This window comes from Carettochelys insculpta, chromosome 5 (assembly GCF_033958435.1).
Source record: "Carettochelys insculpta isolate YL-2023 chromosome 5, ASM3395843v1, whole genome shotgun sequence".
NCBI classification, from domain to species: Eukaryota; Metazoa; Chordata; order Testudines; family Carettochelyidae; genus Carettochelys; species Carettochelys insculpta.
The window spans coordinates 74,395,506-74,539,684 of record NC_134141.1 but is presented as its reverse complement, the minus strand read 5'-3'; the positions used below and the strand labels follow the sequence as shown (position 1 = coordinate 74,539,684).

General features: G+C 40.8%; 2 long non-coding RNA genes across 2 annotated transcripts; both read left to right on the top strand.

The window, feature by feature from the left end:
* Positions 1-33,138: 33,138 nt before the first annotated feature.
* On the top strand, positions 33,139-47,293 carry LOC142013652 (uncharacterized). Its single transcript, XR_012645747.1, has 3 exons — positions 33,139-33,165; positions 36,297-36,362; positions 47,237-47,293. It is a non-coding gene; the product is annotated as an uncharacterized LOC142013652 (long non-coding RNA).
* Positions 47,294-60,852: 13,559 nt separating this feature from the next.
* Positions 60,853-133,816, top strand: LOC142013651 (uncharacterized). Its single transcript, XR_012645746.1, has 4 exons — positions 60,853-60,919; positions 86,072-86,126; positions 89,725-89,808; positions 132,542-133,816. It is a non-coding gene; the product is annotated as an uncharacterized LOC142013651 (long non-coding RNA).
* Positions 133,817-144,179: the final 10,363 nt, after the last annotated feature.

Here is a 144,179-nt window from a genome sequence, read left to right as displayed (position 1 = left end):
CTTTACTTTCCATGAGATACAGGATTTGGGGTTAGAAACAGAAATTTTATGCTATAGCGCTAGGGAAGACTTGCTTCCCAATAAGATGCAGTGCTCACTTCTTACCTTGGAAGAACCTAGGATCTCAGCATTTATCATTCTCATTTTTACACATAGAAAAGCTGTTCAGCTCAATGAAGAGTTTTAATGCCTCTATCAGAGCCCTTCAGAGTTGGGCTCAAGGTGAATGGGGTACCTAGCAGAGAGGTACAGAATACAATCCCAATAAAAAGAAAATAAGACTCTCTCAGATATTTTTGAGCAGAATTTCTGTACTGTTTGTAGCAACTACAGAATAGGTGAGAGATGGATATGGCATATTTATTGCCACTTATTTGGGATGACCTGCATACCTTACCCATGGCTTTGCCACTCATCCATAATGCATCATCTTAAATTCAGAATGATTCGATGCTATGACATAATATATTCCATATATAACTGCTTTAAAATGTTTCTTATTCTCTACGGAGTGACAATAATTAGCTTCTCATTTAGAATCTAAGTATGCCTTTTTACAAAAAATAGTATGGAAGAAGTGAACAGCTATGAAAAACTGTGTAAAATCTGGTGTGTTGTATTATACGTCAATCTAGTAAAACTGTTGTTTCAAGATAAATAGGTGGGGTTAACACACATTTTACAGAGCCAAACCCAATGGAAATTTTCTGTGAGAAGAAGAACGTACCACGGCATCACACACAGAGTAGCAAGGCTTGTGTGGTTAGACAACAAACATGTCTGCACCTCTTGCATTCTCATGAATTTCTGACACACACAACAACTCGCTATGTGCTCCTGAAGGCTCTGACTAGATTAGAATCTGATTTATCTTAGAATGGAGCAGGCCTTGGAGTACAGCCTATTACTTACTACCTTTGGTAGTTGTAACTTATTGTGTTTCTCTGTAGTAAACTAAGCTGATGGCAGAGTATTATACAGATTGCTTTTTAAATTATCTGACTTCTCCCACAGAGTAGATGTCTTTTTGTGCTATTTGCTGATCTGTTGCAGATGCTGAGTGTGGAAAAAATGTTGGTTTGAATGGTGTGTTTTGACATTAGAAACTAAGATGTTATTTAAGTTGTGGTTGTGTTTTTTACTTTGTGGCAGGCCTACCATGGGAGAACATGGCCCTTAATTTTGTAACTAACTAATTTTATTTATTATGTTCTTGGTACCTGACTCTAAAACAAAATATTTTTACCATTTTTTTCCATTTATGAAGGCTGTTCTGGAAAGATAAAGATCCTTGTCATCCAGACCATTTTTTCCCTTCTACCAAATTTTTCTCCCTACTAAGCTGAAAACAATGTGCTTGTAGTTAAATCCTATAGTTTTCCTGTCTCAATGCTGTTGTAGAACAAAGGCATACTGTTCATTTCTGAGAATTATCCGCAAAGATGTCCTCAGTGTGAATTGTGCTATTCCTCTATTATCGCCCTCCATTAATAAAAACTGATTGATATTTATCATTCTTTTTCTTTCATTTATGGGATAGAAACAATTCTTTAATTTTAATTGTCTAGCAATCTCCAGTTGGAAAACGGTTTCATTATTCTGATTGAAAAAATGTTCTTGTCACCTATATTCAAGGTATTTTTTAATTATTTGTTTATCTCTGAAATATATATCCTTATATATATATTTTCCTTTTATTATTTGACTAGAGATAGTTGATAGTCTATTTCTTTTTTCTTTTGTGAGTGGTAATATATGATATGTTAGTACAAATGCTAATAGTATGGAATGGTTAGGTTGGCTTTTAGGAAAATACCAAAAATCAATTTTGGTGGTGTAGCAGGGGCTGTGTACCTCCTGATCACCAGTCCTCTGCTCAATCCATGGGCCCGCAGTGTGGGGCCTGGTTGCCCTTACTGGGATTCAGGCAGTGGTCCCTGGGTTCAATGGGCAGCAGGTAAGAGCCACCCCCTCCCACCAGACCCCGGTTGGATCAGGCAGAGCACCCAGTCCCCTCAGCCTTTGCCTGAGCCCTGTGTGAGAGCTCTCGCCACCTCTGCTGTCTCTGGTGTTACAGCTGGTTGTGGGCACCATTCTCTAACTCCCTCCTTGCCTGTTTGAGTCTCCACACGCCTCTTCAACCTCCTCCAACACTATGTCCCCCACCCTACTAGGGGAAGGTTTTCAAAAGACAGTTTCAAGGGGAGCCAGCTGGCCCTGACTGATTTAGAACAGCCTCATACCCGGCTGCTCCCACTCTGCCTGATTGCCAGGGTTGTTTTTAAGCTGCTTTTCCTCTTGTAAGTTGCTCTCCTGGCCTCACCCTGTCACAGATGGGTACAGAAGCCAGTGTGGTTTTGTAAAGTTTTGGGGTGAAATGAACTAACCCGGGGATCAGCAACCTTTCTGAGCCAGAGTACTGAAATTTGCCCTTTTGACCTATAAGTACAGTCAGAGTGCCGGTAATACCTGTTAAAGTCACTAGTAGTCCTACTTATAACAGCTTCATTAGTAAATAAATTAAGCTGCAGAGATTTACCATTTAGGTGGTAGTTGGTAGCATTAGCTGGTCTTTTGTTAATCCAGCTGTAGGGAGGAGGCAGGATGGGGCCAATCTCCCAGCTCACCTGCTAATGAAAATTGGCTCATGTGCTGCTCTTGGCATCTATGCTGGGAGTTGCTGACCCTGTATTAATGCTGCTGGGTTTGATAATTTTACCTGGAGCATTAGGGAGAACATATGTACCCATTTGTATCTGCCATGGACTGTGGTTCCATGTTCTGATCCTCCTCTAAATGAAATAACTCAATTTTTTTTTAAAGTACTATATTACATGACTGAAGTTTCCCCTTTCCTTTCTCTGTCCACAAGGAATTCCACTTATTTCAGTAGAATTATTTCTGAAGAGTAAAGGTTGAACCTCTCTAATCTCACACCCCGAGGACCTGACCAGTGACAGATGAGAGAATTTGCCAGACCATTGGAGGTCAAAATTGCCTAGCAGCATTACCAACACTTCCACTGCTTACTGGGCTCTTAAATGACATTTAGGGGTAAATTACATCTAAATAAGAGCACCTGAGAGCTAGGACTGGTGACTGGAAACAAGCTTTGTGGGACCATGGGAGACTTGCCACACCATGATAAGAGATTATCCAGCTAACCAAAATCATGCTGGATTACAGATGTTCAACCTGCATAATTAGTAGAGTCCATGTGACTAAGGGTGTCAGAATTAGGTGCTGAGTAAATCTGCTTTCTCAGATGGTGAATTAAAATTGCTCCTGATATCTATAAATAATTTTGAGTAAGGTAGCAAGGTGAGATCAGTACTGAACCACAGAACTCAGAGCCTGAGAAGGGCTGCGAATGGAGATGAGGGTTTGTGATTTACTGAAGAACCCCATTGAAGGGAAAACAACAGAGGATCACTTTCAAGCTGCTCAGAAGCCATAAAGATGTACATGAAAGGAGACTGCCCACTGATACCAAAATTTAGCTGTGACTGAAATAATGATAGTCAGCTGGGTGCCCTGTTATCACCAGGCATTAATCTGATTTCCACTACTTAGGGCTTGTTTGAACTACATCACAGATAAATGCTGTAGAGATTGATCCACTAGCAGTCAATTTATTGCATCTGCTTAGATGTGATAAATCAACCGCCAAGCACTTTTCCAGTGAGTCTCCACCAGGACAGGCAGAGTAGGTGGAATCAATAGGAGAGCTTCAGCCACCAACCTTGCTGCCTGGAAGACACCCCAGAAAATAGGCCTAAGTCGTCTTCTTTTCGTGGTGGTCTCTCAATAATGAGTAGGGTGTCTTCCTGTCATCCTCACATTTACTAGTCTGTTGATGGCTGATGAATCCAATTCTGGATCTGCAACTCTTACCACAGAAGGGCAGGTGCTGGTAGGTCTTGGATGGGCGTGTAGCAGTTATTGATGCTCTTGTCTCTTTCTCCACCTTTCTGCATGTGTGCTGTGGCAGAATCTCTCGAATCAACTTAAACTACATGAATCGGGTAGCTAAACTTGAGCACCTTTAAATTCTGGAGGGAGGGTGTACGGTAGACTAGGCCTCAGCCCTGACTGAATACTTCACAATAAGTAATTTATCTGATGAAGGTAGTTTCCTTTGTGATTCACAAAATGTTCATGAGAAGATCACAATTTCCTCAAAATTATACACTATTTTGAAGTACCATATTTTGGTTTGAGTTTTAAATCTGGTTAGTTTTGATTGATTGGGTAAGTCTGTTCTTAGATTGAGAGTGTGCTTCCAGCAACCAGGCATACATAGTCAAACCTCAAATTCTGTTGCCACAAATATTTATTCAAGAGATCTTGAAAACCATTTTGCATGAACATCTATGACAGCATAGTTTAATAAAACAAATGTCTATGGGATGTAAACGTAAAAAGGGACATGAGTATGCCAGAATATAATTAAAAATGTGTATCCACACAGCACTCCAGTCAAACGATGCTGACATAATACCAAAAAATGTTCTTTTTTTTTTTAATAATTCCTTCATTTATTTCTGAAGGGTACTGTGACTAGCCTGTTTCACCTGTGATAGCCACAGGTAAATCTCAGATTAAAATTTCCATTCCAGTCTAAAATGGACCCTTTCTAAAATTGCCCTAGGCTGCTTAGATTATGAATTTTGAGGTGTATTAGGATAGAGTTTAGTGATAAGAAAACAGCAGAGATTAGCTATGTTTTGAACTTTATATATATTCTTTTTCAGGTACTTAAGTGAGGGAAAGGGAGGAAAACCCTTAAAAGAATGTTTCAAAAATATTGTCTGAATTGACATGTGGTATATTTCTCTCTTGCACAAGGTGACAGTGTATGTGAGATGTAAAGACGAGTTTGCTCAGGCAATTACCCCATGTTGATAGCAGATTATTTCCTCTGCCAAACTTGAAAATAACTTGTTGGTGTATAAATTACTGCTGTTCAGAAGATGCAGTAATTTACTCTCCTGTCCTTTTTATGAGCACATTTATTTTAATCAGTTGAGTTTGGAATGGCTCTTTTTCATCTAACCCCGTCTCTTCTGGAGTTATGCACCCTCTTATATGTAACAAAGTAGAGACCATTTACACACACAGGAGAAAAGAAGTTTGATGTATTGCAGATGAGCATTCTTTATATAGGAAATCATATCCCATGCTCTGTTTTTGTGTAAAGAATGTAGCTTTCATTTTCTACTGTAGTGGCCCAAATTTTTCTGAATAAGGCAATGTTTCACCTCAGTGAGTTACCAGACGTTATCACTCTCAGTGGAGAATGGTGTTTTGGGAAAAAGTGAGCATATACACAAGGGCTGTGGGAAAAGCCACGGAGGGTAAAAGGTTTGGTTAAAAATCTAAAAACCTTTACAATAACGAGAGATGTTTTGTGAAATATCCAGTACACGGAAGATTTTTGAAGAGGGACATTCTGAGAATGAAATGAAGATACTTTTCTAAGTAAATCAATTATTTTGCATCTTGCAGAATGAAAAAAAGAAAGGATGATATATAAAAAGAATTGCAGAATTATATGCACCTACCCCTAATGTAAACAATACAATGAGACAAGAGGACTTGATTTCCCACTTTTACTCCATGAGCAGCTTCAACTAAATCTGCTGACATAGCAAGTTACTCTTCCACCTTCATGTGATGACAGAACCTCTCCCTGGCATTGAAAGAAATATGTATTTTATAGTATTTCATGAATTCTAGGTCAATATACAATTACAACATCACTGATAAAATATTAACACTAAAACTATCACAAAATCCAGTTAAATGCATTAATAATTGAAAACATTGGCAAACAAATATGTTTTCAGTTCCTGCATAAAAATTAAGAGGTATATAGGATGCTTCTCCATGCATGTAAATAGCTCACATTAAAATAATGGGAGTTATTGTTATGTTCATGGCATACACACAGAGAAGTTAGATGAAAACATAAAATACTCTTGCTGGAAGGTTACAGGATAATGCTGCTTTATTTCTTGAAATCCAGCAGGCTAACACACAACAACCAAAACCAAAGAGAGACAAAGCAGATTATTCCCTAAGGCAGAGAGGCACAGCTCAACCTACCTTGCATTTGGCTGGTTCTTTGTAGACTGACTGCTGAGAATGCAGCTCATATGCTTCCCTCAGAGCCTCGTCACATGCACGAGGACCAGGAAACCCCTTTGGATTTAATAGGATAGTCTGTAATTTTAACAGTTTTCAGTACACCACAGTTACGTGCCCAATTTAGATACCCCCTAGACTTAGAATAGGAAATTACAGTGTTATATCAGGCATCTCTCTGGGGTAAATGACAAAGATGACTTTATTGGCCACCAGTGTATGTCTGCAGGCCCTTTACTCTTAATGTGCACATACCTTCTCTTTCCTTATGGTGTTTTGCTTAGTACCATCATCGTCTGTACTCATACTCCTTTTCAGTTTATTTAAAAAAACGGAGATATTGTCAATGTAGTATGCCTAGTAATACAATTGCAATGCAAAATTTGTATCTGGATCCTAGCAAACTGTAGTAAATGTGTACCCTGCTCTTAATTTGTTTTATTTGAAGTATGCTATACATCACAGGAAAAAAAAAAGTATGTAACATAGCCAGGGATCTCCTATGGTCCATCTGTGATTCAATAGTCATATCCTGCACTTAGAAATACCATTTGTTCTGCTAATTTGTCTTTTAATTCTGACTCATGTCTGATACACATCTTCCTGTATAGTAACAGAGAGGGAGCCGTGCTAGTCTATACACTATCAAAACAAAAAGCAGCCAAGTAGCACTTTAAAGACTAGCAAAATAGTTTATTAGGTGAGCTTCCGTGGGATAGACCCACTTCTTCAGACCATAGTCAGACCAGAACAGACTCGATATTTAAGGCACAGAGAACCAAAAACAGTAAGCAAGGAGGACAAATCAGAAAAAAATGATCAAGGGGAGCAAATCGGAGAGTGGAGGGGTGGCGGGGGCAGATCAAGAATAAGATTAAGCCAAGTATGCAGACGAGCCCAATATAGTCCCACGAAAGCTCACCTAATAAACTATTTTGCTAGTCTTTAAAGTGTTATTTCGCTGCTTTTTGTCTTCCTGTATATGTTTGTCCTGATTTGGGGTGAAATTCTTCTGTGCATCTGACTTTCCTGTTTATCGATTAGTGGATAAATGATAGTGGATAGATGATTAGTGGATAGCCTGCTACCTAGTCCCAGAAATACTTACTTATTGGTAACAAACAGTTTTGGCTGCCAAGTTATGATAGAAGGCTTTGTTAACTCTTTGAAAGTCCTGAAAGACAAGAATCATAAAATGATTCTGGTGTAAGAGCAGTCAACCCAAAATTCAACTGAACTGAATTCAACCATTTTGTCATGTTCAAAAAATCAACATTTTAATGTATATTTTTCAGGTCTCTGTACATCTGCTTCTGGTTCTAGCAAGCTCTGCCCAGCAGAAATGCCAGAATACCATTAGACACAGAGTCCTCCTATTTCTGGCCATATCAAAACTAGGAAATAACAGTTCACATTGTCTCAGCTACTGTTTCAAACTAAAGAAGTTTGAATCATTTAGATAAAATCTGGCTAGCTACCCACAGTTACCTTCATGCTCTGACATTAATAGTAGTAGGCATCCTTCAGTCTGCATAGCCTATGGATCGCGTCCTTTATAGTTTCAATTGAGGGCTTCATTTACAGCGTCCACTGTGACTATGAAGACCCACACGAGAGTGACAGTCCTTGCTGCATCTCTTGCAGATGTGGTGGGTGTCTGGCAAGTCCTTGGTGTGCTTTCTGTGTGCTCACTTCTCCTCTGCTAGCTGTCTGATCCTCATCTCGCTCTTCTGAAGGCCCTTGTGTAACCCCTGCCTCCATCTGCCACGGTCGTCTGCTAGTTCTTCCCAGTTGTCCAGCTCAATGTCTACCTCTCTGAGGTCTCTCTTGCAGACATCTTTGTAGCGCAACTGGGGGCATCTGGGAGGTCTTTTGCCAGAGGCTAGCTCACCATACAGGATGTCTTTTGGAATCCTTCCATCATTCATCCTGTGGACGTGGCCAAGCCAGCGGAGCCGACGCAGCCTGAGGAGGGTTTGCATGGTTGAGATTCCAGCTTGCTCGAGGACGGCGGTGTTGGTCACTCTGTCCTTCCATGATATTCCAAGGATGTGCCTGAGGCAGCGCAAGTGGAAGACGTTCAGACTCTTTTCCTGGCGTGCATACAGGGTCCAAGTCTCGCTGCCATAAAGGAGGGTGCTGAGGATGCAGGCTCTGTAGACTTGCATTTTGGTGTGAGTGTACAGCTTGTTGTTATTCCACACTCTCTTGCTGAGTCTGGACAGAGTTGTGGCCACTTTTCCGATCCTCCTATTTAGGTCAGTGTCCATCGACAGGGGGTCAGTGATGATGGACCCGAGGTAAACGAACTCGTGGACAACCTCTAACATATAGTTGTCAATGCTGATTGATGGGGATTCAGCAGCATCCTGACCGAGTACGTTTGTCTTCTTTAGGCTGATGGTAAGCCCAAAGTCCTTGCACGCTTTGGAGAACCGATCCAGCAGTTTTTGAAGCTGGTCTTCTGTGTGAGACACTACAGCAGCATCGTCTGCGAACAGCATGTCTCTGATGAGGACTTCCCGCACCTTAGACTTAGCTTTCAGCCTTGCAAGATTAAACAGTTTCCCATCGGATCTTGTGTGCAGCAAGATGCCCTCTGTTGAAGATCCAAAGGCATGCTTCAGGAGGAGTGCGAAGCAGGTCCCGAACAATGTTGAAGCAAGCACACATCCTTGTTTGACACCTCTCCTGATTCTGAAAGCATCCAATAAAGCACCATCATATTGTATGGTTCCTCTCATGTCTTCGTGGAACGACTGGATCATCTTGAGTAACCGTGGAGGACAGCCTATCCTGTGGAGCAGTTTGGACAGACCATCCCTGCTGACCAAGTCAAAGGCCTTGGTCAGGTCAATGAAGGCTATGTTGAGTGGCTTCCTCTGCTCCCTGCATTTCTCCTGCAGCTGCCTTAGAGAGAAGACCATGTCAACGGTAGACCTCTCTGCGCGGAATCCACACTGCAATTTGGGGTACACCCTCTCAGCAGTCTTCTGAAGTCTGCCAAGGATGATGCGAGCGAACAGTTTACCAGTGACGCTTTGGACGGAGATTCCACGGTAGTTGTTGCAGTCACTTCTGTCTCCTTTGTTCTTATACAATGTTAGCGTCGCGCATATCCTGTGGGACCTCACCCTCTTTCCAGCACAGGCACAGTAGCTCATGTAGGCATTCCAGGAGTGTGTCCGTGGCACATTTGATTACCTCTGGTGGTATACCATCCTGGCCAGGGGCCTTTCCTGCTGCAATGCTGTCGATGGCTCTCTTCAGTTCATCCACAGTCAGTTCCTGATCCAGTTCGTCCATTACTGGTAGGAGCTCGACGGCATCGAGGGCTGCATCAACCACAACATTCTCACGTGAATACAGCTCGGAGTAGTGCTCAACCCAGCACTCCATCTGTTTGACTTTGTCAGCAATGACTTCACCAGATTTGGATTTCAGAGGTGCCATCTTGTTCTGGGTGGGTCCTAATGCCTTCTTCATACCCTCGTACATTCCTCTGAGATTAACAAAGTCAGCACAGGTCTGGATGCTGCTGCATAGCTGGAGCCACTTGTTGTTCGCACAGCCCCTGGCTGTCTGCTGTACTGTTCTTCTGGCCGCTCTAAGTGCTTGCTGGGTATTCTGGCTCGGTGAGCATTTGTACTTCAGGAGTGCAGCACGCTTCTTTTCAATGACTGGAATCATCTCATCGGAGTTAGCTTCGAACCAGTCATTCGTGTTTCTAGCTCTTCTTCCAAACACCGACAAGGCTGTGTTGTAAACTGTATCCTTCAGATGTTGCCATTTGGATGTCGCATCGGTGCCCCCAGGGCCGCTGCGCAAATTTTCCTGGAGGGTCTCTCTGAACTTTTCAGCTTTCTCCGACTTTGCCGTCTTTCTGGCATCAATGAGGGGCCTTCCAGCAGGTTTAGAGTGGTACAGCTTCTTGGGTCTCAGCTTGAGCTTGGAGCAAACTAACGAGTGATCTGTATCACAGTCAGCACTATGATAGCTGCGTGTCAGAAGGACGTTTTTGAGATTATTACGCCTAGTGATGACCACATCTAGTTGATGCCAGTGCTTCGAGCGTGGGTGTCTCCACAACACTCTGTGCTGTGGCTTCGTTCGGAAGAATGTGTTTGTGATGCACAGATTGTGGTACGTGCACAGTTCAAGGACACGCTGTCCATTGTCATTCATTTTTCCCACACCGAAGTGTCCTAAGCAGGAAGGCCATAAGGCCCAATCAGCTCCAACTCTTGCATTGAAGTCACCCAAGCTGTACAGTTGTTCACGAGCAGGTATTTACGCTACAGCAGCACTAAGCACGTCATAGAACTTGTCTTCTACTTCTGGTGTGGCGTACAGGGTTGGAGCATAAGCGCTGATCAGATGGATGGGACCGGCACAAGTTTGAAGCGTGATCCGAAGAAGTCTTTCTGATCTGCCCATGACTAATTCCACCATTTGTAGAAGGGTGTTTCTGACAGCAAAGCCAACACCATGCTCTCTGGGTTCTTCTTGGGCTTTACCCTGCCAGAAAAAGGTGTAGTCCTTTTCCTTTAGAGATCCCAAATCTGCGAGTCGTGTCTCTTGCAGTGCAGCGATATCAACTCAGAGCCTCTTCAGTTCCTCGTTGATGACAGCGGTCTTTCGGGTGTCACTGATGGCCTGAAGATCTTCAGTCAAGCTGGTCAGCGTGGTCCACATGTTCCAGCAAGCAAGCTTAAATTGTTGATGTTTCTCATTTCTTGTTGATTTTCTTATTGGTTTGCCTGGTGCCCAAATTCCAGTCACTTGTCAGGTTCAGGAACCTTAAGCCTCACGCACCCAGCGAGGCAGATGAACTGTGGCAGGACAGTACCCTATTGGCTGGGGGCTGCCCAGCTTGAGGCGGGCGGTGACTGTCCAGTGAGATGCGAGGATCTCTCCCACCGTCGAAGGCAGCCCTGGCGCTCATTCTCTACGCCAATCAAGCAAGAGCTTATAACCGGTATCTGTTGCCTCCCGTGTTGATGCAACACTCTTCAGCGATGCCGGAGTCCCTCTCCGCGCGTGAGCCTGGGCACTTGTTATGGAGACTCTGGACTGCCCAGACACCAGCATCTCCCTCTCAGCTTTACTGATATAGTCCAAAGGAGAGGATAACCTCCACGTCTGGTACCAGCTCAGCTGCAGGAGTTGCCGGGACAGTGCCAGAAGCTGACACCGAACCGCCTTCGGACTCCACTCTGGATTTTCTGTCAGGGTTTACTCCCTTAGCCTTACTCCTTCCCAGGATAACCCACAAGGCAGTGGGGTGTGGAGAATGTGGTTAAGGATCCCACTACTTCATGCCTCCCTGTCACCACGAGTCACCATAGCTCCCTGTGGAGCAATGACCTCATATCCCCAGGACCCTTCTCCCCACCTTTCACCCCCCCCCCAGCTACCATCACCATAGGACCCTCCCCAACCCACTACCCCCATCTGCTCCCATGTCCGCCCTCCTCACTGCACTGGCCCCTCTCCCCCCAGCTGCTCTCAGTGCCCCCAGGTCCACCTTCCACCATCACTCTTCAGGCTCTTCTCTTCAGAGACTGCTTTTCTTGATAGTGCTGCCTTGCAGGGCACAGGTGGAACACCATGCCTGAACAGGACAACAAACACGGGGCTCCTCCCTCAGCGAACTCCCAGAGGCAAAATCCCTTCCCTGTTAGCTGCTGCCCCGTGTTCACTGCGAGCTCCCTTCTTATAGGGAGAGCTGCTAGCTGGTTAGGCCTGGCTCAAAGCCTTGCCTCCAGTCTAATCAGCCCTTGAAGGCTCACCTGGCAGGAAACTCCCCCAATTCACACCTTGCAAACTGCTCCTCTCTGCACCACACAAACTCAGGCACACAGGCAGCTGATCAAACTGCCCTTCTCTGCAAAGTACCATAGCTGCCCAGACAGACAGACATTCACCCACCAGCTCACCACACAGCCCCCCAAATCCCACACTCACCCAAGCTCCTCTAGGACACTTTGCCCAGAAGCAAACTCCCTTCCCTGTTAGCTGCTGCCCCCTGTTCGCTGCTCAGCTGCACCCTGAGCCCCACCCAAAGCTACTAACTCTTCCTCTGGCGACAGCTGTTCCCGGAGCCCCACAGATCTGGTGCAGTGCATACATACAGGGAGCACAGGACTGGGCCTGGAAGCCATGCAATCTGAGCCAGCACACCGCAAGCAGCCTCTGTGGGTGCTGCCATCCTCACAGCCATACCAGATGCCCCCAAACCACATGCCCACCACTGACATCCCTTGATCTTGCCCCCCCCGGCTCCTCATGCTGCAGCGGGTCCCTTAGCTCCCTGTAAGATCCCCCTCTAAACTCCCCTCTCAAAACTCCCTCCTGTTAGCAACCACCCCGTTTGCAAGCTCCCTGGTCACTTGCCAGCAGGGCTTTAGAGCTCTGGCCTACCTGAGAGAGCCCCTCCCTCTGATGACCGCTCAGCCAATTGGCACGCAGCCTGAGCACATGGCCAGCCTGAGCACATGTCCTGTCAAACAAACACACACACAGCTCAGCACTCCAAACACCAAATAAACAGACAAACCCAGGCCCAGAACCCCCAAACCCAGGCACCCACACACTCCAGAGAGCCACTTACCCAAAGGTGCTGTAGTTTGCCCCCTCCTTCCCCAGGACAGCCCCTCTCAAAACTCCCTCCTGTTAGCAACCACCCTGTTCGCAACCCCCCGGTCGCAAGCTCCTGACATTAATACTACACCACAATAATCTGAAATAGTCAGATAAATCTTCCAAATACAGGGGAATTCATTCACTTACTGTCCATTAGTTAAAGAAAATATATAGTAGAAGATTAAGTAAAATCAAGCTAACTCTCCTGAATACTAATATTTGAAATTTTGAGATAAAATCAAGTAGTTTTTGTGACAGATTTGGAGCTGCTCAGTACTATTTTATGAATACTGGATGTTCATCTGATTATTGGGATGGGTACTGTCTGACTTCTGGGGGTCAGTTTAACAGAGGGCTATCTGAGGAAACTGAGTGAAGGAAAGAGAATGGTTCAAGACAGCCATTTCCCCATAAACACTTGAGGGTTGTTGAGAGGCAATGCCAGGACTGTTAACATTGAATATTTTGCCTCCTCTCCAGCCAACCTACAACACTGATTTGAACCAGGACCAGAAAAGGCCAACCTGCACAGTAGAATAAAAGAAGTGTAAAAGAGTTTTAAAAGGGACTTTCTCAATAAATGGAGGTCAGTTTTTTGTAAGAAACAGGCTAAGACATAGGCAATTGCTGAAGTATCAGAAGAAGTTAAAGCCTGTGTAAGTCACCATCTGGGGATGGTAAGACTTTAGATGAGCTAGACATGAGTTGTTTTAAATTCTTCTTTTCTCCAAATTTTTGTTAGCACTGCTAAAATAAACAGTACTTTTGGTTTAAGAAGGCTGCCCCATCACTGTATGCGCTGCTAGTTACAGATTCCCAAAGAGAACTGCAGGTGCTGAAATCAGTTGGGCCTGAAAGGTAGGAACAGTTGCTTTACAGATTGCTATAGCCCACCCCCACCCCACCACCCATGGTGCAAGAGAGGGAGAATTTTACTCTGGAAGAAGTAAAGGCAAGAGGACCGACACATCCAGAGACACCACAAAAAGGATAGAAATGCTGCTTGGCCTGCAGCCATGAAAGCTGCGTCTACACTACAGAGTTCTGTCTACAGAAGAGGACTTCTGTCAACAAAACTAGGGAGTGTCCATACTACAAATGCATTCTGTTGAGAATCTGTTGACAGAATGCAGCAGTCTTCCCAGCAGAGTTCTGTCTTGACCATACAAGGCGTAGCACCTCTGTCAACAGAATGTCAACAAAAATATAGCGTAGACGCTTCAGGAGGCTCTCTGTTGACAAAGAGGACTTCCTGTTCACCAGGCTGCCCTGTTTACAGAGCTTCTGGTCAGCCACTCTGTCGACAGAGGGCTGGGCAGTGTGGCTGCTCTGTCAACAGATGTCATTGACAGGGGAGCCTGTATTTGGTGTAGATATGTTCTGTCTGGAAATATCTATTGACAGTGACTTCTGTTGACAGAACTTTGTAGTGTAGACACAGCTGTCGTGTTTTCCACTAAGGTCTGAAGTAAGAAAAAATATTCAAAGGATTAAAATGAAAAAACTGAAACCAAGAAACACCTAAATCTAAAGAAAAAGTAGTGTGGTGGTAGTGGGAGAGGGGACTATCTCTTTGTCCAGTACTGAGGCTCACAGTGGGGTCCTGATTCATAACTAGTGCTACAAATAAATAGTCATAAAGGTTGTGTCTACACTTACAAAAAACTTCAAAATGGCCATGCTAATGGCCAAATCGAAGAATGCTAATGAGGCACTGAAATGAATATTCAGTGCCTCATTAGAATGGCACCGGCCATGGTCCTTTGAAAGTGCCACGGTTCGCTTGCCCACGGCTTGTCAGCTGATAGGAATAAGGAGATTTTGATGTTGGAAGGGTCCTTTCGAAAAGGACCCCTGCATAGATGAGCCGCGGGCGAGCAAACTCCGGCACTTTCAAAGTGTTGCAGCTGATGGCATGCTAATGAGGCACTGAATAGTCATTTCAGCACCTCATTAGTGTTCTTTGATTTGACCCTGAGCATGGACATTTCGAAATTTTTTGTAAGTGTAGATGTAGCCAAAGTGAGAGAGATTTTATCTCCATAGTAAGAGGGTGGAAATGTTTACGAGACAATAAAAAATGAAGTATCTGCAATTCCTTACAGCACAGTCACTTGGAGAATCAGGGAGAACAGTGCAATCTACCAGAATCAAGGCACTGGAAAAATCTGTTGCAGTGCTGTTTACCAGGCTTCAACACTTTTTTTGTAACTGCTGCAACAGAGATAGCAAGTAACACAGAAAAAGTCTATAATTGTATATTTGAAAAGAAATGAATTGAAAAAAATCCCTCAAGGTTATCCATATATTTTGCTTCTAAACATCTCTCTTCATAGCCTCCAGTAAAGCACATGCTTCACATTCTTGAATAAAACCACAAGTAAGAAAACCACGGTCTCCCTGTGCTTGTGCAGCTCTTGAAGAGCTGCATGTTTGATGCATCATTCTTTTGGACCAGCAAGCTGGTGACTGGAGAATAGGAAGGGAGCATGGCTAGCATTTCTAGTTTATCATAGAGTTTTCAGGCTCTGTGTGTCTCATTGCTATGAGATGTCTTTGTGGACTGTCTCAACCCAGTTTCATCATGGCTGTTATAGCTACCAAGCTGGAACTCCACTTTATGCTCATTTTCTCCCTCTCTCTCTCTGTATCCTTCCTGTAACTCTTGGAAGTGTCTATATAGCACAAAGGGGTGTTACTGCTGATCACAGCACTACTAACTTATAATGGAAATTACATAATATGTTGATGATGATGTGGGCACATAAAACATTAAGCAGTTGATTTCCCCGTCTCCTGTTTTAATTCTGCAGATCTGAGTTTCTACATAATGGCCACATAGTTCATGCAGTTAGTTGCATTGTAGGAGCAAATACCCTGCAAAGCCATCTTTTTCACTTGACATGACCTATTGTCTCTCTCAAACACAATAAATGGCCTCTTATAATGTAAAGGAATAGGGCACTATTCCTTTAAATTGCTTGTGAAAAATTAAGTATCTGCAGTTCCTAACGGCACAGTCACTTGGAGAATCAGTGTGAACAGTGCAATCTACTAGAATCAAGGCACTGGAAAAACTTCTGCAATTTTTGTCTTTTTTTCTGTAAATTATTTATGTTTTTAGAAGTTCAATAAAATATCTGAATTTAATTGTCTGGATTGTTCTAATGTTTTAATAAGGAATAACACCATATTTTTCAGTTTCAGAAATAGCCTTCTACTAGAAAAATAATAATAATCAAAGATAGAGTGTGATTTTCACCATGATATCCAGCAAAAGCTGCAGATATATTGCAGTCTGTGCTCTCCATGCTTTCCAGGCTTTTGCCGGAAAAAAACACAGAGGGTGTGTCTACACTAGCCAGCTACTTCGAAGTAGCTGGCACAACGTGGAAATAGCATGTGTCGTGTCTACACGCACCGTGTGCTATTTCAACGTTGAAATCGACGTTAAGCGGTGAGACGTCGAAATTGATATTCCCATCCGAAGATGGGAATAGTGCCCTACTTCGACATTGAATGTCGAAGTAGGGCATGTGTAGATGATCCGCGTCCCACTACTTTGAAATAGTGGCGTCCTCCATGGCAGCCATCAGCTGAGGGATTGAGAGACGCTCTGTCCAGCCCCTGCAGGGCTCTATGGTCACTGCGTGCAGCAGCCCTTAGCCCAGGGCTTCTGGCAGCTGCTGCTGCAGCTGGAGGTCCATGCTGCGTGCACAGGGTCTGCAAACGGTTGTCAGCTCTGTGGATCTCGTGCTGTGTAGGGCAAGTGTGTCTGGGCGGGGCCCTTTAAGGGAACAGCTAGGGGCTTTGCTGGCCCCTTATTTCGATGGGGAGTGCTTGTGTTTGTGGACACTCCACATTTCTTTCTGGGGCAGCTCCTTTCGATGTTCCCTGTCACTACTTCGATGTGGAACATCGACGGCACCAGCCCTGGAGGACGTGTAGATGATACACATCAAAGTAGCCTATTTGAATGTCCTTCCTTTGAAACAGGTTACTTCGACATAGTGTGCTAGTGTAGATGTAGCCAGAGTGTATACGCAGCAAATGTACTTAGTTCAAATTTTGTCAACAAAACCTAGCACGTCCACTGGCAGTGCTATACCTCTCCCTGTTCAGGTATAATTCCTCTCTTGACAGTGTTCTGTCAACAAAAAGGTCATGTAGACATTCGGTTGAGCCTTTTGTTGACAGACCAGGGCTTCTGGTTCACCTGGCAGCCCTATTTGCAGAGCTCCAGTCAAACATTCTGTTGAGAGAGGGCAGGGCAATCTGGCTGCTCTCTGTTGACAGAGAGGATTGCTGTTTCAATCTACTTTTATGTGTAGATGCAATCTGTCGACAGAAGTTTTATACCTTCCAGCAGTGACTTCTGTCCACAGAAGCTTCTTGTGTAGATGGGCATTTGCTTAGTGTGAGTACTCAACAGACTGATATGACATGCTGTGCTGAGATACAATGGCAAGTTTCCTCTGTTTTTTATCTCCTGAGATTTTTTTTTATCTCCATCTCCTGGAGAGCATTCACAGCAGTAGCTCTTCACCAGATAGGTAGGGTCAAATTATAGCATCTCAGCAGAACAGATCACTTCCCACATCAAGGTCCTTGGAATCTTAGAAAATAAATGTTTTCACTGAGACCTGAAATGGATAAATTGTTTCGCCACTAATTTGGGGTCAGGCGGTGGGCAGTGAGGGCACTGTCAGCTTTCCGTGGGAGTGTTTCCATATCAGTTAGCTATGTACAGGACCAAATCACAGCTTTCCAGAATGTGGTAAAAGGAGTCAATTCTTTCACTCCCTACAGTTATAACTTGGCTAGAGGGAGTATGCCTTAGAGGGGAGAGGTGGCCATGCTCGTAACCCCAAAAGAGGCATGTAAGGGAAGGACTGTATGCACCCCTCTTTCTGAACCACTAGGGCTGCCCTAAGAGGAGTGGTGTCTGTCATTGCAGAGATGCAGCAAAGATGCCTATCCTCCTGGTGTCTCAAGCACCTACCAAACCATAATGCTCCAAGCACTGCTGCTCAGTCATCTTCCCTTCTCCCACCCCTTAATACAGCTCATGCTCTCAGAACCCATAACTGAATCCTTCTTAAGCCTTACAGCTAACATTTCCTGTGTAACTCCTCCTTTTTCGTGATCACTGTTGAACTTTCCAATAATTTCTCCTTAGTCTTCCTTGCCTCTCTTCATAATATGCAGGTATGAGTGATTCCAGATATGTATAATATGTGAGAAGCAGCACAGCCCACTGCACAGGGCACTAGTCTAAGACTCAGGAAAACCATGTTCTATTTCTGGCTCTGCCAATGACCTGCTGGGTTAGCTTAGATAATTCATTTCTGTTTGTTCCCACTCATGCCTTGGCTGCCTTATTTAGCCTGTAAGATACTTGCAGCATGGATTACCTATTACTAGGTAACAAGCAGTCCTGTAGCACCATAAAGGTTAACAATTGTTTGTATTAGGTCATGAGCATTATATTTATTATGAGAATTATAATTAGGTGGATAAGGCCTGAGGAAATCTAAGGAAGTGGGTCTCACCCAAGAAAGCTTGTTACTAGTAAATAAATGTTAGTGTTTAAGATGGTAAAGATCTGCATGTTATTTGTGAAGCTACAGACTAACACTGCTACCCCTCTGAGTTAATTGCTAGATATTTATCCTGGGGCTACACTATGGGCCTGCAAATGATATTGTGCATAAATATGTGTGTGTAAACCCACACGCATACACAGATATATTATTATACTGTATTTGGGCTCTTGTAGAGGTAATTAAAGTAACTTTCCTGCAGTAAATAGTAATTGAAAATCAATGCCATCTTATTCAAAATTCCACATAGCTCTGAACACATACTTTTGTAGCCATTCCATATTTTTGCTGGCTGCACTGAAAACAAGCTTCATAATAAAGAGAAAACTTTGCTAATTAATTGAATTTTGTCCTTGTTGCCTCTTTTAACCTACAGCATTATCTCAGGCATGGCACTACTGCCAGTGCCAGAAATATGACAAATGCATTGTGACAATCCCAGTGCAAACCATGTTATAGTCCTCTGAGTACTAATTTTAACAGCAAAAGGTAATGCTTCTAAGAGATAGCTAAGCAAAATCATTATACCACGTTACTAACATGTAAGCAGGGCCTCTGTGGCATCGTTTGTAACAAAGGGAAGCTTGCAGACTTATTATCTTTATCAGAATCGTTTATCTGGCTTGCGATTTGTGACACCACTCCACAAGCAGTTCCATGTCCTGCATCAGTACCAATAACACCTCAGAATCAATGTGGGTGTTAATGACACTGTGAATAGACAAATACAGGGACAGGAATCCAAGTCCCACAACAGTATTCCTACAAATGGCATATTCTTGGATGGAGTCCAAGGGCCTTGGTCCCAAGATGAACTTTCTCTGACTTTGTGATATGTTAACATCCAGTGTACTTAGGGATATGGAGGCTTTTCTTGTGAATCACTTAGGCAGCAGCCTATATGCGCATTTTCTGAATAAGTATCTGTAAATGTGTCCTGCCTACACTAAAGTGTACAATTGTTTAACAGTTTGTCCGACAGTTACTATGGGTTGTATCAACACACCAGGATGCATCTTTTATAATTTAATTTGAATGGATTTTTGACCCATGAATCAATGAACCACTTGCAGTCTGAGTAATATTTGCTTCCTGAAAGGCTGAATGATATCAACAAGGTCACAGTTTACTGTCATTTTTTTAAATTTAAAAAAAAAGTTACTCAGGGGGCATTTAATATTTTGACAAGGTGACCCACAATTATCCATTAGTGTTGTGTTTATCTAAGCCCTTCTGCATGGATATGCAAGGATCATGTAATAGTTCACTGATGTCCCACTTGGGGGTACGGAATAAGGCAAGAGGGACTTTTCCAAGGTCTTTCAAAGCCAGAATGCATCTAGCTATTGTTGTATTGATTAAACATTTTGATAGTTAATCAACACAGCTAAGTCCCTTTAACCTGCCATTTGCTGTATATATGAAAAAAGACACAAGGATGCAATTTTATTTTCAATTTTGAATACAAAAAAAGTATCTTGGTAAATTGTAAAGCCATAGAAAACATATTGCATTTGCTATGGCCTCTGCTTTGCATACTAACTTGCAATAGAATCCTATTTATGTTTTCCACACCAATTTTTATTAATTTTACCTGGAAATAAAGTAAACTATATATTTACCCAGTAATATAGTACTTTTCTTACTCCATAATTCAGGTTGAGCTTCTGTTGTAGTCTGGCACCATTGGGACCTGACTGGTGCCAACAAGAGGATGTGCCAGACCATGGGAGGTCAATATTGTTTAGCAGCGCTATCAATACTTCCACTGCTTATGGGACTCTTAGAAGACATTTAGGGGTAAATTACAGCACAGAACTCTGAAAGCCAGGACTGGTGGCTGTCAACAAATTTTATGGGACCATGGGAAACTTGTCCCCACCCAAGAGAAGTGATAAACTAACTAAAATCATGTCGGTTTATGGATTTTGCCAGAGGACACAGCTCCAGATTACAGAGATTCAAACTGTAGTAGAAGAGGCTCAGAATGACATTATTAGCCATCCAACTATCTGTGATATGGTACAGATGTCCTCTGACCTTGAGTACTTGGCATACCATACAGCTCATACTTTTTTTTTGGAAATAACACCTCTAAAATGAAGACCATTGGGGACTGACATAGCAGATGTGGCTTGGGATGTTAGTTCTGTAAATACTGAACCCCTTTCCCATTCCAAACAAACCTATCAAAAGGAAGTTCTGAAATTAATGTAGAATATTTCTGAAAAATATAAAAAGTCAAATTCTCCAGCTTCCTCTGTGGCCATAGATTGAAAGCATCAGAAATGCAGGGCAGGTCTTCAGCCTGTTTGAGGTCAGTGGAGCTATGACAACTCACAACAGCTGAGAGTCTGGAAAGCAGCCACACTCTTGTGCACATATGGGCTGTGTCTACACTTAGGAACAACTTTGAAATGGCCGTGCTAATGGCCAAATCAGAGAATGCTAATGAGGCGCTAAAATGAATATGCAGCACCTCATTAGCATGCTGCCGGCTGTCGTTCTGCAAAAGTGCTGTGTTTCATTCACGTGCAGCTCATCTACACAGGGGTCCTTTTCAAAAAGAAGCTGCAAGCATTGAAATTCCCTTATCTTATCAGCTAAATAGGAATAAGGGGATTCCGATGTTTGCAGTGTCCTTTTGAAAAGGACCCCCGTGTAGACGAGCCACACGTGAGTGAAACACAGCATTTTTGAAGTGCTGACGCTGGCAGCGTGCTAATGAGGTGCTGAATATTCATTTAAGAGTCTCATTAGTATTCTCCTATTTGGCCATTAGCACGGCCATTTCAAAGTTTTTCCTAAGCGTAGATACAGCCATGCCACAAGTACCTTCCAGCCCATGGTGCTCCTTTCTTCACAGGACTATCCCACAGTAGTGACCCATGCTCTAGGATGATACCCTCCAAGGTAACTCCAATTCCCTATGCACACCTGGCTTCAGTGCCTACCTCCAGTCTTTTCTAGCCTCTGCCTCTAAGACAAATTTCTCACTGAAATGGACACTCATCGTTGACAAGGAGTTGCGAACCTGCTGTCTTCTTCTGCCCTGGCCGCCTCCCTGCAGTGCTAGTATCCCTCAGGTCCCTGTATCAGGCCTGCATCCTGGAGTTGCATCAGGACAGCATTTCCCCACCACAGTTCTGTCTCAGGTACCCTCTCTAGCTTGTCCAAGCAGCCAGGTGTCTCCTGCTCCACAGCTGAAGCAAGTGTATGTGTCTGAGAGTAGCAGCCCCTACATATATTATCGTTGCTGGGCCCTGATTGGCTACTACCTGCCTCCACTTCTTTCACCACAGTCCCAGCCATCTGTTTCTGGGCTGGGTCCAACCCTTATTTTCCTTGGAGCAGGGTGACCACCAATTACAGAGAATTGGACAATGTATGTCAAAATGATGTTGATGAAGAGAGTTTGCCATCTCTCAAAAATGGCAGCTATAAAAATAACACAGATTTCAAATAGCTGATGACATTACAAAGCAATCCTGGCACTAAAAAGAAAAGAAAAGAAAATGGCGGCAACAATATTAAATCATTGAATTAAAAATTACTGTGTTTTGGTTCTGAACTGGGTAGTGTAAATTTCAAATCAAATATTTGTATTTAAAGTATAATAGGTCATAAATCTTATATAAAATCACAAAATTAACTTTCCCATTTACAAAGTAGTTTCAGTCTATTCATCAGAGAACACATATCTGAATGCTTCAGTTTGTGAAGTCTCACATATACAGAATTGTGTTTGGAAAAAAAAAATGTAATCTCATCACCATGAAACAATTTTTGGAGTTTTGCCCAAAAGATTTTGCGATTCACACTGGACTTTTTTCAGGAAAACCAAAGACTGTTTTGGCAGCAATACCCTTCTCTTTCATTGCCTCTAAGTGACTCTGGCCTTGTCAACCCTGTCAAAAATGTCTTCTGGTGACAAACCAGTGAGAGCGTACACACTGCAGAGTGACTTTTGTTGGGAAAAATGCCCAGTTTTTGGTGACAAAAAGCTCCCTCCACTAAGATAGACTCTCTTTTCTTTTTGCCTCCTTTTATTGTCAACAAAGAGGCAGTGTAGACACTGCTGTTCATTTTGTCAGCAGTAGTGGTTTCCACCAGTATCCCACAATGCCTGCCTTGATCACTCTGCTCAGCGTTTTGCTCTCTGATGCCCTGCAGGCATTCACCCTTCCCCTTCCAAAACTCCTGGGAAGTATCTGACAGCTGAATGTGCTGTTTCCATTTGGGGAACAAAGAGCAAATCATTTGAATGCTTCCACTCTGTCCTGCACTAGGAATGCACGGACAGTCAGATTGCTGATGCAGTGTGTCAGAGGGGTAGCAGTTGGGAGCACAACTGCTGTGCTGCTTTGACATTCCTCAGTGTGGAGACCTCAAAGAGCTACTCACAATGCTGCTCCTGGAAGAATTCCAGAAAGAATCCCAAGATGCACAGTGATCAGCTCCTCCTTCCCACAACACTGCACTGTGGGATGCATATCCACCGTGCATTGCTCACATTGTTGATGATGTTGCCCCCAATGCAGACAGCACCTGTTAACCAAAGGAACAAAAATGAACACTATTTGGTGATTTTTGTATTGTGGACTTTTGGATGTCAACATAAATATTGTTGATAAAAACTGATAGTGTAAATTAAGCCTATATTTCTCCTTGAAACTTCTTGGAGAAAGAGGCAAACTCACGACTTACCCACTGAAACAATGTCTTATTTTAATCATAATTGAATTTTCTTGAAGAATAAATTATCTTATGTTGGATTTTCAAATGCCTTTTCCAAAGCCATAAAACACATATTCAGTTCCCTTTGCATTTCTATCACATGTGCACATTAGATGCCCAGGACAAAAACTGCCTCCCTCTGATCTTGGTGTATCCATGGGCTAGTGATTTTCAACAAAACTCTAAGTGCATGGTTTATCAGACTGATACTTCAGTGTGGTCCATGGTCTTGAGCATCATTAACCTTGAACAGACCCAATGAAATCCTCCAGAAATTTTGTGGACTGAAAAGTTTTTAAGGTAATTTTTCATCTTCATTCAGGGCAGGTAGCATTTAAATCACATTACCATCTCCCTGGCTGTGTTTGCTACCTTTTTAATGCTTTAATACTTTTTAGTGATCTTTCTAGTTCCCACATAGTCGTTTGCAGTCCTTTTTCCATGTCTATATTTTACAATTTTTCAGAATCATCAAAAAGTTCCTTTGTATATTCTATCTGTCTCTCCAGGATACAGTTAGTTTTGTTAGCATCCTCTGGCATTCTTAGCTTTAAAGCAGCTATTTTCTTATTTCTGACTTTATTTATCTCACGGTTGTTTTTACAGTGCAATGAATCTCTTTGTGGTTTTGTCAGATTTCATATTCTTCGATGCCTTCATATCTTTATGCTACCCATTTTTCTTTTGCCTCTTTGCATGCTTTTTAAATTTGTTTCTGTGACTTCTGATATTACTCACTTCTCCTATATTTATATTCTCTTCTTTCATTTAGTAAGTTTACAATTTCATCAATCATCTGTGGTTGCTTAGCATCATATCCTTTCTCTCCTAATTTAGTGGTAGTATGTACTGCTGTCTTAAACTTTGTTCTTCTAAAGTGTCTTCATTGTTGTATTAGTGGGAGACAGCAAGACTTTGGTTAACTTTTTAAATGGAATCTACTAATTTTTATTGTTGTCTGAGTCTATCCATATCAGTCTTTAGCCTTTGTCTTTTAGATTGCTTAAGGAATTTTAAAAAATTTAATCTCAGTTTCATGGCAAACATATTATGATCACTTTTGCAATCTGCTGACAGGAGCATGCTAGAATCTAAAACTGCAGAATTAAATCTTTTTGATGTAACGACATAACCTGTTTGATTCCTTATAGCATGACCTAGTAGTTCATCTCCAGAGTTTCACCACATATATAATCTTCTTGGCTGATGCTGAAACCACATACTGCATCTGGCTAGACTGAATTTGCAAGCAGGAATAGTCAGTCTGTCTACTCTTTTCATTCCTAAATTCTAATCCATGATCTCCAACTATGTCAGTCACTCAAACTTTTCCTATGTGAGCACTGAAATAATCCATCACTATATCAACATGTCAAAAAAGCAGAAATGTAGCACTTTAAAGACTAACAAAATGATTTATTTGGTGATGACCTTTCTTAGGACAGACCCACTTCATCAGATCAATCTCATTTCCAATAGAGACACGTGTCTACTTTTCCTTGTTTTCTTACTTTTTCTATCTTATTGTAAAAACTGTTTATTGTAGATTCTTCAGTGTTTTCTGAGGGACATAAACTTTTAGTATGCAAATTCTGACTGATTGATTAAGTATTGAGCCTCAGCAACAGTATTCTTCAGATGCTAGCCAAATTCTAGATATACTATTGGTTTGTTATCTTCAACATTATTACAACTTCTCATTCATGCCTCACTCCATTCAAACTATATCTATTTGAACTGTAATTTGTATGTTTGTTTATAGTGTTTGTGCAGAAGAGAGTATTAAAATTATAATTGTGAAATAATTTGTTTACTACTTAAATCACATATCATCATTAACAGGGAAGCTCCCAAGAGCTGTTGTTCTACATGTTCTATGGCACTGAAATAGACTTCTTGGAAAACAATGGTAACAGATATCTAAAAATTGAAAACAAAGCAAAAACCACACTTTGTTAAGTTATAGTTATAAATGGTTTAAAATGAAGGTATAATAACATTGGGAGGTGAGGTATAAACAGAATGTAAATTTCAGTAATGACTCAATAGATGATGTGTTCACATTTATATCCTTTTTTCTTCTTAAACATAGCAAGGCATAATCTAATATTAATAAGATATGTATAATGCAAACACTGTTTTCAGAGTTGGAATCTTCTTTTGTAATTTGATTAAAAGAAAATGTTTCACAAATGCTTGTTTGAAATGTCCTGTTCACTTAATAATAAACCTTTGAAATTAGAGGTGAATGCAAGAGATGCAAGTCACAGATGAACTTCAACTTTGTGTGATTGTGAGCAAGTCTGAATGCAATTAAAATATTTGTGAATTTGCTTGAAAAATTTATTAAAATAAATCATGGCAGGCATGTATGAGTCCTGCAATCTATTAATCTATTCACCTCTAATTTGCAAGTTTTAAAATTCTGTTTTGTATCATTATTTCAGTTATACCTCGAAACCCAAAACAGACATCAGAGCCCCTTAGTTCAAGGTGTTGTACAAACATATTAAAAAGATCGTTTCTGACCCAAAGAGCTTCCTGGCTTAGCTCAAATTGGGACATGAGGAAAAACCAGGATAAAGAAATGGTGAAATTCATACTTTTGGTATAATTAGCAGTATTGTTACGCAAGCATTATTGTCATTTTAGAATAGTCATTTGGAAAAAAAAAGACATTTAAAAAAAATCTTTATGTAAGAAAATAACCCCACTTAAAAATTCTAGGAGATATGAATACATAGGTACATGAGTAAGTTATGTATGTGAAAACAAACAATTATAAACCTTTTGTGTGATAGTGTGATTGTGACTTCATTTAAAAGGTACTTATATACTCATTTCTGTGAAAATTTAAAAAAATCTAAAAATTACATGTTGAGTATATCCTGAATTAGGTATGTTGTTGATATGAATGTAATGCTCACTGCAATGTATAAAAAGTGGAGGTTTTGGTTTTTTTTTAAATTTCTGAAATGATAAGATTCAGTTAATAGATTAGATTAGACGTCAAATGTAGAGGCTGGTTTTCACTTGTTTTTGTTTTTGAAGATTATTCCTACACTTAACTTTTATTGGCTCAGGGAATTAGATAGCAAATGCTAATGTTGCTGAACCTTGAAAATCTTTTATTTTATCACTTTCAATCCATCTTTAATATTTAACATTCATCTTATTATAGACTGAAATTGTGCAATGCATGTGCTGTTTCCACACAGTTTTAAAGTTCAATGCACAGTCACAATTCTGAGGAGAGATTTCACACATTTATGGAAAATAAGGCATTTTTGCAGTAAAGTTGCAAAGTGTGAAAGAATTCTTGTTTTATCTGCCTTACTTATCATGTTTATGAGTTATTTTGCCTGGAAGTAAATTGACAAGTTGTCAATGAACAATAGACAGTGCCTCAGCTAGGCTTTTCACAGGTTTGGATGCCTTTGGGCAAAAGGACTAAATCTGTAGTTTGCAATATAGCATATGGAGTACGGAAAAAAGTGGCAATGGGGTGAGAGACATTAACTGAGAAATTCATGTATGCTGATCTCTAACCAATCTATTTGGTGTAGAGTTTATGAATTCATGTATTAGTGCTCTACACTAACTGTTGGGAACAAGTTTTCAGTTTACACATAATGACCCAGTTCCAGTTATTCCTGAAACACTGCTGGCCTACTGTGTCATATTAAATAACTTTATTTTTCACCACAAGCAATGTCACATACATCTTTAATAATAAAGCTCTGTTTTAAAAACAATATACAGCTACTATATAATTTTGCTCCAATACTTTTGCAGCAATCACTCTAATTAACATACCACTTTATATCTCTATCTTTGCCCTCATTAGTAGTATACCCTCTTGAGATATAAAGGATGTTGTACATTTTACGATGAGATAAAGATGATTTCAATTGCACAGGCAGTAGTAAGAGAAACATCACTCTTTTCTCCTTTACACAGTATCATATTTTTCAAGAGACCCTGATGCACAAGGATGAAAAATGTGATGCCAAAAAGCTTTCTGAGTTTCCACATATTCTTAAAAAATGTTTTCTATGGCAAAGTGTAAGCACAAATTTAGGAAGATTCAAAAAGTGAATGAGATGAAGGAAACTATTCAAGTAGAAAGAGAATTTCTTTCAGCAAAAAATAATCTCATCTTAACTGACTGCCTACTGTATTCTTTCCATTCACTGGAGAGCTGTTAAAGCATGGAAGCCACATTAAAAACTGCATTATGTTTGCATGACCAAGGACAAATTCATTCGTCATTAGATTTTCTTTTTTCTTATCCAAGTGCTGCACAGAGTATGTTTCGCTGTGGAACACTTACAATGAGCTGCTGGAAATGCTGAACTTCTTACCCAGGACACATTTATGTAGTTTAGGAGCAGTACAGTGAGCAATTAGTATATGAACTAATGCTAGGAGCAATAAGAGTGATGATAAACGACCAATGAAAGGACACTAAACTATACTAGTTACCACACTTAATTAAGAGACAATTGTGTTAGTTGCTTGATGTCAGTAACTTACATCTGACAAGAAGGGCAAGTAGCCTATTTTAGTTATCAGCATGGGCAGTGGAAGTGTAAGTCAAGCAAGAGAGGTTACAGACTATAAATATAGCCTATTATGTAATGCTGTAGTCAACCTGAGGAAAACATGAATGCATTATGTTTTAATGTCTTAGAATCTTTTCAATTATTAATGATCAGGCAGAATAATTTGGTACTATACTGGAATATTTTTTTGACTTTAATTATGTGTATGTAGCAAAGAAGCATTTTTTCTGTATTTTGCATGTCAGGTCAGCAGTTTGAATAACAAAAGGCCTGTGCCCTATGCTCTCATTTTTAACTGATTTGCAAAGAGCATCACTAAATGATATAGAAAGCACCTCGCTTTTTAAGCTCGCTGCTCTCCTGACAACTACCAAATCTGGATTCATTAAACTTGAATAAAGACGATCAAAATTCAGGTTGTCTTGTACAATTCTGCATATTCACTCTGCTTTGGTGAAAATTATGCATCTCATAAAACCAAGTCTAGCCTGATCATAAACCTGAGAACTCTATTTCTTCCAAAAACAGGTTAGATCACTCCCAGTAAAAATAGTTGAGTAGAAATTTTAAAGGAAACTTTAAATTGAGTCATTTTTCATGAGGGGGTTTAAAGTACTTTTGGGTACTGTACTTGCCTATGAATATAGCTCCCACCTTTTATGGTTTTACAATTTTCCTTATTTCAAACAATATTTCTCTCTCCTGTGCTAGGCAAGACCTTCTCAAACAACAGAGAAAAAGGATGGTTTGATAATACAAAGAAAAATTTGAAATTTACTCTTCTCAGAGTATGAAAATATCCCTAATGCAGAGAACCAGTGCAAAGCCCTCCACACCACTTATTTGTCAGGAACCACAGCAACAGATAAGAGGCTGGCCCGGAAGACAGATGAGTTGGTTGTTGTCTGGGTGCAAGCAGCGGTGAGGCATATATGAGGATCCATTCCCCCACGCAGCCAGCGCAGTGGAACTACAGATACAATTCCAGTCTGGTGGCAGCTGCCCAGTAGTTCTGCATGCTGGGATTAGGAAATAAATTTCATTTACTCAATATGGCCATATTTGGCCTGCACAGAGCTTTAAGCAGGAATTAATTTTGCCCAAAGTGCTGTCACATGCAACAAGTAAAGAGATGAGAAAAACAGACAGTTATATTTTTCCTCTAATTAATTGTGTTCATTCATGGTCATCCTATGTGTCATTTTTGTAACAATAGTCAGTTGAAAAGATGCCCTGCTGAAGTTGCAGTCAATCCTTTTACCAGGTTTCCAGATTGTACTTGAATAAGCTATTCTGCCTTTTCAGTTTAATAAATCAAATAGATATTCTGTAGCTATAGACTTTCTCTCTCTCTCCTCCCTGCAATATTATATTCTGTTTAAAAAAATACTGAAATATATTACTTCCTGACTTAGACAGGATGGATTTACAGTAAGAAAAACAAGATTAGCAAAGCAGTAATAATCTCTTTACTCCATTCCTTCAGATTAAACTAGAAATAGCCATAATTATGCTATACTCTGCTATGGTCATTGCAATGGATGCACAAACTCCTTTATTTTTCCTGTGCATTCGTTGACAACTTTTCAAATATAACAGAAAGACCTGCCTTGTTATAGTTGTTTTCTTATGCCACGGCTAAGTTTTCCTTAATTATTTCTCCAATTCTGTCAGCAGTGTTATTGCCCCACTAGTTTAAAGGTTAAACAAAGCACCAAATCTGTCAAAGTGAGTGAAATCAACTGGTGAAGAGCTATCAGAAAGTAATCAGTGCTAATAGGTACATAATGGCTAACAGTGGGCTGTTTGCACTCAGATACATCATAGCAGACAGAACACAGGCTTCGCTGAAGTCACAGTGAAGGAAAATATGGAGTACTCCAGCCAGTTTGTGGTTAAAAACAAATGGAGAAACATATTTTTCCCCTAGACAAAAGGCCTCTGAAACTACATACACTTCTAAGATCATAGTTACTGCTGTGGCTGCTAAAGCTAAGTCATAATTTGTGAATTAATCAAATTTGTTGTATTAATTCTCATGTGCGCAGCGGAGAAAAGTACCTGTAAAAAATTACTATCTTATTGCAACCCCCCTTTGGACAGAACCTATAAGAAACTTAAGTACAGGAGTGTCAGGGGCTCAGGGCAGAAATTTGGTGGGGGGTGGATGTGGGGGAGCTCAGAGCAGGGGGTTGGGAGGTGGGGGGTCCCTCAGGGCAGGGGATGGGGATATAGGAATCAAGGTAGGGTGGAGGGCTCAGGCGGAGTGGTGTGGCGGGAACTCAGTGCTCGGAGTGTTGCCATCATGATGCCCAGCTGCCCAAGTACCCAGATTGGGCTGCATGTGCTGTGGCTGCACAGCCCAGGGTCCCAACAGCATCCAGATAACCCTCCCCAGCCACTCAGTCTCTTACTGCTGTGCCATATCAGGGGACGATGGCTTACTTTCACTTTTGCAAGTGGGGATAAAAATATGAACTTTGGTAAGCATTTGGGGGGATAAAAGTGTAAATAGAGCTTAGGGTATATAAAGGCTTAAACTTCTGACTCTAAAATAATGTAATGAAAGCTTCCAAAATGTTTCATAGACTATTTCTTTTTCTTCAAGATCAATTGTGTGGCTCAGCAGTTCCCGGGGTTTATATGCAAAATATGTCTGCTGCCTGTGTTTTTGCCTGCCTCGGTGATGCTGGGGTAGATGCCTGCAAATCTTCAGGACTAATCCAGGCAGATAGATGCTTTATGTCTCCTGCAGGATATTGAAACAAAAGCAGTCAAGTAGCACTTTAAAGCCTAGCAAAATAGTTTATTAGGATATTGAGTGGCTGAAATTCCTACTTTAGTCAGTGGGCGCTCAGGCAGCTCAGCACCTTGCACAATACAGCCCTTACCTATTATATTATGTTTGGACTAATTTCTCTGTGAATTCTTCCAGACGGTGCATAACAGGAGATAAATGTTGGAATGTATGAGGAATGGTTTGCTCACCATTTACTCTCTTAGGTTTAAATAGTGCATAAGCTTTGAGTGGGCCCTCTCTGCAGAGTGAATTTCCCCCTTGTTTACAGAAACAGCTTTTCAACTAGAGGTTTTATTCGGCCATTACAAGCATGCTTGTGCCTTGGATTTTTGCATTATTTGTAGAAATGTGTGTCACTTGGTAGAGCTCTAGTGTAATTAATTTGATTTGTTTGATTTGTTTTGCTTTTCAGGAAACTTGCCTAGCATGTGGGATAAGAGATAGGTGAGTATTTGCAATAGGCAGCAGACATGGAAAGAAGGAAAGAGCATCTTTCCCAAGGTTAGTAAATTTCACAAACTCCCCTCTGATTTTTTTTAATTAAACTTTTCTTAGGCATCTTCCACTTGCACTACCAATTACTCTATACCACATCATCATTTGGCTAACTTCTGGGGCTTGTGTTTTCATATGGATTAACTGTTCTGGACTAAATTCTCCAATATGTTTTCCTTTCACATGAGACAGGTATGTCTTCTCTTTCCTTCAGTGCTGTACATTTGGAGTCAAGGTTTGGCTGTAAAGGTTTGAGTGATTATCAATGTTCCCTCTGGTCTTTTCCATCTGTGTGCGGAATCATGCACTGAGGCATGTGTGAATGTGCACCACCAGCACAAAAAAAAAAAACCTAGCTGTGGGTTCTCTGTTAATCTGCACATTTTACAGGAAATGCTAGTGATTATCCCTGTTTCACAAACCTACAAAAATAACCTGAAAGATTCATGAAATCTGATTTCTTCAATGATAACGTCAAACACTTCTGCTTCTGGGCTTGGCCGATCCTGCACTTCCTGCTAGGTGTTTTTCTCCTTACTTGCACACTTGTATGAAACAACACACTTGTGTTCTCCCCCTTTCAAATGAAATTCCATGTCTATGGAAGGATTGAGACTTATTCTCTGTTTAGAATGGGATGTTCTATTGTGTTCCCCTGTTCTGTCTTCAGTTGTTTTGTCTGCATTATAGTCTACCCACATGAGGAAACCACTTTGAATAATGGGAATCAACAGTACATTTGTTTAAAAAAACATTGTTTAAAACTAGTAAAAGACTATATCATGACATAAGAATCCCCATAAAGGATCAGACCAGAGGTCCATTAAGTCCAGTATCCTGTCTCTGACAGTACCCAATACCAGCCAGAGGCTTTTAAGGAAGGTTGAACAACCCTGTAGAAGGCAGATGTGGGCTCATGTACCCCCTACATTAAGTCTCAGCCTTGTTTCTGATAGTTAAACATTGACTTAAGTCCTGAAGCACAAGGTTTAATATCCCTTCCATGTATTATTGCTCCTTCTAATAACTCTGGATAATATTGATATCCACATAGATATCCCTTTTTGAATCTTGCATTCTTGGCCGCAGTGCTTTCCTCTGACAATGACTATCACAGTTATGTGGGGGGAAAAGGTCCTTTATCTATTTGGAATGTCCATTTAATTGAGTGTCTTTCCATTTAATGGAATGTCGTCTTTTCTGTGTTATGAGACAAGGAAAACAGAAACTCCTTTTCTACTTTCTCTTGACCATTTGTTACTATAGGGCTGTGTCTACACTAGCTCCCTGCTTCGAAAGGAGCATGGTAAGTAGGGTGTCAGGAGATTATTAATGAAGTGCTGCAGTGCATATGCAGCACTTCATTAAGCTAATTCTCCTGGGTGGCAACCTCAAAAAGCCAGCTTCCGTGTAGCTGTGGCTAACCTGCGGCTACTTCGAAGTGCCTGGGAAACTTCAAAGTTCCTTTACTTTGGGAACTTTACAAAATTTTGAAGAGTAAAGGGACTTCAAAGTTGCCCAGGAACTTCAAAGTAGCCGTGGATTAGCCATGGCTACATGGAAGCTGGCACTTTGAAGTTGCCACAGGGGAGAATTAGCTTAATGAAGTGCTGCATTTGCACTGCAACACTTTATTAATAAACTCACAACACCCTACTTACCATCCTCCCTTTGAAGTAGGGAGCTAGTGTAGACACAGCCTAGATTGTTTATCATACCCCCTTTAAATTTGTTTCCTTTTTAAGGTTACCAATCCCTGCATATGAGAGTTTCCCAAACCCTTCTTCATTCTCATCCCTCTTCTTTGAATCCTCACCCAATTCTCCACTATCTGCTTTGAGATGAGCAGTACTACACAGAGTATTCCACATAAATCCCCATCCCTGGTTTTGCATGATAATATTCTTTGTGTTGTTCTCCTTCCCAAACCTCATGCATTTTATTCCAAGTTCTCTCTTGGTGGGGTGTGTGTGTGTGCGTGTGTGTGCGTGGACATCTGTCGCAGGAGTCAGCAACCCCTGGAACCCATGCCAGGAGTGGCACACAAGCTGATTTTCATCAGCATGTGAGACAGGAGCTCAGACTACCCCTTTTCCTCCATGCAGCTGGGAGTTTGCTCAAAGCCTGTAGATTAACGAAAGACCAGCTAATGTGACCAACCACTATCTGAATGGTAAAGCTCTGCATCTTCATTTATTTGTTTGTTTGTTTGTTTTGTTTATTAATGAAGCTGGTGTAAGTAGGACTATTAGTGACTTTTAAAAGTATCACCTTTATACTCAGATCCATACATAGAGGTCAAAAGGTCACATTTCAGCAATCCGCCTCAGAAAGGTGGCTAACCCCTAGCATAGTATATATGCGGGTTGGGAAGTGCTTCAGCTCCCTGGCTGGGATGTTAGATGCCAAATTTAAGCTGAAACACATTCTAACTACTGAGTTATAAACCCCTGAAAATAGGTGTTTAACATGGAAATATCAATACCCTAAATTATAATGGTACACAAAGCAACGTCATCACTCATGCATAAAGGACATACAAGAAGCCAAAGTATTCAAGGTTTAGGCTTTGACTGTAATATACGTCTAAGAGGTCCAGTTTTAGCAAAAGCTTGCTGCACAATTGTGAGTCTGATCTGTGAAAGCAGAACACTGCAAGGTTTGCAGCAAAAACTGAAATATACCAGTTCAAGGTGATGTTGCAGAATGAAGTGTGGAGCCACTGTTACCAAAGCCCAGTTGATTTTTTTCAGGATAAATTGTATCAAAGTTTCTAGCAACAAATTAGTGTAATGCATGTGTTATATTTAGCAAAAGAAAGAAATACACTTCACTACGTCTTTCAAGTGAGATACCTTCTGAAGGTGAATTGAAATGTTTAATAAAAACAAATTTAATCTTTTTAAAGAACCAAAATCAAGCCCTCCCCTATTCCTAGACTGAATGTTTTCTGAAAGCAAGAAAATTTGAGGAAGGGAGCTAGATCCTTACAGCTAAAAATGGAGAGAAAAAAGAAAAGAAAAGAAAGCGCCTTAGGACAATACACATGTAAATCAGTTGCTCTTTTGTTTGCCTACCAAGTAACTGAAGACATCATCAAGGCCCAGATTTTTAAAGGTATTTAGGCTTAGGCTTTGACGGTTGTTGAAAATTAGACTTCTCAGGGCCTACATACCTCTTGAAATTAGTTGTTGTCTCTTAAAACATGATTGCAGCAATGACTAATCGCCTTTAAAAATCTGGGGCTCAGATTTGAAGCAGTGTAAAGAAAATAGTTTACTTCTCTATTATAAGTACTTTCAGTCTCACTGCAGACCTGTCAAATAATTAACTAAATACAAAGGTAACTGAATCAGAGAGATTGAATGATTTGCCAAAGCCACCAGGGAAATCTGTGTTGTGGATTTAGAATTTAGCAATTCCTTGTCCTTTGTTCTGTTCTCAGACTACTAGATCCTGCCTTGTTACCGTGTGTTCTCATCCACTGCTTCAGGAGAACCGTGTTTTATCTAAAATAATGATAGGGAAAAAATCTCCTTAGTGTATCTTCAACAGGTATTTATTTATAAAATTTGGGGTCAGTTTCATCTGTCACATTTTTTTGTTGAGCATGCTACGTATCAGATAATGGGTCAATTTGCCCATTTTTATGTAAAAAATCAAACACTCAGATGAAAATGTAGCTCTGTAGATGGGTATGCACTTATAGCGTGGATGGTATAGAATCTCAAATTATATCCATCTTTTCAAATAAAATGCATTTTAGTTCACCTTTAACTTACTGCTGCTTATGGTTGTTTAGAACAAAAATGTTAATACAAAAAGAAGTTGGGGAGGGGATTAAATCCTTTGATCCTCCTCCCTCATCTTAATGTTTCAGTGGGCTTAATGTCTCCTAATACTACACGTTTCTGCAGGAATTCTTTCTCAATCATGGAATGTGTCTTTTGCCCTTGAGCACATTCTATGGTATCTAAAAATAGTCCAAAGCATGTTTCATAGGTCATTTCGGACGGTCACCTTATGACTGGTTTTTATAAATAAGGGCTCTGGGGTCAAACCTGTCTTTTCTTTGAAGAGGTTAGAAGGTTTCACCCTGAAAGCAACACCAGTCCTGAGTCTAGAAAACCAGTTCCCAAAAGGATTCTGTGGGCAAGTGCCTTTAAATAGCTAAGAGTGAGAGAAATGGCACAGCAAATGTCAGCTTACATAAATCCAGAATAGAAAAGATGAGAAAATAGTGTCCTTTTTACAAGGGCAGCAACACTAAAATGCTTAAAAAAAAAAAACTTTAATGAAATAAAACAAACATAACAAAAAGCTGGCTTACATGGTCACACACACAAAAAAAAAAGCTTCAGTGAAGTCTTTCGGCTTCTCTGTTCAAATTAGACCTGTTGAACACACAGGAAAGAACAATCTGCCTGTATTTGAAGTGCTTTGCTATAAATTCAAACCCTTTTTTAAAATTCTCTCTGAATTTACATTTAAGGATGGATTTGAGAGGATTCTACTTTCATTTTCCTGGTGCTATTCTGTTCATTCAGGAATTGCAGCAGTAAGATGTCCAAGTCATTAATAACAAGTAAAAATGCAGAAATCACATGAGAAACTCATTTAAGGGGGCTTTGGATTAAATTTGACCTTTAAAGCCTATTGCTGAACCCAATGCCAAACAATTAAGCGCTTGCTCATTCCTGGCCAGAAGTCTCATAACACAGCTTTAAGAAAGAGCAGATACTTAGAGTTCTGCAGCTTGATAGTCTACTTGTCATTATGATGAAGACTGAGGGGATAAAAGTGTTTAGGATTTAATACAGGAGGGCAGGGGAACAGTTTTTACAGAAATTGCAATGGTGAACAAGCTGTTCAATTAATACTCAATCTGTAGTGAAAAGTGCATATTTTTCCCAACCTTCACAACACTGTAGATGCTCATAAATCCTATAAAGACGCTTTAAAAGGCACTTAAGCACAGTTGCATTAATACAAATATTTTAATCATTTATATGTATTGTTGAGGTTCAGTCACATTTCAGCCTAATACATCTTTTACACAGCATATCATCCTTAAGTAGCACTCTTAAGTAAACACTGATATTATGGTTAGGTGGGGATAAAGGTCACTATTTTCAAGATGAAAATTCAAAGACTCTTGACATCTGAATAGTCATTTAGCCAGCTTCTCTGGGTAAAAATGCAACACAGAAATCCATCATATGGATTTTCATTGTAACATTTTATAAAATCACTAGATTATTGTGCAATTTATCCAATATTTATTAACATGCAAGTTTCTGTTAGAGCTGCAGATGATGGTGGAGGATACATCCCAATCTGATGAACTGTAAAATGAAAACACAAGGATCTGTAAGTGTTCTTTTGAGAGAGAAATAATTTAAGAAATGATTTAAAAAATGCAAGGGGGCTGAACTAGGCATAATTTGAGAACAGATGTATCTTCTGAAAGCTTCAAGACCAGACAGCTTATCTTATTTTAAGGATTGTTTTCATGCCAATATGCATGCCTTGTAGGACAGGATATCATATCATTTGGAAAGAAAAGTTATGCAAAGTCAGAATAACTCTGAGAAGGGCAAGAAACAGATTTCTTCAAGCTATGTACCTCCAGGGCATAGGTCTCTCTTTGCAAACGTGCTCTTTGTTTGGGTTCAGATCAACACAATTCTAATACCACTTGAGCCAGGACTGGCACTTTAGATCTCATACAAGTCTTTATTAAATTTAAGAAAAACTAAAAGCTAAGTGTATACCCTTCCCTTGAAGAAAGATTCAACTATGTATGGAAGAAAATGAATAACTTAAATGATGACAAGCAAACTGCAGTTCCACAAAAGAATCTGGGGACAGCACAGCAAACTCACAATACATGTAATTAGTAAACCATAGAACGACAAAAATGCACACAACTCTCCCAACCTCACCCTATATTTCTCTTCCCCTGTCTCTATCTGGAAAATATTGCTGCTTTTAGGTAACTCCTACAGCTTGCAGGGTACACAAACATCCCAATAAGAACAACCACAGCAAAGTTCTCAAAGATCTCTGTGGGAGTTTGGTGGAAAAGGCAATTACTAAAAGCATAGACAAATGGAACAATTTTTTTAAAGGGCTTGCTGATTTTGTGTCTTTTGGTTTTTGGGTACCCAGTTTGACATTCCTGTTTTTCAGATGTCGTAGGTGTTGAAATTAATGAGAGCTGTGGCTATTCTGTGCCTCTGAAAATTAGACCTAAAGAATCTCGTGTCAGCAACCATGCTGTGGCACTCCTTCTGCCCAAGTGTGGTGCACTGTCTAGGCTCACATAACCTAGAAAGATTGTTAGCCTCTTCCTGGCACCCCACAGCCTGAAACCCCTTTCTTCACCCTTAAGGAATGGATGAGCTGGATCACCTGGTAGTATCATATGAGGGAGAAATGAGTCCAGGAGAGCTGGCTATGTTTTATAGAAGGCTTATTGTGGATGCAGGAACAAACTGTCCCAATGTGCAGAAAGAAGAGCAAATATGGAAGGCAACCAGCTTGGCTTAACAGAAAAATCTTCAGTGAGTTTAACAACAAAAAGGAAGCTTACAAGAAAGGGAAACTTGAACAGATGACTAGGAAGGAGTGTAAAAATCAGGGCTTTTTTTTTTTTTAGTACCAGAGCATGCCAATACAGAGTACTGGCACCTCCGCAGCCCCAGCCGTGGGATCTCCACCCAGGTGGTGGGGGACCCCGCCAGCCCCACGGCTGACAGCCAGCTGAGGCAGAGATCCATGCTGGCAGCTCCAGCCCTAGGCACCCAGCCAGGGAACCCCAGCAGCCCAGGGGCTAGAATCCAGCTGGGACACGGAGCCCCACCAGCATCTCCAGACCTAGGGACCCAGCCAGGGCCAGGGGGACCCCAGCAGCCCCAGGGCTGGGAGTTGGCTGGGGTGTAGAGCCCAGCCAGCAGCTCCAGCCAAGGAGCAGGGTCCCCAGCAGCCCCGCAGCAAGGAACCGGCTGGGGTTTGGAGCCCTGCTGGCAGCCCCAGCTGCAAGAACCAGTGGTCGGTGGAGCCAGATGAGTCCCAGCTCCTCTGCTTTTACAAAAAAACACTGGTAAAAATAACGCTGAAGCATGCAGGGGTGTAATCAAGAAGTCCAAAGCATAATTGGAGTCATAACTAGCAATGGTGGTAAAGGGTAACAAACCCTCCCCCACCATCTGTGACACAAGCTATCCTAGTAAAAGCTCAGTATTTACAGAAGGGGCTTTTGCTGGGACATTGCTATTGATCAGAGATCAGCATAGGTATGATGGCAGTAGTGTGCTATAGTCTGAAGCATAGATATGGCACTTTCATAAACTGACACAAGTGTCCCCCTGAGTACATAACCAGATGGAAATAAGAGCTGTGGGGGAGAGAGAGGAACTGGCTTCCCAACAAGGAAAGAATGGAAAATTACCCAATTATCATCATGCAGCAGGACAGGGAACATTTCTCCCAGGCACAATGACATCCCAAGACTAACACACTCCAGTGTTCCCAGGAATGTTTTGAGCCTCTCTAATTTTTTTTTTGTCTGACATTTTGTGAAGTTCACTTCTTGAAACGTCGCAAAACATCTGCAATACTTGAAGTGAAGCAGGAGTCAAACAACCCTACAGACTAATCAAACAACTTTCAGTGAATCAGCCCTATGTGATGGGGTGTGTGTCTGCCCACTGAATCATACCACACAAAAAAGCATAGCTCGAAAAAATGAGCCCTTCCCAAAGGTCATTAACCATCAACAATGGCAAATTAAAGAAATGGTATAAAACTAGCTTCTCTTTTTTGACCCACTAAACCTGTAGTTTCATAGCAATTAAGAAACACGCCAAACAGTAATGGGCATTGTTCATTATGTCTAAATAGCACCGTGGCAGCACAACACCACACTTAGCTACTCAGTTTATAGGTGGTGTCTGTTTTCTGATAGCTTACATTGGAAGTGAAAGTCATCTTCATTGTGATCTTATCTTGACAATGTCAGATACTTAGTCCCAATGCATCAGTGTCATTCACCCAGCAGTAATGCCGCTATTAGCTACTGCTAGATTTAGCCTTCAGAAGCTCCTCATTGTTTGACAAGTTAGAGAAGGTAAAGCAGTGATTGTACTAGTAACTGGAGAGCTACAACTCCATCCCTGGAGGTGATCTTGTCCTCAGACTAAGCCCTGGTCAACCCCAAGTACAACACCTTTAACTGGCAGTGTGGTTGTTATTACTGCTGCTGCTACAGCTCCTCCACAGACACATATTCAGGAAGGACACAGATGTAAAGGAAATTAGAACAATGTGGCACAGAGATGAAATGCTGTTACTTTTTCTGATGAGGGCATGTTTTGTGTATGGTGCCTCTGTTTTTAGGCTTAGCCTCTTGCTTTCTATTCTATTTTGCTCCTTCCACAGTTTTTAGAGCCATTAAATAAATTTAAAAAACAAAGTTTACTACAGTGCACTGTGTAATCACTAAGTACGTCCCATCTTTCTTCTGTTTGCTGCCCTCCTCACTTACCTTCTCCCTAAAAAAAATAAAAAGAAGGCGGGAAAAAAGGCAGGCTTGACAGATACAGAGTCTGCGGTCGCATGTCCCCCAGACCCAGGCTTACTTTGTTGTGTAGATATAGCATTGCTTATCAAACTGGGGAGTTATTAACTCAAGCACTACTATGATGGTGCCTTGTGGAGATGAAAGCACTGTCTCAAGTAGATGGCATCCAGATCATTTAAGGCTTTAAGATTTTATAGTCTCTATCAGAACCTGAGACTTCCTGTCAACTATTTGATTTCTACAATGCAGACCTCCGAGGTCTGCTACTATGCACTATGTTAAAAAGCAATTAGAGGGTTTGTGTCATTCATCACCAGTCATGAAATTTGAAGGGGTAGAACATCATTCAAAGATTCTTAGGCAAGCAGGGGTGCTAGAATACACCCTGTTGGACCAATTGAGGATTGAGCCTAAGATGAACTACAGCCAGAGACAGATAAGGGCAGAGAGAGACCCCATTGGACTGGGTTTTTTTACATCTATTGACTGTGTGACTCAGCTGGAGGCCTGAATCATTGAAAATCTGCTTTTGGAAGTGAGTTACCTAAGGGGGAGCATCCCAAGCAATGCAGTTAGAGAGCCAGGGCAAGCATACACACACCCCAATAGGGATTGCTCATGTGAGGTGAGTGGCTCTGCCACAATAGGTAACATAAATTCTTGACCACTCTGCTGTCACTTTTGCCCAAATTCATCTTAAAAGGGCTGGGCATCTGCAACTATTCAGAGACTTGGCAAATAAGGGAGCTGCCTTTTTCCTGTCACAGCTCCCATCCTCCACAAGTCACTGTGATTGTTGAATGGGCAAACCACCTACCCATCCGTCTAACTTAGCCAAAGACACCATGTAAGTGTGACAAAGAAGTAAATTACTATATGTAACAGGGATACCTGGGCTCCTGTCTCTGCTGACAGAAGTTTTTGTCAGAAGATACCTTCCAGTAAAACTTCTGTCAATGGATTCCTCTGTTGATCTGCTCTGAGAGTGCACCAGCAAATCTGGAGGCACCGCACCAGTTCTGACTAGTGGGATCAGCTGGTCACAGGGCAGTGGACGACCCAGCAGTGGCTCCAGAACTTCAGCATGCAGAAGGCCATGGTCATGGAGCTCTGCCTGGCTCTACCCTGCCCTCTCCCTCTGTAACTTCAGATCATTGCTCCTTGTTCTGCCATCTGTCACCACTGAGAACAGTCTCTCCCCATCCTCTTTAGAGCCGCCTTTCAGAAAGATGAAGACCGCTAACAAAATCACCCCTCAGTCTTCTCTTCTGCAAAACTAAATAAGCCCAAATCTCTCAGCTTCTCCTCAGAGGTCATGCACTCTAGACTCCTAATCATTTTCTTTGCCCTCTGCTGAAATCTCTCCAGTGCATCCACATCCTTTCTATACTGGGAGGCTCAGAACTGGACACAATACTCCAGATGAGGCCTCACCAGAGCCGAGTACAGGGGAATAATAACTTCCCTAGAACTGCTGGAAATACTTCTGCTAATGCACCCCATTATGCCATTAGCCTTCTTGGCTACAAGGGCACATTTTTAACTCAACTTACCTAAAACAGCTCCATTTCTCCCAAGCAGAAGTACTACCTATTCTGAGTTCCATTATTTCCCATATCTGCATTCCAGAGGAAGCAGGAGCTATTACAGTATGTTTGGGGCTTCTTCATACACGTCTGACTACTTTATAACTTCATGGCTGAGTGGGAGGGGATGGATAACTGCAAAGTCATTCACATTTATACATCTCAGGTTCCCCCTCAGAAGTGGAAGCTGCCACTAAGAATATGAAGCACACAAAACTCAAAACACTTGTTTGTGACTGAAAAGAGCCAACCATGGCTAACAGCCAAGCAGGCTGTGCAATAGAAACTCCTGCTTTCTACTGTATGATGACTGGAAAGCTTTCCATTAAACTTGATTTAACAATTGCATTCAAGAGGTTGCAAGCACCATTTTACCAGGCTTATTTAAGGTATGTTTTATTGAAAAATCATGTGATGGTTATATAAAATGTAATTACTATGAATTTATTAAAGACATTAAGTATCGACAAGTGTAATCTAAAATCAGTGTAGAGTTAAAAATAAATAATTCAACTCCAGCTGGGTGTTTACATTTCTAAACACCTTATCAATTTAGTAGTCTCAACCAGGCTTTGATGTTAACAGTTCAGTGAGTTAAAAGGGAGCGATTACTGCTCCTTTTGTTTGACAAGGGACAATTTTCTATTTAAGGCTGCCTTTGCCTTCATTACATAATCACTGTTGCTTGGTACACAGCATGACCAAGTCTGTAGATGCCTTGGGTGGCTTTCTAAGGATGCTTTAACAGCTGCCTGTGCCTGTTTTGTTTTTTACTTTAACAGTAACACCCAAAGCCTTACATTTCTGTGTTGAAAAATTTAGAACTTTGATGGATGGGCTCTGACCAGCAGAGTTACCAGCTGCCAGTATGGGTTTGCATATTCACTAACGGAGGGCTGTTGATGAAATTATTTATAGGCAAGAGTTTCCAATTAGGATGGAACTAATGGAGCAACCAACTGTAGAGTCTTAAGGAACCAGGAAAATAATAGATCTATAATTTTCTAGTGATTCTATCCGCTACCTACCTATACTAAGAGAACTGGATAGTTCTATTCTGGGCTGCTGCATAAAGATCCTGATTCTGCTTCAGTGAAGTCAATTGACAAGCTTCCATTGTCTTTCTATGGCAAAGGATTGGGCCCAGATCTTTATGTAACACAAGTATATTTATGTTTACTATAATTAAGAGGGAATGGAAGAAAGTTTTTAAATAGAATCAGCTGTTGGGATCCTCAGAAGCTAAATAGAACTTTGAATATAAATTTATAAGAGCTACAAAGATCCAAGCATGGCGCGTAGTAACTTTCAGTGTGCACATAGGTGCCAACTTTCCGTTCCACTGTGGGAGGAGGCAGGAGTTGCTAGAAACCAACCCATCTCAGGATCTCCCCTCACTCCATCTCTTCCCCAACCTACATCCCCACTCCACCCTTCCCCTGAGTGTGCCACATTCCAGATCCTCCCATGCCCTTCTAGAGCTTTCTGAATGTTGCTAATCAGCTGGGAGGCTGTGGGAGGAATAGCTCAGCCAGACCAACAGCAGGCATGAGGCATAGGGGCCTTGTGGCAGAGAGGAAGCTTGGTTGTTGGCCAGTGCACAGCACCCTCTAATTTTCCCCAAGTTGCACCAGTCCCCAAACATGTGTATATGTAACTCCTATAACAGCAACGAAGGGCCCTGTGGCACCTTATAGACTAACAGAAAAGTTTTGAGCATGAGCTTTCGTGAGCACAGACTCACTTCATCAGATGCTGGTCTTGGAAATCTGCAGGGCCAGGTATAAATAAGCCAGAGCAAGGGTGGGGATAACAAGGTTAGCTCAGTCAGCAAGGGTGAGGCTTACTACCAGCAGTTGATCTGGAGGTGTGAACACCAAGGGAGGGGAAGCACACCTCCAGATCAACTGCTGGTGGTAAGCCTCACCCTTGCTGACTGAGCTAACCTTGTTATCCCCACCCTTGCTCTGGCTTATTTATACCTGGCCCTGCAGATTTCCAAGACCAGCATCTGATGAAGTGAGTCTGTGCTCACGAAACCTCATGCTCAAAACTTTTCTGTTAGTCTATAAGGTGCCACAGGACCCTTCGTTGCTGTTACAGATCCAGACTAACATGGCTACCCCTCCGATGTAACTCCTATGATACTAAATGGTAGTCTAGAAATTTTATTTGTGTGATATATAATAAACACTATATTCTAATCTGCAACCAAGTGTTCTGCCACTTCTGATGGTAAAAAGAATGAGTGAAATAACTCTCCCCAAAACTTTGTTCTAAGCCCAAACCAAACCTTTCCTCAAGGTCCAGAAATGTTCCTTTAACTTCTATGTTCATTTATCATGCTGCTTCCAGAGTAGACATAGAAGCACAACAGAAAAAGTTGAAATATTTTAAGAGAGGAAGTTCCCCTGGTATTTGAACCCCTAATAAAAATCTCACCAGAGAACCTGATTTGGTGACATTTCCAGCCAAATTTAAGGCAAAAGACTTTTAGATACAATTTAAGAACACATGTGAACTTGAGTGCATACCTGAACTGTTCCTCCAAAAATTTTGCAGTTCATTCGTCCACAGTTGCTGTGTAAGCCTCCTAATTTGAAAGATGTACAGTGTGCTGATGGTATTGTCTAGCCAATATACTCCAGTCAAGGAACACACTTTTTTTATATATTGGGAAAAATTAATGTGTCTATGAGATTTGCATAGTACAGTCAGCCTGTGTAGCAGGCCTCTGAATAGAAAATGTTTATAAAGATAAGCAATGTGAGATTATTTTGTCTAAAAGAAGTACAATGCTACACAAAACCTAGTTGAGTTTTTACCAAAAGCTGACCCAGACTTACTCAAAACATAGCACTGACTTTCTTCAAAGGAATCAAATAGATGATCTGAGCTCTTGTCTAGCCTCAGTTTACAGATCTATGCATTCATATGCACAGCATGATTCATAGAATCATAGAACACTAGGGCTGGAAGGGACCTCGAGAGGCCATCGAGTCCAGCCCCCTGCCCCAATGGTAAACTCCATTACCATATTTGTGCTCACTTAAATTTAAAATGCTCTTTCCATAATTCTAAGAATTACTGTGATCATTTAATGTCCAATATTAATAATATCTGTTTGCTCGTTTAACAAACTGATGGTGATGTTTATTTCACATTTGCTATCGTCACAGCTAAAAGGGAAAAAAACACAGTAAATTGCAGGAACTAGCAGCAGTGCGTGTGGATTTTGAATATGTAGGTCTTGCAACTGTAATAAATAGTTTTTGAAAGAAAGAGGTCATTTCAATTCTTATCGTAGAAAACTGTTCATACAGTATAAACCTTGCATTTGCATTGGAACTACACAAACATGGCTAATTACCATGATAATATATTAAGATAACAATAGCTTTCAAAAGCTGCTGAAATAAACACAAAACATAAAGTAAAATAAGGCAACTTCAGCATACTGAACTTCTGACCTTGGAAAGACCTGAAAATTAAAGAGACATTGACAACTTGAAATATAGTCTGTTTAAAAGAATGAGTTAAACATTGCTACATGCACTACGTCTGTCCCTGAAACCCTCTGCCAATTTTGGAAGGTTTACAATCACTTTATATATTTGTCTTTCCTCTTTTTATCAGTGAGAGGCCCCCCTCCCTTTTGGAAGGAGCATGTAAATGCAGTTGTTCAAAAATGTTAATGAGGTGCTGATATGAACATTTGCATAATAGCAGGCACTCACCACATCAAAAGTGATGCTTTTGAAATGTAAAATACCCATGAAGATGGGGTTCCTTCGAAAGGAAGCCCCACTTTTGAAAGATTAGAAAAGAGTTGTTATCGCGAGAGGCAATGCTTTTGAGCAATGTGTGTGCACTTGGGGAAACTGAGGCACAACACAAATTTTTTATTTTTTTCTGATTTTTTGCCTCCAAGACACTTAACCACACCCTTAGAGATGCTGGTGGAGTGTCTCACTGGATTTTACCCCGCAACCTAGTGCGCTGTACACGGTGGTTGCTTCCAATGGGGTTTACAGGGTTGTGCTAGGATCTAAGTCAATGTTGCTGAACGCTGTCTGCCCTGAAAGAATGAGTGAGTCTCTTTTTAAGGTACAACCAAAAGGAATTTTATTAAGAGGAAAGGTTTTACCAACTGGGATGGACCTGAGTTGACAAACTATAGGTTCTTCCCTTCTTTCTACCAGCCTCTTAGCACAGAGTTTGTTTATTTATAAGACCAACCCTTAATTTATGTATAGCTGCAATGAGCAGCACCCTTAGAGTGTCCTGCTACTTACAGTGGCTCCCAGGAATCCCATGGAGTCTTCACTGCGTGCTGTAAGGGGAAAGCAGTTAAGCACAATATTACAAGACTTCCTCTTTTTAAGAGGCACCAGTTAATGGCTAGGTACCCTGCTGTGGCGTGTTATCCACTTACAAGCAGGGGGGAGAACCGCGAGGCTCTCAACCTTATTCCAGAACCACCTCTTACGATGATCTGGGTGCTCAACCTCCCTCTCGAACAGGGGGGAGCAGATGGAATGGGACTGCCTCCTACGACAGTTCCTGAGGTTTAGGGGTCGCCTCTTACAACGACTCCCTGAAGTGGACTGCCTGGCCAACGGCTTGTCCTAAATGGAAAACACCTTCCTGGTAATTTTCAAGTTCAATATCTGTCCCTATTACGGGCCAGTCCAAATTAATCCTTGCCTTTTACTGGCAAAGTAAATTATGCTTTTGCAATGCTTTGAGGGTTACAGAAGTCTCGGGCTGGCTATAAATAGCGCCCCCTGTGCTTTACATAGGCTATCAGAAACAAAGGGTTACAGATTGAATTGTATTGGCAGAACTGGGGCAGTCCCAGCCTACCACCTATAGCACCTTGCTGCTACTGCTTAACACATCCAGCAACAGGCGAAGATGCAACAACAGGTATAAAACATACACATTAACCAGGTCATTTACAAGTACATTTGTTTGTTACCTCTCCTTCCTAAGCTCTGTTTCCAGGCGCTGGGCCTGCGATCACTTCTGTCAGGAGCGAGGAAGGTATGGCTGTACAGGCGCGTTTTTACAGCACCGCGCTGGCCTGATAGGAAAGAGGATGGAAGAAGAAACCCAGGAGGAAAAGAACCAACTTGGTCCACAAAAACCTCCTGTACAAATTTGCAGGCAAGCGAGCAAATTTGTAGTGATTTCAAGACGGCCTTTAGTTCTCCCCACCGGCCACGGCAATAGTCAATGGGGAGAAGGGCAGGACCGCTGCTGCGGTTTGTCCCTGTCACCGGGCACACGCTTAGTAGGTGGTGCCTCCGGCCGGAACGAACCCTCTGGCTAGACCGGAGCCTTTAAAATGGTGGTGATCAGGAGCTCTTCTTTGTCCCTCGCTGGCTATGGGCGCAAAGTCCGAGTTCCTGAAGGCGTCCTCTTCGGGTCTTCGATGTCCCTCGGTGTCTGGGGTACGACGACTGACACGAGGCTTGTCACCTTCTTTTCTTCTTTCTTCTCCAGCTCTTTCCAGGTCCGGATCCCGAACAAGAGTGAGCCCAGGGCACTCAGGCTCCTAACTTTATAGGACCTGTGAGGACCTGTTTGAAGTCCATGTTGCATTTTGATTGCCATGGCAACCAGCAAAGTCCTGAGTTACATATGTATGAAGGATTGAAAACTAACCAATTGAACACTAGAATTTTAAACTATAACTCATAAATATTAACTACCTCTCATGAATATTAACACCAACTGTCATTTGCAACCGTTGCTGCTGTTTACTCTGGTTCTGGAAAGTTCTATGGTGTTCTTCAAGGGGGATTTTTGCAATGAGGGTTTATAAAGCAGTTTTATGGGCCTGATAGGGAATAAAGCCATGAATTAAACAACACAGATGTTTAAATGCTCAGTTCCTAAGGCTTTTGGTTAAGATGTGGGGAGAAACACAGACACCACAGCCCATGGCCAGGGACATATCAAGCACCTCAGATGAGGATATTTCAACAGTTATTTCTCAGAAAATAAATGTGTTTAAAATATTCAAACCTGATTATTATAAGTTGAATCTCCCTTTATATTTCCATAAGCCTATTGCATATGAACTGAGGATATTCCACTACTTCAGAGAATTAGTATGGATTACTCTGCAAATCAAGAGAAGAAAGTGGGAATGGCTTGGCCACACACTCAGAAAACCATCATCCACCATAGTCTGTCAAGCTCTCAAATGGAACCCACAAGGAAAATGCAAAGCAGGAAGACATCAGAGAACATGTAGAAGATCTACTGTGATTGAAGGACAACAACTGCGGTATTCCTAGAGTCAGCTAGAAGTTTTGTCCTGAGAGGAGGACACTTGTAGATGACCTATGCTCCACTCAGAGTATAGGTATGGATTAGACGCCAAAAGGAGACGTGTTCAGGTCCAAAATTGCAATTTTGAAAAAGTTATTGAATATTGTTAAAAAGCAAGTGTGTGTGTTGTCTGAATTTATATCTACCGACAATGGAGAAAATTGGTTATTATAATCAACTGAAACTTAACAGGTCCTAAATTAATCAAATGTGAAAATACAAATTGAAATCTTTCAGGCATTTGGGATTATAGCCTATAAAGAAAAGAGCAGTACCAGTTTCAGAGCCACCCATGAACACAAAGCAACTCAACAATATTTGGTTGAAACTCAAAAATCTGTTTCACTGGAATTTCCAGCAACTCAGAATTTTCTTTCATTCCAAATTGGAACAAAGTCAAAATTTTCAAACTTATTGCAACATGAAAATTGTAAAATAATTTGAGTGAGAAATATTAAAATCATCATTCATTTTTGTATGAGCAGCATGTACAATTCTCTAAATTTTAATCTATACTGTTGCAAAATGAGAGGCATCTGTCCCACCCCAGCTGGATCTCCAGGGCTAAAGCTACCAGCGGAGCTCCCTACCCCAATCATCTCCCAGCCCCAGGGCTGCTGGGTTCCCCCAGATCCCCCAGGATGGAGCTGCCAGCTCCTGGTCCCAGGGTTGCTGTCAGAGTTTCTCATCCCAGCCAGCTCCCAGATCCAGGGCACTGAGTTTCCCCTGGCCCAGGCCCTGGTCCCATCCAGATCCCCAGGGCTGGAGCTGCCAAGCTTCCCCTGACCCAGTCCACTGACTGGAGAGGCTAGGAAAGCTCTGCACCCCAGCTAGCTGCTGGCCACAGGGCTGCTGGAGTTCCCATGGCCCAGAGCTGCTGACAGATCTCTGCACCTGCTGGCTCCCAGCCCCGAGGCTGCCAGGGTTTTCCCGGCCCTGGTTGGATCCTCAGGGCTAGAGCTGCCAGCGACCTCCTGCTTGGTAACCACCACAAAGGGGCTGGCCCTACTAGTATAGTATAAAACTAAAAATGAAACTTGTCACCTTTTGTTGAAACAAAGCATTTCCTCTCAAAAACTCTTGATGAATGAAATCGATACATTCCTGCAAAACATAGCAGTTTCTTCAATCAGCATTTTCCAATAATAAGCTGTCAACCACAGCTATTGAGCCTGTACTCACAAAAAGTAGATTGTGTAGAAGTCTAACGCTTTCTCAGCTAGCAGAATCAAAATCTGCAGCAGGGTCCACTTCCTTCTTCTGAACAACTTCTACCAACATGCTTCATTCCTGACCTAGAGGGATATTGGAAGTGACAATTCTGCACGTATGCCAATTCAGTCATTAGTCTCTGAAATAAGGTGTGTAATTAGTGCAGTTGTGATGTATCCAATACATTTTAGCATGACACTGTTCACATTAGCTATGTCTACACATGAAGCCTACATTGAAGTAGCTTATTTCGATGTACCGATATCGAAATAGGTTATTTCGATGAATAATGTCTACACATCCTCCAGGGCTGGCAACATCGACATTCAACATTGACGTTGCGCAGCACCACATCGAACTAGGTGCTGCAAGGGAACGTCTACACACCAAAGTAGCACACATCAAAATAAGGGTGCCAGGCACAGCTGCAGACAGGGTCACAGGGCGGACTCAACAGCAAGCCGCTCCCTTAAAGGGCCCCTCCCAGACACAGTTGCACTAAACAACACAAGATCCACAGAGCCAACAACTGGTTGCAGACCCTGTGCATGCAGCATGGATTCCCAGCTGCAGCAGCAGCAGCCAGAAGCCCTGGGCTAAGGGCTGCTGCACACGGTGACCATAGAGCCCCGCAGGGGCTGGAGAGAGAGCGTCTCTCAACCCCTCAGCTGATGGCCACCATGGCGGACCCCGCTATTTTGATGTTGTGGGACGCGGATCGTCTACACGTGCCCTACTTCGACGTTCACCTTCGAAGTAGGGCGCTATTCCCATCCCCTCATGGGGTTAGCGGCTTCGACATCTTGCTGCCTAACGTCGATGTTAGCATCGAAATAGCGCCCAACACGTGTAGCCGTGACGGGCGCTATTTCGAAGTTAGTGCCGCTACTTCGAAGTAGCGTGCACGTGTAGACACGGCTCTTGGCTGCCAACCACTGTTTATCAGATGGTAACAACTTTCGGTTATTACTGACTTTAGTCAGGATATGAATGAGTTGTGAGGAGCCCATATATGTGCTACAAACTAAAGACATATATACTAAATAAATCATGGGCCTAGAAAGAAAAGATCTTGGACTTTTGGTTCTTCCTCCAACTTCCCCACCCTTAAACAAAAACAACTCAATTAAATTCTATCACTTGAACCAGCATAGATTTTTAGCTGGAAATAGTAACAGATGCCTGCTCTCTCTATAGGTCTGATATTGGGGTTGAGGGCCAGAGGGAGGGGAAGTCAACAATACATATATGCAAAGCCAATACATTCAAGAGTAACTCAGAGCTTAAAACTCTCTCATTTCCAAACTCCATGGAACTCAATTCTAACAACTGTTTTAATGTACAGTATTAGTTCATCCTCTGGGTCAAAGTCTATTCTCTGTTGTAATTGTGTAAGTTCAGAGTTGAGTTTCATGGAATGAGTGTGGGTATAGTGATGTTATCAGGCTCAAAATCTGCCTCACTGGGTACAACACGAAAAGAAAAGCCACAATATAATGCAGTGGCAACCTTACAGATATAAGGGAAGAAAATGTCTGGCCATTTAAACATTATGGCAGAGAGGTCCTCTGCCACAAAAGGAATGTCTCATTTTATTTTTTTCCAGGACAATCTAGTTAAGGCCTTGCAAGCCAGGCAAATTTTACATAGGAGGGTGGATAATATGCTGGGTTCAGTCAGCCCTCCGCATATTCTGCTTTATCCCTTGTGGCTTAATTTACTTCTTTCTCATAAGACTATAATAAAATCTACCTGCCAGTTGTGATCTACTTTGCCTTGAATAGATATTAATGTGGCTTCCTGGTACTGCCAGCTTGGAAAACATGATGGTGCACAGGACCCAATTAAAACATATGTTCCAAAGAACATCATGCAATATGTGATTTTGCTCTTCTTACTTACCCAAGAGGGAGATCATACAAGACCTCTGATGTTAACTGGTTATCTCAAAAGAAGTTCCTTCCACTCCACTCTGCTGGGCTTAGTTGCATAGCAATACAGAACCAGAATTACCACATGCCAACCGGAGTGAATAACTGAATGTAAGTAACATAGATAACTACATAAAGTGATGAAAAGCAGAAGTAAGATTCACAAACAACAAATTAGAAGAACCAAATTATATAATATTATAATTTTGTGTTAACTTCCTGGCTTTTGAAGACATGAACATCTCCAGCTGGAATATGCACAGTACAAACACACACACACAAATAAAGGGTTATTTTACAGCCCAAATATATTTTAATTTGGCAGTGTCTACACTACCCCTCCCTTTCAGATGGAGTATGTAAATGACACGGATCAGAACTGGTTAATGAGGTGCTGATATGAATATTCAGTGCCTCATTGGCATAACGGTGGCCAGTCACAATTCAAAAGTGCTGCTTTCAAGCTGCAAACTGGCCATGTAGATGTGGGTGCTTCAAAATAAACCCCAGACTTAGAAATTCCTTATTCCCAATGCGTTTTGGGAATAAGGGAATTTCAAAGTCGGGGGGTTATTTCAAAGTGCGCACATGTACACAGCCAGTTTGTTTTTCGAAAGCAGAACTTTCGACGCGTGACTGGCCACCATTATGCTAATGAGGTGCTGAATATTCATATCAGGTCCTTATTAACTATTTCCAATCTGTGTCATTTAAATCCCCTTCCAAAAGGGGGGTTAGTGTAGACAAGGCTTTTCAGTTTCATGCATACATTCAGTTCTTAGACTTGTGCCTTTTTAAAAAAATTCTGCCAGCTTCCTACACTTGTGGCTAATCTGCAGTACTTTATCCATTCGCTATCTTGAGTTCTTCATTTTTGTCTTCTATCCCAATACTTTGCTCAGAGGCTCTGGTAATCCCAGTTTTACATTGTTTCATGTTTACTTCAGCATTCATTTCTTCTTTCACTAGCGAGGTGATTTTTTTCCACATGTCTTTGACATAGTCTTTCTCCATAGCTGGCTCTTTCAATTTGTCTGTGTCACACATTTTTGCTTGCTCTCATTAACGATACTAGCACTAATTTATAGTTAATGTAGGACAATAAATTGGGCATACAGCTAAATAATATGACTACAGACAGAAACAACTGGGAAAAAAGCAAATAATGTAAAGATGCATGAGAAAAAATTAAGTAAAACTGATACAGGGCTTACATCACAAGATAAGAGAACTAAGTGGGAGTTACAAGTTGAAGATGGTGGTGGTGAAAGACAAGCATGGACAAATAATTGAAGATAATGAACAAGCAGAGAATAAGCAATGGGAAAAAATGTTTTGAAGAGCTGTACAATGCACAGAACACAGCAGATGAAACAGTCCTGAAGAAGCTCTCCAGTACAAACAAGAGGGAGCAGATGCTGGAATTCTTAAAATAAGAGGCAAAGATCTTGATAAGAAGTTTGCAAAAGAAAAAGGCACCAAGAAGTGACAACATAATTGCACAGCTTCTGCAAGCAGGAGAGAACGCATGATAAAGGCAAAGCACAAGCTATTCAAAAAGATTTAAGAGCAAGTGCTGAGCAAACAGGGGAAAGCAATAATAGTACCAATTTATAAATAAAAGAGAGAAGATTGAGTGTGAGAATGGCAGATGAACCAGCTTATTGATGTGCGGGAAAAGTATTCACCAAGATGATGCAGAGGAGAATAAAGTGCTATGTGGAAGGAGCAGGCTGGATTCAGACCAGAACAAGTAAAATAGGTCAGCTATTTGTGAAAAATTAGCACAGATATATAGATCACAGCAGAACCTGCAGCAACAACTTTATAAGCTTCAAACAGGCTTTTGATGGCATTTGGAAGAAAGGGTTATGGCAAGCCTTAAGAATATATGACATCCCAGAGAAATTGGTCAGGCTTATAGATAGCACCTATAACAAATTGATGAGTGTACTGGGAGTGGACCAAAAGCTGACATTTTGGTTAAGGATGATCCTAGAAGGGATGCAAGGAGGCACACTACTGCCAGATTTGTTCAAATCGGCCTAGCAAGCAATAATAGCTGTTGCACTGAGGCACGAAATGAGAGGAGTTCTGCTACATGAAGGACAGTAAATAAATTAAATTTGCAGTTGATATTGTAAAATTGTGCAACTCCAGTCCATCCAATTGAGGCTTAACCAATTTTTACCTTTATTAATTTTCAAGCATAATTATTGTCACTTACAGTTACTGAATATATATCTGTGCCAGACAAGAAACGGGTAATATAGAACAGGTAGGAGCCCAAGTCAATGAATTCTGGGATACAAGGAAACTCTCCTGCACTTCATGATGGTGTCTGTGTCTGGCCTCCGGTCTGGTCCTTCAGTCTTACGCCTTCAACTTCTAGCCTGGTGAAGTGACACCAATCACTTCTTTCCTTATACACTTTCACTTTACATATTCATTAGCTTTCCTCCAATTAAGTTAAACATTGTGTCTTACACAAGCCACACAATACTTATGCACATTTTTTGCAGCTCTACTCTATTTTCAAATCACCTTACTCCTGCTTTTTCCCAACAGGGGATTTTACTATGTTTTGTGTCTTTATTACTACTTATTATTTTTCTGCTTATCCCATTCCTCCAACCATTTAAAAAAGTCACCTTTGTCCTGTCAGCTATAACCATTATTGAAAAAAAAAGTCTATGTAAAAGACAGATTGGCAAGACAACACTTACACCAGGCAATGATCTAGGCTAAAGCTAAAGTGCTTCATGGCTACATCTACACTAGAAGCATCTATCTACAGAAGTTACTGTCAACAGATCGCATCTACACATAAAAGTTGATCAATCTTTTGATCCGCTCTGTCAACAAAAGGGCCCCCGGAGCAACTACACAGCTTTTTTGTTGATGGTTTCTGTTGACAAAAACCCAGTTTGTGTGTAGACGCTCAGTAAGTTTTGTCGACAAACCCCAGATTTAAGACATGTCTACACTACTGCCTATGTCAACATAACTTATGTCACTCGGGTATGGATAACGTAATTTATCTTACATAAGCTCTCACATGCACAGTGCTACTTTGGTGGAAGACCTTCTAGTCTTTGGGGAGTTGGTTTTATTATGTCAATGGAATGGCTCTCTCTCCTTGGCCTGAAGTGTGTTCACCAGATGCGCCACTCCAGAATGCATGGCCTCAGCTACTGTGCTGAAAGACATGGTTAAATGACCCGACAGGAAAAATTTAATTTTTGTTAGTTTATTTGATTTAATTTTTGAGATTGAAACTTTTGAACTAAAATATTTTGAACTTCAAACAAAAATGAAACAAAAAAAACACCTACAGTTTGTAATTTGTCTGTGTCAAAAGGAGATACACTGTAATTTATTTATTACTAATATTTACTTAATGGACAATAAAATATTACTTCATCAAAAGAATACTTCAAGTGTGCACATATTTGGAGAACTAATATATGAACAACAATGAAACAAGAAAATAACACCCTCTCTTCATTCAGGTAACTCTTGGTTTAAAAGATGTCAACCAAAAAGGCATTCACCATAGAATTATAAGAAATGAAAAATGGAAGAAATATTAGCTCAACTAGTGCATTGGCCTACCTGAGCAGGATGGTCCCTTGCAATAGATTCTCTACTGATTTGCTCTTTACCTACTTCTCAATGCCCAAATCTATGGGACCTCCACATTATGTATTCACTTTTCTTGAACTGTGTCTTAACAGGCATATTTGAAGGTCTGTCTCTCACTGTACCCTCTCCCAGTCCTCTCACTTTCTTGCTTTTTCAGCAGAAAACATTGGGAAATGAATGCACAACAGAAATAACAGTAAAGATAACTTAATGGCTACAAATGTTTCACAGGGGTGTTGCTCAAGAAGACTATTAAGCAGAAGTGTGAATGAATGTGGAGGAGGAATAATTCTGTTTAATAAGATGTTTCAAGCATTATCTCACTAATTTGCTGAAGAGCAGGTACAGGCTATAGTGTACTTACAAAGTAATTAGAAATCCTGGGTAATTATTTTTTTAATTAACAACAAACCTTAAAAAAAATGGCTATCCAGTCCCACATCTCTTTTGCATTAATTTGGTTTGATATGTGTGAGGTGGTTATGCACAAAAGTCTTTTTCTTTTCAAGTTCCAAACTGGAGGGTAAAGAGGAATAGGGTGAATATACTTCTCTACCATGTAGATCGAGAGCGGGTCCTCATTTATGTAATTTTCCATATTGTTTCAGAAGCTCTTCCTTTGATTATGTGGAATAGTAACTCATTTTGGACCTTTATTTTACAACAGTGACCCAGGGTTCAGGGTATTTGCACTTACTGTGAATCACTAAGCAACAAAAGAATGGGTTGAGTCTTTCAAAGATATGCTGGCTTAATGTACTGGACATCACTCAAAGTGGAAAATTTTGTAGCCTGATTTTGATGCAAATCTCAATGATTCAAAGTAACTCATAGGGACAATAGAGCAAACTGAAACATGGCAGGTCTCAAACATTTTGAGCGTAGTAGGACTTATTTCGCCCAGCTCAACAAAAATTGTGTCTGTGAGTGATTCCTCTGCATCTAAATCATCCTTCATATCCTTGAATCAGAAAACAGAAGTCACCTCAGGATTCATTTATGCTTTAGTACTTATTTACATTTCATTTAACATTTTCTGTGTTACTAAATTATACAGTGTTGCTCACTGTCTGATCATTTGTTTCTTAGTGTAGGGTTGCTGTCCCACATTGTAACTTCAGTTACTTTAAGAAGTGAGTGGCGCAGACGATTTTGCCTCTTTTATGTTAATAAAAGATAAGCATGTGAAAACATATTAGCACAGCAGGCCAAGAGGGCTACATCTACATTAGAAGCATCTGTCTGCAGAAGCTACTGTCAGAAGAGACGTTCCAACAAAACTTCTGGCAACAGATCGCATCCACACATAAAAGTGGATCAACTTTTGACATGCTCTGTGAACAAAAGGGCCCCCCAGGGCATCTACACAGCTTTTTTTGTCAACAGATTCTGTTGACAAAACACATTTTTTGGGTAGATGCTCTGCGAATTTTGTCAACCAAACCCCTGTTTTTACATGTGTATCGAATAGGTGAAAGTGACTCCCCAAATTGCCTGTAAGCCAATGGAAATAATGGACCTTCTGTAAGTAAGTATTGTTTCGTACTTATGCAGTGATAAGACAAACAAGTAGTTAATTCACTTTTAATCCACTTCCCGTGTAATGTTAGAAGTCTTTTTTTCTTGTGTTTTTCAAATAAATAACATTTTCTAAAAAGAATTAAACAGGGTGAGCACCATCTCAGATATTAATTTAATAAAAATACTAAGCGAACAGAGGCAAGATTTCCTCTTGACAAATGTTTACCATTTAAGCCCTGTTCTTACTCAGTCATGAGGTAATAATTGGAAAAACTTGAAAGGTTTAATATTTTATATACAGAGAGCATTCCATTCAAAGGCCAACACTCATGTTCTGTAAATGAGTTATAAGCACAAATATACAGTACTAAATGTCTGTTTGGTAAGCAGTATTCACAATGTCATGAGCTTAATATGCAGCTAAAGTCCCTTCTGGCTTTAATCATCAATTTCATTTTGAATTCCCAATATCTGAATTAATTGCAGGTGTCTGCTTCCAACAAGAGTGTAGTCTTTAAATTATACATGTCAGTGCATCACTTACACTGTGTCACATCCAGTTAACTTTTTTCCTTGTAAGTGTATGTAACACAATGTGACATGAAAGAAGTGCACTGACATGCTGTAGTACCTCAAGAATAAATACTGAATTTTAGGATGTTATAGTCTACTCAGATTTTGAGTTACCTTTGGATGACTAAAATAATGGATAACAGTTCACTGTGAAAAGAAGTGGAGAAGAGGAGCTTATACTGCTTCCCCCACACCCCTGCCATAAGCATAAAATTGGCATAGTCCTATCTTGGGTATCCGTGCAGGGTACAGTAAATTACAAAGGAAAATACACTTTTCAAAAATGTTTTAAAAAACATCTACTCATGTACGCAGTATGAACTAGAATGCATTGGAATGATATGGTAGGTATTTTAGAAAGACATCCACATTGGGTGGTTGACTCCAGCCTGAATAATTAAGTCAGTAGAGCATCAGGTTTTGGGTGTCAAGATCCACAGTTCACATTCTATTTAAGAAGCATAATGTTTTGAATAATATGAGTGTGTACTTTCTACTGAGAGAGATCAAAACTGCTTGACTAAAACCACCTACTGCTAAAACTTCAGTGAGCTACTCTTACAGCTTCATTAATGGTGATAAATGCTTTGGGAGACAGAGGTTCTGAGTGCTACCCTGGCTTTTGCTGTAAAGTTTCACATGGTCATTTTCTATGGTGTAGGAGCCATTGTGAGATTCCCCGGAGAATGGGTTATATAAATAATCCTCAGTCATTTAAAAATTGTGTTAGTTGGAGCCACTTAATTTTCTGCTACAGCTAACATGGAATATAACTGGTGTCTGTTAGCAAATGACTTTCTTCATGGGTTCCATTGTATTAAATGCTTCAGACTTAATACTGTGCTGTGGAGAAGTGAAATTTGAAGTGTTAATTGGGCACCCAAATTTTGAGGTCTTTGCCACCACTGAGTCTTGAATGTTGAATCCTAAAGTGGCAGCTTTGCCATTTGAGCTAAAAGATCATTACTAGTAGCATGGTATTTCTATTCTTCACACAGGATTGGGAGCTGAAGATTTGCTAGAGCTATGGGCAAAGGATGGGGGACACAGCTCCATGTCATGAACAGAACAGGGGTTGGGGCATCCATCACTCTGTGCTGCTCAGAATATGCTATGCTGGCCACCTGCCCATGAGAGCTTCCCTGAGTGTCATTTAATGGGCCAGGACTCCAGCCACCCGTGATTCTGTGGTAGCAGTGCCTGTGGACAGGAGTCCCTGGCCCTTTTGGATCACTGGGTCCCAGGACAACTGCCACTTTTGCCTTCACCTCCTCCTCCCCATTGGCTGGCCTGGGCTGAGTCATTAAAGGACAAGACTATTGTAAAATGTACTGCAATCATAACTGGGAAGATTAAAAGATAAACTGAAGCACTCCAACTTTGTCAGATGAACAGTCTCATACAAAGCTTTGTCGAAGCCCCGAGCTACTCCTGATTTTCTTGAAAACAGCAGTTGCACAATAGACTTCATAGAAGAAACTTCCGTATTACTAATAAGTGTAATTCTCCATCCTGTTCCAGCAAAAGATGAGACTGTTCATGCTAAGATGAAACTTTCTGTGCTGGGACCTTCGGTTTATATAGCCTGCTCCCAGATACAAAACAATAGAATTACTTAGAATTCTTCAGGATGCATTTGACTTGTGAGTTTCGCTTGAACTACCCAATATTTCTATAACACATATCTCCTTTGTTCTTTCTATGTGCTTCAGACAGACCTTCAGTTATCTCAAGTTGGCCAGGGGCTGGAGCAAAACAAAACAGCAGTCATGTAGAACTTTGAAGACTAACAAAATGATTTATTAGGTGATGAGCTTTTGTGGGATAAATCCACTTCTTCAGATCTAGCTGGAGATTAGTTTATAGCTCCCTCAACTACACGTATTGATACTGCCAGAACAGGCTGTCTTGCAAAAGAAACATTATATTTTTTCGGTCAAGAAAATATGCATACATTTCTTTTAAAACATTGTGAGTAATGATTTCCAGCTTTAATCAGGGAAATGGAATTCAAAATAAATTCATGCCAGTTACTACTAAATCAAGCACTGTGCTTTGTGACTGTACTTTTAAAGCTACAGCATTACTTTTGGCAACTTCTCTAACCTCCTTACCTGTTTTAAGGTAAGGGGTTTTTTTGTTTTGTTTTTGTTTTTTTGGAAATCTAATCATTACACACATTTGCAAATACGAGGCACAGGACTGTTCCTATCTTTTGGACTTAGTGATTTTGTCTCCTTTTGTATCATGGTTTTACGGATAGTCCTTTCCCATAGCCTTCCTTCTTTCTGGCAAGTGGTAAAGATATTCATATAAGCACACAAAACTTACCAGCCATAAGAAACAGGACAGTCTGTGGCTACTCCATTGATTTAGATCACAGAACTTGTTTTCATGACTTGCTCTTCTTCACTGGCTTGAATTTGAATAAGCAGAAAGGGGAGCTCAATTGGACTGCCCTCAGGTCTTCCATTCCTATAGTCTTTGCCCGGCCTTTCAATGTAGAGGTGTCACTTTTCTGTTTACTCTTTCTTGCCGCTCTGCGGCCCACAGGTCTATCTGAGACAGCCAGCTGTGTGAATAGGGAGAGCCCTCTCTTTAACACTAGTGCAGCTGACAGTTGATTAAATCTTCCTCAGCAATAGGTCTTTCCCTCATCAGCCCACAAAGCCAACTGATCCTCTGCCTCCATCCAGAAGCCCAAACAAACTGACACTATACTTACCTGAACAAACTATTAGGGTGTTTTCTCAACCCTTTCTGCCTGCCAATTCATACATTGATTTCCCTATTGAAAGGGCTGTTGCCATCTCTCCAGAAGGGAACTGAGCTGCTATTGATTTGAAACTTACCAGAGAGGCTGTGTCTACACTAGCAAGTTCTTTTGAAAGATTTTTCGAAAGAAGGGGGCTCATTAGAAAGATCCTGCAGAGCATCTAGACACAAAAAGCAATCCTTCAAAAGTAAATTGAAAGAACATGGCACTCCTTTCAAAAGCACTCTTCCTGTCCCATTTTAGGAAGAGGACCTTCTTTCGAAATCTTCTTTCCAAAGAAAACGTGTGTAAACACTCCTCAGGGCCCTTCTTTCGAAAGAGCAGTCCTCATGTCACCTCATCTTTCTATCTCTGGCCCGTTCTTTTAAAAGCGCAGGAGCTGTTTGGATGTTCTCCTTCGAAAGAGCAGATCACTCTATTGATCCACTTTTTCATGTGTGGGCATACTCTTTGAAGAAGGGCTTATTTCAAAAGATCTCTGTAGTAGAGACATAGCCAGAGAGCAAAGTTTGCAGGGTTCTGTGGCAGTTTGAAAGCCCTTTTTCTCCCCAACCTCACCCACCTGGTGTCTCAGAAAAAGACTGACATTCTGGTGGACAGCTGAGTTCCTTCCATCCTCAAAATGTTTTGGTTGGTCGTGGGGAACTAAAGATAGGACTGTATGATGACCAAGATGCTTCTTTGATATTAAGGGAAACAAGGGAGGAGGCACCTAGAACCTGGCTCAAATGAGGAAAGGCTTGAGCCTGGCCTGGGTAAGCAGTCTTTGACTTCAGGAAAGGGATACTCTTAGCAGTAACAAGACTAAGAAAGAAGACCTCAACCCTAGACATTTAATAATTCCAGTGTGAGAAGAAATTAGACCTCCAGATATGTCTGCTCAAAAGAGATGTGTGGGGCAGGGTTGTAAGGATTTAGGTTCATCTAGAACAAAAAGCCTCATTGCTACTGACTGACTGTTTTGGTTCTGCCCTTTGGACTCGTGTGACTTCCACTTAATTCATTTATTGTAGTCCTTACTGAATTAGTTCATGTGTTTCTAACCAGGCAGGAGTAAAGTTCCTCATTTATTTTGTGACCTTTGTGTGTGTCACTCCAAGGCTGATCCACTGAGAGTTTAATGTCCATGTAGCATTAGTTGGTAGACAACTTACAGCACTTACCCTTTGGACTGTGATTTGATTTTTGTGGTTACCAACGATAATCAGTTTCTGTGCACTGCTGCTTGTCTGGGGCCAGACCTAGAGGGAACAAGAAGGGGTCAGTTACAATGCTAAGCTTTCAAGAGCAAATTGTTAGTATATCCCCTATTTAACTTCATGCTGAGATACCCCCACCACACACATGCCAAGCTTACATTGTGTCTCACCCTGTGTTCTTTCCCATCAGTGAGCAGCTTCTCGCTCTTCTGCACACACTGGGTGCCTGTAAGTTGAAGGCAGCTATCCTGAGTGAGGGGCTCCCATGATTTCAGACTGGGTCAGTGAAATGTTATCCTACTCCTCTTGCAAGTTCTCTCTACGCCAACAGGGAAGCACTTACTATGCCCTGCCTCCCATCATGCAGGAAGTGGCAAGCAGCCAATTAGGTTGTTACTGAACAGCAGCAAAAGCTCATAGAGGGATTGGTTGTTCAGACCACTCCCTGTTCACACAGAGAGAGTTTGAGGTCTGCAGAAAAGGCAGTAAAGAAGAAGGGGAGAGATGGTGCCTTTACATACAAGGCCTGATAAACATTGAAGGAGTGGGAGTCTCGAGGTCAGTCCAAACCCAGAACTTATGCATGACAGCACAATTTACTTCCTATGTATCACCAAGACAACATTTGCAAAACATTCAGCACAGATGTTGTACTGTAATCAGAGGTTCAGATTTCTAATGAGAAGTGAGTAAAATATTTTGTTGGGACCATTTACAAGTTTTGGTCTCTCTCTCTTTTCAATTAATAATGTAAAAACTTAATGAGAGTTTGACTAAAATGCTTCTTACTTAAATATCAAAGTGATAGGCATCTTATAAATATATAAAGCAAATAAATAAAATGGAAGTGAGAAAATAAGAAAATGAAATCTATTTAGCCATTTTAAAATCTGTCTGTATTTCTTTAGAAAATTAGACTTGCACACTTTACAAGTCATCTCACCTTTTGTTGAACTCATCTTTGAAGTTTGAGTATTAAAAGTAGCTCAGAATCATGTAAATAATGTGGTTTTGTTCTTGAGTCTGCTATTCTCACAAATATGCTGTAGGCTGTCCATTATGTGCCGGAAAGACTAATTTATTGTAGATGTTACCAACTCCATACTGTTGCAAACTATGAAATAATTCAAGTATAACAGTGGTGCCTGCTAGTGTTGCTCTGGTTCAGGTTGAGTCAGCATTTTCAAATACCTCCCTGTTTGTTACGAGTTTAAATTCAGCAGAACGTATTTTTACCCCTGCATGGAAACTTGAAATACAAAATTTGAATCCAGTTTATTTCTTTATCTATTCTTCCTTGATACAACCAAAATCAGGTCCGTCTTGTTTATATCATTGAAAAAGATTAGCTCAAAGTTAGCTCATTATGGTATTCATGTAACACCTCACCGCACCACATTCCTTTCAAAAATCAAGTTTTGCTACTGTAGTAATCAATTATTCTATAGTATGGTTAAATAACTTTCGTTGTTCTATCAAAATTAAATACCACAGCACAGCTGCCCTCTGAAAATGGTTACTTTGGCACTCAGTACTTTAAGCACATTCCCTTTTTATTAAATTTAATGAATATTTCAAATTTCTGTGTATGAATCTATAATAATGTGGTTATATGTTTTAAACCATCTTAAAATCTATTTTTACAATATTTAGTTCAAGAAAATTAATAAATTAAAACCTTGCAGGGAAAACTCATGTTACTTTCATTATATGCAATGTAATCAATCCTTTTCAAGTATACTATTTGTATTTTATTTGTTAGACCTTGTCAGTTATCCTGCCCTTTCTCCTACACTCTTCTGTAACAGTCTTGAACTGTAGTTCGGATAACTTTCGTAGAGTTACTTCTAACTTAAACTGATCTGAGACTAGCAATCAGTCAAATTATTTAAAATGTATATATATGAAAATAACTATCCCAAAGTAAAGATGGGGCAGAAGTCTATATCCAGAAAGTCCCAGATTTTAGGAAATCACAGCTTTTTATTGAAATCCTAATTTTGCAACTCTAGCTGAATTCTACAGTTGGCTCCACCCAGAATTCCTAATCTGAACACCTCATACTTTGGAGGAACTTCACATTTGGATCCAGTTCTCGATGTCACACAATTCGTCTTAAATTTCCTTTGCTCTATAAACAGCATCATAAAGCATACATTGTAAATAGACATGAGTGATTAATTGTACTGTTCACTGGCAGTGCCAAAACAATATTTTAATGTATTTCGGCACAGCTAGATTTTTTTTTTTAATTTTTAGTTACACAGAATATTGGGAGGGAAAATAGTGTGTAATCAATAAAAATATTTATTTTGACCCAAAACCATATTTTTTATAAAAAAGCTTTTAAGCTATTTATCATTTTAATAATATTTCAAAATTGTCTTCAATGAACAGTTATTTTGAATTGAAAAATTGAAAACAAGTATTTTTAAAATATCAAAACAAAAGGATTCCATTTTTTTTAAACTTTTTCGCATTTTCTGAAATGGAGACAAAATGCTAGATTCACAAAAGCACTTAACCATCTAACTTTGGATGCTTAAATCCTAGAACTAGATCTTACTGGGATTCACAAAGCCCCTGCTGAGCTGCATCTGAGCATTAAGGTGCCTAAAATTCCTCAGTGCCCATTTTTTGCAGTAAAAAACGTAGTTTGATGTCTGTCTCTGCACCCCCATGCTGTGCATCCAGCCATGTAAGCAGGTGCATCACTGGTGACAGGAGGGTAGCAAGAACCATATCTCTGCAGGACATTGGCTCTTGCCTCTCCTCTGCCCAGGAGTGTGAGGAATGTAGGACATTTTTATTTATGCATCTCTGGCTCTCCTGTTTCTCTGAGGCTTCTTCCTCACTCCCACCTGCTCCCATCTGCTCTGAGGCTGGGTCGACATGGCGCTCAACCCAGTGCCGCTGCCAGCAGAGCTATGCAAAATGAGCTTCTTGGGACTGCAAGTGGCATGCCGTTTGCTTACTCCCGAAGCTCATTACCATAGCCCCACGAGAGTTCAACATTGGCAGGAGGGGGTGCAGGCACTGCAGAGGCTGTGTGGACAGGCCTCTGCTGGCTAAACCCCCTTCTGTCACCAGTCCCTTAGGCCTCAAACGTTTGAGACATAGAGGACTGGTGACGGAGGGCTGGGGGGAGGGGTTAGCCAGAAGAGACATGTCCACACAGCCTCTGCAGTGTTGGCACCCCCTTCTGCCAATGCTGAACTCTCGTGTGGCTATGGTAATGAGCTTCAGGAGTATGCAGATGGCATGACATTTGCAATCCCAAGAAGCTCATTTTGCATAGCTCTGCCAGCAGCAGCACTGGGTGGAGCACCATGTAGACATGGCCTGATTGAAAAGCTACTTCAATCTTCTCTCTCCTTTCTCTCCACAACCCCCTTCCCCTTCCACCTTGGGCTGGCTATTCTTTGCTCTATACCTAGGAATGTTTCAATGTAAGAGCAGTAGAACTAAAGAATGACCAACTACTAGGATCTTTCCCTGCTGTCATGAAACAAACATGCTGTCGTGCCACAAACCTTGTTTAAATTACACTTAAAACTTTCCTCTTTTTTCCCAACTCTCCAATTTTAGGGGGGAATGACAGTACCCCAGCACAAGGCATCTATTCATCCATTGGTTCCACTTCATACTTGTCTGAGAAACTATTTCCTTTACAATCAGCTGGGTCAGATTACCATGTAGGGCCCAGGCTGTTACACACAAATGTTGATTCCTCAGCAGGATAGCAAACTTTTTTTTTAGTTTTTGAATTCTAAGCACTCTTTTCCCACAACACTTTTGGTACTAGCTACTGTGCAGAAACAACAAATCCTTGCTCTAAATAGCCAGCCATTTTATAGCTGTGTGTCTCCTGTACTATATCTCCTCCAACTGGTAAGTAATCTTAGCTCCTGTACACTTTTTAATATTTCTGAGAGTAGCAGAGTCTCTCAAACTTGAGAACACATAGTGAGTGTCCTGGAGGTGATGTTCATGCTCACAAATCTTTAGAGAAACAGTAGGATTGGAACTGCCTTCCAATCCTTTGTATTTATTCATAACCAGGGAGGAAAGTAACAAATTTCTTACAGGCAGACTATATCTATGCTTACATTCCTCTTTTGAACGGGGAATGCAAATGAGGGAAATTGAAAATGCTAATGAAGTGCTGATTTACATATCACACTCATTTGCATAATCTCTTTTCGAAACAGATTCTTTCAAAAGGAAAAAAGCAGCGTAGATGGGGCTTTCTTGAAAATAAAACCCATCTTTGAAAGAACCTTTTTTCCTATTTTGTTTCAGGAAGAAGGATTCTTTCGAAGACAGGGTTTATTTTCAAAAGAGGCCCATCTACGCTGCTTTATTTCTTTCAAAAGAATCTCTTTTGAAAAGAAATTATGCAAATTAAGTGTGAGATATGTAAATCAGCATTTCATTTGCATTTGCGATTTCCCTCATTTGCATTCCTCTTTTGAAAGAGCAATGCAAGTGTAGATGTAGATGTAGTGTACTATCACAACCTATCACCCACATGGGGGGCCCACTGAGATAAAACAGTGCATGTAAGAAATTTCAGTGTTGGATGGAAAGCGGGATTAAGGGCAGAGGGATAGAGTAGGGGGCAGGTTGAGGGGCCTGTGGAGTGGGGCACTGTTCCCACTAAGATTTTTCATCCATGAATGGCGTGAGTTTTGTCTTGCACACCAATACAGAAGTCATGTATGCTTGTTCAGATGTTACCACCATGGCACCATACCGATCAGTTGCTAATGGAAGTGTTTTTGAAGCAGAAGTGTGCACACACACCGCCAGAGGGAAGGGGAGAGCCCAGTCACACATATACAAACACCCCAGCAAGAAGGGGGCAGCTTAGCCACATACATACACACACACACTCAAAGGGAAAGGGAGATCCCCAGCCCAGACACACAAACTCACACTGAGGAAGGATGGAGCCCAGCCACGCACACACTATGCCTCTCACTAAGGCAAGAGGAAGCCCAGCCCCACACTCACTCACCCTAGAGAGAAGCAGGGAGCCCAGCCACACACGCACACACTGCTACTCTGCCAGCTTGGGGCAGGGAGCCAGGCCTCCTCCATGCAGCCTGGCATGTCTGTCAGCCCCACTGGCCCCTCCTTCTGAAACCTGAAATGCCACCCTCTCGTGTAAGCCCAGAGCAATGCAGGAACCAGATGAAGCTACGTGTTGCTCTGCTTAACTCACCTGGGGAGACTGATCCAGTAGCCAAGTAGTTCAGTGCTCACCTGCTGGAGTGGGATGTTATAGACAAGCTTACAAAAAATAGGTGGGAGTACAGAAGGAAGACCTCCTTCATAACTTTTAGCCCAGTAGTTGGGGTACTTATCTGGGCTACTAGAGATCCCCAGTTCGCCTCCTCAGAGGAAGAAGGAATTTGGAAGTGGAATCTACCGCTTCCCAAATGAGTGCCCTAACTACCGGACTACAGGCAGCCTTCATGGGGCTCCTTCAGGCTCTCCCATTAAAGCTGTTACACTAAGGATAATAACCTTTTAAAATCTCAGTGGAATGGTGGATCTGATTCCTGGGTCTCCCATGTGAGTGCTGTAACTAAGTCTTCATCCCCACCCACATTAAGTGCAGCAACACTTCTTATGACCACACTCGGACTGCACCTACACGATGAGATAAATTCAATTTTTAACCTCGTTCTTGTGCTTTTGAATTTGTGTCCACAAACCTTGAAATTCAACCCACCATTTTTCCATGTTGAGTTTCCATGTCCCCATTGCCCTATGCAAGATCAACAGTGAGCAATGCATTGTGGGTACCTATCCCAGTCTCGTTTGCTTGTGGGTGTTTCCTGTTAGAATCCCAGATTGCAAAGCACTGTCCCAGAAGTCAGAGCACCCAGTAACAGAATTCAGCCCTCAGGTTCCTGTGCTACGTGTCCTCTGTGCACATTGGTTTAGTGGCAGGCAGCTGTGCTATCAGCCCTGTCCACCCTGACCAGTTCCATCAGCTGGACCTATAGATTTTAGGCCTGGGTGCTGCAGAATTCAAATTCTAATACAATCAAAAATTTACGGACTTCCTGTGACCACCTTCCTGCACACCTGAAAGGAGAGCGGCAGAGAAGGAAGAGGCCACACGTGGAGAGTCACTGCGTAGCTTTGTGGGATACATATGAGACACATCTGGAGAATAATAAATTTGAATTAAAGAATGGGGCTTCCATACTAGCCTTTATTCAAAACTTTAAATACAAAATTGATGCTATACCCATCTGGTAATATCGACATTTTATTATCGGTATTAGGGCTCACGAATTCTAGCTAATGGTGTTTACAGTGAAGACAGTGACATTGTAATATCTAGCTAACTCCTTGAAATTCAACTTTATCTCATAGTGTAGATGCAGCCTAAAGTTCTTTTGTGAATCTTAAATGTGGTGGTTACCTCGAACCTTCATTTTTTGCAGAAAATTTTCACCCTTTCAAGCTATATATAAAGTCTGAGACTAGACATCACCATGTATACTACTGAAGACCATAATTTTGATATTTTGGGACAGTCACTGGGTTGTGGTAAACCTCTCTCCTTTAGCTCATCCGAGTCCAATCCAAACTGATGGTGATAACATTTGATGCCTATTTACTGGCCCCTGTGAAAGGAGATAGTTTCTAGCAGACAAGGTTCCACGTCACACTTAAAATACCATTCCCAATTGTCACTCTTCCAGACTGTCACAGGAGAAAGTTGTCATTTCTCAAGGCAGTTTGATCCTCAGAAGATGGACGGTTACAACTACGTGCGATTTTGCTGCACCTATTCTGTGACTGAATAGAGTTATTAGAGCAGTCCATATGGCACCTTTCATAACTACACTACTAACACAGCCGAAAATCACTGAGAACTTTGAACGTCCCTTTTTATTGTTTGTCACCATTATGATAGTATTTAAATATATTTTTTGTGGCTTATGGTAAACCACAGTGAAGAAGAAAAACAGTCTTCACGATTATTACATTATGAATATCTTCCTTACATAAAATTAGATTGTAAGAGTATCCCAATATAGTATGTACTCCAGTAAATGGAACTTTGTGAGTTTTTGTTTCCTGAAGGTAAATCTCTAGGCTGGAATTTCTTTCCTTAGAACAACAGAGTTCTGGGGAGTAACCATGTGTTAATCTGTGCAAACATACTGACCAGGAGAAAGCCCACAACACAACTTAGTATATTTCTTGCTTGGACTTGGATGTGGACAGGGAGCAGAATTAACTCATTGAACACCATAGCTGACAGAATAGGGAAGTGTGTAATAACAGGAGAAGGAAATCCAGGTTTGATTGGTTCTCACTTACCTATCAATAAAAGAAGTAATTTTAATGATGTTGGAGAAAGAAAGAATGAAGGGAAAAAAAAACACTTCATATGATTTTGCTAAATTCAAAACTACCCAATAACAAATCAAATGAGTACTTTTTGTTCCTCCTAATATTTTCATTTAAAAGGGAGTTGCTGTGCAAAATAATGTCCTTGTCTGTCTCTTCCTCTTACAAACCTCCAATCAAATTTAATAAAGCTAGTTTGATGCAATGCCAGCCTACACTTGGTTTACCCTTGGTCGACTTTAATAGGGTCAAAAATATTTTCGCATTGGCAGTGTACGCATTAATCATTTTTCCAGAGGATTTAGAAAATTGGAAGAGACAAGGCCAAGCAAAATTTTAAATTAATTGGGCCTACCCCAGCATTCAAGGGTCACCTTGTGTCAGTTGTCCCACATTTTCCAGGTCATGGAGCTACAGTGTATCCTACAGCTGCCATGAGAAAAGATCCATGCTGTGGGCACACAAAGGTGAAAGAATTTCTCTCAGAAAGTGTGAATTTTCCTACGGGCAAGCACAACAATTGCAGCTTCCAGATTGTCGCCAGACACCAACCACTTAAATAATGCATGCTCGACTGATGCCTCTTCTTGGTGCATTTTCTAATCGAGTAGTCAGGAAAATTTGCAAACATTCTGTCATTTACCATAAATCCGCTGCCTGCTTACAACTACAGAGTAATTAATTTTAGTGCTGCTCAGATTTATTAATTTCAGCTGGGAAAATCTGTCTTCACAATCATAGCTGGTTAAACCTCCCTTTCCCGCTTCCTTTTTTATTTTGGTTTCGGTTGTTTCCTAATATTCTACCTAGGGGCTGGAACATCAAAGCACTATTCTACAAGGGAAAGACTGTTTGTGGCAATGCTAATGTGCTATTCCAATGTGACACAAATCACTGCTTCAGAATTTCTGATCGTAATCTGCAATAATGCTCTCTCAGTATCTGGCTGGCTGGCCAGATGAAACTGCCAATGCAAAATAAAGGAGGTGAGTGATAGCCTTCTTGTGGAGATATAATTAATTTATTAGTTCCTAAAAGGGTTTACTGTGTCACAGGCAGTGTGAAAATCTTTCCATTCTTGTTCTTATTCAGAGGTGCAGGGTGTCACAACCTAAGTATAGAAGAAAAACTAAAGGCAGGAAAGTTACACTGAATGGTTTATCATGTGTCTAAATATTTGTAGCCTGTAACTTTCTGGAGTATTTGGTGAGAATAAAATGATCAGTTTATTCACAGAACTCAAGATTATGAGAACATGAGCCAGAAAATCTCTAATCATTTTTATATCCAAATTTTGTAAACATGGAGAATTTTATTTGTTGAAATGGTCTATCTTTATTTGCAAGGTTGAACTCAGAGTTAAAGCATTCTTCATTCAAGCAACAGTCCAACCTGGCTGCAGTCCAAACTGTCCATGTCCACTCTAGTGAGAGAACTGGTGCAGCTGGGCTTTTCTCCTGGAAGCACCAGTTCCCATCAGTGTTGTGAAGTAACCAGTATTTCCCTTATAACCAAATTTCTGTATGGCTGTGTTCAAACAAATAATGTTAATTTTCTACAGACAGGAATGGGGGAGAACGAGCTAACATTTAAAAAAAAAAAAAAAAGTAAGCATGACTCACTGAGAGTTCAGACATTGTAAAGTATTTCAGGATGTTTGTGGTCATTTTGGTCTAAACATTCCTGGTAGTTCTAGCTGGCTAGTCCTCTCTTCAACTGTTCTCTTTAGGGCAATCTAAAACTACACTTATTTTATGAAGAACTGTAACTCTTTGATTCCATGTAGCTTAGCAGATTGCAAGCGTTAATGAAGTTAACTATGAGACTCCAGAATAGTTGCCTAGCTAACGATTTAAAAGCAAGATGGTGAAATTTGATGTAGCATAGTTGTACATTTGGCAGAGTAAGCCATACGATTGTAAATGCTTGACAAGCAATATGACAGAAATCATCATAGATTGGATACATGTAAAAATGAGGACAATGTGCTTGAAGAGCATGTAAATGAAGAGAGAATTTAGAGGAAGAAGCACCTCATGTTTCTCATCTAATTACAATATGAACTAAAGTATACATTTTATCCAGTATTTAAGACTAGTGCAAAAGTACATATCAAATATAATAGAAGTTCAATTCTGTGATCTTTCAATATAGTAAAAATTTCCTTACCCAAATTTTGTTTGTCTGTATTATAAACTATGAATTTTTAAGAAATGTCCAAAAATAGGCCATTTCCATCTAGAACCTAATAGTATTTATATGGGACACTTCAGAAAAAAAGAATGGTAGTATACCGTAGTCCATTGTAGATTACTTAAAGACTTTAATTTAGCATGTTTTTAAAAGAATCATATATCTGGTACTTTCTCTTTGACTGTGCACTTAACTTTTGCACCACTGTAGAAGATCAATTTTTAAAGGCATGGAACGAAATTGTGAGAGCTAATGTAAATACTCCGTCACAAAACCAACTCCAGGACAACATGCACCCACTTTAATTATCATTACAAAATACAGAGTTACAGCATAATGTAGTCAGTGTTCCTGGTGGCATAAAATATTAGGGAATTAGGTATATATATATGTATATAGATGAGATACTGTACTGTATTTTAAATATATGCAGCCCACTTCTTAATATCATTACTGAACCATTCTATTGCTGATGTTTCTTCCATTACGTATCTTATTAATCAAAAACATTTTAAATTTAATTTAATTCAGGCTATTTTGTTTAAAAGTAGCACTGTGCTGCTCGTCACTGTATTTTGACAGCAAACTGAATTCTTGTTCACAAGTATGGGATTTGTTTAGCTCCAGGCATCTGTGTTTGGATTACGAGAATGCTGATTGGTTCACTGCCAGGGGCACATAAAGGTCAAGCTGTCCTTTTTTAAAGCCTTTTTTTTTTTTCCTAAGAGTTGGCTCATTAATCAGAGTTAAAAGAAAGGGGAAAAGGCAGTGACTTGAAATCATTTGATTCTCTTTTTTCAAGGGGTATTTTAAAAAGCAGAACTCAATGTTAGTGTTAGAGGTTGAGTAGATGTTTGTATGGATCATACTGACATACTTCTGACAGGTGACCTGAAACCTTTCAAACTGACATCTGTCACAAAGACAGACAGAGGTTTTCTAGCCCGAGAGCCTGTTTTCATGACATTTCATTTTTCATCAGATTTTGAGAGAAGGGAAAAAAGAAGATGAACTTGAAAAAATCTTGCCAGGGGCAGAAAATGAGATCAGGTTTTCTGCAGCTGTCTAACTCACCTTTAAAGGTTAGAGGTCCAAGTAAAGTGAAGAAAAGGGTTCATTTTGATATTATTAGCTGAAAGGACAGATTACATCCTTAAATGTATTTCTACCAGTTACATAACCAGTAGGGGACATTGTAGTGGTGGGGATAGCTAAGGGTGAGTTGGTTGAGTCATTACAAATACTGATTTTCCTGGTTTACTTGTTCAGCTGTCTCATGTTGCCTGAAATAGAAATTTGGACACAAGTTAACTTTATACAGCATCTGAGCCCAAATATACCACTATTTTTCTTATGAGGCATATTTTGTGATAAAATATATAATATGAACCCATTGTCAGCCACCTTTCTTTTTTCACACTGTTCTTTGTAAAATAATGGCCACTGTTTTAAACAAATCATTAATCTGGACCCAGAAAAAAATGTAATATGGGCATAATAATATAGTTACATTCAAAAACCAGAGCTTTTTTTTAAAACTTTTCCCAATGAGAGGTCAACTATGCAGCAAGATTGTTTGAGTGAAAATCTCAACTAGCACCAAGACACAAATAAGATGCCGGCTAGAAGCTGAGGGTAGGTGTGAAGTCCGTACCTCTTCTATATCCTCAAACCTGCCAAAAGACCTTGCCTGTAAGTCAGAGTCTTAGCTCCAACACTTTCTCTATATCAGAAGTACAAGAGCTGAGATGTGGGGAACCAAAAGTTATGTGAGACACAGAGACTCCCCATTACTTGTTATTGCTGTGTCCAGGACCAAAGCTGACTGGGCTACAGGAGCTGCTATCAGACATTTTCTAATGCCCAGCTGAACTGAAATCTTCTGAAGTTTCATCTGTTATAACTCAAATTCTTCAACACGGCTAAACATAAAATTAAGTTCACTTTGAGGTTTGGGTTCAAACTAACTGAAAGTCTTTAAGTGAAATTTAACTGAAACTGTGTTTGCTTGGTTTCATATTTAAACCTTACAGAGAACTCATTTATTATTTTGAAAAAACAGACGTTTATCATTGCTGACAAATTAATGTTAAAATTAAATTCACAGCATCATGGTTTTACTGCTAATGTATAGAGAGAATCCCACAATAGCAAAGAGATTCTGGATTACATCTGTTTTGTCATATTTATCTTATTCCATCTTTTCCTGAGTGTTTCCTATGGTCCATCGTTGGCTCTGATTTGGGTGGGAAGTGTGTTTCAGTCAGCTGTGTGCTTTGTTATGTTGATGTTGTGGATATTCCTCCTACAGCCTCAGAGGTACTCACAGTCATAAGTTATTGTTTTGGCTTCATGCTGCTTCTGCTGACATGTTCTTCTGAGCCTAATCAGCATTTAGCAACTTTGATTAGAAATGTCATCGATACAGAGATACAAGTTTTGTGTGGCACTCAAGTTCTTAGTGAGCAATATTTAGTTAAGTTTCTCCATCATTTCAGAATTATTTTTCTTCCAGGAAATGTTTCTTTCATTGTTGTTTTTAAAAAATTGGGAAGAATAAAAAGATGGGCATCTAGTCTCAATAGTTTTAGCATGATATTCTTTGCCCAGGACTTATCAAACCATTCACAAGGGTGACTAGCATTAGACTTCTGTTCAGATACTTGGGTTTTTCTTCATTGGTTGGCTTCGTTTGATCAAGAGACATGGAGGGGTTTCTAATCTTTTCTGACTGATCAAGTTGTTTTTGCATTTATTTTAAAATATAGTGGTTACCAAGAATATGATACCTAATTAATATATATATATATACAATATATACAAATTCCAACAGCATGCTAGCCAATGTCCTAGTAGGTGTGTCTGTCTGGCGTATTATAGGACAGGTGATGATGTTGCAGAGGAGCGATATAGTTATTCCCCAGCTAAAACTCTTTGTGGACTCTCAGAGGTGTTTCATAGTAATAAAATGATCCTTGGGGAGAGTTCTTCCCACCCCTGTGAAGTCAGGCAACTCCACCAGTCTCATGGTCCCATCCTCATTCAAGCACAAGGTAATGGGAATACTAAAAAGTAACAAGGACATATGCGTCTGATAGGATTCTGGATAGCACCTGTACAGGGACACATGCTTGTGAGGAAGTTCCTTGCATAGTGTTCTCCCTGAACAGAAAAAATTTGGGTTCGTCTATGTACTTACAATTGCATCATACAGACATAATCTGCAAATTATGCAGAAGCATGAAGAATGGCGAAATGATTACCGGCTAAGGAAAATGGTTAATCTTTGGAAAATGGACAGGTTCCTGGAGTAGGCTTTGTTTATATTGGAAAGAAGGTGTCTTTGACTCAGTGGGCTTCAGCCGGTTCACCTCAGAACACAGGACAATTCCTCTTTTGTGGGTGATGATGTAATTTGTCTTTACCTCCAAAGATCTCTAAATTGTGACTAAGTCTAAAATGTCTTTAGGTAAAATAACATTTTTGAAAATGTTAGGATCAGTTATCTCACAAGAGATAGGGGACTTATATGAAAAGTCAATGTGGAGCATATGCAGGCTCTCACTTTCACAAAAGAGCCAAGGCCATCACTAAACAATGTATTAAAGCATTGTTTCTTGAACCTTTTGAGACCACAGGACACCAAACAATAGTAAGTATCGGAGCGGTAGCCATGTTAGTCTCTATCCGCAAAAGCAATGAGAAGTCCTGTGGCACCTTACAGACTAACAGATTTTTTGGAGCATAAGCTTTCATGGGCAAAGACCCACTTTGTCAGATGCATGTAGTGGAGATTCCAGAGGCAGGTCTAGATACACAAGCTCTTGAAAAAAATGGAGTACCAAACAAGAGGAAGGCCAGAGCTGACGAGGTACTCCCTTCTTTTCACGAGTCTGTATATTTAGACCTGCCACTGGAATCTCCACTACGTGCACCTGATGAAGTGGGTCTTTGCCCATGAAAGCTTATGCTCCAAAAAAATCTGTTAGCCTATAAGGTGCCGCAGGACTTCTCATTGTTCAAACAATGATATTTTTATGCAGAACATCTAAGAGAATGAATTGCCACATGCCACACAGGTCCATTGGCTGACATCAAGCAGCTAACTGGCAGCGTATGTGTCATGTCACTGCTAGTTGCTATACTGCCGTATAGATAGAAATAGGTTAGAGGGGAGGGGAGGCTAGCACAATGTTGGTCTGCCTTGAAGTGTTTGCAAACTATCATCCTCACGAGATACTATTTTCCATAACTGTTATCATAAAATGGTTATTTATTGTAAAAGTTTGTATTATTTTTCCAAATACTTGCAGCACACCTGCAAGTTGTTCACAGAACATAGTTTAAGAAACACTGTACTAAAGCATTGCTGTGGTAAGGAGAGAACACATGGTCCAAAAATATATAATCAGTATCTGGCATTTCCAATGTACATAAGTCGTCCCTCATTAGTTCCTTCCATTCACAGAAAATCAGGAGGATCTGAAGTAAGTTACATGTGTATTGGGAGAAAATATCTTTTGTATAATAACATATTAGAATTAATCAAATTAATTATTGTATTTAGAAAGGAGGTTATTGCAATGGTAAGAACACTGGTACTACTCATATAATATAATAATGTAAGCATGCATGCATGTAACTCCAGTTCTCTAGTGTAGTGGCTCTCAACCTCTCTATTTTACTGTACCCTTTCAGGAATCTGATTTGTCTTGCATATCCCCAAGTCACACCTCACTTAGAAACTATTTGCTTATAAAATGAGACTTTAAAACATAAAAGTCTCAGTACACTATTAAAGAAAAATTGCTTATATTCTCATTTTTAACACATAATAATAAAATAAATCAATTGGAATATAAATGTTGTACTTACATTTTAGTGCACGGTATGTAAAGCAGTATAAACAAGTTGTCCGTGAAACTAATATGTTGCCTATAAACAAGAATAAACAAGTTGTCTATAAACTAATACAGCTTCCCCAGGGCTCCAGGCAGGGGATGTCAGCAGCCACCATTTCCCCCAGGGCTCCATGCAGGAGCGCTGGCAGCCGTCACTTCCCCCAGGGCCTCAGGTAGGGAGTGTCAGTGGCTGCCATTTTGCTGGGGCCCCAGGCAGGAGCACGGGCAGCCGGGATCTGTCATATTCGCGAAATTCAACATTCGCAAGCGTTCTCAAGATGGAACCCTTGCAAATATTGAGACCCTACTGTATGTCTATTCGTTTGTATTGATTTTGCTAGTGTTTTTGATGTATCCTGTTGTAAAACTGGGTAGATATCTAGATCAGATGATGCACCCTTTAGAAGATGTACATGTACATCTGCTAGAGAACCACTGCTCTAGAAGGTGCTCGATTTTCAGACTTTCTAAGCACTTTCAGCTTTAAGGCTATGTCTAGACTGCAGAGTTTTGTCTAAAGAAGCTTTTTCCCAAAGTGATCTTCCAAAAAATCTATCAACAGAGTGCATCCAGACACCTAAGCAATCTGCTTTCCCAACAGAGAGCAGCCAGATGGGATGCTATCTCAGCAAAATGGCCACCCAGAACCATGTAAGCCAGGTGTTGCAGGTCATAAGTTCCTTCCAAGTGCTGGTGCTGGAGCCCTGCACCAACTCACACTTAAAGGGACCCCTCCGGACAGCCATTCTCTGCCCCTGCTGCAGGATTTCCCAACCCTGCAAGGGACAGTAAAGCCCTCGCAGTGCCCACTGTGCTTGCCCTACAGTTGCAGGTGATACAGCTGGTCCCTGGGTGTCATGCAGCCAGAGCTACCCCTGGACTTACATGGCCCCGCATGGACATGCTGTTGGTTATGCCGCATTTTCTTGCAGCTGCCTTCTCATTCCCCAGTGAGGTTGACCCTGGGCTCATCTACAGGACTGTCTCCCTGACTGTGGGAGGTACACCCTGGCAACCACACCCCACAGTGGACAGGCAACTCTGGAGGTACCACACCAGTTTGGACTGATGAGACCAGCTGGTCATGGAGTGGTGGGATGATGAGCAAAGGCTTCAAAATCTCCTCATGCAGCAGGCCACCTTCCTGGAGCTCTGTGCCTAGCTCACCCCTGCCCACTGGAGATGTGACACTCAACTGCAGCCCACCACCCCTCTGGAGAAGCAAGTTGCAATTGCCATCTGGAAGCTCACCACTCCGGACAGCTACCGGTCGGTGGGCAACCAATTTGGCCTGGGGAAGTCCTCCGTAAGGGCCCTTCTTATGGAGGTAACGCATTCTCAGGCTGCACTCCCTGCATGGAGGATGGGAGGCAACCTGCTAAAGGGTGAACCTTGGGAAGTAGGCTTTAGGGGTATGAGGAGTGGGGAGGTGGTGGGAAGCCCCATCCCTGAGGGATTGTGCCATACCACCCTAACATACCCTGCTGAGACCTCACGGGGTAGGAGATGGGAAGGGGACATGCACCTCCCAAGAGCCCAGCCATTCCTTCCCCTCATTCTGTTCTGTGCATTTGTTTGCCTCCCGCTGCGGGTCATGAGGGCCATGGTTCTACTGCAAGGGCCACCTGTTTGTGAGACTTCCTCAAATTGTAACCAGATTCACTGCCTTGGGATTCCCAAACTGTGCTAGAGCCATTGATGGGACCCACATCCTGATACACTGGCTCCAGGGGGTGTTCATCTGGAGAGGTCAGTGTGGCTTGGCCCTCAGTCAGAGCTGGTATGGCTGTACAGAACATCAGGAAGGAGAGACAGTCATTCATTCATGCAGACACAATCCCTGAGGTCTCCACCATCGGCAGCAACCAACACCCCTTAGTTCAGGGGAGGGAGATGTCCTGGAATCAAAGCCATGTGTGGCTTTCATAGCAGCCCTGAGGTGCCTAAAAGACTATGCTGCCCATTTCCACCCTGCTCCTCCTGGACAACGGGCAGCTGGGCAAGGTGGGATGTCCAGCCACAGTGGGGTTCCCTCATGGGTGGCAGGTGTCACCATGGGACCCATCACACACCTGTGGGTTGCCGCACTGTGCTGTTTGCAGCATCCCTTGATGTGTCTGGTGTCATGCCAGAGTCTTTGTGGCTAACCTGCTTCCAGCCGTGGCAGATACTGGGAGCTCCCCCTGGGCCTGATGCTCATCTGGCCTCCCACAAGCCTGGCAGCAGAAAGTCACCCTGCCCTGGGCCTGGCTGCTGGGTCCATATGACACACACTAATGCTACACATGGTTACATGTGCAGAGACCACAGTGCAATGTCCAGACCAAGCCAGCCTACTGATACTTGCACCCCACCCCTTCTATGCCTGCCTCCCACATCCTGGGTGTGTTACAACTTGGGCATTCATCTGAGGAACCTCACCTCCCGCATCTAAAGAGGCCTGGGAAGAGTCCTGGCTGGGATGGGCTCCAGTGCAATGATGAGGCTCCTAGGCTCCTCCTGCTGCTGCCCCTCATCCCCCTCACCCTTGTCCTCAGACTCACCCTCCTCCCAGATGGCAAGGAGGATGTCAAGCCCTGAGTCCAGCATGAAGCTGGGGTGCAATGTGTTTCCTCCTCCCCAGATCTGCTGGAGCTCCTGATAGTGTGAGTCAGTTGGGGGTTCCGGGCCCACACATAGCCCTGCTTACACTCCTTGACCTTTGCCCAGCCCTTCTGTGGGTTGCAGCAGGGGAAGACACTTCAGCCAGAGCCTTGGCCACGCCGCCACAGATGTTAATGCTCTGTCACATGAGTTCTGGAGAGTCTCCTCTTCTGCCCAGAGCTCCAGGAAGGCCAGGATCTCTGGGCCAGACCAGCAGGGGGCCCACTTCTTTGGGACCCTGGGCAGGTCCTGGGAACCACGAAGCAGCTCCCTGGAAGGGCCAGAGGGTCTTGGGGGAGCCTGTGGCTGCTGGAGGTAAAGATGTGGAAAGCCACACAGCAAGCAGCTGCTCTCCAGACCAGCTTCCTGCCATGGGGTTTCCCCAGTCTCCCTGTAGCTTTCAGAGGGCCTGGAGGCAGGAGCCATAGAGCACAGGTTGCAGTGGACAGGGTGTCCACTGGGACACCTCTGTGGCATCCTGGAGGCCTCTTCTGTTGACAGAAGGCCTTCCATTGTGTCCACAAATGCCTTCTGTCAACAGATCTCTCATGGAAGAGGCATTCTTCCTCATGGCGAGCGGGGTACTGCTGTCGACAAAACCTCTTTGGTCTGTCACACTTGCAGTGTGGCTGTGGCCTGGGTTTTGTCAACAAAATGGCTATTTTGTCTACAAAACTCTGCAGTCTAGACATAGCCTTATTCAAGACACTGGAAACGTTAAGTGCTCAGCACATCTGAAAATTAGATTTCTATTAAACTAGAGATGTAGTATAGTTTAATGAGATTGGGTTCTTGACTTGTTCTGCCTTTAGTAAACCACTTCTCTCTCTTTCTTCATGAAAGCCTGAAAGACACAATACCTACCTTTTGCCTTTTGATTTGTTGATGTAATCCACACTAATGAGAATTGAGTATAGGAGAGAATTGTTAACAAGCATATAATTTCCCTACAATCTCATACTCTTGTTTACATCACAAATAATCAAAAAAATACAATAGGTATTACTTACATTTTTAGGGTAGTTACACATGTAGGAGAAGCTTTAAAACTGGAAGCTGAACAAATAAATTGCAAATAATATCTTCCTTATCAAATTGTTCAAGGGCAGATTATGAAATTCTTGATATAGCCATTACTCAACATTATTTGTGAACATTTTAGTTATTAACTCTTGAGGTTCAGATCATGTGTGAAGAGTTTGTTGGAAAACTGTCCTGTTCATTTTGTATATAGTATGTTTTTATCCAGTCCAAAAAAACTGTCACTTTATAACTGAATAAACTAATGAAAAATACCCTTATTTGAGCTTAAAATTTCAATTTTGAAAGTGTTTTCACTGAAGAAACTTGACTCTTTAATAGATGAAAATGAAAATATTGTGAATTACGTTGTTTTTTTAATTTGAATTATTTGAAAATATTTCCTCTTCTCATGCAGCTCTATTTAAAAATAAAATGCAACACATTCCTAATACAATAGAATCCTGAGGTACGCACACTCAAGTTGCACCTATCTCGGGTTAATGTGACTCTGAGTGGTGGGGAGCTGGGTCCTGGCTCCGGGCTTCCTGCTTCTCAGGGAAACCAAGAAAATGACCAGCACTGGTCATTTTCCCTGCTCCCACAAATGGCAGGCAGCCCAGAGCCAGGCACCAGCTCACTACCATTCAGAGAAGCAGGGAAACTGACCAGTTCTACTGCACTGGTCAGTTTCCTGGTTCCTGTCAGGGGAGGCAGCCGAGAGTTGACTCAGCTGCTGCCCCTGACAGGAGCAGTTTCCCCACTCCTGTCAGAGGCGGCAGCCTGACTCTTGGCTGCTGCCCCTGACAGCAGCAGGGTAACTGACCAGCACAGTAGCACTGGTCAGTTTCCCTTCCCCTGTGAGAGGTGAGCTGAGCATAGGACACAGGAAACTGACCAGCAGTGCTGCGCTGGTCAGTTTCCCAGCTCCCCCAGCTGATAAGAAATTTGACTTACAGGGGGTTGCACGAGAACTCAACCTCTGCTTAATTTGGGGGTCTACTGTTATAAAAAATGCAGACTATGTGAGCTCACTAATAATGATTATTTCCTTATTAAATTACTTGGAATTTGCTTGTCCCACTTTCCACTGCCTCATGAAACAATGTATGACTGTCCTATAATAAAATTGATCTATACTAAGATGGATCATTTTCCCTTGACACCATACCTTGGAGATTTTTTCTAGGAAAAAGAAGTGCTTCCTTGGTTCTCTTGATTTTTCCTTGCTCAAGATCTCACCAGATTCTCTTATTTATGTTACTTTAATTTTTTCTGCAATCATCTGTTTAAGCTGGCTGAGACAGATTGGTGCATGGTTTCTTTAAACAGTGTTTTGCTCCATCAACTGCAATATATTTGGTTTAAATAGAAGCAACTGCTGTTCCATGGAAAGTAAGTGCCCCAAAAGCTTAACGCGATGATAAAAGAAACTAAGCCCTCACTAGCTGGCACGTCTTCAGCTGCATTACTCATATAATGCTGTTTGCTAAGGAGCTTCACCATGTAGTTCAAATTTATATGGATTTATAGTTGGGTGTGAGAACCAAAATCTAATTAGAGGGAACTGATCAGACTTCTAGGTTGACTGGTTGCTATCCACCCAGTTCTATAAAGGTAAATACATGTTTCTTAGTAAAAGAAATGCAACTCAGTATCTTAATATGTTTTATTAAACACTTAAAACAAAAAATTATATGAAGAAAACAGACCACCAAACTAAACTACTACCAATAATGTGGAACTAAACCAAAAGTAAGACAATTCAGCTGTCAAAATGAACAAGTTACTATCTATGTTGGACTGGAATTAAATAATCAAATTAGCTGAATCATCAAATTGATAACAAAAATAATAAATCCTTAAAATGAATAATCAGATTAGCTGAATCATCATATCATTAACAAAAATAATCAATCCTTTTAGAATTATATAATGAAATTATCTGAATCATCAAATTATTAACAAAAATAATCAATCCTATGCATCTAAGTAGTCTTAGGACATGGCTGCCCATTTGATTATAAATGCCAAGTAAATTCAAATATACTATTTGAATGGTTACATACACTTAAACTAAACTATCTTCTAATGTTAGAACCACAGATCAAATGATAAAGCCCTGCACTCAGAAAGAATATGTGAGTATATGTGATTCTGAAACTATCTGTATACCAAATAGAGGATTTTTTTGTTTACTAGCTATTCAGAGAGTGACAAGCAGTATCAGAAGTGTGTGTGAATTTTCATGAAAAGCATCAGGATCACTGGCTTGTAATTTATAGAGGCAGCTTGAGAAAGCCACAGACCAGAGCAATTTTCTACAGGATGACCAAAATAGCATTTGAAATTATTTACTTTTTCTATTTCTGGCTTTTACAAAGATAAATTATATTGTAATGCTTCATGCAGTGATTTCACATCAAAGAAAAAACAAAACAGTAGCTGGCATAATTTCACTGCGTGTTTCCAAAGCTGTTGTCAGGCTTGTATAACATATATGGCTGCTAACTTGCTATCCCAGTATGCTGAGGTATTTGTTGCACCTCAACGTAGTGCATATGGCAACTTGTGGGTCTTCGGTCTCTAAATCTTAAGTTCACAAGTCAGATGTTCTTGAGATATCTGGTTTCTGCTACTACAAAAAAATCCATTCTGCACTTATTCTAAAATGGAGAGCACCTGCCAAGAAGTGGTCTTCCCTCTCCGTGTCACTGAACATTCCTACTGATGCTAAGGCTGTAACAGAAGATGTGTGAAAGACCCTGCCAGACTCCAGCGTGTATTATCCAAAATCAGCGTGGCTTTAGGGTTCCACTCTGACTGTAAAAATCCAAACAGATTCCCCAAATGTGGACAATTTCAAAAAACACCCAAAAAAGGTGCAATTTTCATAACTTAGTCCTCATGTCTATAAAGACTCCCCCTCTCTACACACGCGCGCACACACTTCTTTCTTCCTGTGCCCCCATTACCATAATGGTGTCTTTCTGTGAGGGTTTGCATGGTTCTGGATTATTCATTTCCTCCCACCTTTCTTCAGAGGTTACAACTTCCCCTCTTCCATGTACTGTCACTGCATACAGTATAGGTCAGCAAGTGTCTCACCACTGCACTTAAAATATAGTTTGACAAAGCTATTTCATTTACGCTGAGGGAAAATCCATACCCTGAGTGACACTGCAATGTCAGTTTACCTTCTCCCCCATTGTGGACACAGCTAGGTTGACATAAGAACACTTGCATTGACTGAGCTACAGTGGGAAGATGATTTTACTGTACTGACAGTCACTACACCTTCAATAACATAGGTTGTGCCTATGCTGGGGTAGCCACAGGGCCATAGGTAACCCACTGCCCCCCCCCCCCAGTGTAGACATGGCTTAGACATATTTTTTCCTTCAACGACCATGACAACTTAGCAATGTGATACCTTTCTTTCTGACTTAAAACACACATGCACACACTGCTGTTATGTATTAGTTAGGCAGAGGTGTGAAAAGCTAAGCAATCTGAGGCTGAACTAAACTCAGTAAGTTGGATTCTGGTCTCTCTCAAACCAGAGCACCTTTCTTGAGTTCTAAGGAGCTGGATTGATGTAAACAACATGTATACTGCATCAATTTCATGAGCATAACTATGATTGTTGATTGACGAGCCACCTTGCTCCCATATATGCATGCGAGGATTTTACCTAGTACTTTGTTACTGATGGGTAAGAGAATTATTGACAGTGCAAATTATTTCTTCAGCTAATATTAAGGACTTGATCCAATGCTCAATGAAGTTAAAGCAGGGCTGGCAACAGACTGTGCCAGGCCCTGACAGTTTGTGGGACATTTGGCTCCAGATCCCACATCAGGGGCAGGGCCTCAGGCAGAAAAGGTGGGGCTATGGGCAATCAGCCCTCAGCACTTCCTGGATTGCACCCCCAGGGCTCTGACAGCAATTTCAAAGTCCTGAAGCTCCTGTTGTTAGCAACAGCAGTGGCCAGAGCCCAGAACCCACATGAATCAACAGACTCCAAGGTAGGGGTGGGCAAGATACAGCCCACCAAGTCACCAGATCCATTGCGCGGACTGCCTCAGTCACAGAGCAGCCAGATGCTGCTTTAAGCACCTTCCTGCTCCATGTAGCTCTCTTCTCTTGATGTGGAGGTGAGAGGGATGCTTCATGCTCTGCTCCAAACTTGTTGCAAAACCTCTCAGCTCTCATTGGTTGGTTTCCAGTTTTAAACTATCTGGGGCTACAGTAGGCAAAGAGCCTCCTCAGGATCCTGCAGGCCTGTGTGCAGGGAGTTGCCCAGGTAAGTTTCCTGGCCAGAGCCTGCCTCTGGCACCCAAGACCCTCCCTTGCCCCAGTCGTCTGCCCCCACCGCTTCCTATCCCACATAATTCTATCCTTCAGTCCCCACTACACCCATATTCCACATAATGCAAACCCTCTGCCTCTGCTCCTGCACACATACCCTCTCCCAGACCCTGCACCCAATGCTCTGCCCAGGTTACAAGCACCTCCTTCACTCAACTCTCTCCCAGCCTGCACCCTCTCCTGTACCCCAAACCCTTATCCCAAGCTCCAATCTGCACCCAGCCTCCATCACAGACCCTATACCTCCTCTATTAATATCATGAGAGAGTGCAGCCCTTCACCACTGTCCAAATTCTTGGAGTGAGCCCCCCCCCACCTGCTTCAAAGATAATTGTCCACCCCTGCCCAGGGCAACTGCCTCCTTCCCACCTCATTGGCTGCCCTGAGTCAATGGGAGTCTTTATTTTGACTTGAAGGGACACTGACTCATGCCCTAAAATGGAAAATGACAGAAACAATAAGGAACTACAGGCGTATCAGTTCAATTACTGCACTATAAATACTGCTATGAATGTCACTAGTGATCTTTTCCTTAGTTCATCCCACTTCCTAGTTCCTATCTTAGATAACTAGTTCACTAGAAAACAGAAAATTAATCTGTTCCTCTGAATCTCTTTGCTACTGTCAATCGCATATTTATAATTAGTATTTGCTTTTGCAGGCTTTGTGATACAGTCACATTATGTGACTGTGATTTTTGCAGGCTTTGTGATATAGGCCGTTCTTATGTTTAACTTCAACAAAATAGGGTATTTCCCTAAAGCAGGGGTCACCAACCCCCGGCACAGGTTCCAAGAGTGGCACCCAAGCCGATTTTCATTGGCACACAAGGTGAAAGCTCAGTCACACCCTTCCTTCCCTTGAGCTTACTCAAAACTGTGCCATCTGGGGATTAACAAAAGACCAGCTATTGCTACCAACCACCACGTAAAATGTAAAGTTCTGCATCTTAATGTATTTATTAGTGAAGCTAGTGTAAGTAGGACTATTAGGATGTGTCTACACTAGCTCCCAACTTTGAAGGGAGCATGATAAGTAGAGCGTTGGGAGATTGCTAACAAAGTGCTGCGGTGCATATGCAGCACTTCATTAAGCTAATTCTCCCCCGCAGCAATTTCAAAGTGGGAACTTCGAAGTGCCGGCTTGCATGTAGCCACAGCTAACCAGCTGGTACTTCGAAGTAGCTCCAGCACTTCAAAGTGCCTGAGCTACTTCGAAGTCCCCTTACTCCTCAAATAAAGTACTCCTTAAGTCAGTTGCCACAGGGGAGAATTAGCTTAATGAAGTGCTGCATATGCACCACAGCACTTCATTAGTAATCTCCCATCACCCTATTTACCATTCTCCTTTCGAAGTTGGGAGCTAGTATAGACACAGCCTTAGTGACTTTAAAAAGTATCACCAGCACTCGGATTGTATATAAAGGTCAAAATGTCAAATTTCAGCATTCTGCCTCAGAAAGGTTACTGATCCTTACACTAAGATTTAGTAGTAGAAATTCCAAGGCTGTATTACTGAAATAGCCCTTGCAACAACTGTCCAGCATTGGACCAGAAGACATGAAATGATATGCAAAACTTTTAAGGTGAAGTTTAAGCAAGAGTTGGCTCCTGGATGGACAGCCAGATTCAATAGTGGCTATGCATTGAGACTAGTGACTCAAGGGCTACATCTACACTACAGAGATCTGTCGACAGAAGTTACTGTCAGAACAGATCTGCTGGCAAAACTTCTGTCGACAGATTATGTCCACACACAGAAGTGGATCAAAAAAACAATCTGTTCTATCAACAGAATGGCCAGACTTCCCAGCCCCTCTCTCGACAGAACAGCCAATCAGAAGCTCAGCAGACAGGGCTGACTGGTGAACTGGAAGCCCTGTCTGTCAACAGAGGGCCACCTGGAGTGTCTACATGGCTTTCATGTCAACAAAAACTTTTGACAAAGGGATTATTCCTCATTGCAGAGAGGCAGAACACCATCTGTGGAAGTGCTGAGTTTTGGCAACAAAACTGTGTAGTGTCGATGTAGCCACGGTGTTTTACACAGTCTGTAAAAGGAAAAAAAGAAACAGAACAACTTTAGTGGATAAAATTATCTTGATTCTTGTCTCATTGTCCCTAAAGAAAGGAAAGATGGTGTGTGGTTAAGGCATGTGACTGGAAGTTCTAAACCCGACTCTGCTACAGACTACTTGTGTAGGTTCAGGGACCACATTATAGGTGACCAGACCTACTCTAAGGAGTCAGGGAAAGTAGGAGCAGAACTAGTTCAACACAGGATCCTTGAATAAGACATGACTTGCTGTGGGTTTGAAGTGCCATGATCAATCTGTCAGAGCTGGATCTTTGCTGTGTGGCACAGCAAAATCAGTCTCTCTGGGCTCAGCTGTTGATACTGGGACTCCACACAGCTGCATGAAGTAATGGACATCAGTACAAGCCCAAAGAGCCCTGATCTACACCAGGCAACAAAGTCAATCCTGATACATCGATTCTAGCTATGCTAATGGTGTGGCTATAATTGCATATCTGGGATCGACTTTGATCCCTAGTGTAAACCAGGCCTTAGTTAAGGCAAGAGCCACAGAGAAGCAAAACCAGAAGAGGGCTGGGAGAAGACAAGAATAGGGAGTCTCACACCCACACGCCCACAGCTGGTCCATACCAGCTGACTGATGTTTAATATTCATGTAATCATTCAGCCTCAGATTTCACCCCAAGCTCTGGGAGTCCTTCCAGCTCCCAGGGTCTTAGAGCCTGAAGCGCAATTAAAAAGCCCCTTAGCCTAAGCTCCTGAGTCTGAGTCGGCAGGCCTGGGCCAGCCACTGGTTTTTAATTGCCATATAGTTTTGCATAGGGAGCATATGGATGTGTGTATTGAGCAGCCATTGAGGTCTTGCTGCTTCTGGACTTAAGGAAAGCCTGCTAGTTTCCTCAGCCAATTAAGCAATGCAGTCTGCCAGGCAGCCTTGCTGAGTGTCAGGCATACTGAGTCAGTAGAGCCACAAACCTGACTGTGATTTTGGACATGACTTTCTGTTTGTCTCAGATTCCATGTCTGTAAAATGGGCATAAGTAATAATTCTTACACAACTCCCCTGTGATAGGCTGAATGTTCTGAACGATCTTAGATCTTTGGAAAGCAAAATATGGTTGGAACGTAATTAATCATTCTTCTTCCTATTCTGTCACCCTTGCAGAAAATGGTACAATATTCCATGGGATTTTCCCCAGACATGACAATTCACTCTTCAGGTATGGTACTCTGACTGCTAGGATACCCCAACTCCTTGTTTGGTTTGTTTTTAAATAAATGCAGGTTATGTACTTCTAAAAGATGCTGTTCCTCTTCTGCTCTGTTTTGTTATGAATGTTGTCTTTGTTTAGTCACTCGCAACTGTTTTCATCCATTTTTAACTGGGTTGGTCCAATGATGGTATTTTTCACAGAGAAAAAAATCTTTAGCAAGGTGAGTATTAAACAAGATATTTAAAGGACGAAATTGGAAATGCATTTTCGCCATTTCTTGTGGTACTAGTCAAGGCTGAGGCTTGGAACAGAATAGTTCGACTCTTCTATGTGAAATTCAAACACCTGTATATGGGCTGGGCGAATAACCTAAAGCAAGGCTGTGCAATATTTTCCAAAAGTTACATTTAAAATATAATTTACTATGCATCATAAATACACTAAAACTCTTGCTATATAAATTTATACCACAAGATTATATAAGAAACCAGCTGGATAAATCATTTTATCTTCAAACAGTATGCATGAAAGCTATGCATAAGAACTAAGAGGTTATATATTGTTTGACTAAAAGACAAATTATTTAACTGCTTCGCTCTGACAGAGCCAAAATAATTCTAATCCTAAAAACAGTCTGATTTATCAGAGATTTACTATATTTTAATAACTAAATTTGACCTACCCACTGTATTCAGTAGCAGCATAGATGTACATTTAGCATCCTGTTCACCACAATCATATTATTGTTAAAAATTATGCCCACATATTGCCTTAATAATGAATCCTATATATAGCATTTGTATGCATGTTTTTTCAGCACCAGTGTTGGCAGGCCATATTCTGTATCTGATGCCTCAAGATCTGGGAACATTAAAGAAAGACTTTGCAGAGCAAGCAGCAGAAAATGAGATTGTATACCTGCTAAAATTCTGGCTCTCCTAGAGGTAACATGTTTACATTTAAGGATTGCCAATAAACTCCCAGGAGAAACAATCATGAGCAAACTATGCAGTGAAAGATTAGGAGAACATATATATTTGGAAATTAAATTTTCCCCATTTTTTCATACTTCTCTGTGGTCTTTCAGCTTTTTTCTAGTTACGAGCCATATAAAGAAAAGGTAGGATTCTGCACCTTTAGTTTATAGCTTACTGTGTTTTGCGGCATTTCTTCCTTTTGTTCCACTGGGAAAAAAAGAAAACTCTGGGGAAATAAGGGCAATGAGGAAGAAACAAAATCCAAAACCCCAACATTTTTCAGTTTCCAAAAATTGAAATGATATGTTTGATAGTAATTATATAAGAAGCAGCATATGTTCATTTAAAAAAAAACTCTTGAAAAACTGATGATTTTTTGTATAAAAAGCTTCAAAACAGACTTGTTCCTATGAAATTTTTGGTGGAAAAAAAAACATTTCCTCAGCTTGGGTGGAACTCCTCTGCTGTTGTTGCTACTGAAGGCTTTGTGACCATAGCATTTTCCACCCCTGCCAAATGGAGGGGTTAGTTTCAGCTGGAGAATATGAACAGTTATGGATCCTGGCAGCCTTTAAGGGATGGATTTGGAGTGGAGAAGGCTTTGTTTTCTTTCGTACTCTGCTCACAGCTCAAGCTCTGACGATTTATTAAATTCGGACTGAGATGCTGCTGCCAGCAGATCATCCTTGTCAATTCTTGCTTCCTTTGATCAGCAACAAAGTATTTTTCAGTGTTGACATGAATAAACTTTTGTTAGTTTTCCATGTCAACAGTCCCTTTAGATAAACATGGCAGATCACAACTGTAAAACCTATTGTCTTAGACTGATGGCAGCCTCAGGCACAGAACACTTGAGTCATAATCTGAAAGTGTGTAACACTTGGGAGGAGGAACCCTGTTTCAAGCAATATGAAAGGTAGTAAACTGTTAGCCAAATCAATGCAATGGCAACCAATAGCAAGGAAATGGTTAGTGTCAAGAAGAGGCCTGAGGTGATGGACGAAAGTGAAGCAGATGATGCAAGTGTGGTATTTTGAGTGGGGCATCTCCCAAATAACTGTCGTGGCCAGGGTGAAAATAATTTAAAATGTTTTACAGATACTGTCCCATTGCAACTGCCAGCTCTTTCAATAGCTCTCTGATCGCTTTGCCGTAGCTCAGACAGCTCTTGTCAGAGCTGCACACAAGGGTATCTCTGGTTACTTTCACTGCTGACCATGGCAGACATAACAGTAACTTCCCTACCTAGTACAATATAAGATAGCTAAAGTCAGATGAGTTACTGTATTTCCAGATAAAAATAATAGCTCTTTATAAAGTTCCTTTAATACAGAGATCTTAGAGTGTTTTGTGGAAGAAAACCTCACCACAAAGATATTGATATATCTGGTCCCTTAGTGGTGGGAAAATATGAAGTCACTTACCATGCAATCCAGTTCCAGAACTGTAAAAATCAATATCCATAGCTTTGGCTTCAGAACCAACAGTCCAGCCACATACACCCCCAACACACACAGATATACATCCATGTAAGAATTATTTCAGCCCTGGCCCTCGATTTACTTATCTGGGTATTGGCGGAGATGCTGAGAAATCTCACTGTTAATTTCTCACTTCCTAGGCAGTTCTGAAACTGTGGGCAAGTGGCTTTTAAATTTGCCTTTGAATAGGTTAGCTTACCACAAGGTAAACAACTGCAGCCTTCCAAGGTTGGGGGATTCCTAAGACCACCGACAGTCTGTGCTGGATTTGTGACATTAAATATACACTAAATTTTAAAAGTACCTCACTGGTTCCAAAGAAACAATCATGGACAGAAAGTAAAAACTACATTTGAAATATTTATTTATAAATACGAATTCAGCAGATAGACAAGAATGGTTTCCTTGGTTGCAGTTATACTGAAATGTCACCTAAACAAGCTGTATTTAAATATACACTCACAGATACCATGTATATGAGTAATTTCCTGCTACAGCCATTGCAATATACCAAGAACATGATACAATTTAAAAATAGCATTGGACAAAACTTTTATATTTAATAAATGCAAAAAACCCCTTGGTAAATTTCACAAATATTAATTTATAAGAACAACTATCAAAGGTCAAGATAGCTCCCTTGCTTGTCTCTACTGTCTTTAATTAATTTTTAAATAAATCCTAATCAGGCAAAGTTTCAGAACAGCTCTAGCATTAACTCCTAGGGGCAGGTTTTTAAAGTCCAGGTTTCATTTTTTCACCATGTTCAAAATTAGACTTTTAATTTAACACTTTTTATCAGTCTATATCACTTGTATCTAAAATCTAGAAACATGTTTAAATGGCTATGGCTGTGATGTATTCAGGTTAATTAAAATCAGCAACTGAATAATAGTTCCTGTAAAACACGCTTTCTTTGCTTAGGGTAACTAATTTGCTAATACTGCCTGCACATACAGTTATTGTTTTGAATTCATAACTTGTAACATTTGAAATTTATTGCCAAAATGCCAAGCTAGATGGCACTGGCTATCTCCTCTTTAATAAGGAACTCTGACCTCAAAACTGACTGGCTTTACAAGAATTAGAGAGTGATCAAAAGAGAGTCTCCCTTACATTACAGCCACAATGTGTTTTCTGTTTCAGCTGAACTTGGACTAAATAGTGATTAATTTCAAGAAACATGTTGCTGATAAGCAAAAAGTCATCTGGAAACCTTCTTTCCAAATGGTAAATTTCTAGAAAGTTCCTCATTTAGAAGCAATTTCTGGAAAACTTCTTGATTAATATGAGTTAATGAATAAACTTAAAAATGATGGCTTTGTTATTGCTTTGGCACAATATGTTAACAACACTGTGAGCTCTGCCAAACTGTGAGAGTTCTTTCAGACAGATTATGGTCTTGTTTACATATCCAGCTGTACTTATTGTCGATGGTGGTAATCTAACAATGTCCCCAGTAGGGGTGCCCATTAGGGGAGGGTATACTAACTGAAGTTTAGTTTGTTCAAATCGAGCAAGAATGCACAGCGGTACTCTGATCTTTTGGAAGTCTGTTGGAATCCTACATTCTCTGTGTTCTGTTTTGGTTTATTTAATGGGGGTATTTGGATTGCTTAAAAATTGCAGTCCACAAGATTGCAGTGTAAAATCACTTCAAAATGTTTAAAGTGGTTATACAAAGTGAGCACAAAACGTAAATACTTGGCTCATTTCATATTACAAAAGTCCTTTGGAATACTTGGCTAAATAAGTCTTTCACAGGTGAGTAAAGGATTGTAGGATCGTACCCTTAATTAATTCTGGGTTTTGTTTATTTGTTTGTTGGATAAACAAAATTCTTCTTTTTCTGACAATGTATCTAATAGATAAATTTGAAACAAAACATCTTTTTACATGCATGTAAATCATACTCAAGCAAAAGCAGGTAAGCAGTTAGAGGAATGGTAATCAAATCAGTAAGTTGACTGCAGAAATATGATAATTTTCTAATACTGTGCCTATAACTGTTACTGCTTTCATTTTTCAGGTTCTTATAGTACCCTGCCCTTGAATACAAAAAACTGTAAATGTGAACTTCATAATATCAGGCTGAATATTACCATACAGAGGTTACAGTTCATAAGCAGTGTGATGGAAATTGAGAATTCACTAGGAAAAACTGGCATTTTGTATATTTTATACTGTTTCCAGTAGATGTTTGAACCTGAAAAAGTGTTTCCTTTCTCAGTGTCTGAATGTGTTTCTGGTGATCACATACAGTAGGAAAGCCTCCATGGTTAAGTTGTTCAGGTGATATAATGAATTGTGCCAAAGCTGGGGTCCTTCATGTTTCCAAATAAAGCCAATGATGGAACACAGAGTGGGTGAGGTATATCTTTTGTTGGACCAATTGCTGTTGGTGAGAGACAAGCTTTTGAGCTACAATGAGCTCTTTTGATTTGGGAAATGTATGCTGTTCCTTTATTTTCATGAGTGTCAAAAAAAAATTAACCTTACAATTTTTGATAAGCAAAAAGTCATCTGGAAACCAACAAAATTTAAGGAAATCCTAGGTTCATTGAAGCTGATTGCAAAACTTGTATTGATGTAAGTGGGCCCAAGATTTCACCAGCTTTCAATCAGCCTTAATCTCACTGAGTAGTATATTAATAGCTCCATTGACCGCTGTCATGCTGGTGAACATGGATCCCATCAAAATCTAATGAAGAATTTTTTTTTTATTATTGTGAAATTTCCATCTTTCACATAGCCGGATCGGTTTTGCCAATCATGTTTTCCCTTTTCTATTTTCTTACATTTACATGCTGCCTTTTGCACACAAGTGAATTTCACCATGAGGAAGAGTCAAGTGCCAGTCTCGTGCCTTTTTGTCTCTCCTGCAGCCTAAACCAAAACCAAACAAAACACATTTTTGCTCTTTACAGGTGCAGTTTTCTTTACCTACATCTTTTTATATGTCTGTAGTACCTTGGCCTATGTTCTTGAATTACTTATTTATACAGAATCAAATCCATCTGTTCCCACAAGAACATTGTCTAAGAGTTGCCATTCGGTTTTACTGAAGCCAGATGAGGCCTATATGCTCCCCTCAGCTCTATATGCAAAACTTCTGTTGGCTCATATTTAGGATCTTAAATGGAGTGACATTAAATTTACTCCTTTCTCTAAATGTGAATTATTTTTATTCAGTACTCTCAGTACTTAAATATCTTTTTTTAAGTCACTGAGCACAGACGAAAAAGCATTTTTCCTCATTCTGGTATAGGCTTGAAGTTTTCTAAGGTACCGCAGAAGGATGTTACAGCTGACTAATGTTTGCTAGATAACTCTATGATTTTGCAAACTTATCCTTGTTTCAACAGAGCCATTAATATTCTTGCAATTCAGAAAACAAAAAGAATTAAAAATGTGTCTGCATTTTTTGGAAAACCTAGAAAAGTGCTCATCTTGTTCTGTAAACCTCAGTCCCATTAAAACCTGAGGATTTTAAGGGCTCCATTGGGAAGGTGGAGAATAGGTCTGCCTCACTTACCTCTGAATCCGGGCCAGGCCCCATTTAAAGATTCAGGGTTCCTAGCAGCGGTAGAAGTTATACTTCCTGGGGAGAGAGGAACATCAAATGGGTCTTACCAATGGCCAATAAATGTGTGAATGATTAAGCTGCCTGATGGTCACCAACAGCATCCAAGTCATGGATTTAAAATCTGCCCCGTTTCTTAACCTTTCTCTTCTGAATAGCTTCGTGTCTATAGTTTATTTCCTTGAATATGTGAACACGTCTTCAAGAAAATGACTTTGAATGTAAATATAGAAGCAGGTGATTTGTAAAGAAGACAGCTTTCATTCTCACTCATTTGGACTGCACTTTCTTTGCCTGCTATCTGCTATCCACAGATAGTCCTTGGAATGATGGAAGATGAATGAGACATGAAGGTGACATATGCATTCTGCAGGAGGAAACTGATGCCTCAGTTGCTCACTAAAGAGCCATACACGCTGACATTTGTTAGAAATGCACTGATCCAGCTGCCCTCCCAGCTGGAAGAAAGGTGTTAAGCAGCAGCTGTTAGGCTGCAAGGAAGCGGGTACGTGCCTAAATCTGGAGAAATAAAAATTGTGAATAAGTTTCCAGTAGAAGAGTCATCTCTTCCAGAACTCCTGACTCATTTCCTTGAAACTTCATGAACACTTTTGACTTATCAGCTTCAGTTCAATTTATTATTCAGCTGCTGCTTACATAAACTGAACCAGAAATGTTTGAGGTTACTTCACCTCTTCTAGCAATGCTAGGAATCCTTCTGTTCTGAGCTTCTGAAAATGATGCATACAGCATTATGTTGGTTAGCAGGCAGTTTTAATCAAGTACTTGGACATAAAGATCCAGATTTGTTCATGTGGCTTCCAGTGCGAATATATGCAGTTAGGTGTCTAACTATCTGATTCGTGTGTATTACTGGTAGGAAGATCACATTTCTCAAAGAGAAAATAAAAATAACATAGCTGTTTGTCTGAACCTCCAGCCCCCAGGCTGTTGCTGGTCACTGGACCTCTGCAGAGACCCTGCATACTGGAACACTCCTTCCTCCCCACTGCAGGGGGCTGGCATCTCCACTCACGCCCTTCATGCTGCCCCGTATTTTGGGGGCAAAATTGGGCATTCATCCTGTTTGTTCCAGCCAAATGAGCAAGTCAGCAAGAGCAAATGGGACAAATGCCTCCTTTTGAAAAATAAAGCTGGAACAGCCAAGATGGAGCTTAAAAAAGTCCCAGTCAAAACAAGACATATGGTAACCTTAAATATAGGTAGCTCTGTGTCCAAGATGCAGTCACCAGCAGCATTATTCATGACACCTAAAATGTGGATCTCTCTTTTCACTGGTGAAAAAGACACTGTAAAAAATTGTACTGAGAAGCCCCTCTGAAAATCGGACCCATTCTCAAATCTTGGGAGCCTGGCTCATCACTGTATTACTCCTGTTTGAAATCAGCTGAGTTACACTGACGTATAATGGGATTAAATACACTAGTTCAAATCCACTGGCTACAAGTAATTCCCATTTGATAAAATAAAAACTATCAATTAAAAATATTCTTACATAAAGCATAATCATATTGATTTTTACAGCTAAGACGTAATGTATAAGTCACACTGTATTTCTATAGCCTTTACTTTTATAGTATAAAGTTTCCAGAATACACCAAGAAATATACACTGATTTTAGCCAGGTCATAATTTAGTATAAAATAAGACATTTAAACCTGAGGAAAAATGAGACTGGTAGAACTATCAAACTATGCGTGCAATTTCCTTGTGCTCAAATTGCATTTTCTCCTTTCAGTGTTATATGGAACAGGGTCTTGCCCTCTAGATTAGAGACTTTTGCATTAGAGGAAACTAGGTTATGTCTTCCACTGTCAGAGATAGAAATTATGAGCTGGAGTGTGTTTTAGCCAGTCACTCTGAAAAATGTTAGCCCAAGGGGGTAATAATTAGAACTGCTTTTGTCAGGTGACTGCATTTTAAGCTGTGATGTGTCGGAGAATCTAGCTGAGGGGTTTAATATAAATATAAATATTTTTTTTAGTCAGCACTTGCTGGCTTTTTTTCTTTTACTTTCTTATTTCAAAAGTAAGCACTTTTCAGAAATTATCAGCTAGAATGTAATACTGCTTAGCATTACGGTGACCTGGTAATATTATTTCCTTCCAAAACCAATCATTCAGTGCAGTCTGAGAAGTTCATATCTATAGCTGTAAACTAGCCTATTACTTCTGTCATTCTGAGGCAGGTGCACCTGCATACACAAAATATACACTAAATGTGTGAATTATCCTTCATGTTTTAAAATTTGAAATACTCCTGTTCAATTTAATTGAGTTATCATTCAAACCAAGAAAAGGATTTTTATATCCGAATGACTGAGTGATGTATACTTCTGCAGTTTCAATATGGTTTGCTTTTGCTGTTAGTTGCCTCTGTGTTGAGGAGGAATGTGTGAAACCATGAGTTTTGGAATGGTGAGTTGTTCTGTTGCCAAATTAGAATTCCTGAGAAAACCAGAGAGGCTGAAATCTGTTGGCTCTACAACAGCTTAGGGGTCCACTGGCATGGAGCAGCTTGTAGGGTAAGGACTTAAGTGTACCCATCATGAAAGCACCAGGCACTATAGGATAGAATATAAACAACCTCGTTTCTCATCTTTTGTTAAGAGTTTCCTTAAAGCCAGCAGTGCTGTTAACTGATGCCAAGAGATTTATTTTTGTTTAATAAAACCTCTCAGTCTCTGATTACCAAACTTTTCTACTGAATAATTCATTTATGTTTCCTTTCTGCATGGTATGGGTATTTAAGAACTTGCTAATAGCTTGCTGGCTGGAACTGCTGGGCACTATAGTAAGTAAGCATACAGATGTTCTGGGTAGTTCATTTCCACGGCCTGAATACTGAACATCAGTTAGTAGGAAGAAGTTGGAATCTAGACTAACTAAACTAAATCCAACACGGTGGCCATAATTTTTGTCAGATTTTTATCACTTGAGAAATACCAGCCCTTAAGGTTTTGTTTTACACTAATGAACTTCGTAGCTACCATTTACCACTAATGCAACCAATTAACTGTTAAGCTCTACATATTTTTGTGTAAAGAAAAACCTCTAATAACTGTATCCGGAGTGAGACAAACAGGAAAGATAGTTTCTATATGTCTGTAGTGTGTTGGTTCTATTCCGTGTTCCTGTTTGCCTCTTTTATATCAGCAGAGTTCAGCTCATTAGTAAACAAAGTGTATGGGCCAAATCCTTTTTTCCATTACTTCTGGGCTAGTCTCCTTGATTTTAGTGGGATTCCCATGTGATCAGGGTAAACAGGATTTGGCTTCCTGGAATTGCTAAAGATTTTCTTCACCCCCTGTTTGATATTGCACTGAATTATATTCTTAATTCTGCAACAGGCATGTTTTGTATAATAGTTACTTGTTTCACCTCCAGTGATGTTTAATGTTTATTTCTCTGAATCTTTGCTTATTGTATCCTGTAACATCTTAGGAAACCCATCAGAAATAATAAATTGCATATATACAGAAACTATCTTTGTATATCTAAAACTGAATAAAGAATCCTGTTCTTGACTTGCCATTTAGTTAACTCTCTTAGTATTGTGATTTAAAATACACAATGGCTACATCTATACTTGCTCTCTTCTTCGAAGGGGGAATGGTAATCAGGGTGATAGGAGATAACTAATGAAGTGCTGCGATGCATATGCAGCTCTTCATTTGGCAAATTCTCCCCTGCAGCAACTTCGAAGTGTCAAACTTCAAAGTGCTGGCATGCATGTAACCTCAGGCATGTCGCAGTGCCTGCATTATTTCGACATGCCTTTACTCCTCAAAATTTGGGGGAGTAAAGGAACTTCGAAGTAGCACAGGCACTTCGAAGTACCCATGGCTACACAGCATGCCAGCACTTCGAAGTTTGACACTTCAAAGTTGCTGCGAGGGAGAATATGCCTAATAAAGAGCTGCATATATGCATCACAGCACTTCATTAGTAATCTCCTGTCACCCTGATTACCATGCCCCCTTCAAAGAAGAGAGCAAGTATAGACGTAGCCATTGTGTTTAATCCTATCGCTATTTTATTATTTGCCACTCTTTTATGTTTGTAATTTAGCTTCCTCAAAAGACAGAGTATTTAAATACCAATGCCTTTCCCAGATTTTTTTTAAATAAATGTTATGAAAGACCCTATCGAAGCGAAAACCTGCCCTTGTACCTTCAGTGAATCCATGGCAAGAATGTTTTTTGTTGCTCTGCTATCGCTAAAATTGCTTAGTCCGTATTACCTATAAGACACTTCATTTTTCAAATAAAATCTTCCAAGTTTCATCAAAAAAGAGCACATGACACTAAATGCAAAATAAATGAGTATTAAAATACATGGGACGTATGCAAAATCTACTTTAAAGAAGTAATCTCACACTTTATGAAAAGCTATGCATTCTCTATTTCCGAAAATATTACTGAAATGTCACCATTTACTAGAAAGCCACCAAATTAACTAGCTACAACATGCTCTTTCTGCTGCAAAACATTTTTGAATAAAGGGACTAAAAGCATGTATTGTACCACAGAGTTGTCAAAGGGGAGACATGTTAGCTGTCTGCAATTTTAGAATATTTAATAGTTATGTAAGAAATTCTTTATGTAAAATATGTGTAACTAGAAGTAAAAGAGATGTCATTAGAAAATAGACTGACATATCTGGTACAAGAGCTTTTTCACAGGAGATGGTGGATAGAGACCCCTATCCATTAGGACTTCTGAATCCCATGCTGTCAAAGAGCTTTTAGGGTAAAAACTTGAATTTTTGGCAGATGAACTGGATGATCTAACTGATTTTTTTTTATTTCTTCTTTCATTGATCAGATAATTTTTAATTTTTTATCTAACTCATGATCAGACCTCTGGTCCGTAGGCAAGATTCACTGATACTAAAGGAAGTTGGTGTCTCCCCTTATGTGAACCTGGCCTCCAGCTTGCCCAGGGATATTCTTCCAAACAGGGAGACCAGGCAAGGATAACACTGCCACCTTCTCTAGGATCTTTCCTCCAGGGATTTAGTTTACAAACTGGTGTGTGTATACGACACCTCATTGGAAATGATGGATTAATGTGGTCTCCCTTGACTCTGCCCCATCACGCCTGTGGGAAATGTCAAGTCTGGAAGGAGATTTTAAAGAGGGAAAAGTCTAGCTCAGTTGAAGGCAGACCAAAAAGGAGAGTAGATCTTCAATGCGCAGCTCCTGAAGAGAGGATTGACTAAGGCAAGATCTCCAGATGGCCACTGCCTTATAGCCCTCTCCGAGGAAAGGGAGAGCCAGATACTGACAGACATTGAGGGAACAATTCCCCTTTGTTACCTATGGTGCTTGTCTGCACTACCACCCTCCTTCAAAGGAAGGATGGTAATTAGGGTGTTGGGCGTTTACTAATGAAGTGCTGCGCTGCATACACAGCACTTCATTAAGCAAATTCCCCGCCCTGCCTGTGGCAGCTTCGAAGTTTTAAAATTTTGAGGAGTAAAGGGAGTTCGAAGTACCCCAGGCACTTCGAAGTACCGGTGGGTGAGCTGCAGCTAGACACATGCCAGTACTTCAAAGTTTAAAACTTCAAAGTTGCCGTGCAGGAGGTGGGGTGGGGGGGAGAATTTGCTTAATGACGTGCTGCAGCACTTCATTAATAAACTCTCAACACCCTAATTACCATCCTTCCTTTGAAGGACAGTGGTAGTGTAGACAAGTCCATGAACTCTATTTATTTCCATTAATTCCCCTTGTCTTGTTTGTTGGCTATGCTGTAAGAGGAGATATTTTAAAGTGGGCAGGCTGGAGGGCTAAATTGCAGGAAGAGGCAGGTCACTGTAGGCCTGAAGGCGATGCACTTAATAAGCTACAACCTTACCCGTCAGGACTTTCTGTCTTGTAAGCTCTGTGGCAAGATTGATCTCATCTTCCACTGGCAAAATTCTGAGCTAAAAATTTAATGTTATGTTGTCTGTGTTCTGCAAGACGCAGTTCACAGGCTGCACATATTTTACTTAACTGCAAAACTGATACAAAATATCTGTAGATGCAAGAAAGTTTTTGTAAGTTTTTTGTAATGTTTAACATCATCAGGTGGACTTCACAAGCATCAACTATCTGACTTGTTGAAGATCACAAAGTCTTTGTCAAAGCCAGCTAGAAAACATGGAATTCTGGGCTTTGAAGTGTCATTACATCACTACCTGAAGGATTCTGCTTCCCATATCTATGACTGATAAGTTCATTTTCTAGCAGTCATACAATTTAAGTTTTTCAGAGCAATTTCTGTCATTAAGTAAAATTTTGTAAACCATTAAAACAGAAATTCTCAGCATCAAAAATCAAAACTAAATATCCTAAAACAACAAATCATGCCTGGTCCTAGTATTCATTTGCTAGGAACAAGACGAACCCCTATCTGTGAATTTTGATTATCAAAATTATTTTGTTTTTCACTCTTCTTCTATTAGGCAAGTCATCTTCCCTTTTGGGTAATGTGTAAGGAGCCAAATCTTCCCTCTAACCAAACTACTCCTGAAACAGGGGTGTTAGGAGTTCACAGATTCTTCCTAAAGGTTAAAGCCCTTTGGTAGAAAACTACAGTGGACTATTTACATCAGCACCACTGTTTCTACATAAAATGAACATTATTTATTTACTGATATAAGAACAGTCATGAAGCCTGATTTTCTTTTGCTGGGCTCCTGCTCCTTAAGTATAAAATCTTCAGTCTCAATATGACAGTTTGGTGAGTGATTAAATATTTGTTGAAGATTGTGCTACACAGAGGTTTTAAAAGGCACAGCTCTCCTCAATAAAGAAAAGATTAATTTCAATTGAAGCCTCAGCAGTAGTTCAACCTTCCATTTCAAACTTGGCCTTTCTTTTTCATATAACTAACATTGACTGTCACAGTATATTTGTCTTGTTTTTTGTCACATCACAAATGCACAGAATTGAATGAGGGTTCACATTTTTGTTTGTCCAGCCACCGACCAAACCTACCATTTTTCCATACACACAGGCAAAACAATTCAAAGATATTCTGTTGCAAAGTAATCTCCTTGAGGAGTTTTCTTATACCTTTACAAATTCTCAGTGCTTGTCAAGTCTTCATGTGAATTTTCCCATCGGAAAAGCTTCAAGATACTCTCTTTGCTCAAGCACATATAGTAAGTAAAAGCCAACTTCCCAGATGCCCATAATTAACTCTATACTCACAAGGTATGCATGATGAAACACACTAGCCAAAGAACAAAATTTCACTGGCAAGGTTCTTATAGTAATAATGAGATGAAATGCACATTAGAATTACAAGAACTAGATTGCACATTAGAAAACTAGATTACACATTAGAATTACAAGAACTAGGTTTTATTTTTAATTTTTATTGGCCAAAAATATAGATTCCATTTCCTTAGATATGGGTCCAAATAATGTGATGGCTTCTGTGGAAAAGCAGGTTTAAGAAATCAAAATGGGCAGGAAACCATGTGATAAATCCTCAGAGCAAATACAGTGCAGCGTGCCTTGCAATCCATACAAATTATCTTTGCCATATGCAGCTATAAGTAATATGGTTCCCTTAATCTGCCAAAGTTCTGTGACCGTGTAGAATACTAAGGCAGAATATGGTATTACAGCTCTCTTTTGTTGCTCTATGATCACCTCCCTAACATGGCATAAATCCATATGAGTTCATATTCAAGAAAGACCAGACAAATATACTGTAAATCACAGGTGTGTGAATTACACTTTTTGTCTCTAGACACTGATATTTCTCATTAACTTTCATGAGCACTAAATTCACCCCATAGAACCATAGAATCGAAAGGAACTTCAAAATGTCATCAAGTCCAGTCCCCTGTACCCACGGCAGGACTAAATACCTTCCCTGACTGATGTTTGTCTAATGGACTCTTAAAAATCTCCTATGATGAAGATTCCACAACCTCTTTAGGCAATTTATTTCAGTGGTTAACCAGACTTAGAGTTAAGAAGTTTTACCTAATGTTCAACCCAAACTTCCCTTGCAGCAGTTTAACCCCAATGCTTCTTGTCCTATCAGAAGTTACGGAGAATCGTTTTTCTCCCTTATTCTTGTAACAAACTTTTAGGTACTTGAATGATGTTATTATGTCCCCTTTTGGTCTTCTAAACAAATCCAATTCTTTCAGTCTTCCCTTAGAGATCATGTTTCCTAGACTTTTAACTGTTTTTTGTTCCTCTTCTCTGGACTTTCCCCAGTTTGTTCACACCTTTCCTGAAATGTGGCATCCAGAACTGGACACAATACTCCATCTGAGACCTAATCAGCACAGTTTAAGTATGACTTCTTAGCTGCGTCTACACGTGCACGCTACTTCGAAGTAGCGGCAGTAACTTCGAAATAGCGCCCGTCACGTCTACACGCGTCGGGCGCTATTTCGAAGTTGAAATCGACGTTAGGCGGCGAGACGTCGAAGTCGCTAACCCCATGAGGGGATGGGAATAGCGCCCTACTTCGACGTTCAACATCGAAGTAGGGACGTGTAGACGATCCGCGTCCCACAACATCGAAATAGCGGGGTCCTCCATGGCGGCCATCAGCTGGGGGGTTGAGAGATACTCTCTCTCCAGCCCTTGCGGGGCTCTGTGGTCACCGTGGGCAGCAGCCCTTAGCCCAGGGCTTCTGGCTGCTGCTGCTGCAGCTGGGGGTCCGTGCTGCATATACAGGGTCTGCAACTAGTTGTTGGCTCTGTGTATCTTGCACTGTTTAATGAAAGTGTGTCTGGGAGGGGCCCTTTAAGGGAGCGACTTGCTGTTGAGTCCGCCCCGTGACCCTGTCTGCAGCTGTGCCTGGCTCCCTTATTTCGATGTGTGCTACTTTGGTGTGTAGACGTTCCCTCGCTGTGCCTATTTCGATGTTGGGCTGAGCAACGTCGAAGTTGAACATCGACGTTGCCAGCCCTGGAGGACGTGTAGACGTTATTCATCGAAATAGGCTATTTCGATGTCGCAACATCGAAATAAGCTATTTCGAAGTTGGGTGCACGTGTAGACGTAGCCCTTGTGTCCTGCTTACAGCACTCCTCTTAATACACCCCAGAATGATCACTGTTTTCTTGCAACAGTGTAACACTGTTGACTCATATTTAGCCTGTGGTCCACTGTGACCCCTAGATCTTTTTCCTCAGTACTCCTTCCTAGGCAGTTATTTTACTCATTGTTCTTTCCTAAGTGAAAAACAAAACTACTTCAAAAGGATCTCACAAAACTAGGTGGCTAGAAAACAAAATGGCAGATGAGAAAGCAATGCCAATTAGGAAACATAATCCCAACAAAACAGTTAAAATGATGGGAACTAAGCTAACTGTTACTGCTCAAGAGGGAGATCTTGGAGTCTTTGCAGATAGTTCTCAGAAAACATCCACTCAGCGTGCAGTCAAAATAAAAGCAAGCAGAAAGTTGAGAATCTTTAGGAATAGGATAGGGAATATCTTACTGCCGCTATATAAATCCATGATACATCTGCATTTTGAATACAAACTCAGAAAAGATATCTAGGAGTTGTAAAAAGTTCAGAAAAGGGTAAAGTGATTAGAAAAAAGACGACTAAGTGGGGGATAAGATCGAGGTCTATTCTTTAAAACTGGAGTGCAGAAATGGAATAAACAAGAGTTATTTACTCTTTCTCATAATGCAAGAACTAGGAGTCACCAAGTGAAATCAATAGATAACAGGTTTAAAATATGAAAAAGCAAGTACTTCGTCACACAATGCACGTCAACCTGCAAGGGGATGTTGTCAAAGCTAAGAGTATAACAGGTTTAAAAAAGAGCTAGATAATTCTTGGAGGATAGGTCCATCAATGCTTATTAGCCAGGATGATTGGGGTGGTGTCCCTATAGCCCCTGTCAGAAGCTGGTAATAGGCAACAGTGTATTGATGGATTGCTTGATAAATATCTTTTCTTTTCATTACCTATGGGGCTCTTGGCATTGGGCACTGTCAGAAAACGGAATACTGGACTAAATGGACCTTATGTCTGACCCAGAATGGCCATTCTTATATTCTTAAGTGGGGTACTTTGCATTTGTCCTTATTGAGCGCCATCCTACTTACCTCTGACCATTTCTCCAGTTTGTCACCATCATTTTGAATTACAATCATATCTTCCAAACCATTTACAACCCCTCCCAACTTGGCATCTTGCAAAAACTTTCTAAGTGTATTCTGTATGCCTTTATCTAAATCACTGATGAAGATATTAAACAGAACTGGACTCAGAACTGATCCCTTCCAGCATGACTGTGAACCACTTATAACTTTGGGAATGGTTTGGCTCTCTCAACCTTCTTCCCTAGCTGACCAGTAAGAGGCGGAGAAATAATTTATCCTCTTCTCAAACAGACTTCCACATGTGTGCTGAGCCCACGGGAAGATCCCAGGGAGGAAGGGTCTAGTATGTTTGACTCTTGGAAGTCATCCCCTCAGATCCTAAGTGTCAGGACAAACCTTTGCACCCACACTCCCTTGCTGAGATTGGGGATGGGGAGACATTTCATTTGAATGAATGAGCAGTAATCAGCAATGGTTTTTAATTACCACCAATTCTGAGTGGAATTCAAACCATTGACCTAAATGGTAAAGGCTCTATAGTTCACTGTTCAGCCATCCAGTTCCCCCAGTGGTACCTGATTTTGTCTTTGCATTCTAGTCTGTGACTATGAGCCTTATTCCTCCACCTTAACTTCATTATTTCAGTGGAGCTATTTGTGGAGGAAAGATCTGCTCAAAATGAATATGGTTGACAAAATTAACCCATAATCTAGTAAATTTGGTGTGCGCAGCCATGTGACTGAAAGAAAGATCATTCTGTTTTCTTTACATTCTTTTAGGCTGGGTCTATGCGGAGGGGTACGGCTGGCAGCTTCATGCTAATGACCAGTCTCACAATTGCAAATAGATGTTTATTAGTATAGCCACTCAAGATCTCACTGCAGGCAGAAGCTGCTGCTGGCAGTAAACAGACTGTGCAGATGTGCTTCTGCCAGCAAAAGACCCCTTTGTCACCAGCCCCTTATGCCTGAATTTTTCAGTCCAGAATCATTATTCTGAAACAAAAGAAAGAACATAAATTGGCTAAACATGTTGATGACTAATTTATATTTTTTTCAGCTTCTGCTGGCAGCAAGATCTCACGTGGCTATGCTAATGAGCATCCATTTGCAATTGCAAGACTGCTCATCATCATGAAGCTAGCCAGCAATACTCCTCCATGTAGATGCAGCCTTAAAGTTTAGTGAAGTGTCCCTAACTTCTGCAGTGAGTCAGTGTTCTGTTTTGATTCAGAATAAGTAAGTCACTAGACATGTATCATAGAATCATAGAAGAGTAGGACTGGAAGGGACCTTGAGAGGCCATCGAGTCCAACCCCCTGACCTCATGGCAGGACCAAGCACTTTCTAGACCACCCCTGAAAGCCATCTATCTAACCTTTTCTTAAATATCTCCAGTGATGGAGATTCTACCACCTCCCTTGGTGATTCGTTCCCGTGTTTGATCACCCTGACAGTTAGGAACTTTTTCCTAATATCCAACCTGAACCTCCCCTGCTGCAATTTAAGTCCATTGCCTCTTGTTCTATCCTCAGAGGCAAGGAAGAACAAGTTGCCTCCCCCTGCTTTATGACGCCCTTTTAGATACCTGAAAACTGCTATCATGTCTCCCCTCAATCTTCTCTTTTCCAAACTAAACAAGCCCAATTCTTTCAGCCTTTCTTCATAGGTCATGTTCTCTAGACCTTTGATCATTCTCGTTGCTCTCCTCTGGACCCTCTCCAATTTCTCCACATCCTTCCTGAACTGTGGTGCCCAGAACTGGACACAATACTCCAGCTGAGGCCTAACCAGTGCAGAGTAGAGCGGGAGAATGACTTCTCGTGTCTTGTTCACAACGCACCTGTTAATGATCCTAGAATCATGTTTGCTTTTTTTGCAACAGCATCACACTGTGGACTCATATTTAGCTTGTGGTCCACTATGACCCCTAGATCCCTTTCTGCTGTACTCCTTCCTAGGCAGTCCTTTCCCATTCTGTATGTGTGACACTGATTGTTCCTTCCTAAGTGGAGCACTTTGCATTTGTCCTTATTAAACTTCATCCTGTTTACCTCAGTCCATTTCTCCAGTTTATCCAGATCCTTTTGAATTATGACCCTATCCTTCAAAGAAGTTGCAACCCCTCCCAGCTTGGTATCATCTGCAAACTTAATAAGTGTACTTTCTATGTCAATATCTAAATCGTTAATGAAGATATTGAACAGAACCGGTCATAATACAGACCCCTGCGGAACCCTACGTGCACACTTGGTCACTCTTTCTCCTGCTTTTGCCCATGTATCCAATTTATTCTTTCTTTGTTTTTACTTTTATTTCAGAATATTGATTCTAGACCAAAAAATATAATCTTGTTCTTTGGTGTGATAGAAATGGGATGGTATTATTATTATTTAATTTGTTATTACAAAGCCTAGGAATACAGTTGGATCTGCACTTTTTGGTAGGTTTTCTTATAAATATTAAAAGAGGAGCTATTAAATGGAAATACTTTTTCAAATGCATTTGTGATTACACTGTGGAATTCATTGCCACTGGATGCCATTTAGACCATAAACTTGGTATGGGTGTTTTTATGGAAGGGAGTTACGTAATTTAAGAGCCAATGTTGGCACAAGAATATGTCAACATAAAGCAGTCATCAATAGGTTTAGCCTGGAAATTGGATGACACTTTTTTACGATCAGAGGACCAAAGTTCTGGAAAAGCCTTCGAAGGGGAGTAGTGGACATTTACAAAAAAAAGCCTAATTTGTCTCAGGAATGAGCTTGAAAAGTTAATGAGAAAGGTGATATGAAGCTGCTAGAAGTAGCATAGGGCCAATCCATGACTTCTATTAACAAACATTTTCAAAGGCCTGTCATGGGACACTAGATAGATATCAAGCCCCATTGCCAGCTTTGTCCACATATCTATTCTGGAGATACCATCACTAGACCTAACCACATTAATTAAAGAATCAGGGGCACATTCTCCTGTTCCTCAACTTAGGTTACATATGCCATCATGTGCCAGCAATGCCCACCCACTATGTATATCGGGCAAACGGCAAACAGTCTTTGCCAGAGAATGAATAGACACAGAGCAGACATCAAAAATCTCCAAATACCCAAACCTATCACCCAGCACTTTAATGGAGTGGGCCATTCTGTTAAAGACCTGAGAGTTTGTGTTCTGGAGAAAAGAGATTTTAACTGTCTACAGAGAGAATGTTGGGAACTAACATTCCTATTCAAATTCGACACATTAACACGTGGTTTGAAAAGGGACAACAATTACCTGACCCATTATAAGGACTCTTTCGCATATTTTGATGTTTGACCAAACAATTTCCCCCTCTCCTCACCCCAACTCCTTCTACTCTTCTGTCTGATTTTCCAACCTTGATAAAAAATTTCTGATTTGTCAAGCTTGGTAACAATTCTTGGACCTCTGTGCTTTACAAATTGAGTCTGTTCTGGTAGGGCTATAGATCTGAAGAAATGGGTCTGTCCCACAAAAGCTGATTGCCTAATAAATTATTTTGTTAATCTTTAAAGTGCTATAGGACTGCTTTTTGTTTTGACAGTTTATCCACAGATCTTTCCCCACCACTGTCATTCCAAATTTTTTAAAGCTGCTATTTTCCATAAATGTTTTTCTACTCTGTAGTGAAGGCAGAAGCTTATTACAGGACAGAAACTGACATTTTATGATACTGACACACAAGCGATGAAGTAAATGAAGCAGAGTGTCACGGTGACTAGTGGCTTCATAATAAACTCTGGAAAGTTTAGTGGGCCCGACACTAAACCTCATAATCAGCACTGCTGTGAATTTTGGAAATATTTGAGTCTACAATCATATTTTAAGGCTCCGGGTCACTTCTTAAAAGCCCAGGGTAAAATACCAATATTAGTGACATGAAAAGGGACAATCCTGACTGAGAAACAAGTACACTTTAAAGAGATTTCCAAAAAATGAAGGCTTGACAACAGCAGCTAAACACTGTTTTAAAATACTTGGTAGTATCCTCTTGATATCAAAAATTATGAGCTCAGTCCTGTCATTCATATTTGTTTGCCCCTTACTGTACACGTTTTATCAATTAAATCAAAGGGAGAACTAGAGGGGTAAGGTTCTATTGACTGTAAGGCAGTCCTGAGTCAGCTCATAGAAGGAGAAATGTTTGTGTTCAGGACAAAGAATGACAATGTCATCTTTATGCTACAGGGCTCCTTTTAAAAAAAAAGGAAGTTTTTCCAAAATTGTTCAATTAAAGTCCTAGGAAAATCTTTTATTCCATATTAGATTATAGTGGTAGACGTCTCTGTTTAATCCCTCAAAAGGAAGAGAATGTAAGTCCTGATGTCTCGTCATGTAGGAAGCACTTAAAATATCCAAGACTGACTCTGAACCAAGCTTTCAAGTAGTGAGAAGATTTGCCAATCCCATTTGAATTTTTCTTGAGGAAAGTGTTCTTTTATTAACACCCTCCCTCCTTCCTAGAGTGAATAAAAATGGCCTCAATATTCTCATGGGAAAAATGAGCATTCCTCCAAAGCCTTGGAAGATTCAGCAAAAAAACATTGCTTCTTGCCAAGAATAAAAAGGAGAAAGTCTGAAATGTTTAGAGCTTCTGATTAAACCTTCACTGGTATGTTTCTCTTAGACAAAGCATTTGTCATAAGTAGCTTGTCTGCCAGAGTATGATTTATGCCACTGGACTGAAATTGGCTGAATAATTTATGCTGTTTTTGTTCAGTACAGATTTTGTCAAAAAATAAAATAGAACAAGCAGTGTTAAAAATGGGAATAAGGAAAATATGTATTATGGAAAGTTAGTAGTCTTAAGGAAGAAAAAATTAATTTTTCCATGTTAGAAGTTAATGAAATGAATTTGAGGGGAAAACAGGCCTTGTGGAGGGGGACAATTCTAATAGCTGAACATTGTCAGCATTTTCAGTTGAATCAATTGGCTAAGAAAAGCTGCCAAATAGGTGTGAAATGAGGTGAAATTACTAGGGAAACACTTTCTTTTAAGGTACTTTGCTTTGTTCCTTGCAGCGCCTTGCAGCAAAAAAATTAATTTAAATGCTGAAAAAGAACTGCAGCTCTATTGATTTAAATTTGCTAAGTCTTGGAATCTGTTTCCTCTTCCATAGCATAAGCACCCAGTGCATTTGTATGGGTGGAGGGATATGTGTGTGAATAGATATATATAAAATACACCTTCAGCTTTTCTAGTGTTTATGAGTAAATCACAGTTTGTTAGAATCTACAGCTGTATGTATTAGCATAAAACACATAACTTGAATTGTCAGTTTATAAAATTTTCAGAATGTATGATTATGGTTCTGCTCTTACGGTAAATTTTATACAGCTTATATGATTTATCTTAGGTATTGAAATGCTGGTCTTATATTAACCCATTTTTTTCCTTTTTTACACATAAATTGTCTACTCAGAACCTATTGCGGAGGTAGAGTTAAGGACAAAAGGATGGATGGATGAATATGCAGAAAAATGCATGTGGCTCAATTTGCCTGAAACTGTTTCTCAGATAACTCACTATGTGCTGCAGCTAAAAATATTTGAAATGTTTACAGGCTGCATAATATATATATTTGACACATATTAAAGCAGACTCCTATCAGCTGCTCTGTAGCCATTCCAGTGAAAGTCCTTAAAAGAAATCAAGTAAAATCACTGCTGCTAGTCTGCTATGCTGTTTCTAATTTGAAGGCAAATTCATCTCTGACATACTGCAGATTCAGTGCAGGTAGAAGGAAGCCTCTCACTGCTCCTCTCTCTGCCAGTCAAATTATGTCATCAGTGAAGGATCACTGGTTTTTAATGATATGGTAGCCTCCATACTGAGAAGCAGGTCCTAGCAGAGCAATATGCATAGCGAATAAAATGGCTGTCACCAAATTACAATTGACACTTAACATCACTAAATCTGTAGTGTAATTCCTTGTGACAGTTGTGTAGGTATATTAGAAGAAAATAATTTACTTCAAACCCAGCATGTAAGACACATTTTCCTTAGTGTAATTCATGTCACATTTACAGTAGCCAAAGCAAGCAGTCTCGAGGCAACTTTAATCTGGGAAGTGATCATAGATACTAACATGTTCATTGAAGTATGATTATTTATGTGAGCAATAAACAAAGCTAGAACTGTTGTTCATTGTCGGTTTTAATTGTTATTGGGGGTGTTAATTGTTATGGGGTTTTAAATGAATATTAACCTCTCTTGCTTTAGGGAGTGAGAAAACTATAAATACAAAGCAACATTTTAAATGGCAAACTGGCATTAGCTTAAAAAAAATTCTAAAGCAGAGCCCACATCTATAATTCTTCATGCCATCCCCACTTCCCCATAGCCAATCACTGAATATGAATTTTGAATTTCTGCATCCTCCTTCATGTCTTACATGAGCACCCAGCATGTACATTCAACTTTCAAAATGCTGGTAAACACAAGAAATGTCAATAGCAGTGTTAATGTCCATATTTCTTTCCTCTTGAAGTAATAATCTTGTCAAACAAAAGCTTTGAGAGCCAAAAAACCCCTTTCTTCTGGATTACTTATTTTGATACACTCATCTGGAGCAGTTCTGCAGAACGCACCTTCTTTGTCCTTATAAGCATACATAAATGTGACAGAGTTAAAGGTCTCCCCTCTTCAGAATGAAGTGGTTTGAATGTCTGGCAAAATGGGACTGCAAAAAATTCATTCCAACTTTGTCTCTAGGCAGTTCACCTTTGGCCCAGTGATGATATGAGTCTTTCAGCTGATGGAGAAGATATAATAAGCCAGGTCAGGGAGTCTTTAGACAGCAGAGGCCTATTTGTTAGCAGAATGAAGCAGGTGTAGTACTCTGTGCTAGATTAGCTCATCCAACATGATAATTACCTCACAGAAAGCTGTCAAGGTTACACATCAAACACAAGAACTACAGAGCCAACTTTGCAATACAATCAAGCACTTATAGAATAAAGCAGGCTTAAGACAGACACCCCAAATTTAAAAATGCAAATCATCAGGTGACAATCTTCAGCCGTCTTAAAATATTTCCCACATCCACAAACACATTACAGAAATAGAATTATGTTGTTGATCTCCTATGTGACAATGAACAACTATTGTACTTATTTGCAATTTGTGTTTTTTCCCTTTGTGTTGTCTTTTCTATTTACAACCCAGTAAACAACAAGCAAAGTGTCCAGTGCAGGGGTGTATTTCTGCCCTGGCCCATCACTTAAAAACATTAGGGATTGTCCATGAAAATGTCATGTGAGTGGTAAGAAGCACTAGGAAAACACAAATACAGCAGTTGCCACACTTTCCATGGGTAATCATGACAGTGAAAAGGGTCATTGTTATAGAGAGTCAGGTGGCCAGTGTGCTGTGGCTGCTACTGTGCTCAAAAGGCCTCATTGTCAGTGAACGCAAGCAGAATTCCAAGCCTGCTCAGCCCCAGTTGGGATCCCTTTTGAGTGCACTAGGTCAGCAAAGATAACCTAGAAAAATTCTTCAGTGCCGTTGCCTCTTGAGCGTTTTAGTGACAGCATCATTGGAGTGGCTGTAGTTTTGGCAGGGCACTGGATGGTGTACATAAATCTGTATGAGAGCATTTCTCATTAGAGTGGTTGCTCCCCGACCACCTTAATGACAATGTAGAGTTGGTTACATTAAAGCAGGGCTCCTTTACTGCTGCAGCATCCAGTGACAGTCATTGTGGGCAGCAAGGCATAGGCATCTGTATGTTAAGATACTCACAAATGTTAAAGTACAGCAAACTCTTTCATAACCAGCAGCCTTGGGATTGTGAGGTTGCCATACATTCAACAATGAAACTTTAACAAATAGGTGGCTGCAGGATCCCCAGCAGGGGAGCAGGGGACCACACCAGGCCCATGGCTGAGAGCTGGCTGGGGTGAGAACCCCCACTGGCAGCTCAAGCCCCAGCAAGCTGGCTAGGGTGCCAGGTTTGGGGCAACTCCTGCAGCCCCACGGCTGGGAGAGCTCCATGGGGACATAGGCCTGTGCCAGTGGCCTGAGCTGTGCCCATGCGTGGAGCTCTGCCTGAGAGCAGGGCCATGCCAGCGGCCCTGGGCTGTGCAGGGGTGTGGGGCTCTGCTTGCGGCCCTAGGGCATGGGGAAATGCCAGTGGCCCTGGGTGCTGGGGAAGTCCGCCTGGAAGTGGCTCTCCACTAGGGCAAGGGGAACTCCAGAGCTGGCAGATTAAACGTGGCAGCCCTGGGCCAGGAGAACCCCAGAGAACCCAAGAGTAGACAGGGGATGGAGCTCCACCAGCAGCTCCAGCTCCAGATTTGGCCAGGCGGGAACTCTGGCATCCAGGAGATCCCAGAGGGTGGAGCCGGCAGAGGCTGGTGCAGGTTATTTGAGAGTTCCAGGTTAACAAATGCTGGAAAGGAGGAATTTACTGTGCTAGAACTGGAGTGGGGAGCAATGCAAGATTCAGCTGTTGCTCTTCTATGTCTGGACAGGCAGACCAACTTTCCTTGGAGAGTTATAGCTTTAAAGAGCCTGAAAAGGGTTTTGAATGACAATTTTTAGACTGAGTTTTGGGAAATTCTTCTTTGCATTTTAGGAAATCATGGGAATATACACAATTCTGGATAGCAAGATACCTAAATCAGTATTGATTCACTCCTCTGCCCTGATCCACCTGGTACTATATCCAATAATCTTTAGGCCATATTTCCTGGCCAGCCTTTTCTCTCAAGCATTTTGGGGGAGATGTTTTGTGTGTTTGTGTTTTGTTTTGTTTTTTAATCTGCTGGTTTCTTTGTATAGAGAACAACAGTCCACTGTACTTTAGATTTTATTGTCACATTAAATTACATTAGGATGCCCAAACATGCATGGGCACTGATAAGTGGGTTTTTTTTATCAGATATTAACTAATTAAGCTGCTTTCCTGAGCTGTGCCCCTACTGAAGCCAATATTAATAGTATTAATTGCAAAGTATCTAAGTTATACAAAGTAAGCATTTTTTGTCTGAATATAGTTTGAAAATTTCCATTCACACAGAATAAGTTGAATCTAGATTTAGAAAGTCAGCTTTGTGGGTAAGTAAGGACATCATAATATTACACATACTATTCATTAGCAGGTGCTGGCTATGTCACAATGACCAAATTCCATTACAAAGGATTACGGAGTGTCAGAAATTACTTGTTCACATACCTTCAACTATAATTTCAGGGGTGATGTGGAGCAGGAAATGGGACTGAAAAAGAAAGAATGGGTAAAAAAACAAGATAATTCCCCTGTGACTTCTGCTTATTTGGAAGATGTTATTTTCATAGGGTGAGACCTATCTGAAGCCCTCACTGTAATGGTTGAAACTTTGAACTTTGCACTGTAAAGACAAACAAGAAATGCTATGTGCAAGAGACTGTTTCAGGAAAGACAAATGAAAACTAAGTACTGTATTTACTAGCTGATAAAGCAGAGGAGTTTACTCCTGGACAGCTTGGCCTAAATATTTGACAAACTTATTATAAAAATTGAAAATAGCAGTTCTGAAAAAAAATAATTGAGTTTTTATTTGTGCAGCTTTGCTCTTAGTCTGGCAAAGACGTGCAAACTGATGAAGTAACTTAACTGACAGCAGGTGGAATCTAATCTCAGCCTTCCAGTGCTGCCAAATAGGGTCATATCATTTCTGCTTTTGAACCTAGGCTGATTTGTCACAGAACACATGGCCTATTACCTCATTATCTTTCTCCTTTGCTCAGATTTATAATATTATTATAAGCAAGACTTTTGAGATTTCCAGGGTCAATAGTCTCTTTTTTGAAGTATGTTTATCATCCACTGTCAGAGAGGCACTCATGTGTGTGTGTGTGTGTGTGTATACACACACACACACACACACATGCACGATTCTCATTGCTTCTCCACTCTATTTTCTCCATTTAAAAATCATTAACAATCTAAGACTACCACATCAGGCTGTCTACCTATTATATTTATAAAAGTATTTGTAATTCTCCCTCCCCAAGCCCTGATGCAATATTTTTTCCACAGTTAGCTTTCTACCCCAACTGGACCCACCTTTTTTAAACACAACTACATTCCATGCTGATAGTTTTCCTTGGAAACCAAAATTGCTTTACCACAAGTTTCTAAGGCCACATCAGTATCTTATGCAAGTGCAAAATGGGAATGCAGATGAAGAGTTATGTGCAGCCATCCCTTCTACACAACCTGCATTTCTGATTTTCTTTTCACTTATGCAATGCCTATGACAGAATGTGGTTTGTCTAGGAGGCAGCGGGGGAAGGATTAGAGCAGGGATCTGCAACCTGAAGCTTCAGAGCCACAAGCAGCTCTTTAAGGACTTCTTTGGGGGTCCCGATACTATAATTAAAAAGTTTTTTAAAAAAACTGATTGGGTGCGTCTACATTAGCCTGCTACTTTGAAGTAGCCGGCACAACGTCGAAGTAGCACATGTCACGTCTCCACACGCCATGTGCTATTTCGACATTGAAATCAATGTTAGGTGGTGAGACGTCGAATTCGCTATTCCCAAAACCTGAACTCCACAGTGTACAGTAAGTCCAGTGCTGCCAACAACTCTGTGTTCCTACTCCCCAGATCTTGATGTCCGTCACTGCAACCTGCAACAATAAATTCAGTTTCCATGGGCATTAAGTTCAGAATATACTGCTTTGTAGTGTGGGAAGTCATCACAAAACACAGCACCAAACATAGAAGTATCCACAAAGGATCCAGGTTATTCTTTGTAATGGCAGGTGGCAGTCAATGTAAAAGTGGTGCAAAAATTCCCTTGTCCATTTCTTTTCACCAGAAAGCAGGACATGACAGAAATGCAGTCTGGGATGATGACATCAGAAACCCAGAACCACTTGTGGCAATTTTTTTCCCACAAGACACTGCCACATGATCCCAAAGTGCAACAGGGCTGCAGGAACTGTCGTATAGGTGTCCACAATGCACTGCTGCCACAGTCAAACTTCAGCAATCCGAGGAGGACACACTAAGTTGATTTTTGTGAGCGGTTTTGGACACTCAGCTTTATAAAATCTAGTGGTAAAAAGTCAACTTTAATACATTTGACTTTATTCCCAAGTGTAGATGTACCCTAAAGTGCTTCAGGACTACTTGCTATTTGCAAAGCTACAGACTAACACTACTACTCCTCTGAGATAATTAAGGCTAGGCAGAATCTCGATCTAAGAGGGCATTTGATACAACAGTGATTTTAATCAATTTAACTTTTAAAAGTTTTTAATTGTAGTGGTATTCTTTACAGTAAAAAGGCAACACGGCACACAGATTATAACCTACCACATAATTATAGATTTCAAAACTGAATAAAAGTAAAATAAATTTGGTAATCAAATATAGACACCCTGACTTTTTGGGATAATCTGTGAAGTCCACATTACTGCTTATTGTAGCATTGCAACAACATTGTAATCTGTAATATAATCTTTCACTTCATGCTTATTCACATCATATCAATGCTATGAGGTCCAATGACCTTTTCCTAGGCTGCATCTACACTAGCAAGTTGTTTTCAGAAAAGCTGGGCCTTTTTTGAAAATATCTGCAGAGCATCTGCAGACAAAATGCACTCTCTTTCGATCTGAAATCAAAGCAATGTGGCCCCTTTTCAGGTGACCTGTTCCACTCCCAGATGAGGAAGAGCACTTTTTTCCAAAAGATTCTTTCCAGAAATAGAATGTGTAGATGCTCCAAAGGCCCTTCTTTTGAAAGAGCAGTCCTCATGGCACTGGGTGTTTCAATCCCTGGCCCGTTCTTTCAAAACAGCCGGGGCTGTGTGGATGCTATCCATCAAAAAAGCAAGTTGATTTTTAGATCTGCTTTTTTGTGTGTGGATGTGATCTTTTGAAAGGAGTTTTTTCGGAAGAGCTCTTCTGGAAGAGCTTCTTTCTAAGGATCACTGTCGTGTAGACACAGCCATAGGGTATGTCTACATAGCAGCCTTATTTTGAAATAAGATATTCCAGAAGAGCTATTCTGGAAGAGCTTATTTCAAAATACACTGCTACACACAAAAATGCATTTTGAAGAAACACTTCGCTATTTTGATATACAACGTCTACACACATAGAACCTAGTTCAAAATAGTGTCATCAGACACATTATGGCTTATTGCAAAAGAGGCTCTATTCCCTCTTTTAGCAGCATCGATTTCAGAATAGACTTTTCAAATATAATTACAAGTTGAAGATCTTGAATCCAGAACTCTCTTGTCCAGTAAACTCCCTAATATGACATGATTTTAATTAGCCAGACGACCAGTTATCGTGAGTTTGGCCAAGTTTCACATGGTCCCAAAAAGTTTGTTTGCAGTCATTGCTCCTGTCTCTTAGGCCATGTCTACACTAGCCCAAATCTTCAAAATGGCCATGCAAATGTCCATTTCAAAGATCACTAATGAGGCGGTGAAATACATATTCAGCACCTCATTAGCACGCCGGCAGCCACGGCACTTCAAAATTGCTGCAGCTCGCTGCCGTGTAGCTCATCCAGATGGGGCTCCTTTTCGAAAGGACCCTGCCAACTTTGAAATCCCCTTATTCCTATCAGCAGAATAGGATTTCGAAGTTGGCAGGGTCCTTTCGAAAAGGAGCCCCTTCTGGACAAGCTGCACGGCAGTGAGCCTCAGCAATTTCAAAGTGCCGTGACCGCCAGCATGCTAATGAGGTGCTGAATATGTATCTCAGAGCCTCATTAGTAACCTTTGAAATGGCCATCTGCATAGCCATTTTGAAGATTTGGGCTAGTGTAGACATAGCCTTAGTGTTCTGTGCTGATATTTAGCTGTAATTTACCCCTAAATGTCTTCTAAGAGCCCAGTAAGCAGTGGAAGTGTTGGTAACGTGCTAGAAAATATTGACCTCCCGTCATCCAGCAATTCTCTTGTCCGTTACCGATCAGGTCCCGAGGGTGCCAGACAAGAAGGTTCAACCTGTATTAATAATCATATTTATTACGATAATTGCTAAGTACCAGTGCCAATGGTACCCCACTGTGCTTGGCACTGTGCAAATACAGAGTATCAGACAGGCCCTGTCCTAAAGAGTTTGCACTCTATACAGACCAGATAGGCACAGGGTTGGAGAAGAGGAGGGACGCACAAGTAAATGAACACTGTGATAGCCCAATGGCACAAAGTGTCGTTATGGTTTTGGTGGGAATGCAGTTCGTTGGAGATGGGCAGCTTAACTGAAAGAAAAGTGAAAGGAGAAGGGACAGTGCAGGAGAGATGCTCAGAAGGAGCATGTGTGCATCTGACAAATGTGGTGTTTGCCCGTGAACACTTACGCTCCAATAAATCTGTTAGTCTATAAGGGGCAACAACTTCTTGTTGATTTTGTGGATACAAACTAACACAGCTACCCCTCTGACACAGGTGTAGAGTGAAACTGGGGAGAAGTGGCTCTGAGAAAGAGGGAGTGGAGAGAGGGGGTTGGAACAGGCAGTCAGTCAGTATAGGAGAGTGGAAGATTCTGTCAAATTTTCAGAACTTTTTGCTGAATTGCTGAAATCCCCTGCTTTGGCTGCTTATTCAGTTGGTCCAACCAGCTGCAACCTCTGTCTCATTCATCTCGCCAGTTTTTCCACAGGTAACATGATAGGAGGTAGGAGAGGCACGACCTGTGTCCTAATGCTTAGAGAGAGGAAGGATCCCCTGCACATATCTGGGTTGGAGAGCTGGGGAGAGGAATGCCGCCCACCTGCCTTGATTTAATCCCTTCTCTTTCAATGCAGCAGTACTGGCTGTGGCTTCTGCAGGTGCTCTTACATATAACTCAGTAAGATTTCCTCAATAGAAAATTGCCCTTAGTCAGTCATGTCAGAAAGATCATGAATAACATTTGTTCAGAACATTTTTATTCATCTAGTGGTATGGATACCTTCAAGATATCTCAGAGTCAAGCAATTTAAACCCACTATAGTTACATATTATCTAAATCTCCGTATCTGTTACAGGTGATATTCACAGGACTCTTACTTAAGGAAGCTGTATTGCCTCGAAATGGCAGTCACCTTCGTAGCTCGGACACCTGCCCCATGTATTCTAGAATCTTATGGCAGCATTCTAGAACCTTGTGACCACCACTTCTATTTCTTGTGACAAAGTTTTGAAGACTTTTTTTACCCCTCAGCATCACACGGAAGCTTGCAAATATCCCTGAATTTTCACTAGATTGTGTGCAAAGAATTTACAATATATACTCAGCATCATCTTTCCAGTCAAATGAATCTCCAGAAAACACCAAAAGCAGAAGAATGTGACATATATCTGCCCAGTTCTCCTATCGTCTTGCTTGTTTCCCCTTTTCATCAGGGCCTTGAGCATCCCAGCCCCTGCCCAGAAAATATTTAAGCACGTGCTTATCTTTGCGTATGCAAGCAGTCCCGCTGCTTTGCTAAACTGGAGCAGAGTGCTCAACATTTTGCAGTATGGAGCTGCTGGAGTGTATGAAGGGTGGACAGTAAGGAATCATTTCAATCATTCATGTGGATTTATATCTTGGCCTTTGTAAATGAAAAGTGTTGTCTTCATTAGCTTATATAAAACGGGTGATAAGATGCCCTCCTATATCGTAAAGGCCAGAACCCTCCTATATGCCATTATACGGACAGACATTTGAACTATCAGACAGACACAGGAGAGGGTAAGGTAAATGCATTTCCCTTGAGTTAATACCACACATAATATTTTATCTAAAATCTATTGCTATAACTCTCACAGCCTCAGAATAGGGATCTAAGTTGCCATGGTTCCAAAATCTGAATCAGATAAAGATAAAAAAAGATAAAGTTAGAGTACAGTCTCTGAGAGAAGCACATCTTTACAGTCATATGTAAAAGTATCCAAACTAGTTCAAGACAGCTTTTTAAAGCAGCTCTCAGATCATGTGAAATATGGCAGCTAGATAGTGGGGGTAGAGATGAAATGGAAGTATTTAAAATTTACTTCTTTTGGTGGTTTCTCATAAAGTTTGGGAAATCCTCAGACCTGTTGTTTAAAAGAATGAAGGTAAATGTTCTTTTATCTAATTTAGACTTTTGAAATCCAATTTTTCTTGTCCTTTTTATTTCCCCAATAGTTTTATAATTGATTAGTTTTATTGCTCGTTCTTGCTAGTAGAGCTCTTCATTTCTATTGTGGATCTGATCTTTGAGTGATGCAGGTAGTGCCCTGAGTGTTTGATCTTTGACCTCTACTCACAGTCTGTTTTATGTAGAAAAGCCCCATGATTATTGCCATTACTTTCTTTAACCTACTTTTTCACCTTGAAGTGTAAAGGGTCACAGCTAGGGCCTGGCTCTTATTACAGTCTTTAAGGTGAAGCATATAGTATGAAAAGAACTCTGTTTTTATTTCTTTGGAATTATTGGCTTTCAAGCCTTTGAATTCCATGAAGATAATTACTGTTTTGGCCCCCTTTTTTGTCTGATATTTGATGCTGCTGAGTAGAATAAATTACCTGTCTAATAAGGAGGGTTAATTGGTGGTTGCAGGCCAACATGCATACTCTGGGCTAACTCCTTTATTTTTTTTTCCAAACCTCCCTGTGAACTATCACCACATAGAATGTCTGATTGTTTTAACCCTTCCCCTGGAATACAACTTTGTTGTCGTTATTGTTTTTATTATTGTAAGCTGCATAGGGACTTAAAAATGCGTGTACATTGCCTGCATTTAATACAAATTTTACATGCATAATACTTAGAGAAAGATTTATCTAAATCAATATTTCCTTTGTTTCTCTTGTCTTGGCTCTGGGGTCTGCTTCTTAATTTTGTTTACCCCAGATCTCCACTGGTGTATTCTCCAGTAAAGTCAGTGGAGTCACCCCTGACTTATACTGGTACAAGTGATCTCAGAATAAGGCCCATTATTGTTATTTCATCAAGGTGACCCCAGATCCCATTAAAGATTGACGTCTGAGCTGTGCAAGTTTGAAAAACCCATGTCCATATCAGGTTAATTGGATCCTATCCCAGGAAGCTTGCCAGAATTCAAACTGAGCACTGAAGTTTCCATAAAGTAGCTGTACCATCATGACAGCTTCCTATAGATTTGTTTCATGAACTTCCTTTGAAATGAATGTGCTTTTTTTATTATTACTAAATGTGTGGAACTAAAAGTACTTCACAGAGGTAAAACATTAGTGCCAAATTCCATAGATAATTGTTAAGTGTGAATGAAAGCTTTTAAGAGTGTAACTCCAGGCAAAATTACCCCAAAGTAGTTTAGTAAATGCTATGAAACATAACATTTATATATAAAATATGCATTTTCAATGCAGTGTGAAGATTGCATTATTGAAGTAATTAGCTAATATTTCCATATTTATAACAAGCATCTGTCATAAGAAGTTAGTGGCTTTCACGTTTTCCAAAATGAAAAATGTCTCACACTTGGGTGTTCTAATAACCATGATATTATTATAACAATTACGCCATTTAATATATAGGATTAGTCCCTCTGATAGTGCCATTAGCCATCACTATACCCTGTAATAGGTGGCTTCATCTTTGTTATGACATGATCTTTCCTACTGTTTATTGACCTTTCAATACAAGGGGGAGGGAACATTCCCAGCCCCCCAAACCTTTAAGCAGCTACTGTAAAGCTGTGGTTTTATTCTCAGCTGGAATGTTTAGAAACCCTTAGAGCTAAATGCCTCGGTGTACTGCTTAAACACCAACAACAGCCTTATGGGGCCTTACCCGACTTTAAACACATCTTTTTTTGTTGAGAATATTGCATTCTGCCACAATTCTGTAGGCTAACCCTGGGCTCACATTAAATATACCAGCCTCATTGAAGCTTACTGAATTGAACTGAGTTTCTTTTTGTTTTATTCTCTCTTTACTTCACCCCCAACTGGGACTGGGCAGCCTTTCTTCCAGTGGAGCGTGCTTTAAAGTAGCCCAAAGAAGAGAAGGGGGGCAGGGTGGGGGTAAGAAAACCAAAAGGTGCAGCTTAGGCCCTTAATTAGTCTTGATCCTTAGAGTCTAAAATATTTTAACGCCAAGTTTCTGATTGCAGGGCGGCAAAGTGGATTTGGGAATGTAGAAAAGTAATTAGGTCTGTGCATTGAAGTGTGGAGAGCATTTAAAAGTGAATGGGTGGTTACTACATTCTTGGCAGGCTGTTTTTTATCTTTTCATGCTCCGTTGTTGTTAGAGGTGATGGGTTTATTGCAGCTTTAGCACTTTGGAGGTGGCTGTGTTTTTCTTAACCTAGCCTTTCACTTTCTGTCTCTAAGATAAATACTTATGGCAGAAGGAAGAGTGTGGAAAATGTTAAATAATTTTTTTTAAAAAACTTAAAAGTCTGAAATCTCCAAAATATTGTCTGCAGAAGCAGAGCAAGCAGGAGTAAACTTCAGCCCCAGAACAGGCCACTTACAAAGAATCTGGGTTTAATTAATGACTCACTGTGTATAGAACCAGCTGGAGACAATGGTCACCCCAAGGAGAAGAAATACAAAACATTTTATTCTTTGGCTGGGTATGTTCACATAGTCATCTGTGCAAATCATCAGACAGAAGGGGCTGGAATACTTATACTGCTACTTATAGCTTCTGTGGAGTGCCTTAATATAGCAGAAACAAGCACACAAATAATATAATGGCTTGTAGTAATTTGTACATTACTACAGGCTATATAACTGCTGAAATTTTTTTAAACATTTCCATCAGTCACATTTTAGAGACTTTAATCTAGACTGGAATGTTCACCCTTCAGATTCTCATTGGTGCTGACCTGAAGTTATCGAAACTTCCTGCTTAAAAAAAAAAAAAAAAAAAAAAAGAATAAAAAAAAAGCCAGGGACTTGTGCATTTCACAATGCTCTCTCTGGGAGAAATAAGTTCTCTATCTCTGTCTGATGGTTGCTGCAAATGTAGACCACTACATTAAAAGACTCATGCTAGAAACAGGAGGAAATACTGGATTACAGAAAGATTCAGAAAGAGAGCTTATTAGCCTGAGAAATATTTTTAGATGAAGAAAACAAGCAAAGTGTACAATAGAAATCCAATAAATAGATAACCTTGTGGCACTATAATTGTATTCTTTTATCATATCTTTTAAACAAGGCAATGTTCTTTTGAAAACGTTATGCTGTTTTGTACAAGATGTTTTGGTTTGTTCCAATGAAAAAGTATCTTTTTATTTTTTCAAGTCATCTTAAAAAAAAATTCTACCCTGAGGTTCACGGTATCATTAGTAAAATAAAAATCAGTCAAGTAGCACTTTAAAGACTAGGAAAATAATTTATTAGGTGAGCTTTCATGGAATGGAGATCCATGTCTGTCCCACGAAAGCTCACCTAATAAATTATTTTGCTAGTCTTTAAAGTGCTACTTGACTGCTCTTTGTTTTGATAGTATATAGACTAGCACGGCTCCCTCTCTGTTACTATTCGGTATCATTAGTAGTAACACATTCATCTTATTTTTGATATCCAGTTAAAAGAGATGTGGTATATTTATGTCTTGCTGCATGAGGCCTGTATTATTTTGAGAGACCTTTTCCGTTATGTATTTGTTTAAGTGGGTCTCTTGTGCAGAGGAATGTATGATAAAAAGGGATGGCTCAGCTCTCACAGATCATACCCCTGCTATCACTTATGCTTAAATTGCCTCCTCGCACAATAAATGTGTTACAGCTGGAGATGAACAAAAGTTCTGGAAATGTGTTTCAATGTATTTTTGGTTTTGCAACATTTTGTTGGTTGGGTTTTGGCTTTATAAAACTAAAGCCAAATTCAGGAATAATTCCTATCTGGGTCCTGCGTATAGTACCGAAAGTCCTTCTAGCATTCTTAGATCCTCCAAATTTCAGAAGACTTGAATAAAATTGTCTGGGTTTGCATTTTTGCCAATTATTATACCTGCTTTGGTGACCATTTGCTAGTATGACATTAGAAAAATGCTAGCGGAGAATATTCCTGGTTCCTTTTAAGCTGCTCTTGTCCCTTTGAAGTGAATGACCTCACTACACACTAAGTAGCAGGGGTCATTGTCCGGCTTGTAGCAAAAGGGATAGTACAGCAGTCTGCAACTTGCAGCTCCAGAGCCACAAGGACTTTGTTGTGGTTCCCAATGCTATAGATGCAAAATGGGAGGGGAAAAAAACTCTCCTGGTTATTTTCGATGAATAGTTAATGTTGAAAAACCCAAAAAAGAGCAACTCATATCTAAATAGCAAACATTATGTGATCTTGAAATAATGGATAATTCCCTCTAGTGTCCTCCAGAGAGAGAGAAGGTTTGGGAGTGAAGGTCAAAAAGACAGTGGTACAAACACACATGTAAAGTGTTAGGAAATAGAATATGTAAAAGTTTGTGAATGTCCTGCAATAAACATGTGTCACATTACAAACCGTTGTGTCTGCACTGTTCTTAAAATAGGGGTTACAAAGTGTATAGTTTGATGTAATATATTAAGGATGATCTCATATTCACATGCATTGCAGCTCTTGAATTACTGTTTTGTACTCAACTGGAAAAAATGTCTCTTCTTGCTATTTTGGTTGTCAACCCCTGGGCTAGTGAGTCAGCGTGACCTGCTGAACATTCCATCAGCTTAGGGACCAGTTCTCCCAGATGACCAATTGAGAGAACTATTCTCCATACTGCTGCAGGAGAAGCCCTGTTTTTACTGGATCAGACAGAACAGCAACCACCCCAGCACCTATGAAAGTAGTTAAATACCAGGTTTTGTCATGACGCACCATGGGAATTGTGTTCTTTTAGCAGGGCCAGCAGGGGTTGGGAAGGAATTTTACTCTCACTTCCAGTCTGACCACGATGAAATTTGGGGGTCACCTTCCTCATTATAGATTTGGGGAAAGGTAGTTGTGTACATCATGAAAGAAGGGTTAATCTGAGATGTTGCAGCTCATTATGTAATTTCGGGGGGGAGGGTAATCCAGTTCTGGTACTCTGGAGGGAAGGAATATGGTGATCAGATAATACGGACTGAGAGAGGATTTAAAGGAAATATTCCTTACAGGGGTGGAAAAGGGAGGTGGAGGTTGATGTTGGGACTCCTATGATTAGAACAGCTGGGACCTAACCCTCCCTTCCTTATAGCCACCCATAAAGTTTAATCAAGGGGCTGGGGAGGTAGTATCCCAGCAGCTGATTAGCTGGAGACCAGGGTGGCAAAGGGAAATCCTCTCCCAGAACATGTAAATAACTATGGAATTTCTTGCACTATATACTTTTATTGGTCAGGTATTCCCAGACATTTAGATAAATATCTGTGACCTTGAAAGAGAGATTTCCCTTGATTGCTGCCTTTCTCCAAGGAAGAAAAATCATCTGTTGCCTTTGGTCAACATCCTACTACTTTTCTTTACACTGCCCATAATATTGAAGGAACAGAAACAAGGTTGTGTCCATTGCAACCTTTTTTCTACCTCTCTCTCCACCAACTCCCCCCGACATCTGCCAATGGCACGAGGGTAATGGCCTGGTGGAGCTTGCTCTCAGTTCCATGAACAGACATTAGCAAGCCAGGCTGCTCTAGTCCATAGTGAATTTCCTAATTGCAAGATTCAGAAGCCAAACCTAGTCCCAGAGCTCAGTTTCAACACTTGTCTTTGACTTTGCATCTATAATAATCTCAACCCGACATCAGATTCCAAAATCACTGGTTTTAAAAAAATACAAACTACATATCTGAATTTTGCAGTGGAAAACCTTTGCATGTGTTGCTAAGCAGCTGTGTGATGCTGATATTTGGAATCAGCAAATTATTATAGAAAAGTAAAATCTTTTATCATTTACTTTTAGCAGAGAAATTGAAGAGTGGTTTAGAAATGAAGCTGTGTTAGTTTCCCGTTCCCGTGACAATAAATATATATTTTGATTTGGCTATATTAGTCTTAAGTCCACATTTATACATACATACTAATTCCCAGCCGGCTGATGCAAAATGAGGTTGTACAATATTTTTATATACAGAAATTGTCTGAATAGTGACATCTGTTAAAAATGAAATAGAAATTGAAATTTTTAGGATTAATGAACTAATAAAAGGCTATTTAGAAAATGGAATCTATCTTGTTTATCTCAACAAATACTTAATTTAAAATGAACAAAACACTTCTTAGCATATACAAACTGGGAACTGTCTGGGGACAAAACACTGGCTATTTTAATTACTTCTAACTTCAATGACCCAAATATGAATTGGGCCCTATATTTAAATTCAGAACTGTAAGGAAAAGGAAAATATATGTTCTGATATATTCCTTATAGGTTTAAATATAAAACGTACTTGTAGATGGTCAAAATAGCATAGGCATAGAACTTATCAGAAGGCATGATTTTCATATAATTATAATAGTTTTCTTTATTACCTGAACTGCCATATCCAAAATTATTTATTTCTTTATGCAGCTGTATGGGTTTACTGCCAACTATGATAAATGTGGCAGATGAGTTAGCCTTACAAATTTTGTTTCAGTATTAATTGGTTATCTCCCACAGAATGATCATCAGGTAATACAGCTCAAAATCCTGAAAGTAAAAGTGGAATACAACTCTATTCTCACGTTTTTAGCTCTTTCTTCAACCTGACAGTTGGAAAAAATATCAAAGGTTATCACGCTAGGATGAGTAGATCACCACTTCATGCCAATTTTCAGTGAAGTCCCCTAGAGAACTCCTATTTTCGCTAAGATTCAGAACCCGAAGAAAAAAATCCTTTCTCACTTTTTTTATCCCTGCATGGTAACTCTGGAATCCTCATGGGAAGATGTGTGATTTTTTTTTTCTGTTGAAATCTTGGGAATCAATTCTTTGCCTTTTTTGAGTCCCTCAAAAGGAGAGAGCCATAGAAATGAAAAGTATTATTAATTCTTTGAAATACATGGCAAAGTGGTAGTCAGAAAACTGAAACTCCATGTTCACGCCCTTTCTAAGGACTTTGCTAAAAGGAATTAACAACCAGCACAAATAGGTTAATCATCTGCCTAGAATTAGTAATGACTGGGTGACAACAAAAACGATTTCTCCTACTAAAGGGCCTAATTTAGACTAGTGTAAACAGGTGATTTAAAATGCAAAGACTGGCTATCTTTCTAGACCATAGGTTCCCAAACTGAGGGGTGTGAAGAAATTCCTGAAGGTGGGAGTGCAAGGTGATCCAGCCCTTCCCACTCCAATCAATCTTTCTCACCCTAAGAAAGAGTCTGGAATGGCATTACGTCCTGAAGAATGGAGGTATCACCGGCTTCCTGCAGCATGGGAGGGAAATCTCCCAGCTGCATGCCGGAGCTGGTGTCTCAGGAAGTGTGTGCGCTGCTTCTTATCCCCAAACAGCCAGCATGTTTTCTGAAAAGCCAGGTCTGTTGCCCACCAGCAACATTCTTCCACCTGCTGCCTTCATGTGTGGGGCTGGGAGGAGCCCCGGGTGCACACCAACTGCTCTTCACTCCCCACAGCACCTGCACGCTGCCTGAGCAGTTGGAGCTGGCACAGACCTGGAAGTCCCACCTCCTCACCCTCCCACACAAGAAGGCAACAGGCGGAAGGAAATTGCTCACGGGCAATAGACAGCTTTTCAGAAATGCACAGCTTTTTTGGGTGTGCTTCCTGAGACCCCAAACCTAGCATGCAGCTGCAGGACCCTCAGGTACCAGCCGAGCTGTCCCCTCCCCTTGCCCAGACTCCCATGAGTACCCTTCACAGGGTAACACCAGCAACCTGATCCTGCCCCCTACCTCCAGGGCAGGCACTTACTCCGAGCTTGCTCCTGTACCCTATTTTCCACCCAGATTTTTCACCCAATCCCTACCCTGCAGGCATCCCTGTCCTGCATACTGGATCCTTCATTTTGGCCCCACCTCAGAATGTATAGGGGCCCACAAATTCCACTAACTCTGGAAGCCCAAAAGAATTAATCTGGCCTGAGGCCTCGAACCTCAGCCCTACTTACCTTCTCCACATGGAGCTGAGGTGCCAGGGCAGGAAGGTGTCTCAGTTGAAGACCACATCAGTGGGGCTTTGGGAGCTTGGTGGGTTTTTTTTTTTTCTGTAGGTCAGTGAGTCCTGATCCAAAACAGGTTCTCCGCCCGTCCCATAAATAAAGACAATGTTGAAACATTTATGTTGGACATATTTTATTTAAAAAACAAAGCCTGGCTAACATGCCCTCAGTTGGAACCAAGCCTCCACCTGGCCATATCATCATAACACCCCTGCATCCCCATACATACCTCAGTCCTGAGCCTATCATACACTGGAGCCCCCTGTCCTGAGCCTTTCACATCCCCACTCTTCTGCCATAGTACTACTGAACAATTCACACACTGCAAATCTGTGTCCTGAGTCTGTCATACACCCCAACCTGGACTGCACCCTCACATCCACAAGACTGTGCTTTGCTCCACACTCCACCTGACCCCAACATGCTCCAGCCCGGAGCCTCTCCCTGAGCCAGTAGCCCCTTCTCCAACTCTTCCTGCACCCAAATTCCCTCCCAGAGCTTGCACCTTTCACTTCTGCCCACACCCAAATTCCTCATTCCCACCCCAGAGTCCATACCTTCTATTTCAACCCAGTGAGAGTGAGTAAGGGCTGGGGACAGCGAATGATGGAGAAGAGTGGAATGGAGAGGGCAGGGCCTCAAGAAAGGGGCATGGTATTGGGGCTTGCCCTGACTTTTAAAAAGTGATCTTGGGTGTAAAAGGAATGGAGACCACTGCCGTAAAAAAATTTTACATTTCAAATTTCATACCGCAAAATGTGATTTTTTTTTCCTTTTGATGTCTTGGGATATGAATTTAATTTGTTGTTGAAAGAGGGGGTTCAATGATGATAAAGAGGAGGTGGGGAAGCATAAGGGTTTTTCAAAAATCAGAAAGAGGGCATGATGCTGAAAAGTTTGGGAACCACAGTTCTAGACCTTATGCTCTAGTTCAACATAACATAGGCGATGTCTACACTTGCCCCATACTTCGAAGGGGGCATGGTAATCAGGCTGATAGGAGATTCAAAAGTCAAAGTTCCAGCATGCCGTGTAGCTGCAGGCACTTCAAAGTGCCTCCACTGCTTGGAAGTGCCTTTACTCCCTAACACTTCAAAGTTGCCATGGGGGAGAATTATTCATCGCAGCACTTCATTGGTAATCTCCCATCAGCTTGATTACCATGCCCCTTCGAAGTAGGGGTCAAGTGTAGACATAGCCAGAGTGAGTGCCGTAAGTAATGGCACTATAGACCTGATTCAGGAAAATATCCCTTTTCAGGAAAGGTCCTTAAGCATGTGCTTAAATACCAGTGTAGTCAATTGAATTTAGGTATATTCTTTTCTACTTCCTTGACTTTGGCCTGGTCTACACTTGAGAACAAAGTCGAGCCCAGATACACAATTCTTGCTATGCCATTAGTATAGCTAGATTTGATGTATCAGAATCTACTTTCTGCCCTTGTGTGAACTGGGGCTCTTCAGGATCATGCCATCGTCCCTTACTTTCCACAATAGCATGGAGTACCAAGGTCAGTGGCTGAGTCCACAAAGATCCATTTTGCCATGTCTTCATACAGGCAGCAAAATCATACTTCAGAAGATGAATCACAGTGCAGCCATCTTCCTGAAAGTATAGACATACCCTTTAAATGCTTTCTGAATGTGAAATGAAAGTGAAGAGAGGCATGTAGAACATACCTTCAACCTTTCCTTTTATATAGATTAGCATATATCCACCTAGCTCAATGAGATGGTGGATAAGGTATATATCTCCAATTACAGTATGAGGTTCTTTCAAACACTTCCTTAATATTAGAACAACAAGAATGATCAAAGGTCTAGAGAACATGACCTATGAAGGAAGGCTGAAAGAATTGATCTTGTTTAATTTTGAAAAGAGAAGATTGAGGGGGGACATGATAGCGGTTTTCAGGTGTCTAAAGGTGCGTCATAAGGAGGAGGGAGAAAACTTGTTCTTTTTGGCCTCTGAGGATAGAACAAGAAGCAATGGACTTAACCTGCAGGGAGGGAGGTTTATGTTGGACACCAGGAAAAAGTTCCTAACTGTCATGGTGGTCAAACATTGGAATGAATTGCCTAGGGAGGTTGTGGAATCTCCATCTCTGGAGATATTTGAGTAGGTTAGATAAATGTCTATCAGGGTGGTCTAGACAGTACTTGGTCCTGCCATGACGGCAGCGGGCTGGACTTGATGACCTCTCAAGGTCCCTTCCAGTCCTAGTATTCTATGATTCTATGATTAACTAATTAATGGTCGTTAATGGCCTATGCTCCAATATGTAGGTGTGGAAGAGCTTACTACTACTATTAGCTATTGAAATGAGAGAAATTTATTTGTCAGGAAGCCATTACTGGACAAAAAATGATATATTCCCTACTGAATGGAAACATCAAATTAGGTTGTTTAAACCATACAGATCATTTCTAAACTAATATTCAAGTAACCTATTGAAACAGGAAGAATTCAAGGAGGCACACAAAGAAAAAGAGCATATTTTTCAGTGTGCAGAAAGTTCTGAAAAGAAATAATTTCTAAGAGATCTATTTTTGTAACTATACAGAACATGAACAATGTTCCTTCTGGAAATATGTTTAAATAATTTGTGTCAAGGGGTCTCAGAATCTGCCACAAGCAGGTTAAATCATGTTTCAGCACAAATGTACCTCCTCCAACTACTACTCAAGAGCAAGGATGACCTTTGGAGATTGTCCTTTTATTAATCTGTGGACAAAATTCTGCCCTGGTTCATGACACAATTCAGACAACTCACCTGAAATGGCAGTTTTTAGAAGCTCTGAGTATTACTGATAACAAACAGGCCCATGTTCTTATCTTTAAATATGAACAAAATGACAAATAAATGGACTATTTTCAAATATATCTGGACAGAATATGTCTGGCTTCTAAACAAATTGCACACTATAAACCTGGCAAATTTAAAGATGTATAACTCCTTTTCCTTTTTAAATACTTACAAAGTACTGTGATTTTTTTTTTTTTTTTTTTTTAGAATGAATCAACGTTAGATTTAACTTTAGAATCCACATCTGCTTGCTGTTTGAAGAAGGGGACAGCCTGGTCTATTTCTCCCCCTTCAATACTTCATCTGGGAGGGCTTTGTTCAGTCTTTCACACTATCTGCTCCACTACTATATATATGAAAGCTGAGACAAAGGGATCATAAGGAGCAGTACTGACATATATGTGTTTATACAAATGGAGGATTTTTATTTAGGACCAATGGCAGGAAAGAAAATCTGTGAAGTAGCCCAGGGCATTGAAAGTGTAAAGCAGAGGTCAGCAACCCTGCAGCACGGGTGCCAAGAGTGGTATGCGAGCCAATTTTCATTAGCACAGAAAGTGAGAACTCAGCCCCACCCCTCTTCCCCCATGCAGCCTGGAGCTTGCTCAAACCCAAGTCCGCTGTAGATTAACAAAAGACTAGCTAATGCTACCAACCACCACCTAAATGGTAAAGCTCTGCATCTTTATTTATTTATTAATGAAGCTGCTGTAAGCGGGACTATCAGTGATTTTAAAAAGTATCACCAGCACTCGGACTGTACATAGAGGTCAAAAGGTCAAATGTCCGCACCCCAACTCGGAAAGGTTGCTGAGCCCAGAGTCAAGTTTCAGATAAGCAATCAGATTTAACCACCTCCTCTTTACTCCTAATGCCTCCTCCCAGGCCTCCCTCCCCTGCCAAGCCATTTTGTGGATTTTTCTATTTATCTTGTAGTCTTCCCAAGTGATCTCACTCTTCTGACTAAGTGGAAAGATTTAAAAAACACAGGGTTATGTTGGGAGGAGAGGTGACTCATATATACTCATATACACATTTATGCATGTTATGCCTCAGGTATTTAATACAAAATGCTTTGTGGAACAAGGACCTCAGATGTGGATAACAGTATGAAGGATGTGTTGTGCATACTTTATCAAGAGTTTTAAACTCCCCATTTCAAAAGACAATTATTTAAAACCTGTGAATACAGCAACAGGTTATACTAAGCTTTACAGAAATAGCAGTCCTCATCAACAGATGAAGATTGGGCCTTTGGTGAAAGACTGACTTGTAAATAACCTCTTCCCCACTATTATGTTTTTAAACTGTTTCTGTGATTTTCAAGTGTATTTCCATAGTGGATGATCAGTTAGGATTCCAACTTTAAAAGAAGCCTCCATCGGGACATTTGCTGACTGTGAACACCAGGGTTTTTCAGATTTGGAAGCTGTCTTGAGGCAGTGGGTGACCTGATCCCTTAATCCATTTTGGAGAACTATACTTGGCTAACACACCATTTATTTTATGTACTCTTTCTGCTAGATTTACTTTTATGTGGGTTTCCTTTTTTCAGATCCCCTGCCTTACTATGACAGAAACCAGTGAAGTTTTGATCAGTATAAAATGAGGATATATTGAATTCTCTCACATTTGAAGAATGGTAACTGTTTAAATCGAATGTATGATTCATTCACAGCTGGTTTAAGATTTTATTGAACCTTGGGCAAGCAGTGTCTATTCTGAGCACTGAGAAGGAAGTATGTCTGCCAATCTCATTAAATCACTGTTTTTACACTCACTCTCACAAACCAGGGTAACACTTCAAGATTTAATGAAGACAAGTATGCATGTAGATTTAATAAGAGGGAGTGTCTGCTGAATCAAATTATAGTTAGAATTTTTTTCTGAAGTTTTATAATTATGCAACCATTTCAAACCAAATAGTTTTGCATGATGATGGGCTTTAATAAATAAATCAAGGTAACTAAAGACAGCATACAAGACACCTTACGAAATTTCAATTAAATGCAGATTTGAGAACTTTCTTGTGGTGCGTGACCAAAACCAGTACTACAAGGTGTAATACAAAGAGACATGAAACAAGCTTTACTTTTAAATATATTATTAAAATACTTGGCTCACCCACTTCACAACAGTGGGACAAATTTTGTTCTTAATCATCCCAAAGTGAATCTAAATCAGGCCACCTAATACCTTTTAGTTACAGAAAATGTCAAATGAGATGATCACTACCTAGATGAATTCTGGGGTTGTACCAAGGATGGTTTTATCAGCATCAGCACCAGAGAATGAAGGAGGGAGAAAAAACCCAAACCATGAGAAGAAAAAGAATACACTAAGGATAGAAAGGATTTTCTAATTGAGCTAAGGCTTTGCTGTTGGTCTGTCAATCGTCTTCTCTCACTTTACTATGGCCCTTCATCCCAATGCACCAAAAGGATGTATCTAAGTCCCATTAATTTCAACAAGAGCTGCTCCTGTGGAAGTGTGAAGTTCAGACCCTAAAACAACTAATTAGTGTGAAGTGTTCTGTGGTTGGATCAGAGACAGCAGTCAACTGTATATCCATATAATTATTTCAGCTTGTATTTCCTAGTCATTTTGTAATCAGAGGTTTTGTGTATGTGTTTGTGTGTACATGCTTGCACACATGGCAAAAAATTCTCCCACATTTTATTTACTGAAAGAGACAGAAAGAAATTCCACTGGCATTAAGTAAAATTTGCATAAGGATGTATAAAGCCTCCAAGTGTAAATTAATCGTAGGGAGACGATGGCTGTGAATTATGTGCATAAGGATACTCTATAATCCCTCTGCATGATACTGTTTTGTTTTTTGTGCTAGATTCACACTGAAATCTGTTAATGCCTTCTATTTCCATGTGAGCTAGAGATGTGGGAAAAAAGAACCTTTTTCTTTGTCTTTCAGTACCCTTTGGCTGTGTCCACACAAGCCCCCTTCTTCAAAGGGAGCATGGTAATCATTCTAAACGGGGAATAATAATGAGAAGCTGCAATGAATATGCAGCACCTCATTAGACTAATTCTCCCCGCAGCAACTTCGACACTGCAAACTTCGAAGCACCAGCATGCCGTGTAGCCGTGGACACTTCAAAGTACCCACACAACTTCAAAGTGCCCTTACTCCTAACCTATATATTAATCCTAAGGGCACTTTGAAGTTGTGTGGGTACTTCAAAGTGCCCGTGGCTACACGGCATGCCGGCACTTTGAAGTTTGCAAATTTGAAGTTGCCAAGGGGCGAATTAGCCTAATGAGGTGCTGCATATTCATTGCAGCACCTCAATATTATTCCCCGCTCAGGCTGACTACCATGCTCCCTTTGAAGAAGGGCTCTAGTGCATACATAGCCATTATATTTTAACTGAGAAGCTGAGCTTTGTGTAAAAACTGAAACTAAAGTGTTCTAAAATTCTGCTGGGTTTGGAGTTGGATTAGATGGAGATTTGAACTGGATCTATTTTTTTCTACTTACTTCCTTCATGTTTAATGGTTTAGCTGACTCGGCACTGGGAAAACAAGGAGAAATTTATGAAAATATACTTCCAGTGATCTTTTTCTGTGGGGGCTAAAAGTGTAGGATTAGTTCTGCACTTGAGGTATAGTCTGAACAATGTCGCTAAATTTATTCTTATTTTGATGCAAAAGTATCAAATATATTGACAGCCCATGTGACTGAAGTCTTCTAATAAGCATAATAAAGGCATTAAGTGTTCAAACTTCCATATGAACAATATACCTCAATTCTGGCCTTAATGGATCATTTCTACTGCACTGAACTGAGTGGAAATTGAAGAGAGAAACTCAGCCTGTACATCCACTTTATCCCTTTCCCTTTGCAGAGGTTGCCAATGAGAAAGACAGTTCTGGTGAGGTTTTTGTTTAGCTTGGCTTTTGCAGATACCTGTAGAATGAACTGTAAGGAGGTGACCAGTTGATTTCACACATTCACTAAACATCCATCATGTGCTTTCAACTTTCAATAACTATTTTAGGTACTTAGGGCTCTAAGTGCCTTTGTAGATCTCAGCCAAAGTCACTTCTGAAGTAACTATGTGTTGGTGCTCTTTAACCAGATGATATAGAACTTCAATGAGATGTATTTTTACTCTAGCTGATATCAAAGACAGAGCAGCATTACAGCAGAAAGTGAGGCTATTCCATATGACCAACCCTAGGATCCATGTACAGAATATAGCTATTGACTTAATGTAGTTGCAACAGTAAAATGGAACTCGACTATGAAAAAATATCTCAGTGGTATCATGTGAACAGAGAGAAAATAATGTCAACAATGTTCTTTTTTCAGAAATATTCAGCTGGGAAACAAACCAATTTTAACCCCAGAATAAAATTTGCTGAATATTTTATGTCTAACATATATTTCCTCCCTCTTTCAGCCCAGCCAACTTGCTGCATTTTGAAGATAGAGATCGCCTTTTCTCAGCACAGAATGCCTTTGAGAACCCCTTTAAGTCAAGTATAATATTAACTAAATTCTAACAATTACTTTCACTATGTACAGCGAGCTTTTAGAAGGGCTTTAAATGTTGTCCTTACTATATTTAATATCACAAAGGAGCTATTTAGTCTTGGTAAAGGTATAACTGTTCAGTCCCTTATAAAGTTTTACTTTCTTGTCCTCGATATTCTGTGGCAGGAAGTTTCAACAGTTTGATCAAACGTTGTATGAAGAAGTGCAGGTTGAACCTCCCTAGTCCAGTACCCTTGGAACCTCACCAGCTCCAAATGAGAGAATTTGCTGACCCACCGAAGGTCAATATTATCTAGTGGCCGTACCAAGGCTTCCACTGCTTGTGGGTCTCTTAGAAGACATTTAAGGGTAAATTACAGCTAAATAACAGCACAGAACACTGACATCTAGGACTGGTGACTGAAAACAAACTTTATGGGACCGTGGGAAACTTGGCCACAACCAGGATAAGTGGTCAGTCGGCTAACCAAAATCATGCTGGATTACGGCTGTTTCCAGATGAGAGACTGCCAGACTAAGGAGGTTAAAACTGTATTTCCATTCGTAACTTTGGAAAGTCCCATCTTTCAATTTCACTGGCTGTCTCCATAGAGGTCTCCGCACATTCTGTGTATGATTTCCATCACACAGCAGCATAAATCAGGAATCCTGAACACATGGAACTGAATATAATGGACTGCAGAAAGAATGGTTTGACCAAATAGCTTTGTGCATTATTTCTGGATTATTCCATTTTTTTCATATCTTACCTTTTCATCTATTTGGGCAGTGTAGTACTATTTATGAAGGTACTGCTCATTTAAATTTTTGATTTCATGTTCTATCAGTATAAAATTATATTGTTAATCACCAATATTAATTGAATTCCAGGGACCTACAAATTGCAATAATATGTGCATGTGTAACTGTTTGATGAGGTTGGAGGGTGACAAGTAAAATAATGATATTAAAATTAATGTCAAATTCTGTAGGGTTTATCTTACTTTAAACTTCAGGATTCATGTGCATGAACACTAAATTGAACATTTCTGCTTTTTATGTTGTATTGAATTGTACTTTAAATTACACAATTAAATGCTCAAAGCAGAAACCTTGTCAGTTACAATGCCATTGAATCAAATGCTGTAAAGATGAAGTAGCCCTGCTGTTATTTCTGTCAAAGCCTTCTGGCTATACTTCATATTTGGTGCATTTATTTGTTCCTCTATTTCTCATTTGCTAAATAAAATGTTGAAGCAAGACCAGATGCTGTGAAACACAGCCTGTAAATATAAGCATTGAACATACGCAAAGGTTGAATATTGGAAGCAAACGCTACGTTAATCTTGAATTTTCCCTAGTTTTGCAAAAAAAAAAATGATTTCCAGTACATACCTCAAAATCAAAACTGGTACCATGTGGCATAAAAGCTATAAAACAGTGTACCAAATACGATAGGTTGAAGCTTGCATTCACTCCTGGCCCAATGTTCTCCCTGAAGTCATAAGGAGTTTTTGGTACACATCTTGGTTTTTCACATGTCCCTGAGTCCTTCTTCCCAAAAACATAACTGGCAGTCATTTATGTTTCTGCTTAGTATTTTTCTGAATGTATGCAGAGGTGGTAATGCTCAGAACCAAAGAAGATCTTAAGATACTGTGTCATTAAACACAGTAAACTGCACTATATTTTTCTTTGGTTACAAAGTGTTCTTTTAGAAATTGCTCTAAACAATTACACTTCATTTTGTGAAATGAAAATAGCATTTTACATTTGGTTGCTATGATTTCTTTTAAGAGAAAGAGCTGTTATCTAGCAGTACATGAACAAACATCTTTGCGTCTGAACTGATTATGTTTAAACTTTATTTTCAAGAGATTTTACAAGTCTAGCACAAAGTCTTCTATGGGCCTTTACTTTTTTATATGTGCCCACAATGCATATGCAAAAGGAGAAATATATATGCAAGCTGGGGTAGAGCAAATGCAAACTCATTGGCTAAGTCTACACATGAGCCTTTTCCTGGCAAAACTGAGCTTTTGTCAGGAAAAACTGCAGAGCAGCTACACGCAAAATGCAGTTTGTTGACAGTTGGTCGACAAAACCCAGCACATCTTCCAGCAGCACTATACCTCTCCCCATTCAGGTATAATGCCTCTCTTGACAGTGTTCTGTCAACAAAGCAGCCATGTAGACACTGCAAGGACCTTTTGTTGTCGGACAGGGCTTCCAGTTCACCGAGCAGCCTGGTTTGCAGAGCTTCCGGTCAGCCATTCTGTTGAGAGAGGGATGGTCAGTCTGGCTGCTCTCTGTTGATAGAGCAGATAGCTCTTTCGATCTGCTTTTATGTGTAGATGCACTCTCTCGACAGAAGTTTTGCCGGGAAATCCCACCCAACAGTGACTTCTGTTGACAAAGGCTTCTCGTGTAGATGTAGCCATTGGGTATACACGCACGGCACAGGGGTGCATGAAGGATTATATTCATCTCTTTGCAAGGATCCAAAAAAATACAACTTTACATGGAGACGAACTACACCCAAAGTAACTATGAACATTTTTAAATCTTTGGAGTACTCTTTTTCCTTGTGCTAAGGCCGAGGGCCTTTTATGTTTATGTTTTTGGTTTTTTTCAAAAATATTGTTAATTATTTGGGACTCATCATCATGAATCTAATAACTTAGTCCTCACCATAACCATTCTCCTCTGACAAGAAACCACAACCAATGTTACTTCCAACCATACAAGAAGAATACCCTTGCTAATCTTTTCTTGAACTAACTTCAGTTATACCAACGACTTCAGTACTGACACCAGCAGTTTGTTTCCTAGTTTCAAATGCTAGATTTTCCTGTACTAAAAGAGGTTTTTGATACTCACTCCTGGGTATCTGGAATAATGTAGACTTCTGATTGATGACCTTTCATTTTATACATTAATTCTCAAAAAATTTAGTCTCCATATATACTGCTCCTGCTTAAGCCAGTTCCTTTTCCTAAATTTCATACAAAAGTTCCTGTTTCTCTGGGAATGTACATAAGAACATAAGAACAGCCGTACTGGGTCAGACCAAAGGTCCATCCAGCCCAGTATCCTGTCTGCCAACAGTGGCCAGTGCCAGGTGCCCCAGAGAGGGGGGACTGAAGACAACGATCAGGCGATTTGTCTCCTGCCATCCGTCTCCAGCCTCTGACAATCAGAGGCCAGGGACACCATTCCTACCCTTAGCTAATAGCCTTTTATACACCTAACCTCCATGAATTTATCTAGCTCTTTCTTAAATTCTGTTACAATCCTAGCCTTCACAGTCTCCTCTGGCAAGGAGTTCCACAGGTTAACTATGCGCTGAGTGAAGAAGAACTTTCTTTTATTAGTTTTAAACCTGCTACCCATTAATTTCATTCGATGTCCCCTAGTTTTTGTATTATGGGCACAAGTAAATAACTTCTCCTTATTCACCTGTCATAATTTTATATACCTCTATCATGTTCCCCCTCAGCCACCTCTTTTCTAAACTGAAAAGTCCCAATCTTTTTAGCCTATCTTCATACAGGACCTGTTCCAAGCCCCTATCATAGAGTTGTATTGGGGCAGTAAGATACTCCTTGTCTTATTTTCAATCCCTTTTTTAACAAAACCTAGCATCCTATTTGCCTTTTTGACTGCCTCTGCACACTGCGTGGATGTTCTCAAGGAACTATCCATGATAACTCCAAGATCTCTTTCCTGATTAGTTATAGCTAAATTAGCCCCCATCATATTGTAAGTATAGTTGGGGTTATTTTTTCCAATGTGCATTACCTTACACTTATCCACATTATCCCCATTAAATTTCATTTGTGTTGACTTATACTATAAAACTCCATTTCAAATGACGCAACCGTTTAATTAAGTGAGAATAAATTCCAGTCCTCACCTTTTTTATTCTAGGAATTAATCCTCTACTCTGTGTCATATAGGGTATGTCTACACAGCAGCCTTATTTTAAAATAACACAGCTACACACAAAAATGCATTTTGAAATAGCACTGAGCTATTTCAAAATACAGTGTCAGCAAACATAGGCCGCATCTGCCCTGCCAAGTTCTTTTGGAAAATCTAGCCCTTTCTCAAAAGAACACATGGAGCGTCTACAGTCAAAATGCACTCTTTCCAACTGAAATCTGGAAGCCCTCTTTCACTCCCAGATCAGGAAATGTGCCTCCTTTTGAAAGCTTTTTTAAAAACAGAAATGTGTAGATGCTCCACGGGCCCTTTTTGAGAAAAAGCAGTCCTCATGGCGATGGATGTTTTGATCCCTACCCCATTCTTTCGAAAGAACGGGGGGAGGGGCGGGGGAGAGGGGTGCTGTGTGGATGCTCTGTGTCAGAAGAGCAGATAGATCTTTCAATCTGCTTTTTTGTGTGGACACGCTCTTTCAAAAGGAGATATTCCAAAAGAGATCTTCCGGAAGATCATCTTTCGAAAGATCACTGTGATATAGATGCAGCCCTAGAGCTTATTTTGTAACAGAGCCATTAGATGCATTATGGCTTATTTTTTAATAGGTTCTATTCCCTGGCCGTGTCTACACATGCCACTCCCTATCAGAAGGGACATTTAATGAGGCACTTCAGAACAGGTTAATGAGGTGCTGACATGCATATTTAGTGCCTCATTAGCATAATGGTGGCCGGTCGCACTTCAAAAGTGCTGCTTTGGAAACAGACTGGCTGTATAGATGTGTGTTTTGAAATAAGTGCCACGCTTTGAAATTCCCTTACTCCAAAAATGAATAGGGAAACCAGCATCGATTGGCGGGATACCATTGTGCAGAAGTGGGATGAAGAGCAGTGGCTACAGAACTTTTGGATGCCCCCGTCCTGGAGCGGTGTGCTGAGCTGGTCCAAGACCTACAGGACAAAGACACAAGCATGAGAGCTGCCCACTCAAAACAGAAAGGTGCAGTAATTGCTCTCTGGAAGAAGGCAACTCTAGACTTTTACCAGTCCTTTGAAAATCAATTTGCAAAGGGGAAATTGGGAAAAATCTTGGAGGGGATCCTCAAGGAATCCATTTTGGAGCACTTGCAAGAAGGGAAAGTGAGCAAGAGTAGGCAACATGGATTCACCAGGGGCAAATTGTGCCTGACCAATCTGATTAGCTTCCGTGATGTGGTAACTGGTTCTGTGGACATGGGGAAGTCAATGGATGTGATATACCTTGACTTTAGCAAAGCTTGTAACACATCTCTTACAATATTCTTGCCCATAAGTTAAGGAAGCATGGATTGGATTCATGGACTGTAAGATGGATAGAAAACTGGCTTGATGGATGGGCCCAATGGGTAATGGTCAATGGCTCAATGTCTGGTTGGCAGTCAGTTTCAAGCAGAGTGCCCCAAGGATCAGTTCTGGGGCTGGTGTTGTTCAACATCTTTATTAATGACCTGGATGAGGGGATGGATTGCACCCTCAGCAAATTTGCAGATGACACTAATGTAGGAGGTCAGGTAACACATTGGATGGTAGGGGTAGGGTCCAAAGTGACCTGGACAAATTAGATAAGTGGGCCTAAAGAAATTTGATGAGGTTCAACAAGGAGAAGTGCAGAATCTTGCACTTCGGACAGAAGAATCCCAAGCACTGTTAGAGGCTGGGGACCAACTGGCTAAGTAACAGTGCAGCAGAAAAGGACATGGGGATTATGGTGGATGAGAGGCTGGACATGAGTCAACAGAGTGCCCTTGTAGCCAGAAAAGCTAATGGTATATTGGGATGCATTAGGAGAAGCACTTCCACCAGATCCAGAGAAGTTACTATTCCCCTGTATTTGGTACTGGTGAGGCCACATGTGAAGTATTGCATTCACTTCTTGCGCCATGCCACCCCCATATAGAAAGAAAGTGGACACATTGGGGAGGGTTCAGCAGAGGGCAATGATAATGATTAGGTGTCTGGAACACATGACCTATAAGGAGATGCTGAGAGATATGGGCTTATTTAGTTTGCTTATTTACTTTGCAGCAGAGAAGACTGAGGGGTGATTTGATATCAGCCTTCAGCTTCCTGAAAGGAGGCTGTAAAGAGGTTAGCGAGAGAGACTCTATTCAATGGTGACAGATGGCGGAACAAGGAGCAATGGTCTGAAGTTATGGAGGGAGCGGTGTAGGTTGGATATTAGGAAGAACTAGGAGGGTGATGAAGGACTGGAATGCATTACCAGGACAGGTGGTGGAATACCCATCCCTAGAGGTTTTTAAGTCCCAGCTTGACATAATCACGGCTGGGATGATTTAGTTGGGGTTGATCCTGCTTTAGACAGCGGGCTGGACTAGATGACCTCCTGAGGTCCCTTCCAGCCCTAAAATTCTATGATTCTATTGAATGGACCATTGGGGCAACATTAATCCAAGTATGCAGGGCAATAAGTTTCACCCTGCTACAAAGGACCACGACTCCAGGAAACAGGCACGAGATAGTGAACAGCTTTGCAGAGACGGATTTCCCTAAATGTAGAGGGCAATAGATTACACACATTCCAGTTTTCACACCAGACCACCTTGCAAGAGAGTACGTCCGTAGCAAAGGGCACTTCTCCATAGTGTTGCAGGTGCTTGTGGATCCCCACTGACATCAACGTGGGGAGGTTCTAGAAAGGTGCATGGCAAGACATCTTCAGGAGTACAGGCCTGGACAGGAATCTACAAGCACGGACATTTTTCCAGACCACAAAATTACAGTGGGGGATCTGAAAATGTCCATAGTGTTCCTGGGAGAGCTGTGCTTGTCCCTTACAGCCCATGCTCATAGTACCTTATGTGAGACATCTAGACTCTAGTAAGGAGTATTTCAACAACAGGCTAGGTAGATGCCAGATGACAGTTGAATGTGCCTTGGGAGGATTAAAGGTGCCCTGGAGGTACCTTTATGGCAGGCTAGACTTAAACAAGGATAATAGTCCCCTGGTCATAGCTGTGTACTGCATTTTGCATAAACTCTGTGAATCTAAGGGTGAACTGTTTGCGCAGAGACAAAGCACTGAGGTAGGATGCTTGGCTGCTGAGTTTGAGCAGCCAGATACTAGGGCTGTCAGAGGAGTCCAGAGGGCTGCAGTTGAAATCAGGGAGGCTTTGAGGAAGCATTTTGATAATTAGCAGCAGTAAAATATGTCTATGTCAATGTTGCTTCCCTAATGCATCCCATGTAAACCTTTGGGGCCCATACATCACAGTAATAAAGTTATTAAAATTCCCGGTAAATGGAGTCATAGTGATTGCTGTGAATTTGTAAAACATAAAATAAAGATGATGCTTCCATTATAAAACTATGCCTTTATTGAACAGGGAAAAGCACACTGACAGAGCAAAACAACGAGAAGTCCTGTGGCACCCTATAGAGAAACAGATTTTTTGGAGCATAAGCTTTCATGGCAAAGACCCACTTTGTCAGGTGCATGTAGTGGAGATTCCAGAGTCAACTCTAAACATACCAGCTCATAAAAATGAAGGAGTACCAATCAAAAAGAAGGCCAGAGATGACAAAGTCAGTTCACTCAGGGAGGATGTGGCCCTCTTCCAGCCGCTGATGTGGAGGTGTGAACACCAAGAGAGGAAAAACTGCTTTTGTATTTGGCCTGCCACTTCCAGTCCCTGTTCAATCCTTGATTTGCAATTGAGTTGTAGCTGTGCAGTTTCTCTTTGGAGTCTGTTTTGAAGATGTTGTGTTGCAGGATGGCTACTTTTAAATCTGCTACTGAGTGTCCAGGGAGATTGATGTGTTCTCCTACAGGTATATGGCAAAGGGACATTGCTGGCACATGATGGCATATATTACGTTAGTATGTGTGCAGGTGAATGAGACTGTGATGGTGTGGTTATGTCCTGTGATAGAGTCACTAGGGTAGGTATGTGGGCATAGTTGGCACCGAGGTTTGTTGCAGGGATTGTTTTCTGAGTTAGAGTTACAGTTGTGTGGTGTATAGTTGTTGCTGGCAAGAATTCATTTCAGGTTGGCAGGCTGTCTGTAGGTGAGCACTGGCCTGCCTCCCAAGGTCTCCTGAGAATGAGGAATCATTGTCCAGAATGGTTTATAGATCACCGATGATGCACTGGAGAGGTTTTAGCTGGGGGCTTTAGGTGATGGCCCATGGTGTTCTATTATTTCCTTTGTTGAGCCTGCCTTGCAGCAGGTGGCTTCTGGGTACATGTCTGGCTCTGTTAATCTGTTTCTTCACTTTCTCAGATGGGTATTGTAGTTTTAGGAATGCTTGGTAAAGGTCTTGTAGGTGTTTGTCTCTGTCTGAAGGATTGGAGCAAATGCAGTTGTAGCTTAGTGCTTGGCTGTAAACAATGGATCTTGTGGTGTGCCCTAGATGGAAGCTGGAGGCATAGAGGTAAGTGTAGCGGTCCCTGGGTTTCCAGTATAGGGTGTGGTCATGTGGTCATCAATTATTTTCACTGTAGTATCCAGGAAGTGGATGTCTTGTATGGTCTGTTCCAGGCTGAAGCTGATAATTGTGTGGAAACTGTTGAAATCATGGTGGAATTCTTCAAGAGCCACCTTCCCATTGGTCTAGATGATGAAGATGTCATCAGTGTAGCACAAGTAGAGGAGGGGTGCTGGGGGATGAGAGCTGAGAGCTGTTGTTCCAGGTCAGTCATAAAAATGTTGGCATACTGTGGGGCCATGTGGGTGCACATAGTGGTGCCACTGATTTGAAGGTATAAATTTTCCTCAAATCTCAAACAGTTGGGGGTGAAGACAAAGTCACAAAGCTCCAGTACAAGTTGTGCCTTGGCATCGTCATAAATACTGTTCCTAACAACTTGAACTCTGTTTTCATGTGGGATATGGGTGTAAAGGGCCTCTACATCTATGGTGGCCAGGATGGTGTTTTCAGGAAGGTCACCAATGTATTATAGTTTCCTCAGGAAGTCAGTGGTTTTTATTTGTAAAGGAGGAACTTGGAAAGGGCAAACTCTCATAACTGTGTATAGGTCCAGTTATTGTGTAAATTGAACAAGGGAATGGAGTGAAGGGGAAACTGAGGCATCTTGGAAAGTGGAAAGAAATATGTGGGCAGAATGGAGGGGTTGCATGGTGAACAATTTTGCATGTGCTGCAGTGGAGGTCAAACCCAGCTCTGCTCACTGTGCAGCACTATTAAAGATTTGGGCACCTCTGTTTGCTCCTCTACTACATTTATCATCCACTCAGCCTAGCCAGTCCTTGATTCTCCTTTCTGTTCTGTCTTTTGGCTTCTGAGCATTCCTTTTGTTCCTGTTTGTCTGTAGAAGAGCACTGCAGTACATCCCAGAACATGTCTTCTTTGCTGCATCTTGACCTCATTCTTACCTGTGGGCGATGGTCAGTAGGGGTATGTGAGGTGCTTCTCAAGGACACACCTGATGAAGCACAAGAGAACAATGCACAGAAATGGGATTGTTAAATTCAAGCACAGAACTGAAATATTTCAGTTATGTACACCCTTTGGAACATGCCAATCACTTCCTCACTGACCCTTGCCAGGCATACATCTCTGCAAGCCCCAAGGCATGATGAGTGTTGGGGGTGGAGGTTTGCGCACAGGAAAAAATAACACAGTCTTTGCTGGGTTTCCAGTACAGCTTTTCAGGAAACTCTTTCTAAAACTATCCCACACTTTTCCACAGGTGAGGATCATTCTAGGAGATATCTCTTAAACAGAGAAACCTGTTCTACTACTACAGGCTTGCTGCTTCTACCCAGCTCAATATACAGCTCAGCTATGCGCTGCTTTGCTCCCTGCCCGTGTGATTGCAGAATGGAATGCCACAGTCTTGCAAAGGGGGAAGGAATAAATCTGCACTGCCATGCAATCTGTGGCAGAAGATTACCAAGTAGCCTTAGGAAACTTTCCTGGAGATCTCTCTGGAAGATCACCATGAAATCTCGGGATGCATCAACACCCTGTCCTGCCATACTAATTAGATACCCAGGGAAATGTCCACTTCACAGAAACATAGCCAGTTTCCCACTTTTCTACACCCTAAACCCACTTCTGTAGTACCCAAGCCACAGCCACTCACCTACGTCTCGTCTCCTCCTTCCCACTACCTGGAAACTGGCTCTTCACCTTCGGAATGGAAAACATTTCCTGGCTATCTACCCTACCATGCAACCTCATCACATCCTCGTCTCACTCCACTTCTTCATCAATAATTTCATCCTTCACGTTACATCCTCTTTCCACATGCCTCCAAAGTTTTCACAGGGCTCTTGGTGGTGGAGGTAGGGTCACCACTGAGGACAGAGTCCAGCTTCTCATAGAAATGCAGGTCTTAGAAGTAGCACTGGAGAAAAAGCTTGCAACCCTTTCCCTATAATACACCTACTACAGCTCCTTTGTCTTCGTTCTTCATTGCATAGTGTCCTGATCATTGCTCTTTTTGCACAAGCCTCAAGAAATATGCCCATAGGTATCCAGATTCCTAAGACTGAAGCACAGCTGGGACTGCACAGGCTCCTCTACCATATGCTGATCACATCAAACAATTCTGCAGTGCTCCAAGTGGAAGATCATTTGGTGAAAATACTTTTTATTGATAAATAAAGAGCTGAAACTATCCACATAGACTGAAGGAGCAGAGGCAGCACCAATTACCAAAGTGCACAGGAAATCCAAGGAAAAAGTTAATTCAAATGCTTTAGACTTGTAATAAATAGTACCCTTTGTTGCTGTTTAAAAAAGAAATTAGCCCATAAATTTATCCCTTCTGTGTTTGCAACAATCAGAGTCTAGATAATGTCATTGTCGACGCAATTTCTGCATTGCTCTTCTGTTAGCTCTTCAAACCCAAAGGCACATTGGGCATTTCAGTTTTTAGAATTCAGATCAGGTCTGTAGAATGTTTTATTATTATTATAATAACTAACGGAGTAAACTATCATCTCAGAGTTTCAACTCTTCCAACTAGAAGGCTATTGGCATATTCTGATGGTTTGATGTGCTTTCACTTTGCATATTGAACTGTGTTCACTTAAGTGCTGTCAAGGTTCTTCAAAGTATTTGAATGAAACTCTTTATAAAACAAACAAAAAAATCCATTACAAGCAGCCTCCTAATGTTGTAAATGTGACAAATGGCCAACCTGAAAATTTAAAGGAAATTTGCAGTGCTGACAAGTGGCTCTTATGAAGATGCTGTTTAAATAAGTGGGGTGTGTGTAACTGTTTTGGAAGTCCAGAATCATTGTAGCTGCTAATTGAAGTACAGCATCAATTCTGTGTGTTTTAGGAAGGATTTGTGAATCCAGTACTGTCAGCTCAGATCTGAAGTCATTATTATTATAACATTTCAGGTTGAGTCAGCTGACTTGGACCATCTGAGCAGCTGTTCTGTGCTGCTAAGGCTTACAGGCACTTGCCATAGAAAAGGCTCAGCAGCAGTGACTCTTATCACAGTTTGTCCCAGAAGTAGTCACCAACTGCAATAACTTCACTGAAAATCCAAGAGAAGTACACTATGATATGAAAATCAGAATAAATTTTCTACATACTTAAAGCTGAAATTACAAACCTAACATACATATGCAGAACCATAAG